This window comes from Budorcas taxicolor, chromosome 10, assembly GCF_023091745.1.
Source record: "Budorcas taxicolor isolate Tak-1 chromosome 10, Takin1.1, whole genome shotgun sequence".
NCBI classification, from domain to species: Eukaryota; Metazoa; Chordata; class Mammalia; order Artiodactyla; family Bovidae; genus Budorcas; species Budorcas taxicolor.
The window spans coordinates 100,955,977-101,099,160 of NC_068919.1; the positions used below are offsets into that span (position 1 = coordinate 100,955,977).

General features: G+C 44.5%; 3 protein-coding genes and 1 non-coding gene across 10 annotated transcripts; 1 reads left to right on the forward strand and 3 right to left on the reverse strand.

Annotated features, from left to right (window-relative positions):
• Window positions 1-14,982: 14,982 nt before the first annotated feature.
• Window positions 14,983-33,935, forward strand: EIF3J (eukaryotic translation initiation factor 3 subunit J). 2 transcript variants are annotated; one of them, XM_052647092.1, is made up of 8 exons: window positions 14,983-15,114; window positions 15,189-15,292; window positions 25,270-25,324; window positions 25,776-25,867; window positions 29,096-29,210; window positions 31,082-31,243; window positions 32,483-32,556; window positions 32,861-33,935. In XM_052647092.1, exons 1-8 carry the CDS (start codon window positions 15,078-15,080, stop codon window positions 32,990-32,992), a joined length of 771 nt encoding a protein of 256 aa, XP_052503052.1. In that variant the 5' UTR covers window positions 14,983-15,077; the 3' UTR covers window positions 32,993-33,935. The 2 variants fall into 2 exon arrangements, with proteins under 2 accessions (XP_052503052.1, XP_052503053.1); XM_052647093.1 differs by lacking the exons at window positions 14,983-15,114; window positions 15,189-15,292 and adding an exon at window positions 21,230-21,313.
• SPG11 (SPG11 vesicle trafficking associated, spatacsin) lies at window positions 30,020-109,630 on the reverse strand. Its single transcript, XM_052647091.1, has 41 exons — window positions 109,428-109,630; window positions 106,653-106,837; window positions 105,582-105,806; window positions 103,721-103,922; window positions 99,349-99,486; window positions 98,708-99,156; window positions 97,207-97,352; window positions 90,604-90,736; window positions 88,697-88,852; window positions 88,146-88,321; window positions 86,130-86,306; window positions 85,194-85,265; window positions 84,780-84,907; window positions 84,303-84,472; window positions 83,369-83,582; window positions 81,247-81,450; window positions 79,875-79,981; window positions 78,914-79,059; window positions 77,573-77,734; window positions 75,137-75,203; window positions 71,553-71,718; window positions 70,358-70,563; window positions 69,864-69,972; window positions 68,788-68,947; window positions 68,127-68,399; window positions 67,302-67,502; window positions 66,452-66,559; window positions 53,669-53,831; window positions 51,047-51,261; window positions 49,891-50,611; window positions 44,644-44,783; window positions 43,746-43,944; window positions 42,873-43,010; window positions 39,969-40,102; window positions 39,130-39,237; window positions 37,277-37,445; window positions 36,729-36,817; window positions 36,442-36,597; window positions 35,654-35,805; window positions 35,000-35,175; window positions 30,020-30,365 (listed from the first exon to the last, which is right to left on the reverse strand). The coding sequence occupies exons 1-41, from the start codon at window positions 109,628-109,630 to the stop codon at window positions 30,343-30,345; spliced, it is 7,266 nt and encodes a 2,421-aa protein (XP_052503051.1). The 3' UTR covers window positions 30,020-30,342.
• On the reverse strand, window positions 38,050-38,151 carry LOC128054881 (U6 spliceosomal RNA). The gene has a single exon (XR_008200030.1). It is a non-coding gene; the product is annotated as a U6 spliceosomal RNA (small nuclear RNA).
• A 5,795-nt stretch (window positions 109,631-115,425) lies between the features above and the next one.
• On the reverse strand, window positions 115,426-125,057 carry PATL2 (PAT1 homolog 2). 6 transcript variants are annotated; one of them, XM_052646737.1, is made up of 14 exons: window positions 125,019-125,057; window positions 124,615-124,705; window positions 123,818-124,017; window positions 122,308-122,450; window positions 121,738-121,818; window positions 121,383-121,521; window positions 119,528-119,648; window positions 119,333-119,430; window positions 119,081-119,134; window positions 118,849-118,976; window positions 118,567-118,726; window positions 117,937-118,077; window positions 117,166-117,263; window positions 115,426-116,294 (listed from the first exon to the last, which is right to left on the reverse strand). In XM_052646737.1, the coding sequence occupies exons 1-14, from the start codon at window positions 125,055-125,057 to the stop codon at window positions 116,117-116,119; spliced, it is 1,671 nt and encodes a 556-aa protein (XP_052502697.1). In that variant the 3' UTR covers window positions 115,426-116,116. The 6 variants fall into 6 exon arrangements, with proteins under 6 accessions (XP_052502697.1, XP_052502694.1, XP_052502693.1 ...); XM_052646734.1 differs by lacking the exon at window positions 125,019-125,057 and adding an exon at window positions 123,136-123,216 and having other exon boundaries at window positions 124,615-124,889; XM_052646733.1 differs by lacking the exon at window positions 125,019-125,057 and adding an exon at window positions 123,136-123,216 and having other exon boundaries at window positions 121,738-121,836; window positions 124,615-124,889.
• Window positions 125,058-143,184: the final 18,127 nt, after the last annotated feature.

The window sequence follows — 143,184 nt, forward strand, 5'->3', positions numbered from 1 at the left end:
TTTAGAGAGAACATGCATTTATATTTTGTTTCTGTAATATTCTACTGTAGGTGAAATCTTTTCAAAAATCAAGAGACTGGGTAGATAAGAATATATGAATGACTTAATATTCAAAAGATGTAGACCATTGTGATGGCGTGTGTTCCAAGTGGTACTATCTCGCAGTGGCACACAGACCTGATGGATAAAGGTATACCTCAGACCTCACTGTGCTCACCAGTCTTTGAGGAGGATGGATTGGGTCACCTGTTGGGCTTGGTTTGGTTGCTGATGCCTTTGGTTTTCTCCAGCAATGAAGTATTCAGCACAGTGATTCAGTATTTTTAGTTCCTTTGCATGGGCTGGTAGTACCTCTGTTATGCTCTCGGTTACAATCAATTCAGACTCTGTGTAACAGTCTTGGTACCGTGCAGTAGCTATGCATAACCCCGTGGCACAGTAGACCCCCAAGCCGCCAGTCAGTCAGGATGCTCTCCTAGCGGCTTTCTGTGCGGCATGAAAATAGTCTTCAAGCCTTGGTTCTCTGATGCAGCTACCACAAGAGGTCGATATTTTTATAGTGGCGTGTAATCTCTCTCGGGAGGCTTTTTATGGAGGTAGAATTTGTAAAAGTTAGGATGCTTTGCCTCTCAACTGCAGTGACATATGCCACAGGCTCAGACTGTTTTTGTGTAAGGATGTCAAAGAGCGGCACTTTTTCTAAAGAGAAGTTTGATATTTTGTATGCTTGTTAAGAAAGTACAGTATTGGAAATTAAAGGTGGACAACTGATAATTGAGGAGTATGTCACTTAATTTTTTATGTATATTACCTGTTTACTTGTACAACTTATTGTACAAATGACATGCAGCTTCATTTTCAAATGAATCCTTAAAATAAGGAAATCTTTTTAGGAAAACATTTAATTTTTGTACTTTTGATTTTAAAGGCATGAGTTATGTCGATTTTCAGTGTATTAATGAAGATTTTAACTTTCCATCAGGTTGAGTGTTTCCTTACTATATTATCTGTTGTGTATGTAGCTAGCATATTGTGTCACTGAACTGTTTAAAAATCTAGCATGTAGAGCAAGCCTGTTTTGTGGAAAATCCTTATTCATTAAAAAAAAATAATCATGGCAGATTTTCTGCAAAAAAAAAAACAACATTTGCAATTCAGAATATTGGGGGTTTTTTTGTTTGTTTTTAATTTAAAGAAAGGTATTTTGCTTGCAGGAAAAAACAATACAGACTCCTTTTGATGAGAATCTTTGGGATGTATCTATCTTAGGGCATCTGGGCATCTCTCTGCTGCTTGTCTCCTGTCTTTCTTGAAATAAAATGTACATATGTTACCTTTACATATGCTCTTGCTCAAAATTGTGAACCTGGTTACATTTCTCCTTGCTCCCTTTTTATGTTCAAACAGCAAAACCTATTTATGGTCTAAACTTTCAGCTTACATTATAATTGCTGAAAGCTTTACCAGTTAAGTACATATATAGACTCTGTGGGCTTTCCCAGAACTAGAAGGGAAAGGTAAGCACCTGTATAAACCATTGTGCCGATAGGCACTTTAAAAACTACTTTAACCACCTTTTATTTGTAAAGCTGCTTTTGATCCCCTGCTGGAGAGTTCCTTTAAGTCAACTGACAAATGAATCAAGCCTAACAAGATTCAGTAAAGAAATAAGCTAAGGGAGAGTCTTCTATGGCCTGAGAAAATTTCTTGATATCAATTTAATATATTTTTTTCATTACTTGATTTGAGTCATTTTGAATTTGTTATTAATACAAAATCTAGAATAAGTCAGAGACCGTTATCCAGCTTCCTTCCTCCTTAATATGTTTTATTAGCCCTTCTTTCCTTTATCTGTTGGTAGATGTCGTCTTGCACATTTCCATTTAGTTAAATGGGGGTGTTTATGAATTGATGTGCCCAGCCCCTTCAGTTCACACAGGGAACGTGAACTCTTAGAAACTGACCACAGTAAATGCAGGAGAGATGGATACCTGATATAACACAGAAAAGGTGACCTGTATACACATCACAGCTCTGAAGTGCATATTATAATTGTGATATTTCCAGTGGTAAATGTCTGACTTTCAAAGACATTCTTTTAAATATTTGTATTATTGTTAGGATGTTTTAATCAGTTGTGTTTTTTAACGCCATGTAATATATGTAGCCCTGATCAGATTTATAGCAGCGTATTTCTCCTTGGGTCTTAAAGTTGACAACAATTTAAAAGCATAAATTGTTTTATATTAGCTAGTATGTATATTTATTTACCCAATGGCTTTATCTTATTTCCCAGAATTTGGAGGGGGATTTGTTGAAAGCATTGTAACTTCTATAAATGGCTATTTTCTTGTAACTGTCAGTGAAAATGGATGTGTATGTTGTTTTTTTTATATTTCTCTGGTTTTCCTGGTTTGTTTGTTTGGGGGGTTTTGGGGGGGATGGTTAAACATAGAATCTTTTTTTTTAAAAAAAAAGGTTATCTTTTTGGCCAATGACTTTTTCAATTAGATATTTCTTTCATTTAACCATCTAAAGAAGTCTGTTTTTCATTGTTTTGTTCAGTCAACTTCCCTGAAAAACAGAGACTTCATCTCATCAATGAAGAACGCATTTCATTATTCCTACAAATCTTTACAGCGAGCACAGACTTCTTCATAAGGACCAGATCTTTTCCACGCCTTCTGTCGATCACATAAAGCTGAGATGTAAAGGACACTGACGCCTTCATTTAATTGTGCTAACATGATGGTGGTATATACTACATCATTAGCTAGTTAGGGTTTTCTGACCTGAATTCTCTTTGTCTTCCTGGGTATTTATTTGTTATCTCTTTTAATCTTGTGTATCTAAATTAACTTAGTGTTAATAGTCACCCACCGAATAACTATGCCAAGCAACTAGGAAAGAATGTTTATTTTATTTCCCCTTATAGGGGAAGAGTGGACTGGGAACAAAAGTGTATGGGCCAAAAGGTCTTAGGTTGTCATTCATCCACTTTCTTATTCCTCTCATGAAGCTGTTTTTGAGGATAATATTTTTTTCAGTGCTTATGTGCTTGATTATATCATTACTTTTCATGTCTTCCCCTGAGTTAAAAGCCTACTAGGAACCTGTATAAAATAGAATTTGAAATTTCAGAATAAGAACCACAAAACTCAGTATCTTATATCTAAATGCTACGTAAATTTTAATTGGAATCCACGTCTCAACTCACTAGGATACATTTTTATAAAATGTTTCTCTGTATCTTGAATTAAAATTACTTGCCCAGAGGCAGAATTCCAGGGTTATAATGCATTTTGAGAAATTTTTTAAAAGGGGAGTTGAGAGCAAGAGGTTTATACTCACTTTATGGTTTTGATACTAGTATTTTAAAATACATCAGTGGTTCCCAAACCTGATTGTTCATTTGTGTTACTCTCTGGAACTTTCGAAATACAGATTCCTGAGGCCTTAACCTCTGCAAAATTGTCTTTGAGTCTGGAGTGGGGCCTGAGAGTTCCGTGTTTTTTGAAAGCTCTCCAGATGATTCTGATAGATTTGGGCAATCACTGCTTAATGTGACAGTGGTTTGAGTAGGCAACAGAAGAAAGCTTACCAGATGTTTCTTTGTGGTGGAGTTTACCAGATTTCACAGAACTTATTCAGGATACATGGAGGAGTAAAGAAGATTGAGGCTACTGCTCGTTATCATTGTCTTTCATATTTAAGAGTTTGTGTTTCTAGCGCTTGAAATAGTTGATCATATACACAGCTGAAGGACATATCCCTGAATGAGACCATTATATATATTAACTGTAAAATATTTCACTATTTTTTTATTTTATAAATCTTTGTAGAAATAAGCAATGAAATACTACTTTCATCTTTTGCAATGGGATTTTTCAAGGCAGTGTCCTTTTGGCATTAAGGTAGGGGGGAGTTAATATTCTCTCTGCCTTTTTCCACATGAATCAATATAAATCATGGACATTTAAAATACTCGATTTAATTTCTACATATTTACTATGCAGTATAGCCGTGAACAAGTAATGTAGAATTAGTTTTCTCATCTTCAAATGCCCTGATCACCCTACCTCACAGGGTTGTTGTGGGGATAAATAAAACTTTTATGGAAGCACTTTTCTTTGGTGATATTTTATCAGCCACTGGAAACTATACTATCTCACAAGTGACATTTGTATAGTGCTTTGTTTACAAGTACACAGGCTTCGTGTTGCTTTCCCTTTGGGTGGGTGGCCTCCAAGGAACAGAGCAGGTTGGACACGTGTATGTATGTGGCTCAGTCCCTTTGCTGCTCACCTGAACCTCAACAGCACTGTTAGCTACACCCCAATAAAAATAAAAAGTCTGTGGGGGTGGGGCGACTGAGCAGGAAGCAGTCTGGAAAGAGATGGAGCAGTGCTGCCGGGGAGGCCGCCGTGAGAGTCACGGGTGCGCTTGGTGAGGGAACGCTGAGTGGGAAGAAGAGATGGACGCTGCGGAAATTAAAGTGCGGTGATTAAATGGGTTGGGAAACCTGGTAAGTGATTGGGGTAGCAGGCTCATATAAATGACGCAAAGTTGGCATTCTCTTATGAACCAAATGAACTAGGGCTTTTAGTAGCTCATATAATGAGCTTTAGTATATTTGATGTATGACAACCCTTGAAGGTACCTTTGACGAGACTTCCCAGTGACGGTTAAAGTGATGTAGAAACACTGCTTCACTATGCCAGGCTCTGGATGGCAGAAGAAAGCAAGCCTGGCGCTGCTCTCGAGCTGTGACCGCCCGGCAGTGGAGACTGACGTTGAGAAAAGGGACGGAAAGGACACTTAGGGCGCTAACAGCACAGTCTGCAGTCGGGCTCCGGTTGCCTGAAGCATCTGTGCAGCGTCTGGACTGTTGAGCCCAGCTTGGTTGGGGGTAAATTAAGCAAGGGAGCACATCAGGCTTGTTCTAGAAAGATCGCTGCCGATCGAGTAGGGACTAGATTGAATGGGGGGCCAGTTAGAAATACAGGTGTGGACCTGATTCTCCCTGCAACCAGTTATCCTTTCCCCGTGATAACAGATGGTCAAGATGTGTTGGGTGCTAGCACCATGAATGGGTAGCCTGAGCCTGGAGGTTGGTACAGCTCTAGGGGGAGTGTGGCTTGTCCAGGTTAATGACAGAAAGGCACTCTGATTTTATATCACTATAAAAAGTACAGAAGAGATGTGTAGGAGTTGAAAGGAGACCTGCTGTCATTGATTTCGTGTTATGGGAAGGCTCTTCAGGGAAAGAGGGTAAAAATGGAGAAAGTCATTAGTTTCTACCTCAAATCAGTGATTTTGGTATTTTATAGGTTTTCTTAAGGTGGGGCACACAGCATGTGTTGTCTTAGTTCCCTGACCAGGGATTGAGCCCAAGCCTCCTGCATTAGAAGCGAGTCTTAACCACTGGGACTACCAGGAAGCCCCTATGAATGGTTTTAACTTGGAGCACAAATTTCTAGGCTCACTTTCATTCATTTCCCTTCTTATGAAACTAAACCACAATCAGATGGCTGCTTGGTAAGGGGAGAACTAACGAGAATCCTAACGGCTAACGCCAAGGCGACCGGACGCGCTCACCTTCATCTCTACTGGGCATCTGCCAGAAGTCTGCAGGACACTTTAGCCTTCTTTCTGGGGACTGTGAAAATCTTGTTTTTTTGGTCTCCTATCCCCTATATCTCACCTTATTTCTATTAACATTGAAGAGGCATTGTCTTAGAATATCTTCAAACAAATTAATACAGATGACTACATTACCACTTCAGAAATGGTGTTGCTTTCCGGAGTCTTCACCTTGGTGTATTTGATTGAATCTGCCACCTTTTTAGCCAATTATTTACCATTTCCTAGTTCAGGTCATGCTACAGTGTGTGGGCTGACTAGTAAGATAATAACAAAAGCAGCTTTCTTTGGGACCCAGCTCTATTAGCTGTCTTTTGAGGCTCCCTTTCCTGAAGAAGTACAATGGCCTGATGGGTGGATTTCTGAGAAAAATGCCTAGAAATTTATTCACGCTGTCATTCCAGTTTAGTGCCCACTATGTGCCAGACAGACGTGAGTACGGCAGACCCTAGCTTCTCAGGAGTTTTCACCTGCAGGTGAGACGACTAGGACGCATTTGTTGAAGATGTTAGCTGAGGGCAATAATGGAATTGACTGGAAAGATACTGGAATACCTCATGGCATTTAGGGAAGAGCTGGACAGCGACCTCAAGGGAAGGCGAGGAAGTAAGGTGGCTTGGGAAACCATCGCTTCAGCAGGAGGGCTTTCCTTCAGGCTCTTGTCATCTGCCACCAGCTCCCAGGCCTGAGAGTCTTGAGTTCCAAATTCTAAAGTTCTAGGAAAGTATATTGCTGGGGTCCAGCCCCCACAGGATCCAGGGGAGTCTGAATGAAAAACGGCATTGGCAGATGATTTAGAGAGGGATAAGGAAAGAATATTGTAGACAAAATGAGAGAAAGAGGCTGATATTCCTTGGTTTACCTAGAAAGCCAATAAAACTCCAAGACAAGGAGTTTGCCCTGTTCACGGAGGCAACAGGTGCCCTCCCGGTCTCCAGAGGGAGTGAAGACGCAGAATGTCTTCCCGTTCAGGTCTTAGAAACGCGGGCAGATAACACAGGGAGCCTCTATGCTCCAAGGGATCAGCCTGAAAAAGAGAGTAAGAGAGAAAGAAAAAAGAAAAACACAGGGTGGCCAAGCTGCTTCGGTGAGCGAGGCCCATTATTTTTATTTTCAAAAGGGTCTTTTATACCTTTACTTGTACATAGAGGGAAATGAAAGATGCAAAGTCATACAGAGTCAGCCCAAATATTACATCTGTTTTGTCTTTATCGAAACCAGGATTTTTTCTGCAAACCTTTCCCATAGACAATGTTGTGTACATATCTTCTGGCCTTGGAGGCCTGTGGACATTTTATGACCCTCTTTTGATAAAGGCTGCTCAACCAGAAAACTTATTTTCCCTTGAAATGTTTTTTTCTTTTTACATTTCCAATCTAGGTCAGCCTCAGGAAGTATTAAGTTACATTTCTCACGGAGCAAAGGTGCAGTGAGTTACAAGAAAACCAATTAGCTCAAAAGTCTGATGTGGTTACTTTCAAGGCTACACTTGTTTTTCTTACATTCCAACTATGTTAACTAATGCACTCCCAGGTGCACAGTGGATAAGAGAGGGGAACTTAGCAACAAGCACTGGCTCAACAGTGAAACCCTAGGCCAGCTACTCTAATAACTTTAAACTCTTTGAAAGGCTCTATGTTTTAGGCTTTCCATGCCTCTCACAGTTGGGGGGCTGTAAACAATCACATGCGTAGTTGTAAAAGTCTGGGGAAACCTGCCAAGCAAGCTAGACTGCTAACAGAGGGGGTTTGAGCTGAGACACTCTTTTATATGCAAGAGACTGTAAACTGGAGCTCTATGTTAACTTTTTCCAGAGAAAGGCGGTTGGGGATAGCCCCCTGTTAATCTCAGAGGAGTTGGTGAAAGTCATGAAATAGTAAAACAGACATATTCTGGTTTGGGGGCAGATGCTCGAGAAAGCCTAGGGAGCCCCTTGAGTCCTGAAGCCTTGCCTAACAGTTCTCTTCCACATGACCTTGTCATGGGTGGGATCTCCCGCGGTGGCTCCCGCAGTATATTTACTTCAAGACTTAAGAAGCTTAAGATCGCTCTCAGGTCTGTGGGCTGACGGCTCACCTGGCAGCTCCTGCCTGGGGCCTTCTGCAGCAGCCGTGCTCAGTCGTGTCTCTTCTGTGACCCCATGGGCTAGCCCGCCAGGCTTCTCTGTCCACGGGATTCTCCAGGCAAGAATACTGGAGTAGGCTGCCATTTCCTCCTCCAGGGGATCTGCTTGCCCCAGGGATCGAACCCTTGTCTCCTGCATCTCAGGCAGATTCTTAACTGTTGAGCCGCCAAGGAGGCCCAGGGGTCTTCTGTGATTACATTCAAATGATAGTGGTAGACTGGGAATTCCCTGGTGGTCCCCTGGTTAGGACTCTGAGCTTCCACTGGAGGGGTCTCAAGTTCAATTTCTCATCAGGGAACTAATACCCTACAACCTGTGCGGCCAGAAAGATGGTGCTTGTGGATGGAATCGTTTGACAGCTCAACTAGGCTGGACATCCAGTATGCCTTCTCTGCTCCCGTGTTTGACATCTCCGCTGAGATAATCTGAAACAGCCGGGTGATGGCTGAGTATTTCTCTCTCCTTAAAACAGGTTCAGACTGTTCCAGTTCCAAATGTATGCTACACATTTCTACTCGGATGCCTCAAAGGATTGTCAAGATCTGTGTGGCCCAAACTTATCCTCATTCCTTAATGTTGAGAACCACCATTCAGGCATTTTCAGAAACATTTATGGAGCACTGACTACATGGCAGGCACTGTGAACACAGTAGCAAAGAACACAGACCAGATCCCTGTGCTCCAAACAGATATTAAACAGGAAAACAAAATCACTAGGAACTGTGAGAACTGCTATGGCAAAAGCAGAGTGACGAGATAAGGAACTGGGGAGGCCCCTGCTGGAGAGAGGCCAGGGAAGAACCTTCTGCAAAGGTAACGCAGCTTCGAAGCAGGAGGGAAAGCCAACTGTATAAAGGTGTGGGAAAAGCACTGTAGGCAGAATACAGCAAGTACAAAGTCCAAAAACAGGAAAAGGCTTAGTAGCCTCAGAGGGCCGGTAGCAATGATGTTAGTGAGAGAGAATGGCCTAGGGGGCTTGGTGGGAGGCAGGAGTCAGACTATGCAGAGCCTTGTGGGCCTTCATAAGGAGGTGAATTTACACCCCAAGCAAACACCAAGCCACTAAAGGGATTTCAACGAGGAGGAAGGGGTATGATGTTTGATTTTTAAAATAAACTGCCTGGTATATAGTGAATGGGCTGTGGAGAGGGAAGAGCAGAAGGCAGAAAACCCGCTGGAGGCAGACTATAGGAGAAGCGCCTAGAGAAAGCTTGGACTACAGTGGTAGCAAGAGACGCAGGGATGGTCAAATGGGCTCAAGATTAATAGCAGAAGCAAATCGCAGACCTTGGTGACGGGCTGGATTTAAGAGGTGCGTGGCAGGAGGAATGCAAGGATAGCTCCCAGGCTTTTGACTTGAGCACCTCTAGGTGGGTGTCACTTCCACTCCTCCAGTTTCCAAAGGCATCATCCTCTACTGATTCCGTCCCTTCCTCCTCCATAGCCAGTCTGTTACTGTGTTAATCGGGCTCATTCAGAGAAACAGAACCAACAGGATGTGTCTCTATGGAGAGAAGTTTTAAGAAACTGGCTCACAGGGAATTCCTGGCGGTGCAGTGGTTAGGACACCCAGCTTTCACTGCTGAGGGCTCAGATCAATCCCTGGTCGGGGGAATTAAGATTGTGCAAATTGTGGGGTGTGGCAAAAAAAAAAAAATCGGAGAGAAATTAGCTCATGTAACTGTGGGAGCTGGCAAGTCTCAGTTCTGCACAGGAGGTCCACAGGCTGGAAACCCTAGAAGAGCTGATGCTGCAGGAGTCCAAATGCCGTCTGCAGGCAGAATCCCTTTTTCCTCAGTGTTTCCTCAGTGCCTTCAGTTGATTGGATAAAACCCATCCACCTTATGGAGGGTAACCCGTTTTACTCAAAGTTTGTTGATTTAAAGGTTCAGTCAGCCCAGTCTGCCAGTCGTGTCCAATTCTTTGCGACCCCATGGACGGCAGCACGCCAGGCTTCCCTGTCCAGCACCAACTCCTGGAGCCTGCTCAAACTCATGTCCAGCGAGTCAGTGATGCCATCCAACCATCTCATTCTCTGATTAAAGGTAATTACAAACAAAAAATACATTCACAGCAATAATTAGACTAGTGTTTGACCAAAAACTGAGTACCTAGTCAAAGTGACACATAAAATTAATCATCACAGCCACTGAATCCTGTTGATTCTGACAGTTAACTACCTTTCAGATTGGTTCCTGCCTCTCAGTTGCCATTGTCTTACTTTAGGGTTGTATTCTCAATTCATAAAATACTTACTTATTATGTTAGATACTGTGCAAAATGCTGGAGATAAAACTGTGAATGAAAGATTGTGTCTTAGGGACCTTACATGCTAGTCTTTGCCTTCTGTCTTGCTTCCTTCCAATCCCTCTTTATAAATGGAAGGCTGCATAGCATTGCCTCTCACACTTTAACATAGTCATCTGGGACCAGGTCAGAGAGCTCTCAGGTGTTGCTGATCAAGAACAAACTTTGAGTAAGTGGACTGTAGAATATTTTTTGGAAGACTGTTAAATGAAAAGATGCACAGGAAACGGGGAACAATGGTTGCCACCAGAAGAAAACAGAATGGCTGATGATTGTATATACCTTTAGACAACTTGAATGTTGTACCAAGGAGGTGTGACATATTCAAAACAAATGAGGAAACAGCAAAAACAGAACAAAAAATATCTGAAACTGCACGCCTCTGAAAATCCTGCAGTGGAGCCCAAAGGCCCAAAGGGCAGAGTGCAGCTTAGCCCATCTTCAGTTCAGTCACTCAGTGGTGTCTGACTCTTTGCAAACCCATGGACAGCAGCACGCCAGGCCTCCCTGTCCATCACTAACTCTCAGAGTTTACTCAAACTCACGTCCATTGAGTCGGTGATGCCATCCAACCATCTCATCTGTCGTCCCCTTCTCCTCCCGCTTTCAATCTTTCCCAGCATCAAGGTATTTTTCAATGAGTCAGTTCTCTCCATTAGGTGGTCAAAGTATTGGAGGAGCTTGAGCTTCAGTCCTTCAGTGAATATTCAGGACTGACTTCCTTTAGGATGCACTGGTTGGATCTCCTTGCTGTCCAAAGGACTCTCAGGAGTCTCCTCCAACACCACAGTTCAAAAGCATCAATTCTTCGGCCTTCAGTTTTCTTTATAGTCCCAACTCTCACATCCATGCATGACTACTGGAAAAACCATAGCCTTGACTCGATGGGCCTTTGTTGGCAAAGTAACGCACGTGCTTTTTAATATGCTGTCTAGGTTGGTCATAACTTTTCTTCCAAGGAGTAAGCGTCTTTTAATTCAATGGCTGCAGTCACCACCCGCAATGATTTTGGAGCCAAAAAAATCACTGCTGCTGTTTCCACTGTTTCCCCATGTATTTGCCATGAAGTGATGGGACTGGATGCCATGATCTTACTTTTCTGAATGCTGAGCTTTAAGTCAACTTTTTCACTCCTCTTTCACTTTCATCAAGAGGCTCTTTAGTTCTTCTTCGCTTTCTGCCATAAGGGAGGTATCATCTGTATATCTGATGTTACTGCTATTTCTCTCGGCAATCTTGATTCCAGCTTGTGCTTCATCCGGCCCAGCGTTTCTCATGATGTACTCTGCATATAAGTTAACTGATTTAATTAATAAGTTATTTATTTAATATATTTATATTTAAATATATTAAGTTAAATATAGTCTTGACGTACTCCTTTTCCTATTTGGAACCAATCTGTTGTTCCATGTCCAGTTCTAACTGTTGCTTCCTGACCTGCATACAGATTTCTCAAGAGGCAGGTCAGGTGGTCTGGTATTCCCATCTCTTTCAGAATTTTCCAGTTCGTGTTGATCCATACGAAGGCTTTGGCATAAGTCAATAAAGCAGAAATAGATGTTTTATGGGACTCTCGCTTTTTCGATGATATGGCAGATGTTGGCAATTTGATCTCTGGTTCCTCTGCCTTTTCTAAAAGTAGCTTGAACATCTGGAAGTTCATGGTTCACATACTGTTGAGGCCTGGCTTGGAGAATTTTGAGCATTACTTTACTAGCGTGTGAGGAGTGCAATTGTGTAGTACTTTGAGCATTCTTTGGCATTGCCTTTCTTTGGGATTGGAATGAAAACTGACCTTTTCCAGTCCTGTGGCCACTGCCGAGTTTTCCAAATTTGCTGGCATATTGAGTGCAGCACTTTCACAGCATCATCTTTCAGGATTTGAAACAGCTCAACTGGAATTCCATCACCTCCACTAGCTTTGTTCGTAGTGATGCTTCCTAAGGCCCACTTGACTTCACGTTCCAGGATGTCTGGCTCTAGGTGAGTGATCACACCATCGTGATTATCTTGGTGGTGAACATCTTTTTTGCACAGTTCTTCTGTGTATTCCTGCCACCTCTTCTTAATATCTTCTGCTTCTGTTAGGTCCATACCATTTCTGTCCTTTATTGAGCCCATCTTTGCATGAAATGTTCCCTTGGTATTTCTAATTTTCTTGAAGAGATCTCTAGTCTTTCCCATTCTGTTGTTTTCCTCTATTTCTTTGCATTGATCACTGAGGAAGGCTTTCTTATCTCTCCTTGCTAGTCTTTGGAACTCTGAATTCAAATGGGCTTATCTTTCTTTTCTCCTTTGCTTTTTGCTTCTCTTCTTTTCATAGCTATTTGTAAGGCCTCCTCAGAGGGCCATTTTGCTTTTTTGCATTTCTTTTTGTTGGAGATGGTCTTGATCCCTGTCTCCTCTACAATGTCATGAACCTCTGCCCATAGTTCATCAGGCACTCTGTGTATCAGATTTAGTCCCTTAAATCTATTACACACTTCCACTGTATAATCCTGAACGGTCTAGTGGTTTTCCCTGTTTTCTTCAATTTAAGTCTGAATTTGGCAATAAGGAGTTCATGATCTGAGCCACAGTCAGCTCCTGGTCTTGTTTTTGCTGACTGTATAGAGCTTCCCCATCTTTGGCTCCAAAGAACATAATCAATCTGATTTCGGTGTTGACCATCTGGTGATGTCCGTGTAGAGTCTTCTCTTGTGTCGTTGGAAGAGGGTGTTTGCTACGACCAGTGCATTCTCTTGGAAAAACTCTGTTAGCCTTTGCCCTGCTTCCTCCTGTACTCCAAGGTCAAATTTGCCTGTTATTTCAGGTGTTTCTTGACTTCCTACTTTTGCATTCCAGTTCCCTATAATGAAAAGCACATCTTTTTGGGGTGTTAAGTTCTAGGTCTTGTAGGTCTTCATCAGTTCAGTTCAGTTCAGTCGCTCAGTCGTGTCTGACTCTTTGGGACCCCATGAATTGCAGCATGCCAGGCCTCCCTGTCCATCACCAACTCCCAGAGTTCACCCAAACTCATGTCCATCGAGTTGGTGATGCCATCCAGCCATCTCATCCTCTGTCGTCCCCTTCTCCTCCTGCCCCCAATCCCTCCCAGCATCAGAGTCTTCTTCAATGAGTCAATTCTTCAGGTGAGGTGGCCAAAGGACTGGAGTTTCAGCTTTAGCATCAGTCCTTCCACAGAACACCCAGGACTGATCTCCTTTAGAATGGACTGGTTGGATCTCCTCGAAGTCCAAGGGACTCTCAAGAGTCTTCTCCAACACCACAGTTCAAAAGCATCAATTCTCTGGCGCTCAGCTTTCTTCAGTCCAACTCTCACATCCATACGTGACTACTGGAAAAACCATAGCCTTGACTAGATGGACCTTTGTTGGCAAAGTAATGTCTCTGCTTTTTAATGTGCTGTCTAGGTTGGTCATAACTTTCCTTCCAAGAAGTAAGCGTCTTTTAATTTCATGGCTGCAATCACCATCTGCAGTGATTTTAGAGCCCCCCAAAATAAAGTCTGACACTGTTTCCCCATCTATTTGCCATGAAGTGATGGGACCAGATGCTATGATCTTCGTTTTCTGAATGTTGAGCTTTAAGCCAACTTTTTCACTCTCCTCTTTCACTTCCATGAAGAGGCTTTTTAGTTCCTCTTCCCTTTCTGCCATAAGGGTGGTGTCATCTGCATAGAACCATTCAACTTCAGCTTCCTCAGCATTACTGTGCTTCCCTGATAGCCCATTTTAAGCTCTTTATAATAATCAGTTTACCTGTTCAGCTTATCTCCAGTTGCCAGGCATATCAGGGACCACCTGTGTACTTTCTACCTAAAATGCACTGGAGCAAATTTCACTTGGTCTTGAAAACTCCTTAGTGCAGCGCTCACCTTCTGGAAACCTTTCAAATACCCTGCCGCTCCCCTCCGCGGTTCCCCTCCGCGGTTCACGCTAACCTTTTGCATTTATCCTCACAGCGCTTCTTTTTGTTGCAGTCATTGCGCTGTGTCGAAACCTGTTTACATGTCTGTTTTTGCTGCTTGATTGAGCGCTTCTTGAGGGTAAGGCTAGAGCCAATAAGTTTAGCTGACTGAGTTCCGAAATCATTCCGCGAAAGAATGAATCGTGTACTGGGTTCAGGGGGCTCACAGCAGGGAAGGTCCTCGGGCCCCGGGGTTCCCTTCGATCCCTTCGTGACGCACTGCCGGCAAACGTGCCGGGAGCTAAATCTTAGCTAAATCTTAGCTGTTCGGCTGGGAGGCTGCCAGGAACTCGGTGCTCTCCGCTCGCTTCTCCCGGCGCCCTGCGCCCTTCAGGTTCCAGAGGCCCATCTCGCCCAGCGCGCCATCGCGCGCCCCGGGGACGTGGAGGCCACTCCGCCGCCCACAGCCGGGCGCGGCGTGCTGACTCTCTGCCGCTGTTACCCGCGCCCGGGGGCGGGGTCCACGCGAGCAGAGGCGCGCCGCGCCGCTTGCGTCGGGCGCAGGGTGGCCCGGGAGGAAGAGAGAGGGCAGGCGACAGCCAAGCGCCAGACAGGGTGCCGCCACGGTCCCCGCACTGCCTGTTCCTTCCCGGGGCGCGCGAGGCGGGCCGACCCTCCCTTCCCGCCGGCCGCCTTGCCGCACTGGCCCGCCGGACCCCTCAGGCACCGAGTGGAGCGCGGAAGAGCCCCGGGCGCCCGTCGCGCCCCACGCCCCTTCCGGCCGCTCCCACGCCCCTTCCGGCCGCTCCCACGCCCCTTCCGGCCGCTCCCACGCCCCTTCCGGCCGCTCCCACGCCCCTTCCGGCCGCTCCCACGCCCCTTCCGGCCGCTCCCACGCCCCTTCCGGCCGCTCCCACGCCCCTTCCGGCCGCTCCCACGCCCCTTCCGGCCGCTGAGTGGGCGGGGCCTCTGCGTTGAGTCTGCCGCGGTCCCAGCGTTCCCCGCGCGGGCGACGAGCGCGGATCCGGTGACTCACCTCCGCCGCGCTAACTCTCCCCCGTCTTCCCTCACACACGCTCACGCCCGGCTCGATATGGCGGCGGCGGCGGCTGGGGACTCCGACTCCTGGGGTGAGGGGAAGCTCGGGGGTCGGGCCGGCCGGCGCTGGCCCCAGACTGTCATTAACGCGACTCTCTTCCCGCAGACGCGGACACGTTCGCAGTGGAAGACCCGGTGCGGAAGGTGGGGGGCGGCGGCACTGCCGGCGGGGACCGCTGGGAGGGCGAGGACGAGGACGAGGACGTCAAGGTGGGTCCGCGCGGGGTGGGCCGGGGTGCCCGCCTTGGGGCGGGAGGTCGGACGCGGGGCCCGGGGCGCCGCCCGGGCCTGCGCGCCGTGTGGGGACGCGAGCGCAGGGCCCGGCGGTGCCCTGCTCCCCCGGTCCGCCGGCCACAGGGCCGGAGGCGGGCTGCGCGGTCTGCCGAGCCTGCCGGGCGAGTGGCGGGCCCCAGCCCCTCTTAGAGGGTCCGCGCCTGCCCGGACCCGCCGCCAGCCGGCGACAGGAGGTGACAGCCGCGGCTGGGCCGGCCCACGTGCGCCCTGCGCGGGCCTGAGACCGGGAGGCGAGAGCGCGGCCCCTGGCTCTTCCCAGATGGGGCGTCTCGTAACGCGTCCCTCGTGCTGGGAGCTCGTCTGCAGCCCTAAAGGGAGGGTGCGGTGGGGCCCCTGGCTCTTCCCAGATGGGGCGTTTCCTAACCCCCTTGCCTTTTGGAGCTCAGGCGTCCCTCGGGCTGGTAGCTCGTCTGCAGCCCCAAAGGCCCGCTGGTGGAGTTTGTTAGAGCTTTTAAATGTGTGAAATATTGTGGTGTAGTTTCAGCCGCCTTTCTTCCCCACACACAAGTGAAATAATTTTTAGACCCCCCTCTCCCTACGTGTGGTAGAAGGATGAACTGAGGCCTGAGAGAGCTACCTTAGTGGTCAGAAACCTGGCTAGTCTACACAGCGACTTGGAAAATGGAGCGCTGATAGAGTGGGTTATTCATCTACACGGGAACCCGTAAGGAAATACTGATTTCATGGTTGGAGAAGGCGGGGGAGCCCGGTGTTTGTTTTGTTTTTCCTATGCTTTGTATATTTCGTTTGCTTTTGACGCCTCCTGGGGACTCATCGTGTGGCTTCAGATGACATTATGACTGCTGCGTTTTTGTTTTTCTAGTAGCTACAAATCTCTCAAGTGCAGAATGTTAGGATCCTTATTAATGAAGTTCTCAAAATCTTTATTTCCATGAAGATAAAATTTAATATGAGTTGGAAAATGGTTTTCTGTGGTTTTGATTCATTTAGTGAATTGTTTATTCTTCTGACTTCTACCCCCAGCTCATGATAACAAACCCTACAAATCTTTCTGCTTGAGTTAAAAAAAAAAAAATTAAGCTAGATGATCGTTAGGAACTCTGTGTCCATACTGCTTTTATTTAGATTTTACTTTGGTCTGATGAGGTGGATGTCCAGTTCCTTGAACAGCCTGAGGTTCAGGGATGATGTGAGCCTTTCAAACCTTGGGGTTAATTAATAAGCAACACTGTTGTGGAGATATTTACATTTTTGTTTCATTTACGTGTTGTGTAGGCGTGGGAATGGATTGTGTTATCACCCTCATTGCACAATATTAGTTCCCTCCCTACACTGTGGCAGATTCTGTGTTTTGAGCCTTTAGTTCAGATTTGTCCTTTCACTTCTATGCATAGTAGATCCAAGAGTTAAGACATCTGTTAGGAAAATTGGGAATAAGTGAGAAGAAGCGACTAGAGAATCAGGAATTACCAGAAAATGAAGTTTGAATGAAGTAGTCTAGACTGATATGGAGAAGCCTGACTGAAATTATTGTATCTAAATGGTGTCTATCCTGATAAATAGAATTCTGACCACTTGAACTAATTTTGGAGGTTTAGGAGTTATAAATCCTACTTAAAGGCAAATGTTACATAAAGGCTATCTTGTCTCTCCAGTGCAGAATTTGTTTTATACAAATAGCCTATTTCTTTTACTTAAACTTTGAAGTTGATCTTTGAGTAGCAGAAAGCTGAACTTGCCCATTTTATTTCCATGTTGAGATGTAGCTCTGTTTCTGCTGAGTTCCTCAGAGATTTCCAAGATCAGGTGTCCGTGGAGCAGTTTGGTTCCTAGCAGTTTAGGGTCAGACAGACCTGGATCCATATTGTTGGCTTGACAATTTCTGTTTGTGAACATAAACCAGTTTTTCAATCACCCCCCTCCCCCATTTCCCAACCTTAGCATTACAGAAGCTGTCTCAGGCATTATTTTGCACTTTAAAGGAGATAATATATGAGGCATTAGGCAGTTGTCTGACACTTGGTAGGCACTGGGTAAATAATTCTCTCTTGCTTCTAGATGTAGTCTTAATTTTTCTGGCTAATGGAAAATATGCTTAGGCTGTTTAGATCGTGTATCTGGGGTCATTTTTGTGCCACATTTTGTGCTCTCTTTAGCTCAGTAGGAGTAAGTTCTCTCCGCAATGGGTGTTTACTGTGTGTTTTTTGTTTTGAATGGAATGACCACGGTTGTCAGGCAAGTTTTTGCTTGCTCAGAATCTAGAGTTGAAATTTGTCACCTTGAATGGTAATGAGCAGGTTTTCCCTGCTTTCTGAAACTAGAGCATTCCTATCAAACTTTTCCTAAGCTGAAAGAAGCAGTTACTTTAGGACACATCTTGCTAACAAATGTACAGATGCTCACAGACACAGTTCAAAGCTGTGGCAGCTTGGTGCTTAGATTCTGAGGAGCTTGGTGGAGAATGAACTTGGCCTTGATGGTGCCACTCTTGCTGCTTAGGGTGCTCACTGCCACTGTAATAGCTCAGTGCAAAAACAGATGCTGTTTTCACTTGTCATAAAATTGTAAATTGTCTTTGGATTTCACTTAGCGAATACAGGTACTAAGGTACGTTGTTAAAAAAAAGTGAAGTGTCATAAAGTGAACTTTCAAAAAGTAAGGAATACATTAATACCAAATTTCTGCATTCTCATATTCTAATGCTAATCCTTTTGTAGCAGTTGTTAACAAGGTTTAGTTTTCATGAGATTAAATAGTCACGGTCCTTAAAGAATACAGTATGTGAATTTTTGAAAAGTCCTTCGAAAGTAAGGTAGGAAGAAACAGTAAGTTCTTCAGTCTGTGTCAGCACCTAGTGTTTAGCCTTTAAGAGTATAGGCTTAATGTCCTTTGTAACATCCTGAGAAATGAAAGGAAAACTAAGGTCTTTTGTTACAGTAACTTGCTCCAATAGGTTAATGTCTTTCAGTAGACATAGCATTTTGCTGCCCTTGACTTTTCAAATAGCTGTCTGATAGTGGCAGGGGTGGATTTAGGTGAAATTAGGATTGTTCATATTCACTGGTGGCGGGGGGAGGTGGGGAGGCTGTGCTTCTCACCAGTTTAAAAGGTGAGAACCAGGGAGCGTACTTGTCTCTTACCATAGCTTTATTTCCCCTCTCTACCCTATCCTGATACCAGTGCGGAGACAGTGGGAGAAATTGTTTGCTTGGCATGTATCTCTGGACCCCTTCCCCATTTCTGGAATGATGTGGAGGCTGTGTTGATCATTTTTTCTGCTTGCTGTGAGTACCTACCCACTGCAAGCAGGAACAACACAACTTTCACTCCATTTTACTAGACTCCCATCATTTCACTAAAACAGACAGAAGCTAGATTTATTCAAAGGGTGTAGTTTGTTTTGAGAAAACTTCTGGCTGTAATTAAGCGTCTCACACATTTGCTTCCATAATGTTATTACAAAATGTCTTTAAAAGACCCTAGAGAACTGGATGAGTTGAAAACTGCGTGCCTTATTGTGCCCATTCAGCTGTCTGTTAGGACCGTATCCCAGTTAATAGTTTAAATATACCAGAGTAAGGACATTTTTGAAGCATTGGAAACAGCACTCTGAAGTAGAGGATTACATTTCAAAGACATGGGAGATTGTTGGGAAGTTTCAGAAGGCAGGCATTTTGCTAGGAATGGATATCTGGAAGGTGTGTATGTATGTGTGTGCATGTGCGTGTCTCGTGAAGAATTCCAAACATACACAGAAGTGGAAAGAAAAGCTTAATAAAGCCATGGCCAACCTTCTATTTTCTATGTTCTGTCTTACTGCTCTCCTCACCCAGCCAGATTATTTTGAAGAAGATATCAGTTGTATCATTTTAATACCCTGACAATTTTTTATAAACTAGTAAGTTTTTAGTTGGGAAGTGCGTTTGTTGCTGAAAAATATTTACCTAATATATTTGCTGTCCTGGACCATCGAAAATAAATAGGCTGTTTGTTTAGCGTTGAGTGTCTTGTTCTTAACCTAGCTTAGCCAGGAATTTGAAGTAGAATTGATGGATAACACTTCCAAATATGAGACAGGTCGGTGTTGAGATGGAATTCAGCAGAGTGCTGAGCCATAGTAGTGTGTTAAAAACTTAATGCATTAAGTGAAGTAGAATTTATTGAGACAGATGCCCTGGCTTCCAGAGACCAGCGGAGTACTGAGGTGACGGAAGAACATTTGCGCTCATTTTAAAAGCGACCCTTTGCTGCCAGGCCCAGCCGCGGCAGGAGCTCACTGCAGAGTTGTGAGGGTTCTCAGCACAGAACTGGCACAGCTCACAGAACACCCAGCAAAGACTCTCTTGCTTCAAGAGATTATGCTTTCTCTAAAGCAAACGATTGTGCTTAAGAAGAAAAGGAGGGGTGCGTATATTAGTTCACGGGCTTCTGCTGTGGGGCAGGAGAGTCTTCTGCTCATGTGAAGCCACTTCTGTTGGATGGTCTATAAATATATCTTGCTTAAGTTGGAAAGCATTTTCAGCCCTTAGCGTGTTCTCTCATTGCACGTGACATTCTGTAGTTATACATTATAAAATGACAGGCTGTCCGCCTACAGGCTGCGTTATTAGAAATAAAAAGGAGCCAGGGTTTAAATGTTTTCTGTTATGTTTTCAGTTCTTAGTTGTATTTAGTTGGGAAGCAGGTTTTAAACTTGAAAAACACCCATCTTTTTCAGAGAAACGGCTCCGGTGATGCTGGATGTTTATCTGTAGAACGTAAGTTTAGATAAGGTAGGTTATAAGCAGCTGCTCTTCTGAGAAAGCTGGCCGTTTCAGAAGAGCCTGGTTAATACTGGAGATATTAATACTTTAAATGCTTGAAAATACTTCTGGAGAGAAATACTTTTGGATATTGTAGTTGGAAGATGTATTGACTACCAGTGATAATTGGTTAAAAATTTAATTGGATATTGATAGGTAACTCTTGAACCAAAAACAACCATTAATCTTAGCTGTTTCTCTTGGAACCCTTCTTGTATTTTATCTGAATTTATTGTCAGCATTTACAAAGTCTTGATGTTTATGGAAAATTGGGCAGTTTTAAACACTCTGCTTTTATGCATTTACTTTTATGACTAAGGATGCAAAAACTGTCGTAAGTTCTTGGGGAAAGCTACGTGGCCTTCTGCTTTGGGGATTACATTTGTTCGGGAAATGTGACCAGTCTGTTTTTTCTGACGTCACGGTGCTCGCTTCCTGAGGAGCTTGTCCTCAGTATAGGGGTGACTTCTATAAAAAAGGAGCAGACTGTTTTCCAGCACTGTGGGGTGAAGGGTGCCTTCCATGGTCTGTTCGTGAACTGAGGAGCACGTGTCGTAGTTGTTTCCAGGACTTAGAGATAGGAACCGCTGTTTCTGCTGCTGCAGTCCCTTCTGTGCTGAAAGTCTAGGTGGCCTCCTCACACTTGGACTGAGGGGACGGTGTGTCGCCGTCTGGAATGAGGTCATTCTTCGAAAGGGAAGCCAGGGGCAGGGAGAGGCGGGATGCAGAGTCAGGGTGGATGCAACCCTGGACCAGCGGTGACCCGGGGGTGAGGTTTTACTGGTGCAGGGAACTGAGGAACACCAGCACTGAGCAAAAACCCTACCGTGTTGTGCTGTTTCCCTGTGCGGGAGTTACTGGGATGGGGCTGCTCATTTTCAGCTATGCCTCGCTCCTCTTGAGCTCCTGCTCCCAGAGGCTGCTAGACTCATTTGTTAAAATTAGTAGAAATCCATCTCAGGCAATTTGAGATGAGTATCTGGCATAGTTGTAGCTGGGCGTGTCTTAGTATCTGGCATAGTTGTAGCTGGGCATGTCTTAGTATGTGCCCTAACCCTTCTCTTTGATATGGGATTCCCTGCAATTCCAGGGGACTCCATTCCAGGACTAATTGAAAGAACAGATTTTGATGTGGAGGGACCTAGTTGCCAGACATGTATACTTCAGGATTCAGGTAAGAAATGATGTTTAATATGACACTTTAAAGAAATTTTGTCCTGTTCAAAACAGGTTCCTTCATTATTTTCCCATTCAGATTGTGTGATAGTTATCTCTGGGCCTTGGTGTCCTTCTGTGAGTGGGGATAACACTACCTTACTTGCAGGACTTTTGCAAGGGTTAACTGTGTGGCCATATGCAAAGTTCTTTGGGGGCTTTCCTGGCAGGACTCACTGCCACGGGCCCAGGTTCAATCCCTGGTCAGGGAACTAAATTTCCACAAACTGTGCAGCATGGCCAAAGAATTAAAAAAAAAAAAAAACATAAAGTCCTTTGCGTGGCGCTTAGTGCAAAGTAAGCACTTAGTCGATGCGATCTGTTGCTGCCCCCACTGTCACCGTCACTGGTATTAGTGGGGAGCTATAAGCATCCCCAAGAAGCAAGCAGATAGTTCTTTGATCTAAGAACCATCTAAGTGGCATACCACTCACACACCCAGCTTTCTTATGTGCTGTGACGATTAAAATGACCAAAAACTTACAGTAGTAGTCAGCTTTTAGTTTTAGCTCTCTGCTTCCTTTTGGACAGTGCTGTATTGACGCAAGCACTTAAGCAAACCGGCAGGGGGATAGGAACGTTTGCCGTCCAATTTCCAACTCTTAGATGTTCACACAGTGACTGGCTGGTTTGCTTTCATTGTGTTTGTTAACTATGAACTATGGGTTAAATTGCAAAGGTAAAGAGATTATAAAAATGCTTCTATTCCGAGTTCTTCCCACTCCATGGCAGCCGTGAGCAAGATTTTTTATTTCTTTGGATTTAGATTTTTATTAAGAGTCAAGGCTTGGTTAGTTTGCAGACACCGAGCCTGGTTCAGATTTACGGCCTCCTGCGTTACAAAGCCAGACGCTTGCTGCCGCGGCTGTGGCGTGTTAGTCAGCCCTGCCCCTCCGGCCGTGCCAGGGCCTCCTGCCTTGTCCGTCATCCTCTGGCTCAGCTTCAGACGGCGCGTCCTTGAGTGCCGGGTGGTGGTTGAGATAGTGGTCAGGTTCCCTGTAGGTTAAAGCCCTATTTAAACACAGGGCTGTGTCTTTCTCTGTTAGACTTAACCCTTGTAAGTTCTGCGGCCCCTTTAAACGTGGTTTGATGACTGTTTATGTTTCGCTCAGGGCCTGTGCTAGGCCTAGAAAAGAGCCACCTGAAGGCGCCCTGCCCGAGTTAGGGAGCTGGTTCCGCGAGGCTGTGGGTCAGCTCTTGACTCTTCTATTGTACCGAGCTGAACTCTTTTTTTCTTTTTTTCAAGTTTAATTTTTAAAAATTGGGCTTAAATTTTTATACAGATTTGATTCATTAGCCAGGGTTATGTTGTATGGAATATTGCTTGAAATAATTAGAACCATTAGCCAGAATGTTGGATGCTTCTACATTTGGGAAAGTAAGTGTAAACACAGCTCAGTTTTTTGTTTAAAGCTACTGTGAATTATTTAAGAGAGGCCGTTAGTTTTGGCTTGGTGGTCTTGTGTTTTAATTGTTAATGGAGAAGCTTTTTTGTGGAGTTAGACAAGTTGATATAAAAGTTCATATGGAGAAACAGTGTGCAAGAATGGCCAGGAAAACCCTAAAAAACCTGAAAAGGGGGGATTAGCCCCAGCTTACATTAAAAACATACCATAAAGCCTCTGATTAAAACAGTATGCACTGGTACGTGAAGAGGCAACAAGCCAGCGGGGTAGAATAGGAAGCAGAGATACCTGGGAAGCTTAGTATGTGGAAACTCCCAGGGCAAGGATGGGCTTTTTAAAAACCTGAAGTATAGTTGACTTGCAGTGTTACAGGTTTCAGGTGTATGGCGTCACTCACTTCTGTCCTGTCCAACTCTTTACCACCCCATGGACTGCAGCACGCCAGGATTCCTTGTCCATCACCAACTCCTGAAGCTCACTCAAACTCATGTCCATCTAGTCGGTGGTACCATCTAACCATCCCATCCTCTGCTGTCCCCTTCTCCTCCCGCCCTCAGTCTTTCCTAGCATCAGGGTCTTTTCCAAGGAGTCAGTTCTTTGCATCAGGTGGCCAAAGTATTGGAGGAGCTTCAGATTCAATCCTTCCAGTGAATATTTAGGACTGATTTCCTTTAAGATTAACTGGTTGGATCTCCTTGCAGTCCAAGGGACTCTCAGGAGTCTCCTCCGACACCACAGTTCAAAAGCATCAATTCTTCAGTGGTCAGCTTTCTTCATGGTCCAACTCTCACATCCATACATGACCACTGGAAAAACCATAGCTTTGACTAGACAGACCTTTGTTGGGAAAATAATATTTCTGCTTTTTAATATGCTGTCTAGGTTGGTCATAGCTTTTCTTCCAAGGAGCAAGCGTCTTTTAATTTCATGGCTGCAGTCACCGTCTGCAGTGATTTTGGAGCCCAAGAAAATAAAGTATGACACTGTTTCCTCATCTGTTTTCCATGAAGTGATGGGACTGGATGCCATGGTCTTAGTTTTTTGAATGTTGAGTTTAAAGCCAGCTTTTTCACTCTCCTCTTTGACTTTCATCAAGAGGCTCTTTCTCTTCGCTTTCTGCCATAAGGGTGGTGTCATCTGCATATCTGAGGTTATTGATATTTCTCCCGGCAGTCTTGATTCCAGCTTGTGCTTCATCAAGTCTGGCATTTCTCGTGATGTACACTGCATATAAGTTAAATAAACAGGGTGACAATATACAGCCTTGATGTACTCCTTTCCCAATTTGGAACCAACATAGTGGTTCACAGTTTTTAAAGATAATACTCCAGTTACAGTTATTATAGAGTATTAGAAAGGTGGACTTTTCAATAGCTGGTGCTTTGACAACTGGGTAACTATTTGGGAAAAGATAAAATTAGATCCGTACTTAGATCCATCATAGAAAAGAAAAAATTCCAAAGGATCAGAGATGTAAATGAAGAAACAATGGAAGCATACATCTTCCAGAAGGAAATTCCTTGCTTTGAGAAAAGGCTTTCTAATTGACTTGGAATTCAGAGCAGTGGAAGAAAGCTTGAATTTCGCTCCATGAATGTGGGGGCCACATAGCGCCTCGCAGGGAGCACTGCAGGCGTCCCCATTCAGAGAGCAAGGGCTTGGCGCCCGCCGCCTTCCACTGCCCTCCACACTGTGCTAGAGGCTTTGCCAGTGTGGTTAGATAGGAGAGAGAACTGTGGAGCCGCACAGATTGGTGAGGAAGGCATAAAGCTGTCTCATTTGCAGATGATACGGTAGTGTACCTGGAAGCCCATAGAGACTCAGTGGTGGAACTAACTGAAGTGATACACGCAATGGGTAAGGTACCTGGGCTTCAGAGTGGGGCACTGTGTTGCATCTATCTGCCTGCTGATGCAGGAGACACAGGAGACGTGAGTTTGATCCCTGGGTCGGGAAAATCTCCTGGAGTAGGAAATGGCAACCCGCTCCAGTATTCTTGATGGAAAATTCCATGGACAGAGGAGTCTGGTGGGCTGCAGTCCGTGGGGTCACAAAGAGTCGGACGTGGCTGAGCACAACATATATGTATTTACGTTTATATGGTAGCAGGATATCAAGTTAGCATAGAAAACCTTATAGCTGTTGTATAAATGATAAAACCACCAGTCAGAGGACATAAAATGGGAAAAAAAATATTTCAGTGGCAACAGGGAAGACGAAATACTTAGGGAGAGACCTAATGAGAAGCATGCAAAATCTTCTAAGAGAAACTTTAAAAGTTCTTTGAAAGATACAGAGGTAGGCTTGAACAAGTGCAAAGATAGCCCTTTTTCTTGGCTAGGGCAGTTCAGCATTATATCAGCTCTCCCAAAATTATAAACTTAATGTAACACCAAAAAAGATGAAAAAAAAAGTAACCCAGCAAACTTGTTTCCGTGGTGTCAGAATAATAAAGTCACATGGAAAGGTAAGCGTGTAAGAAGCATTAACGGAGTTTTCTCTTGTTTAGGAAAACTGGGATGATGATGAAGATGAAAAAAAAGAAGCAGCAGAAGTAAAACCAGGTGATCCATGGGCTTCCTGTTTTGGGGTTTAGATCTTACTCTGATGCTTATGTTAAGACAACTAACAAAATGCTGCAAAATTGGAAATTTTGGTTATTTTTAGAAACCAAACATCCTTCTGTTTCGTTCTCTTCTCCCTACATCTCTTCTCTCTCTCTCTCTTTAAAATGTAATCAGGTTAGAGGATGAGGCATCAGAGTTGAATGGTCTAAGTCCTGCCCAGAGGACTGTGGGGAAATATGAAAGGAAGTGTTTGGATCTTGGGGGTTAGATTAGAGAGGAGAAAAGAAGTCCCGGAACTTTTCTGTTCTTATTTGCCAGGATATCACCATCTAAATTGGAGCTGGGAGAGGTTTGATCTCATAAAGTATTATAAGTATCATGTCTGTCTCATTCATAAACTAGAAAATATTTAAGATTAACTATGATTAAAACATTTCTTTACTTTCAGAAGTAAAAATTTCAGAGAAGAAAAAAATAGCAGAGAAAATAAAAGAGAAAGAACGGCAGCAGAAGAAAAGGCAAGAGGAAATTAAAAAGAGAGTAAGTCCTATTTGTTCTCCATAACACAGAATCCTCACGTCGGTAGTGGTGCAGTGCCTTAGCAGCCGCAAATGCTCCCTGATCGTGCAAAGGGCTTTGTGAAGGCTGTGAGTGGATATTATCAGATCAGGTGATCCCAGAGAAACTGAATTTGTGGTTTTTGCAAAAACCAAACCCGGAAGCTTTATGTGTTAGAATGCCTTTTAGATTTTCACAGACATTTGGAAGCGTTCAGGATTGTCTTGTGACCATAGTCAGGGATTTTTATCAGTGTCTTGCAGTTCTCTCTAGCTGTGATTAGTCTTTTTTTTTTTCTTCAGTGTACATTTTGAGTAAATATAAAAAGCATCCATTTCTCTGCCATGTACTATATAAATGTTTTTGATCATTTGGAGCAGGATCAGGAATTTTGTGTTCAGTCACTTTTTGAATAAAAAACATGTTGACATGATTCAGAAATCAAAATGGTATTAAAGAGGGGCTCCCAGCTCTTCAAAGATTTGTTCTGTTTCTTTCCCTTTATCCTGTAAGTAAATATGGTGTATTTACTTATACACTGGTGTATTAAATACTGTATTTATTTAAATATTTACTTAAGTATTTACTGAAATATTGGTGTATTATGATGTCTCCAAGGTGACTTTATATATTTGTATACAACTATATGGTCATATTCCACCCATTTTTTATTGTTTTTACCCTGGCTTTATTTAATAATCATGGAAATCTTACCATAGATCATAGCAACCTTTCTTATTTTATTTTTAACCTGGTGAAACAACTCCACAGTGAAAGTGCCTAACCACTGGACCACCAGGGAATTCCCTTGACTTTTTATTAAGAGAAATTTCAAGAAAATAGCATAATGGGTCATATATAAATCATCTAAATTTACCAGTTGTTAATATTTTGCCAACTTGCTTCATTTGTTTTTTTTTTTTTTTTTGCTAAAATATAATCCAATAAATAACAAACTATGCATTTTTCCTTTAAATACTTCAGTATGCATTTCTGAAAAAGCAAAGTGATTTCTCATATAATTTTCCCTTTTTAAACACCCTCTATATTCAGGTTGTGTGCATTTCTTTATTTGTCCCAAAATAGCCTTGCATATGATTTGTTCAGGCAAGCACCTTGCATTTATTTGGTTGTTAATGTACTCTAAATCTCCTAGGATCTTTCTCTCTCAAACGACAGACTTGCTGAAGAGAGCAGGGCAGCGTCGGTAGAGCACCCAGCCTCTAGGTTTGTCTTACTGCTTCCTTGTAGTTGAGTTTCCTGTAACTTGGCAGTCGTGTCTGGAAGTCTAATTGGAATTAGAGTGAACACTTTTGGTTGGAATACTTCACATATAATGCTGTATGCTTCATGTTGTATCAATCACATCAGAAGTCATACGATGTCTGTACTATTACTAGTGATGCTGAAATTGATGACTGAGTTACGCTGATGACAGCTTGGTCCTTCTCTTGTAAAATGACAGATTTCTTTTTCTGGTAATCCAGTTTTAGGGTTAGTTTTAGGGTCAGTGATCATTGCCTGAGTATTTCTTTAGGTGTGGCAGAATGGTGGTATTTCATTTTATGACTTCCAGTTTCTTATTGGCTGGCTTTTCCCCCCTTTTTTTCTATTTGGTTACTTTGGATATGGTTTGTGCTAGAAACCATAAAAGCTTAATTCGTATGATTACTAATTTTCAGAGTAAGGAGGGGGTGTGGTAACTTTAAGTGGTGAAAAATGAAGGATTTTGTAGGTTTCAGTTTTTTCTTTTTGAGTAAATTTATGGACTTAGAGGTCTTTATGAATTCATTTAGATATAGTGATTATTTTTTTTCCTGCTTAAATTGCCCCAGTGTTGGGCAGTGGGGTCCCTCTAAGTTGTCCCTGTCTTCCTCTGTCTCACAGAGCCCCGCTAGTCTGTGAAAGGTTCCTTGTTCTCTGGTACAATAGATTCATCTGGTAAACTCTCTTAGGCCTGGAATCAGCTCCTGCGATTCCTTTTTAGTAGCAGATTATCATGGCCAACAATATGTGAGAATGTCTGTTTCTCCCCCGTCAGGATCATTTTAGATCCTTCTTAGTAATCTTGTATTTGTGTATCTAAAAATACTTACCCGCATGTTTATATGTTCAGAACAAGGAATGGATTCTTATAGCTCAAAGAAGTTGGTCTTTGAAATTCAGCATTATACTTAATCTTTTGTGTCCTGATTAGTCTCCAAAGTAAAGAACCCTTACACTCAGTGTGTTGCTTTTATCTCAGGTGAAGTGTTGAGTTAGAACAGACTCAGTTTTGATGCAGGAAATAAGGGTGTTCAGTTCCATCAATACAGTTGAGATAGTTCCCTTTTTCTAGAAAATCTTCTCCATGAGAAATAAAATGTGACCTGTTTCAGAAGTGGCCTTTTGAATTAAAATCTTCAAACTGCACAGGTATGGATATTTGTGAATGGCACAAATTCCCTTCACCTTTTCTCCACTTTGATAAATATCATCAAAGGTATTTCCTCTTAGTAACATATTTGTTATAGAAACTTATGGCATATAGAAAGGATATAAATTAGACTATTAATTGTCCTCTCAAGTGGAATAAAAAGATCAATAAGGGGGAAATGTTCTTCTAATTCTTTGAAAAAAGTTTTTTTGTATGTCTGCATAATATCTGTTATGGATGTGCCATATACTTTAACCATTCTGTTGTGGAACGTTCAGATCATCTCCACATTCGCTTGATATTATGAATAAAACCCCATCTGACCTTCTTTGGTTAGACATTTGTGTGCATCCGTGGTTTCTTAGGAGGAATCCCTCAAAATGGAGTTGTTTTATTGAAGCAGATAGTAATACTTTAAAGACTTGATGAATATTACCAGAGTTAACTCTAAAACAGATTTTCAGTATACAGTTTTAGCCAGAGTATAAGAAAGCTATTTTCAACTTGTCTGCAGTCTCAATTCCTTAATTTAAAAAAATCACCATGAAATAAACCGAGTCGTCAAATCTCAACTCTGTGACATTACTACCTGTGTTAACCTTCTGTTACCATGGGCAGGCTGCTTAATTTGTGACTCAGGTTTTTTTCCTATAACATTGATATCTAAAAGAATTTACTGTAGAAATACAGTAAACACTATGAATGTTTGCTATTATGTGTCTAGAAAAAAAAATTATACAGTACAGACGTGTACTGCGTTCATTATAACCAGCTGTTTTCAAACTTCATTTTAGTTAGAAGAACCTGAAGAACCTAAAGTGCTAACTCCAGAAGAACAATTAGCAGATAAACTGAGGCTTAAGAAATTACAGGAAGAGTCTGACCTTGAATTAGCAAAAGAAACTTTCGGTAAGTTGGGGGTGTGGTAACAGTGTCGCATTGGAGTTGGAGTGAATACAGTGGAGGCCTTACTAGTGTGAACATTCAGCAAACATCTTTTCTGAAGAAGCATGATGATTTGGGTTTTATTAGAAAGCAGTTCCTAATCTCTCTCGTTTGTATTTGAGGATTCATTACTTGACATAGAGTGAGACACATGCTCAGATTTTTGAAAAATTAGAGTATTGTATAAAAGATGATTAAAGTAAGTTATTGAACCCAAATACAGTATACTGCTGATTTAAGAATATGTATCAGCTGGATGAAATTTGGGTAAGTGTGAAGTCTGTAACTTTGTGAGATTCAAGCGTTTGACTGTAGGCATGTCACTGTCTTAAGTCTGGTAGGGTTTAGGCAAGAGCGTGCTGGCCTTGGTGAGGCTGAGGCTGTGCCCCTTCTTGGCTCTCACTGGGCCCTACCCTCAGAGGACTTCCATTCCTGAGTCCCATGCCTGCAGCTGTCGTTAGTGTAGAAGATAAAAGGTATGTTCAGGACTCTGTCAACAGTAAGTTTAGAGAGTTCCCTGGGGAAGTTACATGGCACGGAGGATAAAGATTCAAAGTCAGAGAAATAGTTAAAAGTTTCATTTTATTTACTTGCTCTGCTTATTGATACTTTTTCAGAGCAGAATATCCTGTTGAAACAGTTAAATAACCTTGAAATGAACCCTAGAAGGATCTAGTTACTTGATCTCTCTCCCCGTCCCTTCTTTAAAATGGACCGAGCAGGCTGACTGTAGTGACCTCTCTCCTCTTCACTGAAAAGTTGAAAAGTGAAGTCGCTCAGTTGTGTCCGACTCTTTGCGACCCCATGGACTAGTAGCCTACCAGGCTTCTCCCTCCATGGGATTCTCCAGGCAAGAGTACTGGAGTGGGTTGCCATTTACTTCTCCAGGGGATCTTCCCGACCCAGGGATCTTCCCCGGGTCCCCCGCATTCCAGGCTTTAACCTCTGCGCCAGCGGGGGGGCCCGTGTGAGCTGACTCCTCAGTGCGTCTTCAGCAGCCTGAGTTGCTGTGGCTGCTCCTGCGTACTGGCAGGTGCTCGACATGTCTCCACCACTCTCATCTCATTACAGAGGGCACATGCCCGTTATCCTGTCTTCATAGGATGGTAAAAGCCACCCCTGTGTGTGTGAAAGAGAAGGGTTTATGTGGTAATAAATTCTAAGATGGGACACCAGTTATAGATTAAAAGCAAAAACGTGTTATCATTTGCTTAATAGGATTTTAATGTTGTGTTTCTAATACTAAAATACTGGATTGGTGTTAACAAGTGATTACCTGGTCATTGAGGAATAGGTGACGCTAGGGCTAAAAGAACTGGCCTGCCAGTGCCGTGGACGCAAGGGACGCAGGTTTGATCCCTGGGTGGGGAAGACCCCTGGGGTAGGGAACGTCAGCCCACTCCAGTCTTCTTAGAACATCCTGTGTCCACCTTTGTCTGCTTTTTTCCCTTTCTCTCCCATCTTTGCTGTAGGCTGTTGCTGGACAATTGCTTTTAGAGCTTCCCTTTTGTGCCAGGGGCTCCTTTGGGCCAGGTGAAGCCTGTGGTCCCCTTCTTAACATACTGTTTTTAAATGCATAAAATACAGAGGATTTCACTTACAAAGGAAACCTATTATTTTGGAATAGGTATCAAAATAGTGAAGTAGCCTGTGATACAGTAATTATGTACAGACCACTTGAATTCTGTCCGAAGAGTTCAGTCGACTCAGGTTGAGAACCTGTTTTAGCGTGAAATAATAGGGTTATTTAGATATGATACTGAAATACTGGATTTAAACACTTCTAAATTAAAAAAAATCTTTCTGACAGTGTGTGTGTCCCCTTTCTCCTACAGGCGTTAATAATACAGTTTGTGGAATAGATGCTATGAACCCATCCTCAAGAGATGACTTCACAGAGTTTGGAAAGTTACTAAAAGATAAAATTACACAATATGAAAAGTCACTATATTACGCCAATTTTTTGGAAGCCTTAGTTCGAGACGTTTGTATTTCGTGTAAGTAATTCTCATCTCTGACCCCTGTGGATGGATTTAAGTAGGGGATGTTATAATACACTGAAGATTTGCTTTTTAGCAGGTAGCTTAGGAATGATGTTCTGCAAATACACAGCGAGTGGTCTTTTGAGGATGCTTTCCGAGTGTTTTTACAATGGCTTCCCACAGAGCCATCTGTGCTTGTTGGCACAACAGCTAATAAAAGACTAGCTTCTTATTTTATATTGAAGGGAGCTAAGGAAGTAACTTTTGGGGAAAATCATACAGAATTTACAACTGAGACCACAGACGAGTGTCTTTTCACTTTATAAATGAGGAAGCCAGCTGCAAGAGCTGCCGTGCATTCTCTGGGTCCATGGATTTCGTTTCACGCTTCCAGAAGAGTCGTGCACTTCAGGGGCAGGGGGTGTGGGAGTTGACATCCAGCGGTGGTACAGCACCAAGGTGGAAGGGACTAGGTTTGCTAGTATTTGCTGTTTTTAAGACTGAGAACGAAATTCTTCACAGTAAATTTAAAGTGGATTTTCTTTGGGAAATGATTACTGAGTGGAAGGTTCTAAACGTGGTCGGTGACATGCCCATAGTTGTCATTTTATTTTGTAGACACTATTTTTTCTGTTTCAGAGATGCTAACCAAAATTGAACACTTTTTTTGGTAGCTAACAACGCATGTCTGTTTCCAGCTTTATATTTTAACGGGGTGGAAGGATGCGTTGGCCAAGTTTACTTCCTGGTTAAGCCAGGCACATAGACTTCTGAGATACCTCCTATTTTCATTTTCATTCTTGAGCTAGAAAATGGAGACCTCAGGGGTCGGGGAGTTGTTGTCTGTGGGTTTAAGCATTGGCCTTCCATATTGATTCAGATACTCCCCTCTGAAAGCCAAGGGGGTGTAATTTCCATAAGGCATGGTTATTCTGTGTGTTTAGACTGGATACGGGAGAACGGCAGGGAGCACTGTGAGCTGTAGATGTTTCTAGAGTCTGGTTAAACGGTGGTGTCTTGGCGATTATAGATCATGATAAAGTTTTGTTGCTGGGTTTGCCATTTTAAACAGTTCTGGTTTGTGAGCCTAGCCATAGACTTAAGATTCTCTATCATGTTAGGAGAAAGTAACAGCCTTTTCAAAGTTGCTGAAGTTAATGATGGACAAATTAGATTTCTCATGTCACTGTGAAGAATGTGTATTTTGCTTTTTTACTTATTCTCTAAAATTCTTAAAAATTATTATTTTTTTAGTGGAAATTGATGACTTGAAAAAGATTACCAATTCATTGACTGTGCTCTGCAGTGAAAAACAGAAGCAAGAAAAGGTAAGAGAGCGAGTTGGGTGGGAAATGTGTGCTACACAGACACTGGGGTGTAGACATGGTATTTCCACGAAGGCTCGTTAGAAGTCAAGAGTTCACCGATGCCATTTATATTGGAAGAGAACAGGAACGTGAGTGCCGTGGTCATCCTTTGTTTATAGATAGAAATTACCCTGGCTTAGTTCTGGAATCTCAGAGAACTTGGTTTTTCTCGAACCAGAGCTTTTTTTTTGACTATGAGGGCTGCTGTACCAAATAAAGATCCCACAGTAGAGAAAGTCTTATGACTTAACTCTTTTATCTTCAGCAAAGCAAAGCCAAAAAGAAGAAGAAAGGTGTGGTTCCTGGAGGGGGATTAAAGGCCACCATGAAAGATGACCTGGCAGATTATGGCGGTTACGACGGCGGATACGCGCAAGACTACGAAGACTTCATGTGACGTTTCACCTTCTCCTGGTGTCTTCTTTCTGTTGCCCACAATCCCTTCAACATGTAGCACAACTTCCTTTCCTTTCAGTTCTGCCAAATGCTACAATCAGAAGTGCAGTATCTTTTGTGCTGGTTATTTAATCCCTTGACACTTAGGTGCTAATGTGCAAATGAGGGAACTTGGATCTTGTTGCCAAGGGGTTAAAATTGGGAACCTCTGTTGCTACTAAATCATAGTTTTAAAAAACAAACCTAATAATGTTGTCATTGTTGCTATCTGATTCCATAGCAGCAGTCACTAAATTGGAAACAAAGGTTGCAACATGACAAAAAAAATTGTGTCGTATTTACCAGCACCATTCAGTAATACAGCCTTAACCATACCTCCTTGAACTACTTCATAACTTGTCAAGAAAAGCGGTCTGCTGCAAGGGCATGTGGTGTCCACCTAGTATTAAAATTGCTTTGTCTTAAAATTGAGCGTGAGGATATTAAAAATACATTGTGACGAAGACTGCTAATCTCAGAGTGAAGACATGGCAGCTGCAAAGCACTAGTTTGATAAGTAAATGACCAAAACCCTCCAACTTTGAAGCTGAAGAAGGTAAACCTCTCCATCGCTGCATTACAAGTTGTGGAATCTTTTGACTGCACAGACTGTCGAGTTGCCATTTATCAGACTGTTCTACTGACGGAGAGCTTCAGATGGGGGGGCAGGGAACTCCTCACCTGTTTTATCTGCCTGATGTAAGTGTCTGAGAAACAAATCTTCCTTTGTTCTCCAAGGCTGCAGTGGAACAACTTTTAACAGGGTTTTGGCATTTCCTTTCCTTTATAAAACATGCTCAGCAAACTGCACCGGTTAACTACAGTTTGGTAAATTGTTATGTTAACAATTATGACATCTGCAATGTTTTATAAAGCAACTAATTTAATAAAGTCACTATTGTGAGGACTTCAATTTTGTGTTACCTCCCAAGAGATATTTTTGGAGAGTATAGAACAAAGCTCTTGGGACTTGAGTTCTCTATATGCTTACAAAGCTTTATAAGTGCTTGATGAGCAGACGTAGTTTTAGGAGAAAAATGATTTGCAAAGTCCTTAGTAGTGTCACTCTAGAGCCACAAAGCTTTTGTATTTATTTGGAGAAATTATTTGGTTGCTTAGATACTAAGGCCTAATTAAATACCTAGAAGTATTTATTTGGAGTAACTGAGCTTATAACTCAGGTGATGGCTGTATGCAGAGACTGGGTGATCTTCTCTATTATTCTGGTTATCAATTTAACCAAATCTGTGGTTAGAGTCTTTGTTGGAAACTGCCATGGAATCAAAAATAGGGACAGAGCAAGTATTTTAAATTTCTCTTACATAGGAGTAGAAGCTTCAATCCGAGCTCTGTAGACCACCAAGTGGAGACAGGACCATCCAATGACTTGAGGAATTTACAGAATGCAGTGACTCTTCAGCAATAATTACAGCCAATAAAGGTTGCTTCCTTTAAGGCAGCCAAGGGCTAAGATTTCCTTAGCAGTAACAATGACATACACTGAATTTCAAATCTATTTTATTACAGAGATCAGTTTCTAACAAATGGAAATGTATCATCTGTTCCTCAACTGTGTAAACAATATTAAATTCCTTTGAAACTGGAATCTGCAGGCACAGCTATTCTTTCCTAAATACTGTATCAGCCCCTAAAGTGAAATGATCCTGAGGAAGATGCAACTTTTTTTTTAATACCAACATACAGATATTGATATATATAGAAAATGATATAGATGCATAATCATTTTCAAAAAGGAACTCCCTTGTGAAAATTTCTCATTCTCTTGCCCACTATTCACAAAGGACTGGTATGGCCAGTCCTGGTGTTTTACAGTCAGACATCAAAGATCCCCAGTGTGTTTCTCTCCAGGCTGACCACAAACTTTAAGTACCTCATTTCAGTACAAGAAACAGGCACTTAAGAATCCCTGGCAGTAACCACCCTCGTGTGTCACCTGAGTCCCTCTAACCTGCTAGCATGTCCTTCAGACAGCAGCCGGTCTGAGGGTCCTTCAGAAGCACATTGACAACATCATAAAGCTTGTGTTCGTACGCCAGCTTATAATACAGGTAGACGTCTTCACAGCATGTGAGGAACTTCCTCAGGTTTTTCAGAACAAATTCTGTAGGCTGATGATGTTTACATCTAAACAGAGAAGCAAGAATGTACAGGTTTAAAATACTGTATCTTAAGCGAGGGCTATAAGCTCTGACACTAAGCATTACCTAGAGAAAAGAATGTGCTTGAGTCTAGGAAATCAGACTAGTATTAGGGTACCAGTATAGCCCTCGCTATCAGTGCTTGATAACAATGAAATTTCATTAAAAATGAGTATCTTAATGCCGGCCTTAATTTCCTGCTCCAAAGGGATTTTTTGATGTTTAGTGTTTTTGGCACCTCAGGCCAGCTGAGTAGCTCTCCTCCCATTTTGGGTACAGAGCATCATAAGCCAGCAGTTCTCATTCCTCTGCATCGATCTGTTAAAAAGATCTTATCCCTCTGGATATTCTTGACATCTCTTTGCCATCTAAAGCCGAGGGGTTAGACATGTTATGCTTATACTTAGCTATAAAATTCTTAAAACCCATGCCTGACACCAAAGCAGAGGCATTTTAGTACTTACTTTATTGAAATCTCTTCAAATATACTGGGTCTTAATAACCTTTGCTGCTTGAATTCTTCCAAGTAATTAAAGTCTCCTTTAAGAATCACTTGTTGATACAGAATTTCAGCCCAGTCAGGAATAAAGTCATAGGCCTCTGCCACAATGGAAGCCTGAAAAGGATGGAGGGGAGGAAGGGAAGGAGGACACGGTTAGAGGCAAACGATTCTAGAAAGCAGCTCGACACTGCGCGCTCAGCGAGTGTGGCCGCTGCCGATGACGTTCGAGCCTGGCTGTCAGGGCTGGTGAGAAGTTTGACATTACCCTTCCCCTGACACCCCGTTCTAATCTTCACAAATGAGTTAAGAGAACTGCTGATGAATATTTCTCTCACTCAGCTCTGTTCAGTGAAAGGGCTGATTCCCTGATAACTATCCCTCCTTGTTAAAGGGCTGGAACCGGCCTCCCCGAAGCCCTGGCTTTTTATGCTATCCCGAAAGCACACACAGTCTGGAAACGGCTCAGAGGTGCTCACGGGACCACGAGCAGGGATGTTCCCCTGAACCTCAACTGTTGAAGTGCAAAGGCTTAACAGTGCGGAGAAAGGGGATGGCATGCGGCCTCCAGCCTCTGCCCAGACGACATGCTGGCGAGAAGCACCACTGTGCAGAGGCGGCTGGGTGGGTCAGGCTGCAAAGGCAGGGCTGGCCGGCCTGAGACCCCCCAGGGAAGCCGCACAGCCTCTGGGCCCTGTGACAGGGACGCCAGGAGAGGCGAGGCCGGCGGTACTGCTGGGTCTTTGCGCTCACCTGGTAGAACCGAGGCAGGGCCGTGACACAGTCCATCAGCCTGTGGCGACTCAGGTTGATGAGCATTGTGTTCTGGCCGGTGTTCAGAAAGTGAATCTGCAGCGTAATCAACTTGGTGAGCCGCTGACAGCGCAGGGCCTGGCGCACGCAGGAGTCCTGAGGGGCAAGGGCGGAGGTCGGCATGGACAGACTTCGCGACGTCTCCCCTATGACCCCTCCAGCAGTGGAACAAAATCACTCCTGCAAAACCAAGCCCCAAGGCCAGTCTGACTAAGGCTCCCGGTTACCTTGGCGTAACTCTCTGCCGCGTCCAGCATCAGAGTCAGGGCCTTCAGCAGCAGCTGCTTCAGTCGCCGCCCATCCTTGACGTGGTCCTCTGCAGGGAGTGGAGCGGACGTGCCTGTGTCTGGCTCCCAGAGCGGGCTACTCTCCCCCCAGAGCAGCAGCGTGGGCTAGAGACTCAGCCCAGCTCGCGCCCACAGGGAGGCAGCCGTGTCTCGCTCAGGTGAACTGAGACTCGCACACTCCCTCCCTCTGCACACGCCAGAGTGGGAGTCACTGCCCTGTCTGGTTCGCTCCTCTCTCAAGCGTCCTGGCAGGCGCCCACAGCCGCAGCATACAGTGGTTCCTGACAGATGACACCTCTGGACGCACGGGCTACAAGAGGGGTAAATGCCTTCCGACCCCCCTTCCGCCTCCTTTCTGCCCCGCTGGGACCCACTGGATGAATGTCAAGCTGAGGTATCAGTCTCCTGGTTTCTTGCCGTTCTTAGCCCTGAGACCCTTCCCTGGCCAGCAGCACTGCCCTGGGGGTGCCGCTGTGACCTCTGCTTACCCCAGGGCTGAGACTCGATCAGCTTCAGCTGGATGCAGGCGGCTGCCTCGTGGTTCTCGCCGATCTCCCGGCACATGCTGAAGCACAGCGCGATCATGTTGTGCTTCTCGCTGTCGCCGGGGCGGCGGCGCTTGATGTAGTCCAGCAGGGCCGTCTTCAGGGTGCCACTCTGCCCAGAAAAACAGGGTTACCCAGGCCTCAACCAGGCACTGCAGGGCAGGCAGGGCTGACCTAGTCCTTCGCTTCTGCCAGTTCCTCAAAAACTCCCACAGAAAAGGGAAAGAGGCCCAAGGGAAGGCGTGTGTCTGCTACCCTGAATACAGGCGAACGGCACATCCTCCCCGCTGGCCGGAGCGTGAACCCCAAGACCTGTCAGAGGAAAAGCCTTAACAACGTGTACACATGCATGAGCCTTCACAACTCCACTCTAAATTCTGTCCCTCAAGAAGCAAGCAGAGGAAAGGGCTAAGATGGATATAACAAGGATATTTGATAGCAAACAATTAGAAATAATCCAGACGGCCAACAAAAGGCTAATGTAGCCATTAGAACCAATGTTGACTTGAACACTGAGAAACGCAGGCTATTCCCTATCTGCTCAGCATGACACAAGTTTAGTAAAAAATGTAAACATGTACACACACACGTAAACATGCATGTGTACATGCTTGTGGGTGCCTGTGGAAACCAAGGGCCGGTACCACACTGTTAGCAGTGACTACAGCAGCTAGACACAACAAGGCTTTTTCCGTGTTCTGTTTCCCAAGTGGTTGTTTTAATACGGAATGCTCACAAATTTCTGTGTCACCCTTGTGCAGGGGTCATGCTAATCTCTGTATGATTCTAGTTCTTAGTATATGTGCTGAAGTAAGCAAATGTCTTAAAATGCATTACTTTCATAATTGGAAACAAAGTTATTAAAAGAATGCTTCAATGCAGAAACAAAAATGCCTCCAAAACAATTTTAAAAGTCCTGAAAGGCATCCCTTGCTCCTTTCCTTGTAACTGGACTAGTTTGCCCTGACACCACTGAGGAGACTTTTTCTGCTTCTCTGAATGCTTCTTGTTAACCCAGAAAAGCAGGCTACTTCCTACCCGCACAACATAGAGAAAAATATGTCTCTTAATCCTGCTTGGCTGGCCCAAGTTCTCAGATAACAAAGTGCACCTAGGTTTTAATTAATTTCTGTGGCCCTGCTACACAGCATGCGGGATCTTCGTTCCCTAATCAGGGATCACACCTGCGCCCCCTGTATCGGAAGCAGTGTCCTAAGCCACTGCACTCCCCGGGAAGCCTCCACAGGGAGGTGAAATGGGTGGAAACAATACTCAGCCCATGAAAGACTTGGAAACAGACTCTCAGATGCAGCCTGGTGTCAGACACAGCTTGTCTAAGAGCAGACAAGAACCAGAGGCCCAAGGCCTGGCGAGTCAGGCCTTTGCTTCCCAGCCTCCTTCCTGGTCATTGTAAGCAGCTCCACAGCTTTCTAGGCCCAGAGCTTGGCACCCACGTCTGAACAGCTCTTAGGAACACTTTTTCATGGTCCCGTGAAAACTCTCCACTCTAAGGGCCCAGGCGGGTCAATCCAGGGAGGGGTTTTGCCCCTGCCAAAGCAGGCCTTGGGACAGGAAGTGAGGAGACTTGCTCTTCATCACTCTGCGTCTATCAGCACATCTGTGACCTGGCTGGAGCTCTGGAACCTCAGGCTACTGGTTTTGGAGTATGTCTGAGGGAGGTCCTTGGTTCTCATCTTCCATATCCCGGAAGTCCACCCTGGTTGGGATTACTCCTGAGAAAGCCTGAGACTCCCAAGGGTCAGGAGAGCAGCGGCCCCGAAACACTGTGCACCTACAGGGTCCAGCTTCTTCCTCATGAGCATCTCAAAGCAGTGCCTCTCGTGCAGCAGGTCGAGCGCGTACGTCATCTCACTGTACCTGCCGATGCCAGTGAGGAGACGCACCTGCAGGGAGAGAAGGCAGCTTGCGTCAGCACTGCTTGGCGTTCTCCGAGCCAGACCCCCCTCCTCTACAGCTCGGCTAGGCGCGTTCACATACCCGGCTCCAGCGGGGAGCAGGGTTAATGGCCAGGCTGCCAGGCTCCCCTCCTTTCCTCCCGCCTGCCTCCCCTCGTCCCGGCCCCACGTACCCAACAGGGGCCTTCTCTGGAGAATTCATACATGCTAGCCGCTGGCTGTCCCCTCCTCTGCTGTCTAAACATGACCATCGCGTGCTGAAGGGTCATCCTCCTGGGCAGGCACCCTTCTGTCCCCACACTCCTAATTACAGCACCCAACTGCTTGCTCAGCTACTTGGGTCAACTTCAAGCCTACAGAATTTGCGGAAGTACGGGAAGCCTGAGTTGCCAGCTCCTTTCAATTCACATACAAGAGGCGGGTCTGAGCCTTGTTTTGCGGGGAAAACGACTGCTGTCTTAGCCCTCTGGAAAAGTGGGGTGAATGGGTGCGACAGCCTGGAGCACGGCAGGGATCCTCTCTGATTTGTTCCTTTGGCGCTCTCTTGGATGCTGATAGAAATCTGGAGCAGAAGGTTGAGCTGCCCAGCCAGCTACCAAGTAGGTAGCGGTATCGAAACGGGCAGATTCCCTAAGAGACATCAGCTCTGAGACGGCCTCCAGCCCACCTGTCTGTCAAAGGTGATCTCAGGATGGGCACAAAGGTCAGGGGTGACTTACCACCAGCCCGTACTCCTCACTGGGGGCCAAGTGGTTGTCAGTGAGCAGCCGGGCGGCCTGCAGGACGCGCATGATGCCCTCCATGTGGCAGGTCAGCGTGAAGCACTGATGAGCCAGAATCAGCAGCTCTGTGGCTGGGTGGGGTGGGCACGCGTTAAGACAGGACTGTCCACTCCGGCTGCCCGGTGTCTCGCTCTGCGTCTGGCCGGAGGGTGCCGGGGCCTTCTGGAGAAGGCTCTCTCACCAGGCCCTGAGATCCCTGGCCGCACCAGCTCTAGGACAGCCCCCTGACGGAGTCAGTTTTCTCTCAGTGATAGCACAGGGTTAACTCTCCTCCGACAGTCCACATACAGTGACAGCACTTCTGAAAGGCTACAACAGTGAGAACAGAGGCTCCTAGCTTTCCACAGATGGAGACTCCCTGCACGCAGACTGGTGCAGTGCCTGCCACCCCGAGCCCGAGGGCACTCTCTGCAGCTCGGCGGGGCGTCAGGGCCTAATCAGGTGCATTCTGATGCTTGGTCCTTCTATGAACTTTTCCGATTAAGATTTGATGACACAAATTTAAAACTACTACACACAATCACTATGGACACAATTAAAAGGGAAAGAGAAAAGTTATCTGTGGTGCTGGAAGCCAGAAGAGGGGTTCCCAGCCTTGACCCACACTGTGCTGAGTGTGCACGGGGCCCTCCCCAGACCCACTCACTCCGAGTCCTTCAGGCCCTGGTTCGCACATTTCCTCTCCAAACCCTTCCTGATGCCACTGGTCCTCTTACTGTGTGAGACACCCCTCGTCTGTGAGCTCCAGGGCTGCTGTTTGACTTGTCCACCACAGTCCTGGCTTCTAGAGTAACTGGCACACAGTCAGTGCTCGGGAGACATTCCTGAACTGGACTGACAGGAGCTTCAGAATCTGTACCTGTCTTCTGGCTGTCCGTACGGCTTGCAGGATCTTAGTTCCCTGACTGAACCTGGGCCTACGGCAGTGAAAGCAAATTCACTGGTCCGCCAGGGAATTCCCAGAAGGTTATTTTAAAAATAAAACTGTTCTACCTCTTAAAATCTCACTTGTTCACTAAACATCAGTAAGACGCCTTTTTTTTTGCATCTATCAGATTTGCAGAGTATAACGTTCCCTGGTGGCTCAAACATAAAGAATCTGCCTAAGATACAGGAGACCCAGGTTCCATCCTTGGGTTGGGAAGATCCCCTGGAGGAGGAGTGGCAACCCACTCCCGTGTTCTTGCCTGGAGAATCCTGTGGACAGAGGAGCCCAGAGGGCTACAGTCCATGTGCTCGTCAACTGTCGAACATGACTGACTAACACTTTCCCTTTCAATGCATCCCAGGAAATGACACTCACACACTGCTTAAGAAGGAGAAGTGAATTTTTCTTCTCTGAAGTAAATTTGGCAATACATATATTTTATATTTTATGTATAGACATTACTTAGCCAACAAAGGTCTGTCTAGTCAAAGCGATGGTTTTTCCAGTAGTTGTGTATGGGTGTGAGTGTTGGATTATAAAGAAAGCTGCTGCTGCTAAGTCACTTCAGTCGTGTCCGACTGTGCGACCCCAGAGACGGCAGCCCACCAGGCTCCTCTGTCCCTGGGATTCTCCAGGCAAGAGCACTGGAGTGGGTTGCCATTTCCTTCTCCAGTGCATGAAAGTGAAAAGTGAAAGTGAAGTCGCTTAGTCGTGCCCGACTCTTAGCGACCCCATGGACTGCAGCCCACGAGACTCCTCCGTCCGTGGGATTTTCCAGGCAAGCGTACTGGAGTGGGGTGCCATTTGAAGAATTGATGCTTTTGAACTGTGTTGTTGGAAAAGACTCTTTGAGAGTCCCTCGGACTGTAAGGAGATCCAACCAGTCCATCCTAAAGGAGATCAGTCCTGGGTGTTCACTGGAAGGACTAATGCTGAAGTTGAAACTCCAATACTTTGGCCACCTGATACACAGAGTTGGCTCACTGGAAAAGACTCTGATGCTGGGAGGGATTGGGGGAGAAGGGGACGACAGAGGATGAGATGGTTGGATGGCATCACTGACTTGATGGACATGAGTTTCAGTAAACTCCAGGAGTTGGTGACGGGTAGGGAGGCCTGGCGTGCTGCAGTCCATGGGGTCGCAAAGAGCTGGACGTGACTGAGCGACTGAACTGAAAGCTTTAAAAACGGGCATACTCCTGAGTCAGGAATTTTTCTTATAGAAGTAATCATGGATGTGCACACAGACTGCCTGTGAGCACGTCTGTCAGTGTTTAAAGCAGCAGAAGCTACTATAAGCAATCTGCAGGTCCTGTAACAGGGTATACCTTTTAAAATTACATGTAAGAGAAATACTGTGTAACTGTTAAAAAAATTATGTAGAACAGTCAGTGTCATGGAAAGATATTAATGATAGCATATTCATAATTATAAGTAGTAGCCACAGTATAATGCCATTAAAAAAAATGAGCATCTATGGACTTGCACAGAAAAAGATGAGAGGGGCACACACTACTGAAGGAGCCCAACAGCACGGAAATGGGCTTTGAAACCACAGTGTTCAGATGCCAGCTATGTCACATAATAAGCTATAAATTAATCAACTTCTCTGAAGTTTCAGTTTCCTTCTTCTAAAATGGGGACAATAATAGCCATTTTGTAGGGTAATGCAAGAATGAAATAAGCTAAATATACAAAATGGGAAAAGGTTACTTTCTGGTGTGATTTTAAATTTTGGGCTGCATTTCCACACATATTTTCTAGCTTTTCTTCAGTGGACTCATGGCTTTGTACTGAGAACTTATTAACAATTGTGGAGGAGGAGGGATCCAGACAGGCAACAAGGGTCCAACAGAAGGCTTCCCAGTGACCTGCTCGGGCCCAAACATGTGAGAAGATGGCCAACAACTTACTGCAAGATAGCTCCCCGTGGGGAACAGAAGAAATCTTCTCCAACAACTTCATGCCCACCAAGGTGGGGTCTTGACACAAAGCGGTCAGCTGAAGAAATATCTGGCTTTCCTCTGCTGGGCTAAACACCTGCCTGTGTCCTGTACAGAAAGACGTGGAGAAAGGCGCTAGTTTTACCGTGAGAGAGGTCAGAGGAAGACAGGAGCCCCAGGGCAGGAGGCCACTGCGCAGGCCTGGGCCCAGGAGGCCACGCCGAGGGAGCTGCCCGGGCGGCCATCCTCCAGCGCTGCAGGCGAGGTGCCCTCGCACAGGACAGCAGGGGCTCATCAGCTCAGAGAAAAGCACCGTCACTCCAAATACGACCCTAAAGTGGTGAACAAGAAGCAACAGTGGGCAAAGTAATGCAGGGGCCCCTGGTGTCCAGTGGTTAAGAAGCCACCTCACACGGCAGCAGACGCTGGTCTGAGCCCTGGTCCTGGGAGACCCCACGCGCCACGGGGCAGCTAAGCCTGTGTACGCGCCACGGCTGCCGAGTCACGAGCTCCAACTACGGAGCCCACGTGCAGCGGTACCGAAGCCCAAGCTCCGCAACAGGAGAAAAGCCACCACGAAGAGAAGCCTGCGCTTCTAGAGCAGACCGCGCGCTCTGCAGCTACGAGCAGCCCGCATGCAGCAATGCAGACCCAACACGGCCAAAGATAAACAAGTAAATCAATATTTTTAAAGGAGGAAATAAATGCAGTGTGTTCTCTTTCAAGTGCAATCTGGCACCTTGCCAGGACAGCACAGAGGATGTACATGAACCTAAGTCAAATCCTTGCTGTGGGCAGCTGGACAGTGGTCTGAAAGGCCGGGGAGGCCTGGGAGCAGGGCACCTGTTCCCTCCGACGGTGTCAGCAGCTCCCGGGTCACCTCTTCAGCCACAAGTGCAGCCACTGTGTCTGGCCTGAGGCCCTGGGTGCTGATGAAGGCTTGAGCTCGCTTGCATCGATTAGGCTGCTGAGAGGCCAAGATGGCCCGGAGCACGGCCTCACCATCCTGGGCAGCGACGTCTGCGTAGGAACAGCCCAGCTCCTGAGAGGGAGGCAACCCACACCATCACGAGGGGCCAGTGGAAGCCAGCAGAACACCACCCTTCCCGGAATCTGACATGGACAGAGGCCGTGGTTTTCTGAGCTTCAAGATCCCTCACCCTAAGCAGGAAGCTTACAAGAAGGAAACCTGTTTTCTGAGTCCCTTCTATCACTTTGCCAATGAGCTGAATCCAAGCAAGAGAAGGTTTGTCTTCAGAAATCATCAGGTGACTTACCCTCTCTGACTGAACACTGAGCTTTTCAAATGTCATGAAACCTAAATAAAAGGCGGAGCCCTTCTTTACTGTTCCCATGGCAGCAGGAAATCTTAATTTCCAAAGCCGCCTCTGCGCTCTGTCCAAGGCAGGGCTTCACCCTCGGCTAGCTTTCTCTCGCGCTCTTCCACCGCATTTAGGGTAGAATCTTTTTCTCCCTCAATCAGCACAAAGCCGACACAGCTGCTGGCTGCTTTGGCTCCCGTCTTTACACTCAAGTTCATTTTAAAAACTTGAAATTTTGGGCCCTGTCCCACATGGCGAGCTCCCCTCTATGGTTCAGGGGGTGGATATACAGGGGCCAACACACCGACAAGAGCGCTCCCTCCAGGTCGGGGTCATCACTGACGAGCCGACCGGGCAACGTCCCAACTGCCCCCCAGCCCCCCGAGGCAGCTCCCCGTGGAGGCCCCGCTGGCGCGCACCTTGGCGAGCTCGTAGAGACAGAGCACCTGCCGGCAGCAGTGCTTCCCGTGGAGGCACTTGCTTGTCAGAGTTTCCAGGTTCGTCACCACTTCATCCACGGGGGGCAGCATCACAAACGACCGACTGTCCAGACTGGAAGCTGGAAGCAAACAGAGGTCTGTGGGGGGGCTTTCAAGGCCTCTCCTTGGCCCCCACGACCCTGCCTCTCTGCTCACAGCTTCCTTCACTGCACCCTTTGGACTCCCTCGGGTCTGGGACCGCTTCTAACAGGGCTCACACCCCACTTACCCGTCTGTCACTGCCCTCTTCCAGGAAATCCCAGCCCAGGATACTCTGAAGGTCTCAGAGGCTAAAAAAGACTCAAAGCCACCTAACACACATACTGCTGTTGCTGCTGCTGAGTCACTTCAGTCGAGTCCGACTCTGTGCGACCCCACAGGTGGCAGCCCACCAGGCTCCCCCGTCCCTGGGATTCCCCAGGCAAGAACACTGGAGTGGGTTGCCATTTCCTTCTCCAATGCAGCAAAGTGAAAAGTGAAAGTGAAGTCGCTCAGTCGTGTCCACCTTAGCGACCCCATGGACTGCAGCCTACCAGGCTCCTCCGTCCATGGGGTTTTCCAGGCAAGAGTACTGGAGTGGGTTGCCAGTGCCTTCTCACACACATACTAGAGACCATCAAAGACGCCCGCCAGACTCTCCCCTACACACACTCCCTTCCAGTTTCCCCTTCTATCAAGTCATCACAGGTCTGCCTGACTGCATCTCGGAACATCTCTGTGGTCACTGCCTGGCGTCCAGCCTGCACCCCATGCATCTAAGAGGCTGTCCCTGTCCCCTGCTGCCAGTCTCCCTGCTCCCCCAGTTCAGCTTCGCAAACCTGGTGCCCTCTGCATTATAAAATACAGATCAAAAAAATCAAGGCTCCGCTGGATAGATATCTTAAAGGCATAGTAAAAGTAAAAGCCATTTCTGGTTTCTCTTTAAAATAATTTAAAAAAAGCTCTTAGCCTACAATAAAACTTCAATTTAATAAAGGGTTTCCTATTAGGGGAAAAAAATAGGAAAGGATATTTACATGACACTGTTCCTAATAGCAAAAACAAAACTGAAAAATTTTAAGTGTGTATCAGTGAATCATCGTTAAAAAATCATATACATTCATACAGTACTCTGCAGCCGCTAGAACCACGAGGCTCATCTCTCTGCACTGACAGCACGCATGTCCACGCACGCATGCAAGCCCACACACACAGGACGACGTACGCCGCGCAAGTACAAGAGGTTATCCTGGGGAAGTCGGTGGGGGTGGTGCTGAACGGGTGGATAACTTTTACTTTTCTACTTTACGCACTTCTGTATTGTGTGATTTGTTACATTAAGAATATAATCCTTCTGTATTTAAGATACTACTTTTTAAAAAATATACTTTAAACACAAAAAAATAAAAAGCAACTCAGACCATGTTATTCTTCTGCTTAAAACCCTTCATCTGGGTTTCCATTTCTAGGTCTCTCCCACTGAACTCCACATAAAGCCTAGATCCAGGGCACGGAGCCCTCTATGAAGACTCTGGAAAGTAAACAGGAGCAGGTGGGTTGGAGATAACCTGTACTTCCACTGTCTCCCTGCTAGTAACCTCCAGACTGAATGCAGTGCTGCCTGAAACCCAGAACCCATCACTGCAGCTCACAGAGAAAAGGAGCAGTTCAGGAGACGTCCTTGGGAACAGGCTCACGGAGTGGAACAGGAACTCCCAGGAGCGCCCATTATCTCTTGTCTCTGCTCTTAAGCAACCCCTTAACTGTGGTCGGCAGGCTGCAGCAGCAGCTGGCAAGAGCCAAAATTCAGAGAGGGACCTTCTTTTCAGAACAGAGGTGCTCCAGTCCTGAGCAGGCAGAGGGAATCCCTGCTCTCTTCTGCATCATCCCGTTGGCTGGCCCAAGACGCACTCCATCAGGAGAGCGTATGACAGAACGGGGCAACTGGCAGCTCCAGCTTTGGCCGGAAGACTGAAGCGGGAAGCCTCAGGCAACCAGAAAGTGCCCGGGAGAGGGATTTAGGAAAGCAACACAATAAAGCTGTTCGTAAGCATTAGGGCTCATCCATTCCTGGGCTCTGCGTTATGGATCTGGTCCTGACCAACAATCGGAGACTCAGAGGAGTGAGTCGACAGACAGATCGCTGCTCAGGCTGCAGATGGGCACAGCGTGGCACACACAGGATGGTCTGCACAGCAGCACAAAGAAACGGAGAATGGCTGTCAGAACCACAGCCCACACAAAGTGGTGGGCACTTGCAGTCTGAACGCAGCCAGCTCAACTGGCTGCTCTAAACATATCAACATTCTTCACAGGATTTAAACAAGATCCAACATCTCATGACACACCACTCAAAATGGCCAAGATACAACGCGAAGTTATTCAGCATACAAAGATACAGGACAAGCTCAACTCACGCAAGAAAAGAAATGCTGAAACTCAGCCCTAAACGGCATGGCTGCGGGAATCATCTGAAAGACTTTAAGAAGCCACTACAGACGCTCCGACAGGCGGTTACGAGCGCCCACGACCTAGACAGAAAGACACAGTCTTAGCAGAGAAAGGAACGGTACAAGGAGTGAACAGGAAATTTTAGAACTGAAATTTAAAAGTCACAGAGATAAAAGCTAACAGAACAGAAATTCCAGAATGAGTGAAAATGAAGGCAGACGAATAGAGAAGAATTGAAAAAGCTGAACAAAGCCTCAGGGACTTGAGACAATAACATTCTAAGATTCATGTCACTGGAGTCCCAGGAGGAGAGCAATATGAGTATGGTGCTGAAAAAAATTAAAAAAAAAAAAACCACACACCGATGTCTGAAAACTACCTAAATTTGATAAACCTACATGCTTAAGAAGCTCAAACAGCATAACCCACACCACCCCCTGGCCAAAAATCAAACTGCTGAAAAGACAGAAAAAAAAATCTTGAGAGCAACAAGAGAAAAATGTGTCGATAGGGGAACAACAATTCAAAAGACTGCAGATTATGCATCAAATACCATGCGGGTCAAAAAGCAAGTGGCGGAACATTTTTAAGTGTGGAAAGAAAAGAATAAACGTTCTATACCCAGCAAAAAATCAGCCTTCAGGAATGGACGGAGTAAGACAGCCATTCCCAGACGAACAACACGCTGAGGAAGTGAAAAACAGGAGCACTCTGCTTCTAACAATCACACAGATGGAGAAAGGGACGGAAGGAAACTCAGAGCATCAGAAATGAAGGAGGAGCAACAAGAACTGTAAATGTCTGCTTCTAACAGACGACTCTAAAGAATCACTACGGAGCCCTTCACACAGATGGAGAAAGGGACGGGAAGGAAGCTCAGAGCATCAGAAATGGAGGAGGAGCAACAGAAACTGAATATCGGAACCTCCCCGGCAGCCGAGCAGTTAAGGCTCTGCGCTTCCAATGCAGAAGGGCACGAGTTCAATCCCTGGTCAGGAAACTAAGCTCCCATAAGACATGCAGTATGGCCAAAAAATTAAGAAGAAGGAAAAAAAAAAAAGACTAAATATCTGAGTAAATATACTGATAATAAACTCTCAAGTTTGTGAAAACATATTTTTCAGTTGAAAACAAAAAATTTAGCACTGTTTGATGAAATTTTCAATGTATGTAGGAGTTACATAATGAGGCAACTTGGACATAAAGGGAGAGAAGGGACATGACCCACAAGGTTTCTAACCTTCAGTTGAGGTGAGAAAACATGATTTTAAGTAGACTGTGAAAAGTTACATGTGTTTAACGCAACCCTTAAAGCAACCAATTTAAAAAAAAAACGATGCAAAGCTATATAGTCAAAATCCCAAATTAAAATGGAAGACTAAAAACTGTTAAAATAACCCAAAGGCAAGAAAAGGTTTCCTCAAAACACACAAACTACCAAAACCCACCCAAGATTAAAAAAAATAATAATAATAACCTGATTAGTCACATAACTATGAAATAAATTACAGTTTAAAATCTTCCAAAGCAAAAATCTCCAGGTTTAGATGGTTTTACTGCTAAATTCTATTGAACATTTGAAGAAGAAATAACACCAATTCCATACAAAATTTTCCAGAAAACAGAAGAGGAGGGAAACTTTCCAATTCATGAAACTGGCATTACTCTGATACAAAAACCAAAGAGTATAAGAGTACAGATCAGTGTTCTTCATGCACAAAAATGCAAATGTTCTCAACAAGGTAAGTTGATTCCAGTAGTATATCAAAAAGAATAATGTACTATAACCAAGTGAGGTTTTTCCTAGGAATACAAAAAGCTGGTTCAGTATTTTAAAAAATCAATTAATGTAATCTACTGCATTACTGGGGCTTCCCAGGTGGTGCCAGTGATAAAGAATCTGCCTGCCAATGCAGGAGGTGTGAGACATGGTTTCAATCCCTGGGTCAGGAAGATCCCCTGGAGGAGGACATGGCAACTCACTCCAGTACTCTTGCCTGAAGAATCCCCACGGACAGAGGAACTTGGTGAGCTGTAGCCCCTAGGGTTGCAAAGAGTCGGATACGACTCAAGCGACTTATCACACACACACGCACTGTAGTACTAGTCTAGAGAAGAGGAAAGCACAATCTTATCAATGGATGAAGAAAAAAGAGACAAAATTCAACAATGATTCATGATAAAAACTATCAGCAAATTAGGAATAGAACTTCCTCAACATGACAAAGGTATCTTCAAAAATCCTAACCTAATACTTAATGATGAAGGCTAAATGCCTCCTCCCTAAGACCAGTAACAAGGCAAGGATGGAAGCTGTTGTCAGTACAATAAATGAAGAATAATTAATGAAGGAAAGAGACTGGAGAGAAGGAAACAGAACCACCTCTACTTGCAGATATGACTATCTTCATAGAAAATCCCAAGGAATCTACAAGAAAACTCTTAGGGTAAGTGAGTTTAGCAAGATCACAGAATTTAAGCTTAATGTAAAAAATCAACCATAATTCTAAATGTGATCATGTACAACTGGAAACATGATTATTTACACAGAGTAAATTCCAGTGAATTAACTGTAAATCAGACAGATTCCCTCTAATCTTGCTACACAGCTAGTTAAAAATACAGGTGTTTCTACCTCATTGAGTAGTTAATTATCTAGTTTATGGATTACCCTTAACTTAGTATAACTGGTGTGTCAAGTCTCTTTCTACCTGGAGAGAGTGCCTCCCAGGAGGCGGCAGCAGGACCTTCACTTACCCTCTTCTTCCTCAGGAAGCTCAGCACTCCCCAAGAGCGCGAGGATCTCCGGGTGCAGGTCATCCTCACTAGCCTCCCCTGAAGCGAGCGCCCTGCAGTGCAGCACCAAGGCAACGTCTTGGTGATAGAAACGGAAATACCGGCACGCTCGGCTTGCTTCGTGCACACAGCCGTCATCCAGCAGGCGCCCGATCAAACAGTTTAGGGACGCCTGCTCCTTCCAGTTCAGTTCACTGTCACAAATGTCTCTGGATGGAAGGCCAGTGAGTTCTAAGTATTTTGATGTGTTCAGAACAGCCAAGTTAGAGAACGAAAACTCACTGGCTAAGCCATCAAGGGAAAGGTCACCTCCAGCTGAGGCCTGCTGAGGCGCCCTGGGCCCTCCTTCCTCCTGGCTGCCCGTGAGGGTGTGCTGGGCGATACGGCAGAGCCAGACCTGCTTCTCCAGGCCCTCCAGGTCCTGCAGAGGCACTGGGTCCTCCCGGGCGAGCCAGTGCCCCGCCAGCGTGAGCAGCAGGTGGCGCTCCTCGGCGCTGCTGGGGCCCCCTGCAGCGGGGCACTCACCTGCCCACAGGGCCTGGGCTGAGAAAAAAGAAGCTGCTGCTCTGCTAGAAATGGAATTTTTCTTAAAATTCTCATGACATTTTTTCCAGAAGTCAATTCGTGCTTGTTTCAGGGACCACTGGTCAATGCGCTTTAAGGTCTGCATTTCCTGTGTCATCTGTGAAATTGAGCAAAGCGAGTCTTAGCTTTTCCTAGATAGAGAAGTATCATAAATGCTACTGCTCCCTACTTGTAAGAATCCACATCAAACTAGAGAACATGGGACTTGGCTACAGAGGATCCTGGAAGTTTTATCTGTAAAGGTAAAATATGAAAAACAATTCTAAATTTATCTAATTGAATGAAGTTCAAGAGGAAGCCACGCTATATTTAATTCTATTCAATATAGTTGAAGCATGTCCTGTAAGCTAACTTTATATTAAAGCAAATATTCCTCAAAAATGGGCATTGCAGGCTCATCCATTTCTGAAAGTAATCTGTGTGTCAAAAGTGAAAAAGTATCATCTCTGATAAGTCACATATCTCAATGAATTCTCCAAATAATGCTGGTTCAAAAAGCTCAGTTTTTAATTAACTTGAAGACCTATGGTACCTCTTCAATCACCAAGTCGTCCACAGGCAGCCCAGCTAGTTCGGCTACCTTCCTGGCCAAAGCAAAGTGTCCGTCTGTCTCCAGTTTTTCCAAAACTGACCTACATTCACGCTGGAAACTCTCAAGGCTGTAGCTGGTAATGAGTGCACGGTTAATGGCTGTGGGTGTATCCTTCAGAATCTGATTGAGGACACACAGCTTCTTCACATCTGGGCCTGTGCCGAACAGAAGGAGAGTTAAGCATTAAAACAAAATGAAACATTAAAAAACAGAAGCAAAATACTGATACGGCCATTTCAAGAGCAACTAAATATGAGGGAAGAATGTGTATATTTAACCTAATAATGTGCTTAAAGGGAAAACAACCACCTATTTCTCTACTCTGCTTGGCTGGCAGAGGAAGCCCAAGGCAGCTCCTATATATCTGGCTTTACACACCAGGCGGAAGCTGCTGGCCTCCCATGCAGCAGCTTTGGGAAGCTTTGGCCTTTCAGGTCAGGTCCATCTTTTTCCAGACTTTTCTACCCTAAGTTTCTTTTTATGATTGTTCACTCATTCATTTATGCCAAGCATCATGTGGATCAACATACATAACCTGCAGGACAGCTAAACAACAGCCAGGACTCTAACGTGGCTCCCCGGCATCCGGAACGGAGCCCCGCGTGCTCTCCCAGACATCTGTCTAACACAGCCCAAGGAGACCCAGCTGAGCACTCCCTGATGGCCCCAGGAAATCTTAATCCAGCGATAACTGACGTGCAATATTACATCAGTTTCAGTGTACGACACAATGGTTCGGCATTTTTTAACCTTGATTGTTTACATTCTTCTGCTTAGTTATCTCTGGCTGTGCCGTGTCTCTGTGGCCACGTGGGCTCTTCTCTAGTTGTGGCAAGCAGGGCCTTCTCTTGGTTGCGGGGCACAGGCTTCCCGAGGTGGCTTCTCTCTTACATGAGCAGATGCTTTGGGGTGTGCGGGCTTCAGAAGCTGTGGCACGCGGGCTCTGGAGCACAGGCTCAGCAGTTGTGGCGCACGGGCTTAGCTGCTCTGCAGCACGTGGGACCTTCCGGGATCAGGGATCGAACCCATGTCTCCTGCGCTGGCAGGCGGATTCTTTACCAGTGAATCACCAGGGAAGCCCCTGACATTTCTGAACATTACAAAACAATTACCACGATACATCCAGTAACTATCTGCCACCACACACAGTTTTTACACGTTTACTGACCACATGCCCCAGGCTGTCCAGGGCCTCCTGTGGCTCATTTCCTTTGTAACTGGGTGCGTGCCCCTCACCCTCCTCCCTCCGGCAACTGCCTCTCTGCTCCCGGTGCCTGTGTGTCTGCTTCTGTCCCGTTCTGCTTGTCCATTCACTCTTTAGATGCCACATATAAGTGAAATGATGCGCTATTTATCTGCCCTAGAAATTCTTGTCCTGAATAACCCTAGGAATTCTCTGCCAATCATTTACGTGGTTTGGTCTGTGCCTACTCTCAGACAGAGTAACACAGAGGCCCCGTCTGCCCTGTGATAAAGGAGGGGCACGAAAACCACTGCACAGGGCCTGCTCCCCTGCCACCAGCCGGGCTGCGCTGGGAGGCAGCTAATTCCAGGGACGGAGACACCTTGTGTAATATCCACCAGTACCGGTGTGCTGGCTTTCTATGCTGGCACAATGTATAACATAAGTTTAAAAAAAAAACATGTTTCTCTCCTCTAAGCACACACATGGTATACACATAAAAATATTATACAAAAACAATGTAATTCGGTGAGTAAGTCATTATGGTAATGGTTAACAACATAGACAATCTTTGTAATCTTTTAAGATATGGTACTTTGGCAAGAAAACAGGAAATTCATTTCTGAAAAACTTAAAAGTTACTATACACCGATGACAATATACTAAAAGGATCTACGGTTTGGTCTACACAGTGATTGACAAGTAGCTCCTGTGTAATACATGTTGGAAACACCCCCTCTTTCCTTCAAGCCTGCACAGCCTACAAGACTGGCATAAGCCCAGGTATTCTAGCACTGTTCTGTGCAAATGTGAGCTTCCAGTTGAACATCTGTGAGTTTAAATGTGATAACATAACCCTGGGAGTGAAAAATACTAGAATCTAGTGTAAAAGAGTAACAGTACCACTCAACAAAACCTTGAAATTCTCAAAAAGTAGGAAAGAAAATAAGGGAATACTAGTTTCATCCAATCAGCAATAAGCTTAGAGACTGCCAGTGTCTAGAGGAATCTGCAAAAAATCACAATTTGTCTCTTAAAACCTTCAAAATGAAGCAGGCATTCCTGAAGCAAGTTTGTGACCTTGAGAAACGGTGACACGGTAAGGTCCCTTGTCAGAGAAAGAGCAGCAGTGACGCCAGGGGAGAGCCGGCTGCTTGCTCAGCATGGGTGGATGGCCGCGCTGGGTGCGCCCCACCCCCCGCTGCGCTAAACGCTCCGCCCTCGGTCGCGGTCTCCTGTCACCTCTTCCTCACACCGTGCTCTGGCCTATAATCTTTCAGGTCATGTGCGTTTTAATTTCCTGAATGCTCTCCTAAACTCTGTTCAAGATTAAGTATGCTAACTCCCTAGCAGCAACTTAGATGTAAGGACTGTCTTACCATCAGAGAAGAGATGCTCTATTCCAACAAACAGCTGTAAAAGCCTCCCCAGCTCATACTGGGTGCCACACTGCTGCAGCATAAGCTTCAAAAGGAAACACACGTGCTCCTTCAGCCACGGCGCAGGGATGGCAGCGGGGACCCTTGTGGCTGCTGTCTCAAGCTATTAAAAAAAAGAGAGGGATAGGGAAAGTGGTTTCACAGGAACAGCACATCAAAAAAATCTCCAAAACTTGAGAATGTCTAAAAAAGCCAAGGTCCCATCCAAGGCATCTCCCATCACAAAGGAGGACGGATGCTTCCTTCAGGTCCTTTTCAGACAGCAGTAACTGATATAGCAAATATAAGCCCTCTTCGCCAGCTTTGTAGTTTGTCTCTTTGTGGGGAATTCTGGTGGAGAGAGCTGTGCGTGTAAAAAGTAAAAAAGGGAGAGAGACCTAGAGATTGAACGGAGTGAAGCAATGCAAACACCCCCCAGACAGTGACCGCCAAACTTATAGCCCTGCAAGTGACTGTGAAATTAACCAGACATGCTTCACTTGGCAGCTTCTTCAGAGAGGGTCTAAGCTTGCCTTGGAGTCCAGAAGATTTGAAATTCACATGTGAAGACCTCTTAAAGAGACTTGCTTAACATTTCTGAGCTGGCTGTACTGGTGTGCTTATAGTTTACACTATCATTACAGAAGAATCTCAATTAGTAAGCCTGAATTTTTGTCATTTCAATCAGATGCTACAAACGTTAACAGGAAGATGACCCCAAGCAGCAGCTACACTAGGCCTGAATCAGAGTATTACTTCTTAGTTGTTATTTCCTTGACTCCTTACCTCTACTGCTCTAAGAAAGGGTCTACAGCAGACAGACGATGGAACTGGTTAAAGGGAGAAACGTATGGAAGTAAAGCGCTGAGGCAGAGACGGAGCAGGTGCACTCCGCCTTGCAGGGGCCGAGGCAGGAGCAGACAGGCAAGAGGGAGAGCATACCCTGGAGGGCCGAAGGGTGAAACGCAAAACTAGGAAACCCCTAGGGGTTCACACGGGAGGAGACTTAGATGGCCCTGCGTGTGGTGATGCCTTTTTAGGATAAAATATCGAAGAAATGATCCATGAAAGGAATAACTGATAAGCTGGACTTCAATAAAATTACAAACCTCTGCCCTACAAAAGACAGTGTCAAGAGAATCAGATGAAAAGCCACAGCCTGGAAAAAACATCTGCAACACACCCGTTTGATTTTAAGGTGCTGTTACCCAAAATACACAAAGAACTCTTAAAACTAAACAGAAAATAAGCAACGCTATTTAAAACAAATAGGCTAAAGACCTTAATAGACACCTGACCCAAAACACACACAAATGGCTAATAAGCATATGAGGAAAAGACCCATACCCTGTGTCATCAGGGAAACGCCAACATGAGACGACGGCGCGAGACCGCAACACAGCTGTGAGCAAGGCTAAGGTCTGCAGCTCTGCCAACACCAGAGGTTAGCGAGGACGTGGAGCCTCAGGAGCTTCCACTGCTGGTGGGAACGCAACACAGCACAGCCGCTGTGGAAGGCAGTTTGGCGGCCTCTCCCAAAGCTAGACACGCACTCACCACGTGACCGAGCATCCCTTAGTGACCCCAAACGAGCTGAACAACCACGTCCACATGAAAACCTGCCCGTGCGTGTTTAGAGCAGCTGTTCTGGCTGTAACTGCTAACCCTTGGAAGCAACCAAGAAGTCCTGCAGTGGGCGAATGGACTGGTATATCCACACCACGTGGTATTATTCTACACGAAAAAGAAATGATCCATCAAGCCATGAAAAGACATAAAAGAAACTTAAATGTATGTTACTAAGCGAAAGAAGGCAATCTACAAAGTCTACATTCTGTATGGTTACAATTTACCATATTGTGCAAAAGGCAAAACCAGTGGCTATCAGCGACTGGGGTAGGGAGGGATGAGCAGGGAGCACAGAGGACTTCTAGGGCAGTGGGAACACGCTGCACAGCACTGCGATCATGGATTTAAGTCACGATACGTTCGTCCAAACACATACCCAAAGAAGGTGCACCGAGAGTGACCCAGGCAAACTATGGACTGGGCTGGCCACGGTGTGTCAGCGTAGGTTTATCCCTGCTAACAAGTCATTCTGGCGAGTGGTACAGGTAACAGGGGAGGCCACGCATGTGTGGGAGCAGGAGGTACATGGGAAATCTCTGCACATTCCTTTCAATTCTGTTGTGAACCAAAACTGCTCTAAAAAATAAATTCCTTTTTAAAAAATCGTACGTTTGTGTGTAGAATAGCAGATTTAAAACACCAGAATTCTGTCTCGTCACCCAGACAACAATTACCTGGCAGAATCTGTGCAACACGGAACTCTTGGAACTCCGGGGTCTGCCAAAGCCTTACAACTTCCAGAGGAAAACTTGCAACATAAACTGTGGATAATTTTGGTCCATTTCAGTCCTTAGCACAGTGGCAGCTACCTATTTCTCACTCCTAGCCACCTGGAAGGCAGCTTGCACATATTCCTGGAGCAGTTTACACGCACCTTGTGTCGAGGAGACAGCAGGGGTGGCATAAAGAACCTTGGGTCTTTCAAAGATCGGAGCTCTGTTTGCTGCTTCTGACCACAGCGCAAATAGAGAGGCAGGCAGACGCCGACAGATATTTCACCTCCCCTATTGTTGCAGGCAGACTGGTTCCAAACAGGAAAAGGAGCGCGTCAGGGCTGTATATTGTCGCCCTGCTTATTTAACTTCTATGCAGAGGACATCATGAGAAACGCTGGGCTGGAAGAGGCACAAGCTGGAATCAAGATTGCCGGGAGAGATATCAATAACCTCAGATATGCAGATGACACCACCCTTATGGCAGAAAGTGAAGAGGAACTAAAGAGCTTCTTGATGAAAGTGAAAGAGGAGAGTGAAAAAGTTGGCTTAAAGCTCAACATTCAGAAAATGAAGATCATGGCATCTGGTCCCATCACTTCATGGGAAATAGGGAAACAGTAGAAACAGTGTCACTGCAGATGGTGATTGCAGCCATGAAATAAGGTGCTCACTCCTTGGAAGAAAAGCTATGACCAACCTAGACAGCATACTGAAAAGCAGAGACATTAATTTGCCAACAAAGGTCCGTCTAGTCAAGGCTATGGTTTTTCCAGTGGTCATGTATGGATGTGAGAGTTGGACTGTGAAGAAGGCTGAGCGCTGGAGAATTGATGCATTTGAACTGTGGTGTTGGAGAAGACTCTTGAGAGTCCCTTGGACTGCAAGGAGATCCAACCAGTCCATTCTGAAGGAGATCAACCCTGGGTCTTCATTGGAAGGACTGATGCTGAAGCTGAAACTCCAATACTTTGGCCACTGATGTGAAGAGCTGACTCATTTGAAAAGACCCTGATGCTGGGAAAGATTGAGGGCAGGAGGAGAAGGGGACGACAGAGGATGAGATGGTTGGATGGCATCACCGACTCAATGGACATGGGTTTGGGTGGACTCCGGCAGTTGGTGATGGACAGGGAGGCCTGGTGTGCTGCGGTACATGCAGTCGCAGAGAGTCAGACATGACTGAGCGACTGAACTGAACTGATTGTTGCAAGCTCTACTCCCTTCAACTGAAGTGACTTCCAGGGGATTTAAAAGGCTGGTGCTCTTTTCAACCCCATCTTCTTTTTTGCTTTTTCCCTTGGGAGCCAGACATTAAAGATTAGGACATTAAAGGGACAGTGCAGTGGTTAAGATTTTATATTTCCACTGCAGGGGACATGGGTTCAATCCCTGGTTGGGGAACTGAACCTATGGCTGATTGATGTAGATGTATGGCAGAAACCAACACAACAATAAATTAATAAATCAATTTAGAAAATACATTACATGTCTTATTTAGATAAAAAAAGAGAAAAGAGTATGGTATCTGGCAAAACTCCCCTTCAGAAGTGACGGAGAAATTAGGATATTCTCAGATAAAGAAAAGCTGGGAAATCTGGGACTACTAGGCCTGCATTGCAGAAAGTGTTCAAGGGAGTCCTGCAAGGTAAAATAAAAGGACACTAGATACTACCTCAAAGCCATGTGGAGAAATAAAAGAGCTCAGTAAAAGTAAATAAACGGCCAATTATAAAGCCAGTATTATTGCAGCAATAGCTTTTTGTTTTCTATATAGTTTAAGAGACCAATGCATTTAAAGAAAAAAGAACAGTTATTAGTTTAAGCTGGTATTACTGTAGCTTTGACCTGTAATTCGAAATCTTGTTTTCTTTATACTTTAAGAGACTAATGCTTTGAAAAGAAATACTAGTTTATGTTTCCAGGCACATAGTTTTGTGACACCAACAACCAACAGGAGTGGGGCCAGTGCTGTGACGTAGCAGTTTGTCTGCTGCTGAAGTTAAACCTCTATAAAGTTCAAGTTACAGTGCTGTAACTTTGGGACGTTAAGTGTAACCCCCATGGTTAACAACTAAGAAAACAGCTATAGAATAGAAACAAACTGAAATGAGAAAGAAATTTAAACATTTTACTACACAAAGAAATCAACTAAACACAAAAAAGGACACTGATGCCAGAGACCAGGGACACAGAAGCTGTGAGGCACACGGCAAACAAGCAGCACAACAGGAGCGCCTCGCCATCAGCAATCACTGTGAACGTTAGCAGAGCAGACTCGCCCAGCAAAGACAGAGGGGCAGGACGGATAAGAACATGCGATCCAACTGATGTTCTCTCAGTTCAGTTCACTTCAGTTGCTCAGTCGTGTCCGACTCTTTGCGACCCCAAAGAGTCGTGAATTGCAGCACGCCAGGCCTCCCTGTCCATCACCAACTCTCGGAGTTCAACCAAACTCATGTGCAATGAGTTGGTGATGCCATCCAGCCATCTCATCCTCGGTCGTCCCCTTCTCCTCCTGCCCCCAATCCCTCCCAGCTTCAGGGTCTTTTCCAACGAGTCAGCTCTTTGCAGCAGGTGGCCAAAGTACTGGAGTTTCAGCTTCAGCATCAGTCCTTCCATTGAACATCCAGGACTGATCTCCTTTAGGATGGACTGGTTGGATTCTCCTTGCAGTCCAAGGGACTCTCAAGAGTCTTCTCCAACACCACAGTTCAAAAGCATCAATTCTTTGGCGCTCAGCTTTCTTCACAGTCCAACTCTCACATCCATACATGACCACAGGAAAAACCATAGCCTTGACTAGACGGACCTTAGTCGGCAAAGTAATGTCTCTGCTTTTGAATATATTATCTAGGTTGGTCATAACTTTTCTTCCAAGGAGTAAGCGTCTTTGAATTTCATGGCTGCAGTCACCATCTGCAGTGATTTTGGAGCCCCAAAACATAACATCTGACACTGTTTCCACTGTTTCTCCATCTATTTCCCATGAAGTGATGGGACCAGATGCCATGATCTTCCTTTTCTGAATGTTGAGCTTGAGGCCAACTTTTTCACTCTCCTCTTTCACTTTCATCAAGAGGCTTTTTAGCTCCTCTTCACTTTCTGCCATAAGGGTGGTGTCATCTGCATCTCTGAGGTGATTGATATTTCTCCCAAGAATCTTGATTTCAGCCTGTGCTTCTTCCAGCCCAGCATTTCTCACGATGGACTCTGCATGTAAGTTAAATAAGCAGGGCGACAATATACAGCCCTGACGCGCTCCTTTCCCTATCTGGAGCCAGTCTGTTGTTCCACATCCAGTTTCAATGCTGTAAAGAGCAATACTGCATAGAAACCTGGAATGTCAGGTCCATGAATCAAGGCAAATTGGAAGTGGTCAAACAGGAGATGGCAAGAGTGAATGTTGACATTCTAGGAATCAGTGAACTAAAATGGGCTGGAATGGGTGAATTTAACTCCGATGACCGTTATTCTACTACTGCGGGCAGGAATCCCTCAGGAGAAATGGAGGAGCCATCACGGTCAACAGAAGAGTCCAGTATGCAGTCCTTGGGTGCAGTCTCTAAAACGACAGAACGATCTCTGTTCATTTCCAAGGCAAACCATTCAGTATCACGGGAATCCAAGCCTATGCCCCAACCAGTAATGCTGAAGAAGCTAAAAAGTTGAATGGTTCTATGAAGACCTACAAGACCTTTTGGAATGAACACCCCAAAAAGATGTCCTTTTCATTATAGGGGACTGGAATGCAAAAGTAGGAAGTCAAGAAACACCTGGAGTACCAGGCAAACTTGGCCTTGGAATACGGAATGAAGCAGGGCAAAGACTAATAGACTTTTGCCAAGAGAACACACTGGTCATAGTAAACACCCTTTTCGAACAACACTAGAGAAGACTCTACACATGGACATCACCAGATGGTCAGCACCGAAATCAGACTGATTATATTTTTTGCAGCCAAAGATGCAGAAGCTCTATACAGTCAGCAAAAACAAGACCGGGAGCTGACTGTGGCTCAGATCATGAACGCCTTATTGCCAAATTCACTTTAATTGAAGAAAAGTAGGAAAAACCACTAGACCATTCAGGTATGACCTGGATCAGATCCTTTATGATTATACAGTGGAAGTGAGAAATGGATTTAAGGGACTAGATCTGATAGACAGAGTGTCTGATGAACTATGGACGGAGGTTTGTGACATTGTACAGGAGACAGGGATCAAGGGCAAAGAAATGCAAAACCCAAATGGGCCTCTGAGGAGGCCTTACAAATAGCTGTGAAAAGAAGAGAGGCAAAAAGCAAAGGAGAAAAGGAAAAGATATAAGCACCTGAACGCAGAGTTCCAAAGAATAGCAAGAAGAGATAAGAAAGCCTTCCTCAGGGATCAATGCAAAGAGAAAGAGGAAAACAACCAAATGGGAAAGACTAGAGATCTCTTCAAGATGAGCTCGATAATGGACAGAAACCGTATATCGTCTACAAGAGCCTAATTTGAGATCCAAAGACACAGGCTGAAAGTGAAAAGATGGAAAAAGGTATTCTGTGCAAACAGTAAACCACCAAGAGGAAGCAGAGGCGGCTGTACTGAGATCAGGCAAAACAGACCATGGTTAGAAAGGCCAAAGAACCAAAAGAGGGCCATGCACACTGCTAGACACCTGCACAGCAGGAAAACGCCACAGCTGTAAACACTCACACACCAAGCGACAGACCATCGCAACGCGCGGAGCAGAGGCTAACGGACCCACAGGGAGGAGCAGAGCGCTCCGCAGTTACGGAGAGGCTCCAGCACTGGCGCACTCCTGTCCCTGCGCTGTGCCTCACAGGGCTCTGCAGATACTGCACGTCTTACAAACTGAAGGGTTAGGGCAACTCTAAGCTGAGCAAGTCTACCAGGGTCATTTTTCCAAAAGCACTAGCTTACTTTTTAATCCAGTAACATTTGGGTAATTATCACAATATTTCAAACTTTTTAATTATTATAATATTTGTTATAGTGATCTGTGATCTTTGATATTACTATTACAAAAGGATTATTACTCACTGAAAGCTCAGATAATGGTTAGAATATTTTGGCAATAAACTTTTAAAATTAAGGTCTGTGAAGATATATGAAACTGTAGTGAAAGTGTTAGTCAACTCTGTCATGTCCAACTCTTTGTGACCCCGTGGACTATAGCCCGCCAGGCTCCTCTGTCCATGGAATTCTCCAGGCAAGAACAGTGGAGTGGGTTAACTCCCATTCCCTTCTCCAGGGGACCTTCCCAGCAGAGAGACATAACACCACTGCACACTAACAAACTACACCACAGTGTAGGCGTGACCTTCACACGCACAAGAAGGTAGAAGTGCTGCGTGACGCGCTGTGCTACACTCGCTTGACCGCGGCTGTCTGGAACTCAGCCTGCAGTATCTCCAAGGCGTGCCTGTCCTCTGCTTACAATAATGAACAGAACAAGCTGGCAGCAGACAAGCAAGGACACAGAGGACTTCACGTAAGACCAACTAGATCTAACAGACGCACACAGAGTGCTCCACCGAACAACAGCAACAGCACATTCTTCTCAAGTCCACATGGCACACTCTTCAGGAGACAACATATGTTAACCTGTAATTAAGTCTCAATAGGTTTCAAAAGACAGATATCATATGAAGTATCTTCTCTGACAACAGTGGGATGATGTATAAGTCAGTAACAGAAGGAAAACTGGAACACTCACAAAATCATGGAAACTAAGCAACTTTTAAAGATAGAAGACTCGAATTACCAAAGAAAGTGGGGACATTAGTGCCTGTTCTACAGAAAGAATGATAAGCGTGCCATGAACAAGTGCACAGCAAAACCTGGAGAACCGAGATGAAATGGACAAGTTCCTAGAAACACAAAACCTTCCAAGACTAAATCACAAAGAATTAGACAATCTGACCAAATCTCCTGGTAAGATTTAATAAGTAGTCAAAACTCCCAACCAAAACCAAGTTCTAACAAAGCAAAGTCATGGACCTGATGGGTTTACTGGTGAATTCTACCAAACATTTAAAGAAGAATTGATACCAATCCTCCTCAAACTTTCCCAAAAAACTAGAGAAAACACTTCTCAACTTATTCTATGAAACCAGCATAAACTTGATACCAAAGACATAAAGACACTAAAAGAAAACTACAGACCCATCTCCCTTATAAACAACGATGCAAAAATCTTTAATACAAGCCTGGCAAAATGAATCCAGCAGCATATTAAAAGGATTGCATACCACAGCCAAATGGAATTTATTTCTGGAGTGCAAGAATGGTTCAACGTACAAAATTCAATGTACACATCACAGTTTTCAAACAGAATGAAGGAAAAAAAAGCACATGATCATCTCAACTGATGCAGAAAAGGCATCTGACAAAAATAAAACAGCACTGCATGGTAAGAAAGCTCTCAGCCAACGAGGCACAGAAGGGAACTCCCTCCACATAATAAGGGCCTCCCGCGAGGCTTCCCCGGTGGCCCAGTGGCTGAGAATCTGCTCGCCAAAGCAAGAGACACAAGTCCCATCCCTGGTCCAGGAAGATCCCACACGCCACAGAGCAACTAAGCCCGTGTGCCCTAGAGCCTGTCCCCTGCAAGGAGAAGCCACACACCACAGCTAGACAGCAGCCCCTGCTGTCCGCAACTAGAGAAAGCTCACATGCAGCACCGAAGACCTAGCACAACCAGAAACACATAAATACAACTTAAAAAAAAAAAAACCTCATGTGAAAAACCCAAAACAAACATCATCCTCAGCGGTGCAAGACTGAGAGCATTCCTCTAAGATCAGGAACAGGACAAGGGTGCCTGCTTTCACCCCTTCTGTTCCACACAGCCATGAAATTAGGACGCTCACTCCTTGGAAGGAAAGTTATGACCAACCTAGACAGCATATTCAAAAGCAGAGACATTACTTTGCCAACTAAGGTCCATCTAGTCAAGGCTATGGTTTTTCCAGTGGTCATGTATGGATGTAAGAGTCGGACTGTGAAGAAGGCTGAGTGCCAAAGAATTGATGCTTTTAAACTGTGGTGTTGGAGAAGACTCTTGAGAGTCTCTTGGACTGCAAGGATATCCAACCAGTCCATTCTGAAGGAGATCAGCCCTGGGATTTCCTTGGAAGGACTGATGCTAAAGCTGAAGCTCCAGTCCTTTGGCCACCTCATGCGAAGAGCTGACTCACTGGAGAAGACTCTGATGCTGGGAGGGACTGGGGGCAGGAGGAGAAGGGGACGATAGAGGATGAGATGGCTGGATGGCATCACGGACTCAATGGACGTGAGTCTGAGTGAACTCCGGGAGATGGTGATGGACAGGGAGGCCTGGCGTGCTGCGATTCATGGGGTTGCAAAGAGTCAGACACGGCTGAGCGACTGAACTGAACTGATTCAACACATTTCGATAAGCCTAGCCAGAGTGTTTAGGCAAGAAAAGGAAATAAAAGGCACACAAGAAGAAACAAAACTATCTCTGTTTGCAGGTATGATCTTACATTGAAAATCCTAAAGATACTACCATAAAACTTAATAGTAAATGAGCAAAGTCACAGGATACAAAGTCAACACCAAAAAATCAACTGCACTTCCATATACAAATAATGAGCAGTCTGAAAAGGATATTATAAAATGCTTCCATTTCCAATAGCATCAAAAGTAGGGCTTCCCTCTGGTCCAGTGGTTAGGATTTCCACCGTTAGAGGGTGTGGGTCCAATCCCTTGTCAGAGAACTAAGATCCCAGGTGCCACATGGCACAGCCAAAAACAAAGAATAAAAGTACTCAGGAATTAAACAATGAGGTAAGAGATCTGTACAATGAAAACTACAAAACACCACTGAAAGTAATTAAAGACATAAATAAATGGAAATACATTCTATGGTTATAAATTGAAGGTCTACTATAGTTAAAATATCATTACTATCCCCAAATCTACAAATTCAATGTAATTCCTATCAAGATCCCCATGACATTTTTTTTTAACAGAAAATTCTAAAATTATATGTAATCTCAGGGGACCCTGAATAGCCCAAACAATCATGAAAAAAAACTTTAAAAAAACGAGAGCACTCTTCTCGATTTCAAAACGTACTACAAGACTACTACACTAACCGAAATAGCCAAAGACAAGACATACAGGCCAATGATTCAAAATGCAAAGTCCAGAAAGAAGCCCTCACACACACGGTCCAGTTATATTTGCCAAGGGTGCCAAGACCACTTAATGAGGAAAGAACAGTCTTTTCAACAAAAGGTGTTGGGAAAGCTGGATATCCACAAGCGAAACAATGAAGTTGGACCCTTACCTAACAACATGCACAGAAATTAACTCAAAACAGACCAAGGACCTAAATATGTAACATCTAAAAAATTATAACTCTTAGAAGAAAACATAAGAGCTTCACAACACTGGATTTGGCAATAATTTCTTGGCTAAGATACCACATGCACAGGTAGCAAAAAACCCCACAAAACGTGCAAATTGAACTTCACGAAAATTCAAGCAACTTTGTGCATCAACAGACACTGTCAACAGAGTAGAAAGGCTGCCCACAGAAAGGGAGAGCATATCTGCACGTCATTACGTGTGATACGGGATTAGTATCAGAATATGTAGAGAATTCCTAAAACTCAACAACCAAAACACACCTGAATAAAAAATGGGCACAGGACTTGAGTAGATGTTTCTTCCAAGAAAACATATAAGTGCCCAATAAGCACATGAAAAGATGTTCAGCATCACTAATCGTTAGGGAAATGCAAGTCAAACATACAATGAGATACCATTCTCCCACCACTTAGGAGGACAACTATCAAAAAAACAGAAACCAACAAGTGTTTAAGAGGATGTGGAAAGCTGGAAGCCTGTGTGCTGAGGTGGCAGCGGTACGGATGCCGTTGGAAATAGCAGGGCAGTTTCTCAAAACATCAAAAACAGAATCACCATTATCATCCAGCAAGCACACGTCTAGGTAGAAACCCAAACAAACTGAAAGCAAAGTCTCGCGACATCTGTACAGCACAGTCATGGCAGCATCGTTTGCAATAGCTAAAACACAGACGCTCCCAAACGTCTGCTGATAGATGAACAGATTGGTATGTAAACACAACGGAGTATTATTTAGCACTGAAAAGGACGGACATTCTGACACACGCTATAGCACAGACGAATCTTGAGGATATCAGAGGATGTTACGTTTAGTGAAATAAGCAAGTCACCAGAAGGAAAGGACTGCGTGACTCCACTGCCACGAGGGACTCAGTCAAAATCGTGACAACAGCAAGCAGAACGGTGACTGGCAGGGGCCAGTGGTAGGGGAGACTGAGGAATTATTGCTTAATGGCTATAAAATTTGTTTTACAAGGTGAAAAAAGCTACGGGGATGGATGGCTGTGATGGCTGTACAATGATGTGAATGTGGTCAGTGCCACTGAACTGCACACTTGAAATCAGTTAGAACGGAAGATGCTAGATGCGTTTTCTCACAGTTAATTAGGAAAAAAAAAAGAATGACCTGGTGTGGCTCCAGTCATGGACAGTGACAGGCCAAGGAAATGAATGCCTCTATTTTCCATAATTTAGGAGCCTCAGGGGTATTTGAATAACTGATTCAATATTTTCAAATAATAAAACTTTAAAAAAGTTTCACTATAGTTAAGATGAATGTGATTGGGAGGAAAAATCTTATACTAAGATTCCATTGTGATATATTTGTTGGATAAAATCAGTATATGGTTTTGTCTCATTTATCATAGAGCTATTTTAGGATAGAGGGCAAAAGTGCTGAAACTCCAAGCAGGAGTAAGGCGAATTTCTTTTCCTTTTTCTAAGTTCCTCTGTTTTCCATAGGGTTATTCAGTTCCACATGCTGAACAGGCCCGAAACAAGCACCGGAATAGGTAAAGCCTGAAATTAACGTAAGGTTCAGCACCATTTGGACAGAAACCACGAGTATTGATGGAAAAAGCCATTATTTTCTGTCATAGTGAACAAAAGCAGCATTAAATCCCCTTCACACTCAAAGTTGGTTTTGGATTGGCAACACACATCCCATGTAACCACCACACTCCTCTGTAGCATCCCCAGCAGACACCATTAATTCCTTTTCCACTGAGGTTGGCTACAGCGTCAGGATCCTGATCAGAGGCCATTAGCACACTGGATGAACCCCCCCCGTCATCCACGGCAACGGATGCGCTAGAAGCAAGGTCACTGCGACTCCTGTCCTGCCTCTTCATCTCTGGAGCGGCACGAAGGGTCCAGTATGAATCAGGCCACGTTAACAGCGGTTCCACTGTTGTCATATCCTGACTCTGAGCAGACAAGAGGCCACTGTAGTCAATTTCAGGTCAGTGAGAAAGATTACTGTAATTCCAACTTACAGTTTCAAGGCTCTGCTGGAACTCCACAAGTTTAGCTTCAGCCTCCTTATAATTCTTGAAGAACATACAGAGTTCATATATCTCCATCATCAAGAGGAGTGGGGAATCCTTTGAGGAAGAGTTTGAATGAAGTTACAAAATCCTGAAATTTAATACTGTTTTCTCAATGAATAATGCCAATACAAGAGAGGTTATAGTAAAACAAAACTGTTAATAAAGCTTCATAGTAAAGTGACATCATCTATGTTAAAAAGAACAGAAATTAAATTTATATTTCCTTCTGGAAAAAATACCTCAGGCCAGGCACACCTACTCAGCAGCCCGTTTTCTGCCTGTCCTGTGCCTGGTCCACCACACACGAGCAGCGGATGCTCCGCTGGTGCCGCCAAGACCCCGTGGCCCTCCACTGACCTGCTAACTACCGCCTGTCTGTGGCATCGGCCAACACACTTCCATCACTTCGATGGGAGCGTTCTGTTCGGAGGATAGGAGTTTTTGAATTAGAGAGTATGGATCTGAACCATAAGTAAACAATTTACTAAAGCATTCTGAGACCCCGGGCATGTTTCTTAAGCTCTGTGAGCCTTGGTATAGCACTCTTTAAAATGAGGATAATATCACTTCATAACATCCTTATAAAAACTACTTTACACAGGATTATTGTAAGAATCAACTAAAATCATACATAGAAAGCACTCTGCTAAATAAGTGATAGTTCTAGTATCATTATCTATTTTTGGCTTGAAAAAAAAAAACAAAAAACCCCAGGGACAGGACTAATTGAAAAAGCCAATGGTGGATATTCTGGAGTAAGGCCTTTAAACTGAGGAAAGGAATGAACTAACATCACCTTAAAGAAAAGCTGGAAGCCTCTGATCAGAGTCCTGATCTTCTGCCTTGTCAGCAATGTCCTCCAGATGACGGAGAGGTCCTCCAGGCCCCAGACGTGGCCCTCCACTGAGTCCTGAAGGGGTCCCCCTGCTTCAGTGGCAATGCGGGGCTCGACAGAGGCGATGATCCAGACACAGAGGCAAGAGACAGCACTGGCATCCTGCCAGCGGAGAAAACTCTTCAGAGCAAGGAACGACTAGGCACAGACTGCCTGACTGAGGAAGCTTCCAGCAACGCTACCACCACAGATGGGTATTCCCGAGAACAAGTCACCTCACTACATTGGTTAAGATGACTTGAAAAGCCTTCCGACACGAAACAAACTCTAATGAACAACCAAGGGACTATTATAAGCTGCCCTGCAGAGCAAAAGTAGACCAGAAGGCCAAAAGCCTGAGGGGCTCTATGTGGGGGTCAGGGAAGCACTACGTGTAAGAAAACAGGCCTGTCCTCCACAGACCTGCTGACCAAGGGACCGTTCCGAGCATCCCCCGTCCTGCTCAAGACACAGAGGAGGTCGGCCCACCAAGGCACCCTTCTCTGTGACTGCCAGCCCGGAGCCAAGGCTCTGACCGCTTAAGTTACTGAACATTAAGCCACAGGGAGGCGCACGAGATGGCCCGGGGCCTAAGCGGGAGAAGCACAGGTGTCAGTGACCTGCAAGCCCACGCTGGCGCCTCACTGCTCTTGCCTCGCAGCCTCCCTGACGCCAGCCTTCTCTGTCTCCTTTCAGCGTTTTCTCCAGCCCTCTGAGTCCTTAATTTAGGCTTTTGGAGAGTCTCACCTGGAGACACGAGGCCAGGACACTAAGGACTGGGGCCTTCTGTCTCACCGCTTCTCTCAGCAGCCAGCACCAGGAGCCTGGCACCTCTGAACACTGAAGCAGAAGCTGAAAGAAATTCGTCGTCTCTTCTTTGTGTCTCTGGAGTTCCTGGGAGGACGTGCTGCAGACTTGGTCACTGTCCATTCTGGAGTTGGACACTGAGGGCAAGTTCTCAAAAGCCAGTCTTAAGTGGTCCTGAAGAACAGGGCTGAAATGCTGGAGAAGATATTGCACCTAAAAAGCATATTAGATGATGATCAAACAAGACAACCAAATTCCAATCTCAGCTGCAGCTAAAAACGTCGGACAAAGAGGCAGACTTGCTTGTTCTCACCCCGAACTGTCAGAAGTGACCGTTGTATATCAGAAGTGACCACACAATTTTAAAGTCATTTGTTATGTCTGAGTGAGTTTCCAGATTCAATCTAGAGTCACACAAACTCTTCTTCAGCTCTTTAGTAGTGATGACTAGTCCTTTGTCTGAAGCCAACCCACAGAAATCTCAGTAAAAATAGCCACCATAGCAAACAAAAGCTTATGATATACAACAGAAAGAACACTGTCTTCTGAGAAGTGCTCCAATTTCCTCTTCTTTAATAACCAGGAACAACTGGTGGCTTACCTCCTCTGGGTGGTGACTATGGAGCTGGCTGTGAATAATAAACTGTAACCAATCATTTGCTCTGGCACATTCTCTAAGGTAAGATGTGCTTGGTTTCATATTGTGGAGCCTGCAGAACTGTGCCACTAATGCCCACTGGCTGCTGGATCCACTGGATAACCTTGTAATTGGGAGTGGATATGGGGGTAAGAGGGAAAGAACTTGTTAAAATACAGCTTTAAACTGGAAACTTAGCAAAAAATAAATTTAACTACAGTATATTCTCTAAAATGCCTTTCAACAAACACCAAATATTTACTAGAAGGCTTTGAAAAAAGAACTTTCATCCATAATGCACAACAGCTTTCTCAGCATACTGGCAAAATTCCTCCCCTCCCTCCCCCGGCCCCCACGCCAGTACCAACCAAGTGTCTGTCAAACCAGCTATGTAATGTAGCGTCTTCAGGAGAACTGAGAAAACAGCCCCTCGAGAACCTGGGTGCCTAATTCTCTTGCATGACTCCCTTCAGAGTGTCAGAGGGAGGCCTGACAGGCACCTGGACTTCCTCGCTAAGGGGAGGGTACCTGCTGAGCACGCGGTCAGTGACAGGAGGGACAGGAGGAGGGTGCCCCTCAGGGCTGGGGTGGCAGGGCCAGCTCCAGGGGACAGCAGAGAGGAGACATGACATCAATGTGTGAAGAGAGGGGTTTTTGTGGAAAGATGGTCACCTCACCTTCCATTATCAGTTGATATATATTAGCAAGAAAAAAAAAATCAAGGACATCACTTGGAGTCAAATTTTGTGAGACCCATCCTGCACCCAATTCTGACATGTTAACAGTGGAGACGTCTCAGACCAGCAGGGCCCTGGGAAAGGCAAAGCTCCCCTCCGGCTCTCGGGAACCCTCTCTAAAGAAGGAATCGTCACCTTCCTTCTCCTTTCACTGATGGCAAGAGGCATTAAAATATGCCACACGAGGAAGAAGACAAGGTCTAGGGGGACTGGCAAAAGCATCTGAGAGAAGAAACACTAGGCAAAGGCAGACTGGAACGGCCAAGCCTCCTGCGAGAGAGGCGGGGGCTGCAGCTCACACACCTCTGTGCTTCCTGCCGCTGAATGCTGGTCCACATGCCTTCTTCTAAGAGAACAAGCAGCTCTTCGGTGGCTGCCCTCTCACCCACAGCAAGTCTAGACAGCTTTCCAGCTGTAAGAAATTTAAACAGCACGACACGGTCAAGAGAAAAGCACGGCCAGGAACTGGGCACTGCCTCTTTCTTGGCCACAAGGCATGGTGTGCAGGGTCTTAGCTCCTCACACAGGGATCAGCCCTGGGCCACTGCAGGGAAATCCAGCCCCAACCACTGGGCTGCCAGGGGATTCCAGGGACTGGGCACTTCTACCAGGAAAGTGCGGCCCAGAGACATTTCAGAAACCCATTAAAGGCCCAAAGAAATGAGATAAAGTACAAACATTCTGCAGAAAAAGGATGAAACAGAAGATAACTGTTCCCCAACCACTCGCAATTCAATGCTTTAGACCTATTTGTCCCTTGTCCTTTAAACGAAACCAACGACATAAAGGTGCTATACCCAGAGACTCTCTGATAGAGTTGTACTGAGCATCTTCACTTCCACACTTGTAGTTCAAAATTATATTGGCCACTTTCATATCAACTCTGAGCTTGAGGCTGTCGAGACCAAGCAATTCTAAGAAGCATACACAGGCGGCTCCTATTGAAGATATGTGGAAGCAGGAGAGCCCTAAACCATAGGCTTCACTGCCTACTTGCTGGATCCTGAGAAAGAAAGGAATCAAAAATCACATCAGCACGTGAAACTTTTTTCTCACCAGGAAAAGCAGATGCAATTGCATCAGTGATACCCGATGTACCGGTGACTGCGTGACTCCCTCCCCTGCCCTGCCCCCGCTTTTTTCCACTCCTTGTTCCATCCATTCAGGTTCTTGGGAGCTTTCAGCTGTCTTCTGGCTCCATAGCTCCCTAACCCCTTTATATTTCACCTTTTCCTAAAACACCTATTCATAGTCCAAGTAATTTTTGCTTCCAACTTCATTCAGGGGAACATGGAATAGAATTTATGAAAGACTGTCAACCTGTGATCTTATTAATTATAAGTATGTACACAAACTACCAAGAAAATTAATGGCACCTAAAGTGTGACATCATAAAGCTCATGCATTTTCAAGGACTCATATATGTTCTTTTATATGAATAGAAAAATTCAGAGGAAAGATACACAAGAAATTAACCATGCTTATTTTTACTATGTACAACAGAATTGAGGCTGAGAGACAAAACTTTTTCATTTTTCACCCTTCTGATTTACTTGAATATTTTACCATAAAGATGCATTAGTTACCTATAAAATAAACCAACATACTAAATCTGTATTTCGCTGCTGATTATATAAAATACTCCTCCCAATTCTGTTCTTTACAAAAGTGAATTATAAAAGACCAAGATCTTAAATGCAGAATTGACATCTTATAGAATTCCCTCTTTGAAACTGCTAACATTAGGCAAGCTCCTGGTTCAATTTTTAGAGACATGATTCTAGGATATATTTATGATATTTAAAAATATATTTTAATCTTTTTCCTATTCACAAAGTAAGATTAAGTGCGAGAATCCTAGGGTATACGAAAAAGCACAAATGAAAAATAAAACGACCAACTGTGGTATATTTCCAGTAGGTTTTTATAAACGCATGTACAAAAATACACAAATATGCTTTTAAGAGTATCAATTATGTTTTAAATACTCACAGCTGCTTGGGGGTCTTGCTCTTGGTTAATTCCTGAACCAGGAAAGTACCAAACGCAAATGACGGCCGCCCATGACGTAAATAGTAAGCGTAATTCAGGCACTCTACTACAGCGTATCTACCAACCAGGTCAGGGCTAGAGAAATGTGGGAGCTGACTCGCTGCATCTGGGGGAGAGTGAAGCAACGTTAATCTTCTGCACCTCACCATGATTAACTTCAGATCGGCATGTGGAAAACTTAAGTTGGCAACGGTGAAAGAAAACTGGTCGCTATCATCATTTTGTACCACTGTGTATCACTTTGAACCACCAAAATGTAATAATTTTATTTTAATGTGGAGCAGTAGCCCTCATTTTACACAAAAATGTGTACCTCAGAAGCCACATAAAAACCTATAAATTATGTTGTGAACCTATTGAACTTCTTATTTTAGATGCTACAAATTCTGTGTTTGATGATTCTTTAAGTTCACACTGGCAATAACCCTTTAACTACAAAATCTGTTAATGATCAGCAAACAGAGCTTTTTAATTCACTCACACAGCTCATTACACAGTGAACGCCTTCGTATCCTATCCATACGAATCCTCTGTTCACCAAGACCAATGCATTGTACCTTTTCCAATACTGGGAAGAAGGTGCTTTTCTCCACATTAATACCCGAATAATCTTTTATTACAGCTACTTTTGTTTCTGTTGTTGTATTCATGAGCACCTTATTACCTACATTATACCATCTTTCTAAGACCAGCAGAGAGTGTTTCAAAGTTCCCCTGCGCCCATGGAGGAAGCAGAAAAACATTTTTTCTCTTTTTAGAGAAATATGAAGTCAAAAGATATGTGGATGTGGAAAGTTCATATGAAATAACTGTTCCTATCAAGCCCTAATCTTTAATTGCTTCCTAACCACTAAAGACCTATTTTAAACAGGAGATAAAATATTTTGAACTGTAAGGAACCATTTCTGGAAAACAGTGCATCTGCTCTTATTTTCATAGTTCAAAGCTGAAGTAAAACTGTATCCTCCCATGCAATTCCAAAGAAATTTTTACATTCTGACTAGGCTCTTAATTAAAAAAAGATTTGAAGACTTTAGAGGAGCCCATCATCTTACAAAGCTATTCCGTAAAATTACACCTCCCTCGAGATGAAAAAACTGTCACATCTTATCTGTATTCTTTGTAAGAGCAGATTGATTTTGATAACAAAATTGCATGTAGAACCATTCATTCATTCATTCTTTACAGAGTGCACATAAAGCCAAATGAACAAATCTGAGTCTTTTTTTTTTTTGGTCACACAGCACAGCATGTGGGATCTTAGTTCCCTGACTAGGGATTGAACCCGTGCCTCTTGCAGCGCAAGTGTGGAGTCTTAACCACTGAACCACAAGGGAAGTCCCCAAACTTGAGTTTTTATTCAAATAAGACCCTGATTTTTTTTAGTGGTTTGGGGGGCCAGTATGGAGGTTTTGTATAAGGGAAAGTTTTCTCTGACCTGCTGCAAGAGCCAAATTACCATGCAGTCTTCGGTGAAACCGTATGAAAAGAGAAGCACGCATTCTAGTTAGATACAGCCCTCCAATTTAAACCATCTGTATTACACCTTCATTAGAATTATTTCACTTAATTTGTGCTTTATTTCTTCAAAAATGTTTTAAACTTCTAGAGACAAGGCAGGGAACAGGCCTTCAGCTCCCTCCCAGCTCCCCTAGCGCACCTGGTCGAGTGCTCCACACGCGCCAGGACGTCAGGACTCCGGCTAATGGGCGGAGCTGGAGCCACCGGCACCCGCACAGGGGATTCTGCCTACTCTCCAGGAGCCTCACTGAGATCAGAATGAACATTTTCACTTGAAAATGCAGTAACACTACCTCATCCTGCACTGAGCGAACACCAGCTGAATGTCTCCCTCAGGCCCAGCGCTGTGCTGGGCACCAGGTAAATCCAGTACACTGAAATTAGAACTTATAAACCTGACATGCTGGAAAATGCATTTCAGGTACATCAGTAACTATTTATAGGGTAGGTATTATGTGAAAAGTACGGATGTGAACCCTACTTTACAGTAATACAGGCAGAGGCACCACAGGTAATGTGATATTAAAAGCTAACTCACAATGAGTAAGTGAAAAAGAAACAGAAAAAGCAGAGTTTAGGGATGGCACACAAAAAATGAGGGAAACGTTTACGGTCTAGAGAGGATGGTAGTGTGTGCACACCTGGTGCTTACCGCCTAAGAGCTTTTTAAACACGTCTCGTGACGTGTGAGGAAGGCACTGTCACTTACCTTATTTCATGGAAAACTGACGAGAGGTTAAATCAGTTGCCCAAGGTCATACAGCTATTACATGGTAGAGCCAAGACCTGTCTGATGTTAAAAACACCTACGCTTTTAACCTTTATAATATTAATACTATATTGCAAGTGAACAAGGATTTCTGGAAAGGGAGAAATTTAAGCAGAAAGTCTATATTACATTTTCCAGCAAGTACAGCACTAGTGACCTCATGACTTTTAACTCAAAGTATGTTTTCAATTCAGTTTTCTATAAAATGTTTCCCATTAAAACCACAATGAGGTATCAAGTCACTCTGGTCAGAAAGGCCATCATCAAATAGTAAATGCTAGAGAGAGTGTAGAGAAAAAGGAACCCTCCTACACAGTTGGTGAGAATGTAAACCGGAACAGCCACTATGCAGAACGGTATGGAGGTTACTTAAGAAAACTAGAAACAGAGCCACAAGATCCAGTAACCCTACTCCTGGGCATGTATCTGGAGAGAACTAACTCAGGACGATCATGCACCCTGACGCCCACTGCAGCAGCACTATTTACAACAGGGAGGCACCCTTCATGTCCATCAACAAGTGGCCGGATGACGACGACGTGATACACACACACACACATACACACACACTCTCACACAGCAGAAAATATGCACACACATAATGGAAGATGTGAAATATATATATGCATATATGTACACACACATATATATGTACAACGGAATCCTCCTCAGCCATGAAAATAATGAAATGATGCCATCTGCAGCGGCAACACGGGTGGACCTAGAGGCTATCACACTAAGTGATATAGCCAGACAAAGACAAATAGCATATCGCTTAGATGTGGAATCTAAAAAAATGATACAAACGAACTTATTTACAAAACAGAAAGAGACTGATAGACATAGACAGCACACTTACAGTCACCAACAGGGAGGCGGGCAGGGAGGGGTGAATCGGGCTGGATTAACATATACATACTACTACAAGTAAAACTGAGAACCAACAATGACCTACTGCATAGCACAGGGCACCACACTGAATATTCTGTAATGACCTATAAGGGAGAAGAATCTGAAAAAGAGTATATAGCTGAATCATAGTGCTGTACACCTGAAACTAACATGATGTTGCAAATCAGCTAAACTTCAATTACAAAAAGGCACGCCAGTTTTTTTGAGTTTCTATTTTTAAGATAGAAAGTATGAGAAAGCTAGATTGGCTTTACATCAATGATCCTCTACTGTCAACAGTGCTGAAACGCTTCTAGAGCAAGAAGAATACATAATGACTTACCTCCTATAGCCAATGTGTTGGCAGACTGCCAGCCAAACAATCTGCTGGGATCAAAGGGCAACAATAACTGAAAAAGGGGAGAGGTCAAATCAGAGTTAAAAGTTAACTGATTCTAAAGTAAACTAAATCACATGAAAGAGCTTCTCTCTCTCTTTCAGTCTGCTTCCCTTTCCACGGCAATTAAAAACTTCCCATCTTTCTAGATATAAATTCTTTGAAAACAGCTACAAACAAAAAAGAGGGTATGAGACATTTTTCTACTTTAATAAAAACAGAACTGGCTATGTTTCTTTTAAAGACTCTCTTCATTTCAAACTTTGTCTCCAAAGTTTACTGTCTTTTGCTAGAACCAGCAACAATTACCACATAAAAATGGGCTTTATAAATGCTCTGGAATCAGAGGAAAGAGGACCAAGCGGCTAGAAAATGCTACCATAAATACAACAAGGTGCGCTGCAGCAGGTCAGGAAAGAGACAGCTAGGCCACGGGCTCAAGCGATGCGATGGCCAAAGCAGCAGTACCACCACCAAAGACAGACAGACTAAGGCCAGGCCAGCCAGAGGGGACCCGTGAGCAGGGAGCACCGGCTGCCTGAAAGGCGGGGCCGAAGGCCGAGTAGACGGCGAGCAGCCTGCGGGACGGGCACAGAGGACGATGCAGGAGACAGCAGGGCTATCAGGCCCAGGTTTGGATGGCGGGGAAAAGAGCAGCTCTAATTCTATTTGCGTGCGTGCGTGTGTGTGTGTGAGATTACTTATGGGAGTACGCTTCAATTCATTCATTCATTTATTCTAAGGCTCGCAACGGGGGATTAAATCTGGGCCACAGCAGTGAAAGTGCCAAGTCCTACCCACTGGAGCACCGGGGAATTCCAAAGCCACTCTAACTTTAGAGGAAGGGAGAATCTTGGGGTCTAGTGAAGAGGGGACACTTTCCCTACAACAACAGGACTAACAAACTGCTTCAACCTGAAAACAGAACAAACAACAACCGGAAACCACTTCTGTTTTAGGCTGATGGGACCCACTTTACGTAGTAAAGCATGTATTTTTTATGCTTTTATGTAATCCACTTATATCTATGTAACCCATTTATCTCATTTCTTCAATGAGATAAGATGCCTGTGATAAATTTAAATCTAGCCGACTGCTTCCTTCAAGAAAGTTTTGCTACATTAAAAACAAACCAAAACATCCTGCTGACACATATCAGCAACAAGTAGTCCACAGACTCACGCATGCCTGGGGACCACCACATTTTTGGTAGCACAGGTCTGTAAAATTTTCACATTAGAGTAAGAGGTTTTATATTTTTATAGGATTATAGGGTTTACGTTTAACTGAAGACACTATGAGAATATCTGTACCCAGGAAAAAAAGCAAAAGCCTTCTAAAGTGAGAAATGATCAAAAGAAAGTGTTCTTTTTTTAAAAGATTCAATTTTAAATTGAAGGATAACTGCTTTTCAGAATTTTGTCCTTTTCTGTCAAGACAGTGTTCTTAATTGAGGATCCCTCAATAGGTTTCAGGGAACCTGTGAATTCCTTTGAAATATAAGCAAAATTATATGCAGTTTTTCTGGGTACAGTTTGTAGCTCTCTCACAGTCTTGAAGAAGTCTTTGTCCTGAAAAAGGTGACTTAAACGAACAGCCCTATTCATTGAGGAGAGAGAGACGTTTACCAGTGGTGGCATGAGCAGCTCTCAGTGAGCAGACCAGGACGCTGGCCGACCCTGTCTGCCCTCCCACCCACGTCCACCCTTCCCATGCTCTGCCCTGAACCGGACAGCGGCGTTTCCCAAGCTCACCCGTGCTTTGGCTGCCAGACACATTTGGCCACGAGAGAGTGAAGGTGGGAAGAGGGGAGGGACTGAGATGCTTTCCCCTTCTGTGTTTTCTGGAGCATCTCCCACAAGGTTCCAGCCCTACATTCTCTTCCAAGCCCCCAGCAGGCAGCCTGGCTCTGAGTGTGTCTCTCAGAGAGGCTCCCATGGTGGGCTCAGTAACACCACTTTCCGGCAGCCTTAGGGGTGTTGATGACATCCATCTTTGTCAATTTTGAGGTTGTCTCATCATGACACACTTGGCTTCTCTCTTTTGCTATCGTTCTGTGTAAGTAACTTCCTACATTAAATGGCCTACACATGGAAGACTCCGGCTTCCCAGGTGTTACAGTAGTCAAGAACCTGCCTGCCAATGCAGGAGACACAGGCTTGATCCCTGGGTTGGGAAGACCCTCTGGAGAAGGGAATGGCAATCCACTCCAGTGTTCTTGCCTGGAGAATCCCATGGACAAAGGAGCCTGGTGGGTTATAGTTCATGGGGGTCACAGTCGAAAATGACTGAGCACGCACACGTCACCTTACCTGGAAGACCCAGAATGGTCTCTCTCTTCCACTCTGGCTGAACCCTAGCTGCTATGTCTCAGTGCTATACCTGAATGAGGTGGTAGAGTGTGATGTCGGGAGGCAGGACACTAGCGGTGGTGTACTGTGGGAACAGAGCAGCTTTAAGCTTTGGGTAAGGAGTCAATGCCATCTTCAGTAGCTGGGGATCTACTTTCTTCAGAGAGTTCTCAGTTTCTCCATTCTGAACAACCTAAATAAAAAGACAGATAATGTGATAACAGAATCATGTTTTTTCTCTTTTCCAAATTTAAGTCCTCTTTTCATAAGATGCAAGGAGTAACAGGCTAACAGCTCTAGCTCTGACTTAAGACAAACTAGCTGTGTGGCCCTGGGCTGGACACTTAGGATCAGGCAGGCTTCAGTTTCTTCAACTACAAAATTAGAAGGTTCAGCTAAGCCAGTGGCTTTCAAACTGCATAAGGAAAATCTATTTGCAAACAGGCTCTGTTACAACAATATTCAAAATTTTAAAACATTAAATATTTAATTGGATATTAAATAGTAAATATTTTAAAAGAAAAACACCTACTAGACTAGATGACTCTTAGGTTCTTTCTCTCAGGTCTCAAGTTATTCTATGAGTAATTTCTAACAGGTTGATTACAAACAGAGGCGTAAGTAACCATGAAGTTAAGATATACATCATATATATGCATCATCTCAAACAGGTGGAATTAAATTAAGCTAGCGTCAGTAAGGAACTCACAGATTAGATGTTCAGCAGCATTCTTAAGTTCCCTCTAACCAGCCACGCTACACTTTCAAAAAAGCAGAGATGGGCAAATTTTCACTGGTTTCCTCATAAAAGTTTTTAAGGGTAGCTAAAAATTATGATTTCCTTTTTAGCTCTCAAAGAGGTCAAATAATAGAGAATAATTCCCAAGCCACAGATTCAAAGTATACTTACTCCAAGGAGCAATTAGATCTTGATTCCATCCTAAAAACAAACCTGGGCTATCAGAGAGCAAATAAAGGGGGAAAAAAAATCTCTACGCAACATTCAGTTGCCCCTTGTATCCACAGGGGATAGGTTTCAAGACCCTTACAGATAGCCAAAATCTGAGGACCTCAAGTCCTTCAAATAAAATGCTGTAGTACAGCCGCCCCCTCCATACCTGTGGATGCAGAACCCCTGGATATGGAGGGCTGACTGGATCGGTCTCCTTTCTTTTTTTTTTTTTCGGTCTCCTTTCAACTTAAGAGGATAGGACATAAAGCTTAAAAATTCACTACTGTTTCATACTCTTCAATGAAATGCTGGTACGTGGTTACATTTTAAATCAACTGAGACCTAGAAGATCCACAGGTATTTCTGCTAAATTTATCATCAGTCCTAGGTTGCCATAACATGTGAAAGCGCTGTCCATACCTGGCTGACGCCCCCAGGGGCATACACTGTGGTAGCAAGGGCCAGGAGGGTATGTCCTTCCAACAGCATACTGCTGACACTGGCCTGGTTGCTGGGAATCAGTATCTGAGCATTTGCAAGGCTAGCCTGGAAGATCAGTCTGGGATCTGAAAAATAAGAAAGCGCATTTTTCTCCTTGAGAGAGAAACACTAAGCTAAGAATCACATGGGCTTCCCATGGGCGGCTCATATGCTAGAGAATCCGCCTGCAACGTGTGAGACCCGGGTTCAATCCCGGAATTAGGACGATCCTTTGGAAAAGGAAATGGTAACCCACGCCAGTATTCTTGCCTGGAGAATTCCATAAAGAGAGGAGCCTGGAGGGCCACAGTCCATGGGGATGCAAAGAGTAGGACATGACTCAGTGACTCAGACACACACAAGAATTATTTAATTCTAAGAAAGAAAATGAATTTTTAGCTCTACCCACAGTAAGGACTTTCTAAATGTAAAAGCAATAGGAAATCAGATTACAAAGGGAAAGAAAAATAGATGTCTACATAACAATAAGAACTTCCATTCAGGGAACAGAAACAAGGAAAACTGAAAGGTAGTAATGAACAAGGGGAGAAATAAGCAAAAGGCAACAGCCTAACAGTTAATGTCTTCAACAAAGAGCTCATACAGAAGCCCAAGATACTGACTCTAACAGATAAATGGACAGAATAACTGTTTTACAAAGCAGAAAATATAAATGCCTGACACACAAATATATATAATTCATTAGCAATAAAAATGCAAACTAAAACAGGAATTAGATACCATAGATCACCTGCTTCTTAGATACAGCTTGAGTCTAGATTACGGTCAAATATTTGTCTACAGTTATATGACTTATTTAAAGAGTTTACAATTTAAATTCCATTCAAAAGACTGGTTATTTATCTAAAGCAATTTCTGTTTTAACACTGGACACCCATACCTGTTAAATTACTGGAAACTTGTCGACACTGAACTAAAAATTCAAACCAAGGGTGAGCCTCATGTAATTCTTTTTTTCCCAAAAAAGGACAATTTGGAGGACTAAGTCTGTATATAAAACAAACACACAAAATATCTGATTAACATAAACAGTAAGACAGATAATTACAACCATGTTTGCTCAGGTGATATCTAGCATTAAAAAAAAAACAATAAACGAACTCTGCACTTAAAAAGTAAATAGAACACCATATACTCCCAGTCTTACAGTATGTTTTTCATATGCCTTACATATGATCTGGGAATAAAGAAAATTTGAGAGACAGAGATAATATCACTTAGAGAGTTTCCTACCATGATGAAATTTTACCAACGCTGTATAAGATTACCAGAACACCTGTATGCTTTAAGCTCTTTCTCAAGCTGAAGAGATGATTGAAAACTTTCATATAACTAAGAGGAGAGGGGACTAAGCAGTTAACGGTCGTAACAGGGCCTCTGACAATGTGGCTTTTAAACCCTCACTTGCCAGTAGTTTTTGGGGAAATATTTCTGTGTTCAAGTAGGCCTCAATGATATGAACAAGAAATACATCCTTTGCTTGAATTCCTAGCCTATTCTACACAAAATAAATAAAAATATTCTCATTCGCAGATGAATGTGGGTTCTGGAATCAAATATAACTAAATCTAACTTTAGCATTTACTAGCTGTGCACCTTAAACAAGGCACTAGGTCCCTCTCAAAGCCTCAGGTCCCTCATCTATGAAATGGAGGTGTGAATAACCACCTCACAAGAGTTTCTGAAGGTCAAGTGAGTTAGTGCACATAAAGCACTAACAACAGTGCCAGACACACTGGAAGTGCTCACTATCGCTGTCATCATCATTACTGACCCAACAGCAAGCAACACTGGCCACAGACACGACTGCGCCAGCTGATCTTAAGTAAATATATATACCGATGTCTGACCACCTAAATATAAACTTTAGAGCATGTCTAAGATACCTTGCAGTGGCTATGAAGTCAAAGTCTGTAGCATTTGTTTGGTATGAGAGTCCAAGTTAACCTTTAGAATCTTCCCTCCTTTAAACTTTTAAAGCATTAAATATTAATAATAAATATTAATAAATTAATATATCTAATTATTTAAAAGGTTAATATTGATGTTACATAATTAACATTTAAAAAACACATGATAAGCATTTAGTTGAATGGAGTATTAAACTAAAAGACGTCACCAAATGTTACAGTGGGGGGAACTACTTCAAAAAGATCAGTATTGCTCACATGAACGCGTAATATTTCCCTAAAAGTCATATTCAGATGTGATACGGAAAGAGGGAACACGAAGGCTTCGTTCTCAGTACTCACTTGTAATGGTCAAGATAGACATAAAGAAGATGCTGAAGACTGTGTTCCAAACAATAGAGAATGAAGCGAGAGTGGAAATCCCATCCTTCTTTGGACCTATAGTTTTGAACAGCGAGGGCGTCCTGCATCACACCCCCAACATGGTTCAGTCTGACAAGGAAGAGTTCAAAGTCTTCTAACTCAGATGTAAGAAAAATTCCATTCCTGTTGGGAAGGTTTAAATAAAACATGGCAAGTTTAGAAGTTGCTAGATTCAGAGCAGACCTAACCAGCTCCATTGTTAAGTAACCTCAACTAGTTAAAAACGAGTATTTACAAACCAAGACTGCCATTCTTGCCCATAGACATGCTTTGAAACGTGTCTTTTGCTGGTCTCCAATGAAGGCTTCTGCAACACTGTAGTATTTTAAGGCAGTGATGACAGTCTCCAATACCTTAAACACTTCAGAACCCTAAACTAAATTACTTCTTAAATTACTACTTAATCTAAATTACAAACAAAAATTATTTGTTTGTTTTTGATTGGAACTGTACAACCCACTGTGGCTTTTGAAGCTAGATGCTTTACACACTGAGGAATTCACCAAAATATCCAAACAAAACCATTAAGAGATTAAAGCACAATAAAGAGTAACTTAAACAGACCAACTATTAAAGAACAGAAATTTGCATTTAAATATCTTTATAAGTTTACTGTTAATACATCATGAAAGACAAAGTTTTAGTTGCTCAGTCGTGTCTGACTCTTTGCGACCCCATGGACTGTAGCCTGCCAGGCTCCTCTGTCCATGGAATTCTACAGGCAAGAATACTGGAATGGGTAGTCATTCCCTTCTCCAGGGGATCTTCCTGACCCAGGGATCGAACCTGGATCTCTCGCATTCAGGCAGATTCTTTACCATCTGAGACACCAAAGAAGTCCACACATACCATTAAAGGAGTACAAACAGAAGGCATTATGTGGAGTTTAGAGAAACACCACACAGCCACCACCTTGATTATTGGACATTGTACCTGCAAGTCCTTGGAGTACTCCTCCCCTTTTACATGAGCTTTTCTGCCCACAGAGGTAACCACTATCCTGATTACCATGGTAACTGCTTCCCTACTTTCATTCACCAACATAGTCTGACTACCCATGTGTGTAGCCTGAAGTATTAATAATATTTGGCTCTGGCTATTCAAACTTGACGTCTACGAATGGAACATCCTGGACACACTGTCGCTTTTTCCTCCCACGTAACACTGTGCGGCTTAGCCCGGCTGACACCTACAGCTGTAGCTTGCTTCCGCTGTCACAGGTGCACTTGGGTAGTTTCCATTGCTCTGCTGTATGATGATCCCACATCTGATTTTTCTATTCTACCTTTGACAGCCATTGTTCCTAGATTTTTTGTAAAATAAATTTCCCTTTCTGTGACTATAAATAAGGAGGAGCATCTTCTCAAATGTTTATTGGTCACGTATGGTTCCTCTTTTGTGAACTATCTGTGTGCTGGTATCTTTCCCCGCCAGATCCAAGCTCTACTCTCCTGCTGTGTGTCCCTAGAGGCTCACTCACCTAAGTGGGATGGTCTACAAGAGTCTTGTGCCCTCAGGCTTCTGCTTTGCTTTGTCTTGACCTATGAAGATCCCCCCTAGGAGACAAGAATCAAGGATAACGGAGGATGGGGATGCCTCGGCGTGCTCTGTGCTGTGTGGCAGCAGGCCGGCCAGCACTGTCCACTGAAGGACACACGTCCTACCAGCCAGCTCCCATGGTCTCAGGGAGTGTCATCTCCCTTTGTCCCACGCCAAGCCTCTTACAAAGCACCCCCTAATCCCACGGTCATGAAGACAGTCTTCCCTATCCTCTAAAAGCATTATGATTTTACACTTAAGTTTTAAAAACTACCTGGAGAGCTCCCTAGTGGTCTAGTGGTTACGAATCTGCACGCCAGTGCAGGGGATGTGAGTTCGATCCCTGGGTCAGGAAGATCCCCTGGAGAAGGAAATGGCAACCCACTCCAGTATTCTTGCCTGGGAAGTCCCACGGACAGAGGAGCCTGATGGGCTACAGTCCATGCGGTCACAAAGAGCGGGCTACGATTTAGCAACTAAACATCAACAACAGTTACAATACCTGGCCAGCTTATCTAAAATTTCATTTCTCATGTAGTTGTTGCAACAAGTATTCTGATCAACAATATCCACAGTCAGAAGCGGCCATTTATTCTGCTCAAGTGAAGCATAACTGCTCTGGGTCTGAAATTCTCCAATCCACAGGATAATGCTGGGCCAATCATGGCGTGCTGTGAGGTATCTCCAGAGGGCTTCAGGAGAATATGAGTTATATCCTAAACAAGAACAAAATTCATTTTAAAATAGCAATGGATGATGATTACTGGCATAAAATCCAACACTAATTGAGTAACCATGACGATCTGGGGAAACATTTAACATAAAAGAAGAGCTGCTCAGGCCCTCTGCTTCCTTTCCTAGTTCCCTCTTTTGTGCTGTCTGTTTTCTGATTGATGGTCAGCAGGAGCAAGAGCTAAATGTTGCCTACCGTGACTACAGTGGTTAAATGAAACTTGGGAATTACCTGTGTGTTTCATTTATCTTGTCAGCCTTCTTTTTCCCTTTTCTTCTCCTTAGTATAAACAAAAACTTCAGCTGTAATAATAAACGTGAATTTGACACCCTATGAACTACCACTGTTTACCATTGTTAAGTTATTCCCCAGAGCCCTGGTATGATACAGATTCTCAGTTTACACAAAGAGAAACCAAAGACTATTTTGAAAGACAAAGAACATCATGGAAGCTAGGAAGAGAATTCTTAGCCTTGAAATTTCATATTCACTGAACCAGATGGTTTTTCTCTTTCACAATCACATTATAAATCCCTTACAGAAACCTCAAGACAAGAAAAAGCTCTCCATATAAAGACTTGCATTTTAAAGCAACTGAGTATTTTTCCCCAAAACGAATTCGAAAATGAAGACACACCAAAATATTCAAATACCAATGCCTAACTTAATCTTCATTCCTTCTTTTAGGCTCTTTCATACTTGCCTTCTGGATTTATCCGGGGGAGAAGGATGGATTCTTGTGTTGGCTGATTCCACCACTGAGCCCAATTTAACACAATTCTATGATCCTGCTTGTTATCTTTATGATCATATTTCAGGAACGAGTCCAAAACAGACTTGTGCTTGGAAAAATCTTGTTCCTTTATCCAATACCTAAAAGCGTGATAGGAAATTTTTAAATTTTGGAGGGAAAGGCATCATTCCTTTCTCTCTGCTCAAGAAGTTCTACTCTTTCGGGGAACACATAATTCAATACTCTTAATTTTGTATTTATTATCTTAAAATATATCTGATATGTACACACTGATATGACAGGGGATTCCTCAGGCCCTTCTGGATGATACAAGTTTAATTTTCATATGAGGTCAATTCCACATAAGAAGTCTAAGATAACAATTAAAAACTAAGCCTCATCTATAGTATTCTTCCTATGTTATAAAAACGGGGCTAATGAGGCTACCTGGGTAAAGACCGGATCTGTATATCTTCTTGTAAATGTCCTGAATAAAACTTCTCAACTTGAAGCACAAACTCTACAGTCCTTTTCTCTTTTTCAGAAAAATAATTTTTTTCTTTAAAAATTTCAACCTTGAACAAAAAGCAATTGAAGAAAAAAATCACAAAGAATCCAGAACATTTGCAAAACTAATTCCATGAGATTAAATGCCGCTTAAGAATTATATTTTGAATTTCTGAGGCAATGTATGTATTCACACAAATCTTCCTTTAACATAAAGGCAAAATGTTCATTTAAATAAAGACAAGGAGTTGTCATACTTTTATTTTACTAGGTATTAGCTGAATGTTAAAATAATTTGAAGTTTCACCAACATTTACTAGAAAACGTAAACTACTTAGTCTCACCTTTACCTACCAGAAAGTCCCGTATACTTTTATCAGTTGTATGGAAGCATATCTTGAGCAACTGGTCTTTTACATTAAAGCCCTGAAGTAAACACAGAAAATCAAGAAAACTTACATTTTGTAACGGAGCTATCTGAACCTAAACATACGGTCAATACAGAGGTACTCTACTGCAGAAATGTGCCTTGTTAGAATTCCACAGCTCTCCTGCTCTTGTAAACGTGCATTTTCTACATTTATCATAATATTTACAGACCACCTCCAAATCCTTAAGGTGATTTGATTTGCCAGAATGGCAAAGGCAGCACACAGAACAATTTAAGGCAAGGCCAGGCTACCACAGGACCCAAACTGCAGGTCTCTGCTACTATGGTTCAGTTGAAGACAGCCGTCAATGCGCACAGCAAATCTGACAGCCTCACCCTCTGAACGTCCAGAAAATTACCACGGGCAAGACCTCGGTCACGCAGATGAGGACCACATCGCAGTCCAGGAGCCCCATCTCCAGGACATCCCTTTCTCAAATGAAGTAAAACCACGGAGCACAAAGCAGAGGTGTACACTGCCTGAAAGCTCCGATGGCGACGTAAGAGAGAACATGAAGAGTGTCCCCCAGCAAATAGCGAGGTCCTCTGCACGCTCCGAAACGTGTGAAACCTTTTATGAGAAACACTGTTTCCCCTTCTCACCAAAGTACCAAATCTAATAGAGAACAAATGATGGAAATTCTAACCGAGAATCTCTTCAAGACAGTTCTTAGCACTAAAGAAGGTTTCCCAGTACCACTGTCATGATTTCCCAGTAAAAGCTACACACACTTCTTAGTTTTGTGACATGACTGCAAATACAAACCAGTTTTCCTAACAGCCAGAAACTGTATTAAACACATAAGAGAACTTCTTTCATTAGCAACTTTATGATCAGACAAACAAATTGTGCCACTTACCATATTCTTCAAAAGCTCAGAGGCTTCCTCTATGTTGTTCTTTTTCAAATTGTCAAAGACCAAATCGAGGCCTATTCTAATCAACTCCTCAAGTCTTTGAGCAGAATGACTGTTAATCCTGAAGAAAGTTTGTGCCTCTGGTATTTTGTTGCTTAAAATGGCATTGGCAATAACTTCCTAGGAAAAGGAAGAAAAACATCTGCCTTTTGAGTTCCTTTTCCTTACCTTAATATGTTTATCAACAAGGGACTTATATATTTTCTGAGTACCTCAATAAGAGACTTTTGCTGAAAATCTACTACTAGATTTGGGGCTTGGAAGGGGATATGAATTGACCAAAATACAGACTCTGCCCTCCAGGAACTTTCAGACTCCTGGAAGAAATGCAAATAGAGCACCGACTACAGCGCTGCACGGTTAGGGCGATGATACAGGTGCTCCCAGGGTCCAGAGAGGAGGGTTCAGAAGAGGAGCATCTAAATAAGAGAAATGAGTGAAAAAGAAAAGGGTTCCTAGTAGAGCTGACCGATGAAGTAAAAGTTTTAAAGACAGGTAAGTGTGACGTATGTTTAATGAGAAAAGAACATAACTTCCGAAAACAGAGAATATTTAATATGCAGAGGCATAAGGGCCAGGAACAGTATCAAGCCTTCAGAGAACTCCAAAGCACTTAATGTAACTAGAGAAAAAGCTGATGAGAGTAGCAAAAGCGACCTGAAAGAAAAGCAGAATCTCCATCACAACGGCATGGTGTGTGTGACACAGGTTTTATCCTGGAAGTTATGCAGAGCCACTGAAGGGTCTTAAAAGCTAGGATGATAAAATCATACAGATATATTTGGAAGATACACATATTTTAGAAAGGACACGCACATATTGGCATGCATGTTTCTGCAGACAGATTCCACAACTTTCATCGAAGTGGACTGTAACCTCCCCCCAAGTTAAAAATCAGTGAGTAAAAAGAGCAGAGGGCCATAGACGAAACCTTGGAACACATTAAAAATGGGAAAAACAGGAAATGAAACCAGTGAAGGAGACTGGAAGAGAGAACCCTAAGAGAGTGGAAGGAAAATCAAGTAATCTTTGGTTAGAGAATGACTGAGAGACAGCAAGCGCAGTCACACCAGGCGCCTCCCCGCCCTTCTTCCCTGAGAGGGGCAGCCCTGCGAGCCTGGCAGCATCTCAACCGCAGCGCTTTCAAGCCCCATCAGTGAGGACATCGGGGTTAGGCTACTCTGGCCTTGGTCTTTTCAATGCCAACATCCTCCAAGAGATTAGAAGAATCCTTCCAGTCCCTAGTCAAAAAGAGGGCATCACAGTTGGTTGTCTAAACTTCTACTATAAAAAGAAAGCCAAGTTGATGAGTATAGAAAACCTAACTGGCAAAATATCTTAACTAGAATCTGAGATAGGAATTGAACTGAATATACTTCCAACTATATAATGTCATAGCTTTCTTAAGATCGAATCACCAGCAGCAATGTGATTCACTCCAAAGTCAGGCAGAATGGACGAGTCCGAAGCACCGTGTCCCGACACTGGAGGAGCGCCAGTTCACGGTGGGTTTGGGGTTGGGTGTTTCTCACTGGATCCAAATGGGCAGATCTGACATGGAGAAGCTGCCTATCTGTATTCTGAACTGAATGAATGAAACTTGTAGACATATATTTGAAGTTGTACTCAGAGATCCCCAAATCTATAAAAGGTAAAAGCCTTTCCAAAGACTCTGAATTGCAAATGTACAGATTCTAGGGATTTCCCTGGCGGTTCAGAGGTGAAGACTCTGAGCTTTTACTGTGGGGAGTGGTGAGGGGGCGGGACTGATCCTGGGCTGGGGAACTAAGATCCTGCATGCTACAAGTGTGGCCAAAAAAAAAAAAAAGGAAAATCAATACTATCACATGTTACAATATGGACAAACCACAAGTATACAGACTTTAAATTCTATTTCTATCGTTTTCTCAGATTCTCTGAATCTGAAAAATAAAAGAAGTGATCGTTACTCATATTTACCTCAACGCTGAGTCTCTCCCATATGCTGCTCTCCTTTACTTTGGGGACGTTTTCATCTACGTCATGCTCATCTATAGCATCTGTTAGCTTCCAGGGAAACTTTATCATGAAGGTTCGAAGTTCATCAATGTAGCTGGTCAAAATGTCCACTCCTTTCTGTAGATGTTCATCTAGCTCTATGGAAAACACCAATGTACCAATTTCAAACATAAAGAGAGAAATAATTCACCATGAGCTATATAACCATAATGAAGTTTACACAATGGCAAAATTCAAACTCAGTGCTCTCAGATCAAACAAAAAAATCTGATCTTTTTTCCTATTTACAAGTATCCCCATGTTTTAATATAACCCCCTTCACCGTTTTCACAATGATTAGTTCTTCCTGCCCAAATTTCCAGGATTAGAACCCAGCTCACTCACTCAATCACACACTGAACTTAGCAAACAGCACTCCGCTGGCTTACGCCCGCTCGTGCAACAGGATCACTTATGTATCTGTCCTGACATGAGGGCAGGGTAATTGTCCCTTTATTTCCTGCTTTTCTTACCTTCAATGTGAATAAAAAGCTCCTTTATTTGTTTGTTAAGAAAAGACAGTGTAAGGTTAAGTAACTGTTCTGAAAAGTGTTTGCTTTGGGTTTCAGAATCATTTTCTCTAATTGCTGAGCAAAGTAAATCCAATGCTGGTGTCAGCTCTTCCACATCTGAGGAAAAACCAAAGAAAGTACTATGAAGACCATCAGGACACTCCCAATAAAAGTAACCTATCCAACAATTCTATGCTCCAATACCTTAAAGCATAAGACAAAGACCAATGTCTTACTCTCAAAAAGCTCACAAAACTTTCATGAAGTCTTATTACCTGCAAACTTCAGGGACTCTACTTATCACTAGTCGTTATTTACTGGTATTACTAGTAACTTGGATTTTGCTGACTACCTACTCTATTTTAAATACTGTACTTGGTGTTTTATAAATGCTATCTCACTTATTCCATTTAATGATCAGAGAGGTAGGTGTTATATCCCTCTTTCCACAGATGAAGAAACTGAGGTTTCTTTTTTTTTTTTTTGAAACTGAGGTTTCAAGAGGATAAGGAACTTGTCCAAGCTAATCTGAGCATGAGTGGCACAGAACAAATTTGAATGTAAATCTGCTGATTCCAAAACCATTCTCTTAAACATACAGCTGAAGGCAAGGATGGAGGCCCCTGAATCTTCTGTTTGCCAGCTGGAAATAAAATGCTGCCTGCTCATTCCAGCATCGGCCCCACCTCTAGAACTGCGTCTGTGTGAGAATGATGGGAAACATGGCTTATACCAAAAGAGCAGGCAAAGCTAACCCTATGCTTCTTATTTCCAGATTCATCCCCACCTTTTAGGGCAGAGCAGTGCAGGCGTGAGTGGAGGGAGGAGTAATCACTGACCACCGAGCAGCAGAAGGGAGTAATGGCCACACAGCTGCTCCTGCAGTTCCCTCAACACCACAAACCAGGCTTTTCTCCGTAAATTTAAGCAGACTTAAAAAAAAAAAAGTGGCGCATAAAAAAGTTAGCAGTTCAAGAGGGAGGAGGGCAAGCTCTGCACTCAAAACAAGAGAATGTCAGTTCACACTGCAAGTGAGAACCAACATTACACTGACTGAAAGGGCAGGCTGCTCTTTTCTCCACTAAGAAGAGTATAAACTGGTAGCAATCAATCCCAGTAATTGTACATATGTGAAATTATACAAACACAGCATTTATAGCACATTGCCAACAACAGCAAAAATTAGAATCAACCTAAATGTGTAACAGTTTGGTTGGGGAAACTATGGCACAGCCCAAATAATGAAATTCTGTGCCACCATAAATAGGTATACCTATTGTTATTAAGAAAGATGTCTGTAATACATTATCAAGTGAAAAAACAAAAAGCAAATTATAAAACTTTATGTACATGGGAAAACACATTTTTTTACCCTATCCCTCCAAAGAGAGGATTTGCGATGACTATCTGGCTGAACAATAAAAGCAGAGCTCCTGTTTATTAAAAATGAAAGCCCAAGTCTTAAAAAGAAGGATTGGTGATGCAGCAAAAAGGAAAGTCAGGATGAAAACTAAGCCAGCTGCACTGTCACTGTATACCTCAGACAGCTGCAAGAGTGGGGAATTTCACAGATGAATTTTATTTTCTCTTGAATAAAATGCTCTTAAATTTCAAGGAAGTTTCAAGGATCATCTCTTCCTTGCATACTAAAAATACAAAGCACAGTACAGCATATGAATAATTAATATTCAAAGTACAATGAGAGCATTTACAGATTCTTACAATTCTCTCAAGGGTCCAGAAAGTAGACAAAACATTATGACTGAGTCTTGGCTAGTAAAGAAGTCATCAGAAAACATAAAATAATTTGAAAGTGATTAAAAAGGAAAAATGATAAATACAAATGTAGAAGCCTTCATTCCACTTACGTTTTAAATATAAATGGGATGCAAAGTGATCAAACTGATCAGGTACAGAAGATTTTGAGGATGGAGTCAAAAGATTTTCCTTGCTCTTTAAAAAGAAATCTACTGTGTCCAGCTGACGATTTTCTATACCTGCCTGAAATGGGAGGAGATCAGGAAAAAATTACAATAGGAAAAAAAAATTGGGAAACAAATTGTTTTTTAAAACTTTGTAATTTAATATGCTAACACAGAGATGCCAGGCTATCTTTATCTTGCAGGAGTACCTGAGTTCTAGTGCAGATTCTGAGAACGACTGTGTAATCTAGGGCAAGTCTCTTCAACTTTTTGAAGCAACAGTCTCTGCTTCAGCAGAAACAGGAGGTTAGGAAAGAAAGCACTTCTAGCTCTGTGCATGCTGAATGCTAAGCCGCTTCAGTTGTGTCCAACTCTTGGCAACCCAATGGGCTATAGCCTACCAGAAGAACCCATGGGATTCTCCAGAAAAGAATACTGGAGTAAATCGCCCGCCCCGCCTCCAGGGTATCTTCCCAACCATTTTGTAATTCTAAAACCATTCAAAGCTAGGTACCTGGGGATCACCCTCACAGTTAAGTTACAATCTATCTGAATTAAAATATTATAGCAGATTAATACAAAGTTAAACTGAAAAAGCAGACTTCTGTTTCTAACTAGGAATAGGAGGAAACTGTTCTATAAAGAACACTTAAAAATCATAGATTTAAAATTATATATACAGTTGACCCTTGAACAACTCAGGGGTTAGGGATGCTGACCCTCCTACACAGTGGAAAACCCACGTCTAAGCCTACAGCCATCTCCCTCACGCCCATGCATCCAACCTGCCTTGGACCGCGCAGTGCTGTAGTGCTCACTCCTGAAAAAGTTCTGGTACAGGTGGGCCTGTGCAGCTCAAATCCATGCTGCTTAGGGGCCAATGACGGTGTGTGCGCATGCGTGTGTGTGTTTGTAGCTTTAAATGCTCAGCTGAACTGAAAATAGAGTGAGAAAAATCCTCAGAAGTAAAAACAAATTTCTGATGGCCTGAAGAAGGGGTTGAAAAACAGGACAAACCAACCAAATTCAATTCCTGCCTGTCTTCGTTTTATAGGAACACAGCCACATCCATCCACTTACATAGCGTCAATGGCGACAATGGCACATCCGCGTAGTTATAACAGAAACCTGCCTGGGGGGTCTCTGGGCCTGGAGAGAAGCTTGCCACGCCAAGGCTAAAGCACCTCACCGAAGCAGCACCCGGAGAGCCTGTCCAAACGCGGGCCGCCGAGTGCAGTCCCCAGAGATTCTGACTCCCTAAGTCTGGGGCGGAGTCGGAAGACCTGCGTCTCTAATACATCTCCAGAAGGTGCGATGCTGCTGCTCTGGGGACCACACTGAGAGTCCAAGCGCTGAGGTCTGGGTGCGAGGCCAGGCAGGCTGGGTGGCAAGTACTGGGGAAAGTTATGTGTAGAGGAAGAGAAAAGAAGAAAGGGACTTCCCTGAGGGAGACAGGAAACAGCCCCTGACTTCGCACTACACAGTGAAAGGAAAAACTAAGACTGTGTACGCTTAAGTGAGAATACGGCTGCAAACAGTTATGAAGCTTGCAACTTTCAAATAGCTCAGCAACAGTAAGTAACATATAGTCAGAACAACCGCAGCAAACTTTTGTGCCAGTCGCTCACTGTCCCGACTCTGGGTGACCCCATGGACTGCATAGCCTGGCAGGCCCCTCGGCCACAGGATTCTCCAGGCAAGGATACTAGAGTGGACTGCCCATGGAAAAGAGGTAAATGGATTTTCATTTTGTAACTTTTGCAATTTTTCTATAAATTTGAAGTCTCAAAATAACACATTTAAAAATAATGACCAAATAGTAATTCTAGAAATAATAAATAAAAATTGAAACTAGATACTCAGCGGACATACTGAATACCAGATTAGACCTACCTGAGAAGAGAAATAGTGAGCTGAATTACCCAAAGACTCAAAAGAGATTAAGACGAACTGAGCAAAGTATGAAAATTCTAACTACTTCTGATCAAAGTGAAGAACCCTGTGACAAGTGGAAAATGCGCCTCCAGCTTTCACAGGAACAGTTATGAAAACTGCGTGTTCACTAGGCTATACCTGAGTCTCAGCAAACTCACTCATTTGTGTGCTGTGGGAGACTAAGGCCAAAACAGTGCTGTAGCACCACCTAATCAAACTGACCACATGGACACAGTGTGTGAGGGGAGACGCTCTGCAGTCACACTGCTTGGGTCCAAACCCTGCCACTACCAGTTACTGTCCAAGTACGTCTGAATTAGGATTCCTAACCTCTATGTTCCCTCAACTGTAAAATGGAAAAAATAATAGTTTTTATCTATAGGTAAGAAAATGAGCTAGCACCTGATTATTAACATTAACATTTAGAAAAAATAACGACAGGAAATATCCCAACAGTAAACATGACTACTTTGGGATAACAGATTCATAAGAGACTAATTTTCTTTTTTTCCCATTCTTAAATTCTCTATAATAATTATTTTGTAGTACATAAAAGGTAAGTCTTTCAATAAATGGTACTGGTAACTGAAAATCTATATGCAAAATAATGAGGTTGGGTCCTTTCCACTTACCACATATAAAAATTAATCAAAATGCATCGAAGAATCAGATGCAAAAACTAACACAATAAAACTCATAACTTTATAAGAGTAAATTTCCATGACCTCACAGAACAGGCACTGGTTACTTAAGGTATGACACCGAAAGCTCAAGTAACTGAAAAGCAAAACTCCCTAAAACAGGTAAACTGACGTCATCAAAATTAAAAACTCGTGTTTCAAAGGACACCATCAAAAACGCTGGAAGTAAAACCCACAGAATAGGATAAAATATCTGTAGATCATACATCTCATAAGGGTCTAGTATCTAGACTATGTAAAGAACCCTTAGAAAAAACAATAAAGACAAATCACTCAATTACAGAATGAACAAAGGATTGAAGTAGACATTTCTCCAAAGAGATATATAGTACAATCGGCCAAGTAGCACATGAAAACATGTTCAACACATTAGTCGTCAGGGAGATGCAAGTGTAAACCACAGTGAGACACCGCTTCATGCTGACTTCACAGTCACTAGGATGGTTTTGATACAGCAAAACTGGACAGAGCACGTGCACTGGGAGCTCCTGGAGCTCCTTTATCTCGCTCTGTGCAGCCACTGTGGAAACCAGCTTGGTGGTTCTTCAAAAAGTTAAATAGCTTGCTAACTCTACTGCCAGGTGTATACCCAGGAGACACGAAAAACTACGGTGATAACAAACCCTGGTACACCGCGTCCACAGGAGAATTCTTCACAGCAAGCAAGGGAGAGCCAGCGGAGTGTCCACTGCTGCTGATGGACTGAAAATAGGCGCTAAACCCACAGAGCGCAAAGCTGCTCAGAGAGTGAAGTCCCGACACATGCCACGTGGACGGACTCTGCACACACGCCAAGTGAGAGAAGCTGCCACAGAAGGCCACAGACAGAGCAGATCAGCGTGTGGATACAAGGGTGCGTGAAGAGTCGGGAGTGACTGCTACTGGGGTGAAAAAATTGAGACAGTGAAAACACTAGCAGAGAGGATGTTGTGTAAGTCTGAACACACTAGAAACCACTCGTAAGTGAATGACACTCCCACCCACAGATGGGTGAGTGTTACGGTATGTGAATTCTATCTCAATAAAGCTGCCACTAAAAGACGAGTCTGGTATGCGACTTTATTAAGTTCTAGTTTTCAACCTTGCCATGTGGTATAGTAGAAAGTGCCCCGAGTTTGATTCTGGCTCCTGCCTTATTAGTGCCGCTATGGACCACTCAATCGTATTGAGTTTTTCATCTGTAAAATGAAATGAATACAAACTACCCAACTGGTCACCTGTGGTTATTTTAGCACAACCCAGAGGATGCACAGAAAGAGTGTTTGTGAACTACATTGTTGCTGCTTACTCCCTAAAGTCGTGTCGGACCCTTGCAACTTCATGGACTGTAGCCCACCAGGCTCCTCTGTCCATAGGCTTTCTCAGACAAGAATACTGGAGTGGGGGACTAAAGACTGCCGCGTAAGTTCAGGGCTGTCACTGCGGCGGCACGGTAAGAGCGGAGGGGAAGGCAGAGCAGGGTGAGTGCTCACCCCTGCTCGAGCTCCCATGGCTTGTTTCCACTTCATTCACCCTCATTAGCTTATTGCGGCCTCCACCTTTTGAAACTTTTTCTTTCTTTAGTTCAGTTCAATTCAGTTGATCAGTCATGTCCCACTCTTGGCGACCCCATGGACTGTAGCACACCAGGCCTTCCTGTCCATCACCAACTCCCAGAGTTCACTCAAACTCATGTCCATTGAGTCGGTGATGCCATCCAGCCATCTCATCCTCAGTCGTCCCCTTCTCCTCCCGCCTTCAATTTTTCCCAGCATCAGAGTCTTTTCAAATGAGTCAGTTCTTCGCATCAGGTGGCCAAAGTATTGGAGTTTCCGCTTCAGCTTCAGTCCTTCCAATGAATATTCAGGACTGATCTCCTTTAGGATGGACTGGTTGGATATTCTTGCAGTCCAAGGGACTCTCAAGAGTCTTCTCCAACACCACAGTTCAAAAGCATCAATTCTTTGGCTCCCAGCTTTCCTCACAGTCCAACTCTCACATCCATACATAACTACTGGAAAAACCACAGCCTTGACTAGACGGACCTTTGTTGGCAAAGTAATGTCTCTGCTTTTAAATATGCTATCTAGGTTGGTCATACCTTTCCCTCCAAGGAGCAAGCGTCTTTTAATTTCATGGTTGCAGTCACTGTCTGCAGTGATTTTGGAGCCCCCCAAAATAAAGTCTGACGCTGTTTCCCATGAAGTGATGGGACCAGATGCCATGATCTTTGTTTTCTTAATGTTGAGTTTTAAGCCAACATTTTCACTCTCTTTCACTTTCATCAAGAGGCTCTTTAGTTCTTCTTCACTTTCTGCCGTAAGGGTGGTGTCATCCGCATATCTGAGGTTATTGATATTTCTCCCAGCAATCTTGATTCCAGCTTGTGCTTCTTCCAGCCCAGCGTTTCTCATGATGTACTCTGCATATAAATTAAATAAGCAGGATGACAATATACAGCCTTGACATACTCCATTCTCTATCTGGAACCAGTCTATTGTTCCATGTCCAATTCTAACTGTTGCTTCCTGACCTGCATACAGGTTTCTCAGGAGGCAGGTGGTCTGGTATTCCCATCTCTTTCAGAATTTTCCATAGTTTATTGTGATCCACACAGTCAAAGGCTTTGGCATAGTCAATAAAGCAGAAACGGATGTTTTTCTGGAACTCTCTTGCTTTTTCGATGATCCAGTGGATGTTGGCAATTTGATCTCTGGTTCCCCTGCCTTTTCTAAAACTAGCTTGAACACCTCAAAGTTGACAGTTCACATATTGCTGAAGCCTGGCTTGGAAAATTTTGAGCATTACTTTACTAGCATGTGAGATGAGTGCAGTTGTGCAGTAGTTTGAGCATTCTTTGGCACTGCCTTTCTTTGGGACTGGAATGAAAACTGACCTTTTCCAGTCCTGTGGCCATTACTGAGTTTTCCAAATTTGCTGGCATATTGACTGAAGCACTTTCACAGCATCATCATTCAGAATTTGAAACCGCTCAACTGAAATTCCATTACCTCCACTAGCTTTGTTTGTGGAGATGCTTACTAAGGCCCACTTGACTTCACATTCCAGGATGTCTGGCTCTAGGTGAGTGATCACACCATCTTGATTATCTAGGTAGTGAAGATTTTTTTGTACAGTTCTTCTGTGTATTCTTGCCACCTCTTCTTAATATCTTCTGCTTCTGTTAGGTCCATACCATTTCTTTCCTTTTTCGAGCCCATCTTTGCATGAAATGTTCCTTTGGTATTTCTAATTTTCTTGAAGAGATCTCTAGTCTTTCCCATTCTGTTGTTTTCCTCTTTTTCTTTGCACTGACCACTAAGGAAGGCTTTCTTATCTCTTCTTGCTCTTCTTTGGAACTCTGCATTCAGATGGGTATATCTTTCCTTTTCTCCTTTGCTTTTCACTTCTCTTCTTTTCACAGCTATTTGTAAGGCCTCCCCAGACAGCCATTTTGCTTTTTTGCATTTCTTTTTTTTGAGGATGGTCTTGATCCCTGACTCCTATACAACATCATGAACCTCTGTCCACAGTTCATCAGGCACTCCGTCTTCAAATCTATTCCCCTGAATCTATTTGTCACTTCCACTATATAATTGTAAGGGGTTTGATTTAGGTCTTACCTGAATGGTCTAATGGTTTTCCCTACTTTCTTCTATTTAAGTCTGAATTTGGCAATAAGGCATTCATGATCTGAGACACAGTCAGATTTATTTCTTAAATAGTGTTCATTATGTTATCTTCAAAGCCAAAAAGAGTAAATTGCTAAGCAGAATTAGGGTAATGAAACAGCCAAAACTGAGCAAATGGATGGGTAAAGGCTACATATCTTTTGTTGCTAGGTTGCATGTATCTCCCAACTCTTTGGCCACATAAGAGTAAACAACAGAAAATAATCGAACACCATCATACTACAGACACTCAATTCTGTTACCTCGAGCGCGTGTATGGGGATGGAACACCGCCCCCAACCATTGAGATGGCAAAGAGAGTCCACAGTGCTGGCACTTCCGTGGATCATCAGCCTATTTAAAAATTCCTCTTGAGTCAAACCAAACAAAATCAGAGAGAGTCCATTTTCTACAAGACAAAAAGTCAGCTTTAATAAATTGTTAGGACTCAGGTTTCCGTGTTATGACAGGAATTAATTTCTAACTACTCAATACTTCAGCACTGTAATTACTAATGTTTACTGGGTACTGGCAACTAATGACCTCAATTAATAAATTCATCATAATTTTTCAAAGAATAATTTCAACTTTCAAAACAGTAAACACGAGACAAATTCTCGTAAGAACAATGCATCCTACGAAACAGCACTAAACCGCTCTACTTTGTACAATCTTGCACAATCAATACTGTCTTAATTGTATCCTGTATAACTGTATTTTGTATAATGTAAAAAATTGTATCTTGCACGATCAATACCTGGAACCTTTACCAAAATAAAGCAATTAATAGCATGCTCTGATACACAGAAATACATGATTACCAAAATTGAGATACTAAAGAAGAAACACACAGTTCAATCAGAACACTCAGTAGCTTTACAGGAAATTATGGGATAAATGCTGAATCAACGTATATCTGACACGCCATACCCAAATACCTATGGAAGCCAAGCAGGTAGGGAGAGAAGTACAAGAAAACGTAACCTAAAAAAACAATTAAAAAACAAAAACAAAGCAAAATAAACAACCTGAAAGGAACTGGCCCATCTAAGGCCACTGAAATTTGGCTTCCATCCATAAACTGGAGGAGGGATGAAGGCCAGTGGGCCAAATCTTTTTTCAGTAACAACTAAAATGCCAGATTGTGTGAAATCCTCTAATTTTACATGCTTATAAATAAAATCTTTTTTTAAAGTCTGGACTTTCCTGGTGGCTCAGATGGTAAAACGTCTGCCTACACTGTGGAATATTCATGTTCGATTCTTGGGTTGGGAAGATCCTCTGGAAAAGGAAATGGCAACCCACTCCAGTACTCTTGCTTGGAAAATCACGTGGACAGAGGAGCCTGGTAGGCTACAGTCCATGGGGTCACAAAGAGTCGGACACAACTGCACAACTGAAGTTTCAATTAAATTTTAGGTAGTACAGGCCAAACAAAATAAATCTGAGTTCAAACATGGTCCATGAGCACCCAGCTTGCAACCTCTGCCTACACAGACTGAAGTCCTGTGAAAGACTTGCTAGGTTAAAAACCAACCTTTCTTAGACTCTCTGACTTAGTATGCTAAGCATTTAGCTGAGCAGAATTAATCTTAACTAAAAATCAAACACAGGGACAACAGGACTAAGAGTAACACCGAATTTTCTCCATCAAAGCCTAGGCTTAAGAGGTGCGAGCAGGCACCACCACCACTCAGGAAGAAGTGAAACTGGCATTGGGGCAGCCCTCAGCATGGGCTCCAACCTGGGGTAAGACGTCCTCACCTGTCAAGACGAGGCACAGCTGCTGGGCTCCACCACTGTCTACAGGAATACACTTTTTGCCCAGCAAAAAACACTGCGTGCTCTGGGTCTCCAAGTCCCACAGGACAATGGTCCAGCCTGAGCCTTCCCCTGCCCAAGTGAACAGTGCAGTGAAGCCTGTCACAGACACGCAGGTGAGCTCGAGGGGCTCCTCCCGTTCCCTGAGGCGCATCCTTTTCCACACTCGTCCTGCGTCAATGGTCCTCGCAGGGCCTTTCTGTGGAGAATTACACGGGCTACACGTCACATCCTGTGGAGCAAAGGCCCAGTCTGACACACTGGTACTGCGGTCACCAGATTCAGGGGACTCCAGATGCGAAATATCCTGGAACCACGGAGCACAGCAGGACCCTCCCAGCTTGGAACTCTGTATTGTTTCATTCAATGACGACAGCTGGGCTTTCCAAGACCTGGGAGATAGGACAGAACTCACATCTGTGACAGTGAAAGGCAGTGAGTGAGGCACTGAAGCAAGCAAAGACGCACTTAGGGAAACACGAGTGTCTGCTCTGTGAAGACTGAAGTGAGAAGGTACGGTGTCAGCCTCACACACACACACAAATGAGAATAATAAAGTAAATCTAAAAAGGAGGTTTCTGTACCTATCAATTCGGAAGGAAAACTTGGTCAGTTTCATGTTGTAGTCAGAATTAACAGGATCATCTTCATCTATCCCCTCGGGACCTTCAATAGGGATGTCCTGTAGAGTTTTTTCACATAACAGATGTCCTGGGTATTGCCTATGTTTCGAAAACAATAATCATGGTAAAAAATGATGGTCAAACCCAGATCCATGTTATTGCCTCTCCTGTTAAACATGAAAAGAGGGTGGAGGCGTCGCAGAGCAGAGGCAGTACAGACAGCTCCCCTGGCCTGGGCGCCTCACCCCAGTGCTGGGGGTACACTGAGGGAGCCAGGCCATGCATACGGAGCTGACAATGTAACATTATATGTCAATTACAGGAATTCAAAAATTTACCCTTAAGGGAAGTTTTATGAAGAGACAAGAGCATGTATTATCTACTACACTGTAGATGTGAAGCTAGTAACTTTTACCTGAACTAATGTATTTGAATTTTTCAACAACCCTATGAGGTAAATATATGCCAGTTCTGTAGCTATAGAAACTAAGGCTCAGAGAAACAGTGCAGCTGGGTTTGAACCAGGTAAAGATGACGTAACTACAGGTGTTTAATCACCCACCACCACAAAGTGAGATATGGGCTGAGACCAGGGAAATACATAAAAGCTAGGAAAGCAAAGTGAATGCAGGTGTAGATGCAGAATGTATGTAAGATGAGGCTGAAGAGCTTTGCAAGAGACAAATGAGGTCAGGCTTTATGGGCTACTAAGGATTCTTTGGAAGGAACGATGCTAAAGCTGAAACTTAGTACTTTGGCCACCTCATGCAAAGAGTTGACTCACTGGGAAAGACTCTGATGCTGGGAGGGATTGGGGGCAGGAGAAGGGGACGACCGAGGATGAGATGGCTGGATGGCATCACGGATGGACGTGAGTCTGAGTGAACTCCGGGAGCTGGTGATGGACAGGGAGGCCTGGTGTGCTGCGATTCATGGGGTCACAAAGAGTAGGACACGACTGAGGAACTGAACCGAACTGAACTGAAGGACTGTTAGCTTTCATCTTGGGGAAGGAGGAAAGAAGCTGGACAAGGGCTTTAAGCGGAGAAGCCACATGAGCAGACTCAGAGGAGTGGCTCTGGGAGACTGGGGTGTGCACAACCCCCTGAGCACTCAGTTAGATTACTGACCATTCCAACAAGTTGAAGGTAACAGCGTGACTTGCATTTGCCAAGGAGATGATGTTAGAGAAGGCAGGCTGACAGTGAAGAAATATGATCTGTGGAGAAAGCAGTTCCCCCGCAACAAAAGATATATATATACTCTGTCCCCACATGTTCATACCTGCCTGCACTCTGAAAAGATACGCATTTGAACAGCATCATTCTGGCTACTCCATAGAGGGTGAGTTTGAGGGGGGAAGAACAGATACAGTGAGACCAATTACAAGGCTGGTAAGCTAGTTCAGGTAAGTGAGGACAAAGAAGTTAAGAAAAGTGGAAAAGATTCAAGAAGCCCTGAAGAGCTAGAATGACTAGGACCTGGTGATTAGATGGACATGGATCTAATACTTAAGAGGCTGGAGATCTAGAAAAGACAGGAAACAGAAAATGGTCCCTGAGGAGGAGGGAAGGAATGGGATTCAGAGCACACTCAAGAGAGATGGGCCTGCATGGGAGCAGGAAACCCCTTCCCTGTAACAGGACAGAACATGGAGAAGACAAGTGCAAGAAAGTGAGACATTTCACGTGAGAAACTGAAGGAGACCCCGTGAGATGGGGTCTACTTCCTTTACGAAGTAGGAGGCAAAGTCATCCAAGAACAGTTGGGGGTAAAGAGATGAATAAAGGTTTGAGAAAAACGGACGTTTAAGACACTGCTGCAAAAAAAAAACCGGGCTCATGGAGGAAGTCACCGTAAAGTTGCCAGGCAACATGAGAGACCACGTAAGGCCCGAGTCGCGAGCTTCAGTGGCATCGATTTTATCTGTGGTGTCCTCACAAGTGCTCAGCTGTGTGGATGCAGGGAATAAGACAGGATTAAAGAACATGTTAGACCAAGTGCTATCACACAGCAGCATCAAGAGTTTAGGGCGCATTCAAAACAGTGACTCCAATGCCAGGTCACAGACTCTACACTATAAAAAGGCGGACGTGAAGACAGAGGAGATGCAGCTGTCACTCGTGAGGTCAGCGTATGCAGATTCCAGTGAAGTCAGATGAGAGAAGTGGGGGTACCTGAGTAAGCAAGATGTAGTTCGGCAAGTTGTGGTCAGAGCGGGATGCGTGGAAAAGTGATTTAGGGGAGGAACAGTTTCACATACTGACAAAGCCCAGGGTATGACTGTGAGAATGGACAGCTAAAGTAAGCTGGAGGAAAAAGTTACTGACGGCAAATTGAACAAACAAATCACGTGGAGCTTACACGAGCTTACAAACTCTATAGGAAACACAAAAAATTAGAGAAGTAGTGAAAGACTATACGACTGAGTGTTAAACTGTAGTTCAAAGCAAAAAGTGCCAAAGTTCAAAGAGAAAAAACTTATAAAATGAGCAGAAATTTACAAGTGGAAGGGATTTTAGTAAGGAATGACTTCATAAGAGAGGTGGATCTCAGAGCAGGAACAGGACCTGACAAAATGAAAAGGGGTGGCTGATACTCCATTTGGTTGGAAAGAACTAGAGTTGGAGGCCCGAATGGAAAAAATACTTTTAGATTCCATAGTACACTTACAAAATACAGAGTCAAGTTCCTCGAGAAGTTATACTAATTAAAGAGCACTCACGTAGATAATTAACAAGTAGAGATAGATTGTTGATTTAGATAGACAAGACAGATCCCCAAACTGGCTATAGGGAAGGGAGCAGAAGTTCTTCACCGGCTGATGTTACAGTGGCTGAGTTCAAAGGAATCTGCCCCAAGGAATGCGCCTGGTGCCCCTCAGGGTTCTCCTGGGGTACTGCCAAAACATCCAGAGGAACAGAACCCTGCACTCAAGGACCAGGGGAGGTAAGTGGGTTTCCTTCCTCTTCACCTGTTAAACTGTCTTCCAAAGAAACCGATCAGGAGGTAACTCTACATACGCAAGCTGTGTCTCAGTCGGTGAAAACGGCCGACTGACACACAAGCATACAGCCTGAAAACGAGATAATCGTCCTGGCTTAGGAATTCTGACACACAAGCATACAGCCTGAAAATGCGATAATCGTCCTGGCTTAGAAATTCTGACACACAAGCATACAGCCTGAAAACGTGATAATCGTCCTGGCTTAGAAATTCTGACACACAAGCATACAGCCTGAAAACGAGATAATCGTCCTGGCTTAGAAATTCTGACACACAAGCATACAGCCTGAAAACGAGATAATCGTCCTGGCTTAGGAATTCTGACACACAAGCATACAGCCTGAAAACGTGATAATCGTCCTGGCTTAGGAATTCTGACACACAAGCATACAGCCTGAAAACGTGATAATCGTCCTGGCTTAGAAATTCTGACACACAAGCATACAGCCTGAAAACGTGATAATCGTCCTGGCTTAGAAATTCTGACAAATATGTTAAAAAGCCATTAAAAACAAGTGAAAAAAAATCACAGTAGTAAGAAGTTCTGGCTGATATGTGAGGATGAAATTAACTCATCGAAGTACATTCCCAATGACTCAAGGGTATGTTTGTTTCATTCATATTAAGCTATGACCCAAAATCCTAATGGCTTGAAATGTCCCTTAATTCTGAAAGTCATAAACGCTGATTAGCCTACTTGCAAGTTGCAATAAATAGGTGCTGTGTACATGGGTATGCACAGTCAGATACAAACAGGTTCCTTTCCAACCTAAGACCAGAAGCAACTAGAATTTCTAAATCAAAAAGCTACACACAGAAGTACTCAAGTTTCACTAATATATTCAGGAAGCTGCTGGTGTGGGCCCTCCACAGGGAACACCCTAGAAAACCCTAAGGTGGAAAAAGATGGACCCCACAGGCGGCCAGGACCACAAGCCACGTAAGATGCAGCCCTAACAGGGTCAATCCCACTTTTCTTCTACTCTGGCATTGGAAAGAAGTGAGGAGATTACGTACAGTAGCTAAGAGTTTTTAAAATTGTGATTGGTTACTTTTTACATATGACGACATAAGCTGTCTATAATATGAATATAAATCAAAATGAAAACTTGGATACGCATCCAGAAGTAAAAAATAGCCAGTGGTCATCTGTACATATTTTTATATAGTAACAAGCTCACTATGTAGTACCTAGAATGTTATCAACTAGATAGAGGAAAAAAAACTGGTTAAAAGAAAGGGAAAAAAGGGCTAACAAGTACATTTCTTAACCTCTTTATGGCTCTAATTATTTACCTCAAATTAGAGAAGGAAGTAATCTACATACCTGAAGTACAAAGTCAAGTTAACAGCAACTGCAGTGTTGGGGAAGCCCACCACCACGACAACATCCAGGTCCTGAGACACTTTCAGTGAAGTAAACGAAGAGCTCTTGGCTGGCTCCTGTTGCTGCTCATTACACACATCTTCCTGAGAGAGTGCTAAATCCACCTGAGCTACTTGTCTGCCACCCACAATGTCAAAAATGTCTTTGAGCTAAGAGTTAAAGACAATGTCAGTCTTAAGTATGCCCAAACACTTCAAACACAGGACAGGACAGAGTTATAGACCTCATCGTTCCAACCTTGTAGCTATAATGACAGAAGGAGAATGGACATTAAAGAGCCCATCGTGCTGACCAGGCGACTACGTGGCAGTCTCTTCAACAACGCCCACTCAGCCTCCACTCTGTGCCAGCCGCCGAGGCATCACGAACACTTTCCACTTGTGCTCTCCCACGGCGCTGTTCAAGAGAAACAGCGCGAGGCGCGTTTGCCACGGTACATTTTCTAGCGGCCTTACTGAAAAAGTACAAAGAAACCAGTGACCCTAATTTTAATACATTATTTAACCCAGGATATCCAAAATATTATCTCTACATGTAATTAATATAAACACTGATACATTTTACGTATTTCTTCGAAATTGTTCAAATTGAGTTATTTTATACTTATAGCACATCTCAATTGGGACAATTTTCATTGCAATTATTTGGTCTGTATTTAGACTGCAAAAATTTATATTTAAGAACTTGGAACAGCCAAGTCGTTCCAAACATACTTTAAAGTTCTCCAATAAATGAATCAAGTATCAGACGTTCAAGTAATTAAATACAACTAAGAATTCAGTTTCTCAGTCACACTAGCCAGTTTCAAGTGTTCAACAGCCACATATGCCTACTGCCTACCATGTCGGACAGCGCAGTTCTGTAACCTGGCAACAAAAACGAAGTTAATCCAATATTCTGTAACATTTTTTATAATACAATAACCTGTATTTTTACAAAAGAAATGTTAATACAGACTGTGATATATATAAAATACTACTATTTGGTCACTGCCACGGTGGGTCAGTGGTAAAGAATCAGCCTGCAACGCAGGAGACATGTGTTTGATTCCTGGGTTAGGAAGATCCCCTGGAGGAGGAAATGGCAACCCACTCCAGTATTCTTGCCTGGAGAATCCCATGGACAGAGGAACCTAGCAGGCTACAGTCCACGGGGTCACAAAGAGTTGGAAATGACTGAGCAAGCATGCACACAAATGATATATGTAAAATAGAAAAGAAAATGAAATAAAAGTCCCCAAAACACTACTATAAGGGTTGTTCTTCAAATAATCTTCAATATAATTCTGCTGGTGACCTATGAATCTAAGGACAAAACAAATCTGTGACAGTTTCCAAAAACAAACGTAAAAAAACAGTTATGCAAACAATATGATTTCCTAATATGACAGAAGCATTAGAGGCAGTAAAAGAGATAAGATTATACTCATACACAAAAATGTGTGTATTACATTATAAGCAGTCATCTGAATCCCTCCTGGAACAAGCACAAAACAGATATTTAATAAATAATATTTTAAATAAATGGGTAATACAGAATATACCCAATTTAAAAATATAGATAAGCTGGATGATTATGACTATGAAAAAATGTATATTTATAAACTGAAAAATATCTGAATGGAATATAGAGCAATGCAGTTGAGTATCTGAAGTTCATGAACAGCTTTTTCTCTGAAAGTTTTACTGAAAAATTAACCATTCCACCTATAGCCCAGTCCCTAAACCTATGAGCCTAAAAAGGCTCATTTTCCTAGGTATTCTCCTCCCCCCGACATCAACATCTTTACCAAAAAGGATACAGATCCAGCCTAAACTACTCAAAACAAAGAGAATTCCTCTGCAGAGCTGCGTGTCAATAATCCTGTCCACTGCCTGCGCAGGTAAGGGCAACGTGTAACAGCTGAGTACCCTAATTTCAGCATCTCTTTCAGCAAACATAACATGTAGGACAACACATTTGTTGATGAACAATAATGATGTGTTGTTGTGAAACGACAGAATCCTCAAAGATAACAAGGAAAAACCTATAAAACAAAAGGATATCACATCAAACTCACTGGTCACAATTTTACAACTGGTAAATTTGGCGCTGTTACCATAACACAAACAGATGAAACAAGAAAGAATCGGCATTTATCTTAGTCCAACTCTAGACAATTACTGATCAAACTCAGCTGAGCAAGTGGTCACTGGAAGGTAGGTGAGGGAATGAGCGAAGATGACCTACACTCTCTCTGTGCCTTCTGTTTCCGGCCAGAGTGTGATTTAAAAACCCACAGGATGATTAAAAAAGGTTCCTACCCACGAGACCCCACAAGAACCATCACAGACTCTTTTTTTAAAAGGAAGAAACGTAAGCAGGGTGGCAAGAACGCTACTGCCTTAAAAATAAATGCCTGAGTGCTTTGATTTCTGCTCCCTGAAGCCCTCCGGATAGGATGTAGCAAACAGCTCTGTGACCAGCCTAGATCAGCAGATTAACCAAGAGAAATATAACGTCAGCCACAAAAATAATTTAAAATTTTCCAGTAACTGCACTGAAAAAAGAAACAGGTAAAACTAATTTTATTATATTATTTACCTCATCTTCAATACATCAACATGTAACTAATACAAAAACTATTAATGAGCTATTTTACTTTTTTAGTACCAAGTTTTCAAATCTGGAATGTACTTGACATTTAAAGGACATATTAATTCATATTAACCACATTAACAGCTTAACAGCCTCATGTAGCTAGTGCCTACTATACTAGACAGGGCAAATACCCCTCCCTGATTTTACCTCTATTACAACTGTTCCTGAAATACATACAATTACATAGTTATGCAGATTCAAACATGCTGAAAGACTACCTGCAAATACTTACTGATATTTTGATCTTCAACAAGCTTCTGCAATGTCTTCTCACTATAGCTATACAAAACGGTTGCATCACATCTTCCACCTTCCAAATTAAATTCATAGATGAGCAGTTCATAATTTCCAGTAAGAGCAACCAGTCTGGGCTTGTTGTTTGGTGTCCCACTGTGATGAGAACCCTCCCATACAAACCTAAGGAAAAAGTTTAGACTATTATTATGTTCTACACCCACAATAATACCCACAACGGTGAGGGTAAAATGGCAGAAAGAGTAGGGAACTTCTTGGTTCACCTAATCACATTCATTCTATATACAACCTAAGGGGATGTAAACTGCTCTAGATTTCAGCCTCTTTTCCCTTTCTCCTTCCCCTTCCTCACTTCTTTCCCCTCAACATTCTTCAGGGCAACACAAGAATACAGGAATGGGTGGTGAAGAGGGGGCAAAGAGCAAGAAATGGTGACTGCTCTTATTCCATTTCATCCTAAATGAGGACTGATGATATGCTTAAAGTAACTGTCATGATCAAGGATAAGTTTCAATAACCAAATGTCTATTATTTATAGAAGATGGTCTTCACAATAAACAAAAACTATGTTCTGCTAACATAGACGCTTTCAATCACATTTTAAAAAAGTAATTATTGCATTTATAGACTTCGAAGACTTTAAAGAGGCATATCACAGAAGAGCTCTGTCCAACAGAACTCTCCATGAGACCGAAGTGTTCAAAGAATCTGCAAGGTCCAATACAGTAGCCAACTGCCACATGGCTACTCAGCACTTGAAACATGCTCAGTGAGTGCAACCGAGGAACTAAATTTTCAATTTTAAGTCACATGTGGCTAATGGCTACCATATGGGACGGTGCAGTTACAAAATATATAACGCAGTACAAAGTCAACATACCAACATGGCTAACAAGGATGGAAAGAGACTATTAATGCAAGCTTCAAATTAAATAGTTACATTTAAAAATAAGAGCCCAGATTTCGAAAACAATGCAGATGAAGCTACCATGCTGATAGTTTCTTTTTTTAAAAAAAGCTTTTTTCCCAAGTAGTAAGTTTGACATCTAAAAACAGTGAACTTGGTGCTATGTCAGAGAAAAAATACTGACATTTTGTACTTTTGTCTTTATACCTAGAATGTTTCATAAACAGCCAATACATGACTGTTTACACTGAAATCTGAAAATGTCAAATTAAAATATATTTAAAAGCAAAATACTGTGAAACAAGTAACATCGTTAGCACACAGGACCATACTGCCACGTGCAAAGACAGACTTTTCAGTGAACAGATTACAGAATGCACAATGATTCAACAATATATGCAAAAACCGTGTATATCGGTAGTCTACCAACATGCGATACTGGCAGAATAAAGACAGTCGCTCAGTCGTGTCTGACTCTCCGGCATTGCAGGCGGCTTCTTTACAAACTGAGCTATCAGGGAAGCGCCATGGGTAGAAAAGCAGGAAGCAAATTCTGAACCCTATAAATTTGTCCTTATTTTTACCCGATGAATTATTCGAATTAAAATTAAATTCAGTTAGAAAAAAGCTAAAACGTTGTCCTCCATGCTCTGCCTCCCACTAGTTTCACGCAACAGCTTCCATAAGCCCCCCAGTTACTTAAGGTCAGTTCTCCTTATCTTCTGTTGGGAACTCTGACTCATTCCTCTCTTTACAGGACTGTGTTCACCGATACGTAACAATGTTCAATCAACTAACTTGAGGAGGAGAGAGAATCCTTTTCCTAGAAGCTGCTGCTGCTGCTGCTAAGCCGCGTCAGTCGTGTCAGACTCTGTGCGACCCCATAGACGGCAGCCCACCAGGCTCCCCCGTCCCTGGGATTCTCCAGGCAAGAACACTGGAGTGGGTTGCCATTTCCTTCTCCAATGCGTGAAAGTGAAGTCGCTCAGTCGTGTCTGACCCTCAGCGACCCCATGGACTGCAGCCTTCCAGGCTCCTCCATCCATGGGATTTTCCAGGCGAGAGTACTGGAGTGGGGTGCCATTGCCTTCTCCTCCTAGAAGCTAGAGACCAGGAATAAAGATACCAAACGAACCTCTACTGTGAGGCACTGTTGTAAGACCTGGAGATTCCAAGACTCTGTGGCTACTAAAGTCGTAAAGAAACATTTCTAAAACGTTTTATTAAAGAGTCCAAAGCCTCGGATGGCACTCTCAAACTTAACGATATAAAATGTAAGAGTTACAGATGATTGAAATTGTTTCTCTTCCGTCTTACCGACCAAAAAGCCTCACGTGTATTAAGAACTGTCTTACTACACCTTTTAGGCACTACTCCTAGGTAACGTGCAGCGCGCATAATAAGCATTTCTTAGGAAAATACATTAATGAGTAGAAAATGCAGGCTCTATCCTTCAAAAGGGAGCGGGGGGAGGAAGCCCCAAAGTGAAGGAAACAGCTATCTGCATCGCGCATTAGAATAACAGGACAATGGAAATGAGATGATGCCCCCGGCTGGCGTCTTCAACAGATTTAACTGAAGAAATGGGCGTGGGGGTACAGCACGGTGACGAGAAATCAAACTACGTCGAACGAATAAAAAGCGCAGCGCCCAAACAGGGACTCCCACAGCTCCCCGCGTGCGGCCTCCACCCAGCGGGAACGGAAGAGGGGAACTCGACCACCATGCGGCTCTGAGGGGGGCCGGGCCCGCCTTGGGCGGGCGCCCCGCCGTCACTCCGCTCCCGCCGCCCCCCGGCCAGCAGAGGCGCGCTCCCTCACCGCCCGGCCCGGCCGCAGCTCTTACTGCCGAAAACAGCCTTCCAGGAGGCAGTCGCCCCCGCCTCGGCCGCCCGGCGCCAAGGGGAGCACGCGGAGGCTGCCTGAGGCCGTCAGACTGCCCAGGGCCGCCTGCTCTCTGTGCAGCTGCGCCCGGGGCCCCAGCCGCCCTGTGGCCTCGGCGGAGACCGGCACCAACAAAACGGGCAGCACCCGCTCCTCCGCAGCCATCCTAGCCCGCCGCCCCTTCCGGCCCGCGTGCCGCGTCCTGCGCCTGCGCACTGCGCCCAGCCCGCCCTCCGCCTCTTGATCCCCGCCGCGTCGTGCGCCTGCGCCGTGCGCCGACCCGCTCCACCTCGTGACCCCCCTCCCGCCGCGTCGTGCGCCTGCGCCGTGCGCCGACCCGCTCCACCTCGTGACCCCCCTCCCGCCGCGTCCTGCGCCTGCGCCGTGCGCCGACCCGCTCCCCGCCTCGTGACCCCCCCTCCCGCCGCGTCCTGCGCCTGCGCCGTGCGCCGACCCGCTCCCCGCCTCGTGACCCCCCCTCCCGCCGCGTCCTGCGCCTGCGCCGTGCGCCGACCCGCTCCCCGCCTCGTGACCCCCCCTCCCGCCGCGTCCTGCGCCTGCGCCGTGCGCCGACCCGCTCCCCGCCTCGTGACCCCCGGCGCCGCCCACGCCGGCGATACCAACTCTTCGTTTCAGGGCGAGGAAGTTAGGGGTTTTAGTTAGCGGCCGAAGAGGGACCTGGCAACTGTTTCCAATGTCCGTCACCCTCTGCTCTCTCACCCTTGCCGCCAGCCCCTGCCTCTCTATCCACCTCTTCAGCTCAGTTCAGTCGCTCAGTCGTGTCCGACTCTGCGACCGCATGAGCTGCAGCACAAAAGGCCTCGCTGTCCATCTCCAACTCCTGGAATTTACCCAAAATCGTGTCCATCGAGTCAGTGATGCCATCCAACCATCTCATCCTCTGTCGTCCCCTTCTCCTGCCCTCAATCTTTCCCAGCATCAGGGTCTTTTCAAATGAGTCAGCTCTTTGCATCAGGTGGCCAAAGTATTGGAGTTTCCGCTTCGGCTTCAGGCCTTCCAATGAATATTCAGGACTGATCTCCTTTAGGCTGGACTGGTTGGATCTCCTTGCAGTCCAAGGGACTCTCAAGATTGTCTTCTCCATCTCCACAGTTCAAAAGCATCAGTTCTTCATTGCTCAGCTTTCTTTATAGTCCAACTCTCACATCCATACATGACTGCTGGGAAAAACATAGCTTTGACTAGTTGGACATTTCTCAGCAAGGTAATGTCTATGCTTTATAATATGCTGTCTAGGTTAGTCATAACTTTCCTTCCAAGAAGCAAGAGTGTTTTAATTTTATGGCTGCACTCACCATCTGCAGTAATTTTGGAGCCTCCCAAAATAAAGTCTGTCACTGTTTCCACCATTTCCCCATCTGTTTGCCATGAAGTGTTGGGGCCAAGTGACATCTTAGTTTTCTGAAAGTTGAGTTTCAAGCCAACTTTTTGACTCTCCTCTTTCACTTTCATCAAGAGGCTCTTTAGTTCTTCACTTTCTGCCATAAGGGTGGTGTCATCTGCATGTCTGAGGTTATTGAGATTTCTCCCAGCAATCTTGATTCCAGCTTGTGCTTCATCCAGCCTAGCTTTTCTCGTGATGTTCTCTACATATAAGTTAAATAAGCAGGGTAACAATATACATCCTTGATGTACCCCTTTCCTGATTTGGAACCAGTCTGTTGTTCCATGTCCAGTTCTAACTTGCTTCCTGACCTCCATACAAGTTTCTCAAGAGGCAGGTCAGGTGGTCTGGTATTTCCCTTTCTTTCAGAATTTTCCACAGTTTATTTTGATGCACACAGTCAAAGGCTTTGGCATAGTCGATAAAGCACAAATAGATGTTTTTCTGGAACTCTCTTGCTTTTTCTGTGATCCAACGGATGTTGGCGATTTGATCTCTGGTTCCTCTGCCTTTTCTAAAACCAGCTTGAACATCTGGATGTTTACGGGTCACGTACTGTTGAAGCCTGGCTTGGAGAATTTTGAGCATTCCTTTACTAGCGTGTGAGATGAGTGCAATTGTGTGGTAGTTTGAGCATTCTTTGGCATTGCCTTTCTTTGGGATTGAAATGAAAACTGACCTTTTCCAGTCCTGTGGCCACTGCTGAGTTTTCCAAATTTGCTGCCATATTGAGTGCAGTGCTTTCACAACATTATCTTTTAGGATTTGAAATAGCTCAACTGGAATTCCATCGCCTCCACTAGCTTTGTTTGTAGAGATGCTTCCTAAGGCTCACTTGCCTTTGAATTCTAGGATGTCTGGCTCTAGGTTGGTGATCACGCCATGGGTGATGGGTCATTAAGATCTGTTTTTGTATAGTTCTTCTGTGTATTCTTGCCACCTCTTCTTAATATCTTCTGCTTCTGTTAGGTCCATGCCATTTTTGTCCTTTATTGTGCCCGTCTTTGCATGAAATGTTCCTTTGGGATTTCTGATTTTCTTAAAGAGATCTCTAGACTTTCCCATTTTATTGTTTTCCTCTTTTTCTTTGCATTGCTCTCTGAGGAAGGCTTTCTTAGCTCTCCTTGCTCTTCTTTGGAATGCTGCATTCAAATGGGTATATCTTTCCTTTTCTCCTTTGCCTTTCACCTCTCTTCTTTTCACAGCTATTTGTAAGACCTCCTCAGACAACCATTTTGCCTTTTTGCATTTCTTTTCTTTGGGGATGGTCTTGATCGCTGCCTCCCGTACAATGTCATGAACCTCCCTCTGTAGTTCATCAGACACTCTATCAGATCTAATCCCTTGAATCTATTTGTCACTTCCACTGTATAATCATAAGGGATTTGATTTCGGTTATACCTGAATGGTCTAGTGGTTTTCCCTACTTTTTTCAATTTCAGTCTGAATTTGGCAATAAGGAGCCCATGATCTGAGCCACAGTCAGCTCTTGGTCTTGTTTTTGCTAACTGTATAGAGCTTCTCCATTTTTGGCTGCGAAGAATATAATCAGTCTGATTTTGGTGTTGACCATCTGGTGATGTCCATGTGTAGAGTCTTCTCTTGTGTTGTTGGAAGAGGGTGTTTACTATGACCAGTGAATTATCTTGGCAGAACTATTAGCCTTTGCCCTACTTCCTTCTGTACTCCAAGGCCAAATTTGCCTGTTACTCCAGGTATTTCTTGACTCCCTACTTTTGCATTCCAGTCCCCTATAATGAAAATGACATCTTTTTTGGGTGTTGGTTCTAGAAGGTTTTGTATGTCTTCATAGAGCCATTCAACTTCAGCTTCTTCAGCGTTACTGGTCAGGGCATAGACTTGGATAACCGTGATATTGAATGGTTTGCCTCTGAAACAAACATTCTGTCATTTTTGAGATTGCATCCAAATACTGCATTTCAGACTCGTTTGTTGACTATGATGGCTACTCCATTTCTTCTAAGTGATTCCTGCCCATAGTAGTAGATATAATGGTCATTTGAGTTAAATTCACCCATTCCAGTCCATTTTAGTTTGCTGATTCCTAGAATGTCGAGGTTCACTCTTGCCATCTCCTGTTTGACCACTTCCAATTTGTCTTGATTCATGGACCTAACATTCCAGGTTCCAACGCAGTATTTCTCTTTACAGCATTGGACTTTACTTCCATCTCTAGTTACATCCGCAACTGGGTGTTGTTTTTCTTTGGCTCCGTCTCATTTTTTTCTGGAGTTATTTCTCCACTGATCTCCAGTAGCATATTGGGCACCTACCAACCTGGGGAATTCATCTTTAAGTGTCCTATCTTTTTGCCTTTTCATACTGTTTGTGGGGTTCTCAAGTCAGGAATACTGAAGTGGTTTGCCATTTCCTTCTCCACTGCTTATTGGGCTGCTGCTTCTGCTTACAGGCCCTGGGTCGGGCTAGTGTGACTGGACCAATCCATCGTAGTAGAGCTGAGTTGATGCTGATGTCAAATAATACCATCATATTAATAACAGGCTGGGGAGAGGGTGGAAGTGGCAGAGCTCCTGTTTCCTACTTCTCTTTCCTTTAAGAACTATGTGACGCAAGATCACAGCAGCGGGGGCAAGAAGAGGTGGGGAGTAGGCATTTTGGAAAAGTCTCCTTAAGGGTACCAGTGCCTTTCTTAACACCGTCTCCTCCACAGTCTGTGGGGTCACACAACTATCGAAGGCCGACTCCTGTTTGTGCTTTGATTCCCATCCTCATCCTGTTGTAGGAATTTGTAAACGCTTTCTCTCCACCGTGCCTACCCTTCCCCCACACCTTTATAGGAGTGCTTTCATGATAACGTGTGCTTTCATTATTTTATATATATATATATATCACTTTAAAAATAGTCTTTTAACCTACACTGAGTTCTACCTCCTGTCAAAATTTCTCTGCTTTCCTTTCAGAAGATTCCAAAATGACTCTTTCTGTAGTCAACCCCCCTCTCCTTCCCTCAACCTTTCTATTCAGGCCAACATCTCCACCTCAACTGTCCCTTAAGGTCAACGAGCAGAAATGCCAAAACCAACCATTACTTCTCTCTCTCTCCATTCTACACTCCCCCCTTGAAATACTTTCTTATTCAGCTTTGGTATCCCCCTGGTTTTCTCCCTGTCCTTTCCCACAGATAACACCTCCTCAGTCCCCTAGGCTGGCTTTTCTTCCTATACCATCTTTCCCCTTCTCCTGACTTGTAATACCTCTGTGTGATGATAGCTCCCACTTCGGTGTCTGTATCCCTGACCTTTTCCTTCAACTCCGGACTGCCCTTTACCTACTTGATACATCTACTTGGGCTCCTAACAGGACTCATTGGATGTCTGAAATATGGATGATTGCTCCCCACATGCGCTTCCCTGCTTTCCCCGCATCATTCTAGGGCACCCCCATCCTCCGCCAGAGAGGTACCCTGGGTTCTTCACTGCTGCCCTTATGCGGCCCATCAGCAATGTCTGTCAACTCTTATTTCCAAAACCTTTCAAACCTCTTCTCTTTCTGTCCCCACAGCAATTCTTGCTCCAACTTTTGCGGGGGGGGGGGGGGGAACAAAACTTCTGAACCTTTTTTCCCTCTGCTTTCTATCCTGCTCCCCTAGCAATCAGCAGTCAAGAACGATTGTCTCAAAACAAAAGTGACAAAATCAAAGTCACTTCCCTGTTCAAAATTCTGACTTCCTAGCACAGTGGAAAATCCAGATTTTTTTAAAAAGGGTTACAGATGTATACCCTGCCTACTGCTGTCATACCTCATCGCCCCCACCCCTCATCTGTACACTCCAGCCACATTTTCCTTCTTTCTTTCCTGCAAGGTGAAGGTGAAGTCGCTCAGTCGTGTCCAACTCTTTGCGACCCTGTGGACTGTAACCTACTAGGCTTCTCCATCCATGGGATTCTCCAGGCAAGAATGCTGAAGTAGATTGCCATTTCCTTTTCCAGGGGATCTTCCCCACCCAGGGATTGAACCCGGGTCTCCTGCATTGAAGGCAGACGCTTTAACCTCTGAGCCACCAGGGAAGCCAACCAAATTCCTCACTTTAGGGGCTTTGTGCTCACTATTGCCTCTGCCTGGAATACTCGTCTTTGATTCCAGCCTAACCCCCGCCTCTGATTGACAGTTTCCATTTCACTCCAGTCACTCAGCCTCCAGTTGCGTCTCCCCCATAGCGTTTATTACTGCTTGGCACCTTCTGTCAGCCCCTGTCCAGCCAGAATGTGAGCTTCAGAAGAGCAAGGACTTTTCTTTGGTCATTGCTGTTTCTCAACCACCTAAAATGGTGCCTGGTTCAAAAAAGGGGCTCTAGTGTTTGTTGATGAGCAAATGACCCTGTTTGTCAAAGTAGACCAAACATTTTACATCTCAAGGGAGATATTTATATCTAACCCTCTTACCTCAGCTAGGGCTACTTATAAAAAATGGCAACACTAGAACAGTTTTCAAAGTCAATCTATTGTTCAACACAACAAGGACTTGTCCCTTACATTAAGGACACTTGTGAAGCTTCACACAAAAGAAAGTGGCTTTGATTATACCTCTTGACTTACAAACAAGCTGCAGCACTACATTCTGTTATCTTTTTAATTATACCTCATTTTGCTCTGCCTTTTTAGGCACATAGTTCAGTTTTTTGAAGCATGAGAAAAGGTTTCCAAGGTTTGCCAATATATCAAGGTGTCCAACTGTCTTCAGACTCTCTGGATCCCTGTGGGCAAAAACCTATACACAGCTAGTGTCTGATCACTAAACTTTCCCCATATATAGGCATTCGGGAACAACCTGATCAGTAGATCAAAGCAAACCTACAAAAAGAGGGACCAACTCCAAATAACTTCCCTTTAAAGCATTGTATGATGTGGTTAGTATCTCTGTCCAGCAGATGCAAAGTTCTGAGCAAAGATGAGCTACATGTTCTTTGTGCGTTTACCTCTTGTTTACATTTGAGTTGTCCCTCAAATGCTTTTTGAATGAATAGTTCATCTTCTAAAACTAATTCTTACTCTCAAATATCTTGGTGTGATAAATAATCAAAGTTCCTAGGAAAAAAATGGAAATGTTTGGCTGAAGAAACAGGCCATACAACCCTAACTTGGAGCAGACTGGTTACTCAGTAAGTACCCACGTCTAGAAATACTTCAAAAAGCAAATTATCCTCCATACTCTTGGTTTAAACATAGTAAAGAAGTGATAGAGCCTAGTTGGGCTTCAACCCAGGGCTATGATCTTATTTCCACGGTCACATACTCCATCCCAGCCTCCAGCTTCTGTACCAATCGTCTGTCCACGTGGTGACAGAACAGGGGAAGAAGGTTGCTGGGGACGGCCAGGGGTTCTGCCAGAGAGGCTGCAGGCATCTGAGCAATCTCCCAGGCAGTGAGAACCACCATGTCTGTCCTGGAGGGCAGAGAAGAAACACATCGGCATCTTAGTGTTTATGCGGGAAAGAGACTCAGGGCCCAGGTTTCTTGTTATCTTCTACCACCACTTACCACCCTCTGCACCTACAGCAATTAAATAGGACGTTTGCCTGTCTGGTGTGTGCCAGGCAATGCTTAGTGCTTCATGCGTCTTCCGCCTTGCCTAACCTTCAGGTCTCTAACTGGTTAGTACTGTCACCCTTCGATCCCCAGTTTATAGAGGAGGAGCGGGCTAAAGAAAGTGAAATGATGTGCCCCAGTGCTATGCTGATGGGAAGTGACAGAAGCAGAATTCACACCTAGGTCTGTTATACTCTAAGGCTTGTTTCTATTCTTGCCTGGAAAATCCCATGGACGGAGGAGCCTGGTGGGCTACGGTCCACGGGGTCGCAAAGAGTCGGACACGACTGAGCGACTTCACTATATATTGCCTCCCATGAGGGACAGCACTCTAGGCACTACAGAAAAAAAAAAAAAAAAGGCAAAACAGCTACAACTCTGCTAGTTGCCTCTTCTCTGTCCAACCTCCTCCCCGGTGCTTGATTAAACCACTCAGGAAGCAGCTACTCTGGTTTAGCCTACATATCCCAGGGGATTCCCAGGTGGCGCTAGTAGTAAAGAACCTGCCTTCCAATGCAGGAGATGCAGGTTTGATCCCTGGGTTGGGACGATCCCCTGGAGGAGGGCACAACAACCCACTCCAGCAGTCTTGCCTAGAGAATCTCATGGATAGAGGAGTCTGGCAGGATACAGTCCACAGGGTCACAAAGAGTTGGACACGACTGAAGCAACTTAGCACACATCCCAGTGGTACTGAAATAGTATTTACAAGGTTTTTATGATCTTACCAAGCTGAATGGTCACTGCTGGGCTCCTTGAGGGAAGAATTCAGAGACACCAGCTGCTCCCCATGACTTAGCAGTGCATAGAGCAAAGATATGCCAAACTGCAAGTGATAAATTGTCAAAGTGTCCAGGGTGAAAATGAGTTTACCAGAGGCATCCAGTGCTTGCCTGGCTCTGTCGTTTCCCAACTAAAAGGGCAAGTTCACAGGTACAGATGGAGTCCGACACCTACAGACCCATCAAGTTTACCCTGGCTGGCCAAGAAACTCTGAGCTCTTCCCAAGGAAATCACTGCTCTGAACTGTCCGAAAGACCCCTCTGGGGAGCTGATGATGAAATACACAGTTGCGGTCTCTACCCTGAGGAGCCAGAGACTGTAGGTTGGGAATGGGCCCAGGAATCTGATGCGGGTAGGGTGTGGAGCCCATTTTAAGAGGCACTGCATGAGGTAAAGATCTTCAGAAGGGGTTCACAGGATAAGCCACTAGAATATTAGAAGATACGAGATCTTTCACACATAGATCTCACCTTGTATTTATTATGCACCTGATATAAGTATAGTGTTCCATGTATATGATTTATAAACACACAGGTGGTGTGGTTCAGAATATTTTTTGTAGTAAAAGGATTCACTATCAAAAATGTTTGGTGACTTCTGATCTAGAGGCACCATCATCATCTGGAGCTTGTTAAAAAAGCAACCCCACCCTGGGTCCATGCCAGTTGGCACCTGGAGCCTCCCATGGAGAGGCCAGAGCCTCCCACATGTGTTACCTGATTCTGAAGCGCCACAGTGACTGGCCGCTCAGAGGAGCCAGGTGGTGGCCGCATGAGTCCCTGAAGTCCTTGGAGGAGTTCCCAGAAGGTCAAGTGCCTGATACATTTGCTTAGAGGTTGAAATAACATTTGCAGGGCCTGCAGGAAGATCAGTAAGGGCCTCTCTGACTCCTTGACAACTTCACCTCCAGTCTTTTTCTTGCCAACCTGCTTCTAGCCCCTTCTGGTCAGCTCAGACCTACCAGGCCTATCTCCACTCGAGTGTCTTCATCCCTAGCAGCGGCCCTTCGACATCCACTTGTCCTGCGTGCCTTACCTAAGCGAAGGAGCTTGGGGCTTGGCACTATCGGGGTGCCCATCTTCTCTAACTGCCAGAGCATACACACACCTGTGTAACCACATGCCCGCGGGTTTTCCTTCCTTCACTGTGCCTGAAGATCAAAGACCATCAGCTGCTCCTGTGGTGGTCTCTAAGACCCCTTCCCCTGAGGGGGGCAGAGTCAGTCCCCCTCACCACCTGAAACCTTCTCTGGCTCCTCTGAGGGTGAGGAGTGGAAGGAGGAGAAGGGATAAGCATTGCTAACCCATCCACAAAACCATCCTCTCCTCCGCTCCATGCCACACTACCTGATCGGCCACATCCCTCTTGACCAGGAAGGGCAGGTGGCGGGTGATGGCCAGCAGCAAGCTGACAGCTCGATCTCGGGGCAGGAAGGGGAGGAGCCGGGCCACCAGGGCTTTCCCCTTCCCCACGGACAGCGCCTGCAGGAAGCCGTCATCCGCCGCCCTGCAGGGACACAGGCAAACATCGCAGGGCTCGGCTAGAGCAGAGGGCCAGGGTCAGAAGGGAGGGGCCGAAGCTAAGCCACTGTCTCCTCCTGGGATGGGGTGTGACCGTCCCACACTCACTCCAAATTATTCTGCCCCTGGGCCTTTAAGGCCTGGAAAAGCTTCTCAACCCGGCTGCTCCGCTGCTCTGAGTCGTGGGGCTGGGCCTCCTGCTGGCCATCCTCTATCTCCAGCAACTGAAGGAACATCTAGGAGTGTGGGGGGAGGGGGGCGGAGAGGGAGAAGGGGCCAGTGTGAGCATATCCTGCTCTTTGGGGAGGCAAGGAACTCACTGCGAAGGCTGAGGTCTCACCTTCTCAATCCGGTACAGCACCCACAGCCTCTGACTGCTTGCAGCTGCTGTCTCCTAGAGAAAGAGCCCCTGGCTGTCAACAGCAGCAGCCCTTGCCTAGGCAGGCCAGGACGTGAGCTGGAAAGACTAAATCGCAAAGCCTGATCACTTCTCTTTCTCTTAGCTCACAATCTGAACTCAAGCATGACAGTGCTCCCGATCTTTCTCCAAAACACAGGGAGAGAAAAAGGCTGCAGGACGATAAACTCCTACCTGCTCTTGAGTTCCGTGGGGCACAGCATCAATAGCTCGGCGAGGGGTAAAACACGTCGATACAGCTACCTGGCCCAGGGAACCCTCAATTCGGACCACTGTGCGGAGGGAGTCAGACAGGCGCATGCCCCTCTGCTTTCCACCTGGGTCCAGCCAGATGTCCACCCCAACCCAGCAGGTCAGCCCCGGGCCTACCTGATTCATAAGCCTCCGCCTTCTGAATGTAAGGTGTGACCAGCTTGAGAGACTCAAACCTGCTTCTTCGCCCAAGCAGCTCTTCATCTGCCTGCTTCTTCTCTAGTTTCTGATAATATTCCTGAGAGTTCACGGATTAGTCAAATGTATACTCGTTGTTTCGGAGAAGGCAGTGGCACCCCACTCCAGTGCTCTTGCCTGGAGAATCCCATGGACGGAGGAGCCTGGTGGGCTGCAGTCCATGGGGTCGCTAAGAGTCAGACACGACTGAGCGACTTCACTTACACTTTTCACTTTCATGCACTGGAGAAGGAAATGGCAACCCACTCCAGTGCTCTTGCCTGGAGGATCCCAGGGACGGGGGAGCCTGGTGGGCTGCCATCTATGGGGTCACACAGAGTCGGACACGACTGAAGCGACTTAGCAGCAGCAGCAGCAGACTCGTCGGTTAAACGTAAGAGTTAGGGTTCTCCGGTGCGACCTCTTAGTACACCCTTGTCTACGGCATTCATTCCAGAAGTGCTCCTGGGATGTAAGGCCCTTCTAGAGCCACGATAAAACATCTTCAGCACCCTAAGCCCCATGTCACGTGATCTGGGGCCCCCATCCTAAGGACTTGAAGAGCTAGGATGGAAAGGTAGAGAAGCAAAGCAGAGAGCCCAGAAGTAAATGTGCCCCAGGGTCTGCAGGCTTCCTTCACTCCTTATTCTAAGTTATACGCGGTCACCCCATCCTCCCCCTCCCCATTTTAATTTGATGGTCCTACCTGTTCTGTCCCAAATCAGCGTTCTCTGATGGCATGACAGACCACCTCTCTCCACTGAAGGACAGAGAGGACACTGCTGTCAACTGGCCTCTCAGCCAGTTCTACTCTTGTGTGGGCTGGCACAGCAGCTCTACTATCTTAAGACTGCGAAATCCAGAACTAAAATAAAGCCACTGACTGAGTTAAACAAAGGTTTGAAAAAGCTCCTTCACTGAGAAGCAATGTCTAAAAGTCAAGAGTGTAAGATGCTCACATTCAACTGATTCTGGCGGAAGGTAGAGCGGTTTTGAAGTGTGGTGGGAAGAAAGAAAGAATCTAATGTCAATAGGAAGGAGATAAAGGTGGGAACCTTGCTAGTGGGCTCAGGTGGTTGACGAGAAAGTGAAATAAAATTTAGACAATCCAGAAAGTGAAAGTGCTACTTGCTCAGTCATGTCCGACTTTTTGTGACCCCACGGACTGTAGCCCACCAGGCTCCTCTGTCCATAAAATTCTCCAGGCAAGAATACTGGAGTGGGTAGCCATTTACTTCTCCACAGGATCTTCCCAACCCAGGTATCAAACCCGGGTCTCCTGCACTGCAGGCAGATTCTTTACCGTCTGAGCCAAAGGGAAGCCCAGACAACCCAGAATTCATGGACAAAGGGTAGACAGGAAGAAGACAGAAAGGAGTCAAAAAACCCGCCACATTTGTTCAAGAAATTGAATTCCATTACCTATAAAATTCCTTGTGTTTTAGATCTTAAAAAAAGGTAAAAGGTAAGTAGACGAATGTTTATAACAAGTCATTTCTAAGAGAAACCAATGTGTACAAAAGATGAGAATGTCATTTTCAAACTGAGTAGGAGAAATTCTTGTCAAAGGATGGAGACAAAAATCTCAGAGTGCTTAGGGAATCACAAATAATCCCCTGCAGCTGAAATTTAGGAGAAAGGGAAGGAGTTTGGATGTCAAGTATAGAAACATGGCCCCATCTTTCACAGTCGTCCCTCCCACGAGAAGGGATGTGGCGGCTGTGAGCTGAAGGAAGGCTCTCAGGGCGATGGAGTCAGGCTGTTTGACTCCAAGGTCAGAGGCCCTGGGACTCACCTGGTAGTAATAGTCATCGAGGCGCGGCTTCTCACTCTGCAGCTGAACCATCTGCACTTTTACCACCCAGTCCTTCTCTTTCGGCGTCATGAGGTTAGCATAGGAGTCTGGCTGCTGAGGCCACTTCTTGGCTGGGGGACTTCAAGCCAGGAGGAGGGCTCTTTAGACCTACACCTCCCCTCCTACCTAAACCCCACCCGCCTACCCCCATCCCCAGAGAACTCCCCAAGGAATAGTGAGCCTGGAGCTGGGCATCAGGGGGAGGGTGGGGGGGCTTTGGGGCAGGTGCCTTGCAGCAAGGGAAAACCCAGCCTGCAGGGGCTCCACTCAGTCCTGCTTCTCCTCTAGGCTCTACCTTCGTGGTCGACCCTGCTGTTGCTGCTGCTTCAAGATCCGCTGGTGCTGAGGGTGGAGCTGGGTCAGATGACTGCGGAGACTTAGACAGAAACGTGGGCTGGGTGGGAGCAAGCTCTTAGCACCCTCCCCCTTTCTTTTCACCTCTGGTAACCTCAATCGGACAGCTATGGGAGCTGACCTGCTCAGGACCCTCCCCAATGTCAGCCACATGAAGCGTCACTATCCTAGCTCAGCAGAGTTCACACCCCCTCCAAGATGTATGTCCCTGAGATGGGGCTGCAGGAAACCCTGACACAATGGAAACCACTTGGCCTGGCTATCAGGACTTCTGAGCCCTAGGCTCAGCTCTCCTGGGCCAGCTGACTCCAGACAGCGCTGGGCTTGCCTCTCCTCATCTGTGAGGGATGGGACTGCATGTCCTCTCACACGTCCCTTAGTGAGTTTCTCTAAGTGCTTTTCTGTGGCAGCTGGTAGAAGGGCAGCCATGCCTCCTCAGCTACTACCTCCCATCTTCTGGAGGTAACCCAGCCTGTCTGGACCCCAGGGGAGGGGTGCCCTGATCTAGCACCTGAGCCTCAGGGGCCACGAGGTGGGCGGGCTGCAGAGAAGCGACGGGTCTGGTGCGGGCAGTTGAGGTCCAAAGTGGCGGGCTGCAGAGCCGGCGCTGGGAAGGGAGGGCCGAAACGGAAGGGGAGCCAGGTGGTCCGGGGTCTGCGAGAGGAATTTCAGGGTCTGAGAGAAGCACGTCTCCACCAACAGATCCTGCCTTTGCTGCTGCCTGCCTTTCTGCCCTAGGGTCTCACCTGTCTTTGCCTTGAAGAACCTCACCCAACATCTGCCACACTGGGGCCTCGCAAGCCAGTCGTGAGGACACTGGACTGTGGCCCCCCTCCTTGTCTCCAGCAGGTCTGTCACCCCCTCGGGAGTAACTCTTGGCCCCTGACAATGTGGAAGCCTGCACTTTTTCCTCCATGTGTGGGTCAACTCCTCTTCTTTTCCCCCCGAGTGTCATCAGACCTTGTCTTCAGCCCTTCTCGGACTGCTCCGAAGCCCTCCTCAGCCTACAGTTCCCTTCTCTTCTCCCTTCTGGATTTCTGGCAGCCCCTCCACTCCAGGTCATGTGCTCTTTCTAGCATGAGGCTCAGTGCTATTTATGTTCTGTAAGCTGGAATTGTTTGTCTTTTTTCTAGGAAGGCCAGCTGTCCCAGGACCCACTCTGTCCTCTATCAAGCTTCTCTGAACAACAGGCGTCCCCCCGTCCATACCCTTACCTCACTTTGCTGCATCCCCAGAGCAAGGTCAAGAGCAGAGTGTAATGTTAAGAAAGGGGACCCTCCAAACACTGCTTCTCAGCACCCTGTCTTTTTCTCACATCATGGAGACTGGAGACACTCACCTGCCACAGGAAGTGCAAGGAGGCAGGGGGCACCCCCAGAACACCAGGGTCTGTGATTCCAGGGGAGCTGAGAAGACCTTTCTGGAATGGGAGGGAGGAAAACTCAGGCAGGAATGAGCCCCTGTGATAACATCTACCAGTGTTAATGGGGGAGGTGAGCAGCAGGACCAACAATTTCCAATACCCAGGATACAGGCAGCCTGGCCCTCCCTCAATTTCAAAGTCAGTAGGGTCAGGACCCCCTCTCCTTCTGCCAAAAGGAAGCCAGCTGGCATCTGAGGAGTTAAGCTGAAGCAGGGTCTGAGTAACTTCATTTCTGCATGGGAACCCCTTGTGCCTCCCCACATGCTGACGGAATCCAAGGGACTGCAAAGACACAGGGGTCCAAGGTCAAAGACGACTCATTTCATCAGCTGGAATGAAAGTGACTCATTTCAGGAGCAGAGCCAGCATCCCCGGGTGGGTGATGCAGCCCTGCTGGGCCCGCGTTCAAGGTGAGGGCAGCATGAGAAACTAAGCGGAGACAGACGGAAGGGGGGAAGGGAGGTGAGAGTCTACTGGGGCTCAAGCCTGAAATAGAGAGTGCTCACCCACCTAGAGAGGGGTGGAGAGAGGAGATGCTGCGCAACAGCCTGTGAGACGCAGACCGCTCGGGACAACCCCACACCCTCCTGCCGCGCACCTGGCTGTTGTGGACAGCACTCTGGACAGCTGGGTCCCCCAGATCGGCCTCCCCCTCCTCCTCCTCTGCTCCCTCCTCCTCCACGTCTGGCGCTGAATCTGGACCCAGGTCCTCTTCCTCCAGTTGAGAGGCAGACACCAGCTCTTCCTCCAGAGCCAAGGGGCCACGGGGCTTGCCTGAGCCTTGGTTTAAGCGGCAGCCTGTGGAGGAGGTGAAACAGGCTCAGCTGCGAAGCGCCTGGCCGAGGGAGGTCGCTTCTCGTAGCACTTCTGGTCACAAGCCGTCTCCAGCACCATCTTCAAACATTGCCTCTTGCTGTATGAGTTCAACTCAGCCTCACTAGCCACCCCTGACTGGAGCAAATAGAACCCGGCAGGTGCCAGTCGCCGTCACCTTCCTCAGCCCCTCTTGCATGGCCTCATTAGTACCACCACAGGCTTCTCCACCTGCTCATCCCCCTGACAGCCCTTTCTATGCCGCTTTAATCAACCAAGTTCCAGCTGCCCTGACTCATGGCAATTTAACCCTCATGTGCCGGAGACTTTACATGCATATGTTCGCGTATTGCTCACAACAACAGTACAAGGCTGGTGTTGGTCACTTTTCTCTGAAGGTGAGGAAAATAGACCCCATAAGCGTGATCTCAGTCACCCTCATGATGAGCAGCAGGTAAAAGGGCTTGGGGATTACTCACAGCAGCTTCGACTCAAACCCATGTCTATCCACTGAACCACATCCCCAAGCCGCTGCGCTCCTGGGATTGTTACCAGATACCACAGACCATTTGGTGATATTACCTTGGAGGCGTTTTATCTTTTCGGGCTGGCAGACTTGCTCTGTGGCTGTTTCCTCTGGCGAGAGAGCACTGTTAGCCTCTGGAAGGTAAACCTGGGACAGGGAAGAGACCCAGAGACCCCTGTCCTTAGTAAAGGATGGTCTAGCATCGAGACAACCAAGGTCTCCCCCCAGCAAAGCTGTCAGAAAAGTTTCCATCCGGATCTCCAAGGAGCAGAATCCCAGGCTCTCAGACGGCCCTAACCCCCTCCACCCCCCTCCGACCTCAGCTCCAGGGAGCCGTCCTGCAGAGGGGCAGAAAGGAGAGGCAGGGCTAGGAGCTGGAGGAGAAGCGCTCCCACAGTCACCGCCAGCCTCAGTCTGCGCACAGGGAGGGGTTCCCAGCCTCCTGGGTGCCAGCACCCACCCCAGCACCGCGGCTGTCCTTTCTGCTCAGCGTGGCCATGGCAGCCTGGGCCAGGCAGGCTTGCGGCCCCAGCTTTAAGATTCCCAGCCGCTGCCCTGCTCCCCCGTTAAAGGGCCAGCATCTCCAACCACTGCATCTTGGTAGAAATGTCAGAGCACAAACTCATGAGAAAGAAAAGCCTTGAAAGGGCAAGAGAATTAGAGTGCATTTTGAACCATCTGTGATCGTGAGTACAGTTTATTGGGATGGGTTATCTGGGAGCAGGTACTTAAGAAGAGGATCCCTGTTTTAATAGGAACTTTGTCAGGTTATGGTCTCTTCAATCCCTAAATTTGCTCCATTAAATTGGATAGGAAATCCCTGGTAGATCATGAGGCTACTACGGAGTAGCCAAGTTCTCAGTGCTTCAGGGCAGGATGCTTGCGGATCCTGAAAGGCCACCTGGAGATACTTGCCCTTCCTGGGGAATTTGTGTCTGCTTGAGCTTGAGTCTGTTACCCACTCTTAGTGAATGCAGAAGTCAGATCTTCCAGATGAAAACACTTCTGCATGAGTTACACAGATAATCCCCTATCTTCTTGGCTGCTGTAAATGGAAACCTGGTTCTGATGCTCAGGAGTAAAAAGAAAAGGAAATAACAATACAAATCAACACCTTAGGATTGCCGGTAGCAAATGCTGAGACTCGCCTGGGCCTCACCCAGCTCCTCACTGATTCTGGGGTCTGTGCCCACGTCTTGTGTTCAGCTGAAAACCTCTGAAAAAACTGAAGAAATGAAGGGAACTCTCTCCATTAAAAATGCAAGTGAGAGGCCTATTGTCATGGTTACAGAGCCATGATTCTGGTGCCTCCAAAGAAAAATATTCTTATCAAAAGTTTCTCTGTAGGTTAGAACTACATGAGTGAGGGGACAAATTTAAGTAGCTTGAAAGTTACTGAGGCAATCTCAAAAATGACAGAATGATCTCTGTTCGTTTCCAAGGCAAACCATTTAATATCACAGTAATCCAAGCCTATGCCCCAACCGGTAACGCTGAAGAAGTTAAAGTTGAATGGTTCTATGAAGACCTACAAGACCTTGTAGAACTAACACCCCCAAAAGATGTCCTTTTCATTATAGGGGACTGGAATGCAGAAGTAGGAAGTCAAGAAACACCTGGGGTAACAGGCAAATTTGGCCTAGGAGTATGGAATGAAGCAGGGCAAAGGCAAATAGAGTTTTGCCAAGAGAACACACTGGTCATAGCAAATACCCTCTTCAACAACACAAGAGAAGACTCTACACATGGACATCACCAGATGGTCAACACCAAAATCAGAGTGATTATATTCTTTGCAGCCAAAGATGGAGAAGCTCTATACAGTCAGCAAAAACAAGACTGGGAGCTGACTGTGGCTCAGATCATGAACTCCTTATCGCCAAATTCAGACTTAAATTGAAGAAAGTGGGGAAAGCCACTAGACCATTCAGGTATGACCTAAATCCCTTATGATTATACAGTGGAAGGGAGAAATAGATTTAGGGGACTAGATCTGATAGACAGAGTGCCTGATGAACTATGGATGGAGGTTCGTGACATTGTACAGGAGGCAGGGATCAAGACCATCCCCATGGAAAAGAAATGCAAAAAAGCAAAATGGCTGTCTGGGGAGGCCTTACAAATAGCTGTGAAAGGAAGAGAAGTGAAAAGCAAAGGAGAAAAGGAATGATATAAGCATCTGAATGCAGAGTTCCAAAGAAAAGCAAGGAGAGATAAGAAAGCCTTCCTCAGTGATCAATGCAAAGAAAAAGAGGCAAACAACAGAATGGAAAAGACTAGAGATCTCTTCAAGAAAATTAGAGATACTAAGGGAACATTTCATGCAAAGATGGGCTCGATAAAGGAGAGAAATGGTATGGACCTAACAGAAGCAGAAGATATTAAGAAGAGGTGGCAGGAATACACAGAAGAACTGTGCAAAAAAGATCTTCACGACCCAGATAATCATGATGGTGTGATCACTCACCTAGAGCCAGACGTCCTGGAATGTGAAATGAAGTGGACCTTAGAAAGCATCACTATGAACAAAGTTAGTGGAGGTGATGGAATTCCAGTTGAGCTATTTCAAATCCCGGTAGATGATGCTGTGAAAGTGCTGCACTCAATATGCTGGCAAATTTGGAAAACTCAGCAGTGGCCACAGGACTGGAACAGGTCAGTTTTCATTCCAATTCCAAAGAAAGGCAATGCCAAAGAATGCTCAAACTACCGCACAATTGCACTCATCTCACATGCTAGTAAAGGAATGCTCAAAATTCTCCAAGCCAGGCTTCAGCAATACGTGAACCATGAACTTCCAGATGTTCAAGCTGGTTTTAGAAAAGGCAGAGGAACCAGAGATGAAATTGCCAACATCCTCTGGATCATGGAAAAAGCAAGAGCGCTCCAGAAAAACATCTATTTCTGTTTTATTGACTACACCAAAGCCTTTGACTGTGTGGATCACAATAAACTGTGGAAAATTCTGGAAGAGATGGGAATACCAGACCACCTGACCTGCCTCTTGAGAAATCTGTATGCAGGTCAGGAAGCAACAGTTAGAACTGGACATGGAACAACAGACTGGTTCCAAATAGGAAGAGGAGTACGTCAAGGCTGTATATTGTCACCCTGCTTGTTTAACTTCTATGCAGAGTTCATTATGAGAAACGCTGGGCTGGAAGAAGCATAAGCTGGAATCAAGATTGCAGGGAGAAATATCAATAACCTCAGATATGCAGATGACACCACCCTTATGGCAGAAAGTGAAGAGGAAGTAAATAGCCTCTTGATGAAAGTGAAAGAGGGGAGTGAAAAAGTTGGCTTAAAGCTCAGCATTCCGAAAATGAAGACCATGGCATCTGGTCCCATCACTTCATGGCAAATAGATGGGGAAACAGTGGAAACAGTGTCAGACTTTATTTTTTGGGCTCCAAAATCACTGCAGATGGTGATTGCAGCCTTGAAATCAAAAGACGCTTGCTCCTTGGAAGGAAAGTTATGACCAACCTAGATAGCATATTTAAAAGCAGAGACATTACTTTGCCAACAAAGGTCCGTCTAGTCAAGGCTATGGTTTTTCCAGCGGTTGTGTATGGATGTGAGAGTTGGACTGTGAAGAAAGCTGAGTGCCGAAAAATTGATGCTTTTGAACTGTGGTGTTGGAGAAGACTCTTAAGAGTCCCTTGGACTGCAAGGAGATCCAACCAGTCCATCCTAAAGGAGACCAGCCCTGGGTGTTCTTTGGAAGGAATGATGCTAAAGCTGAAACTCCCTTACTTTGGCTACCTCATGCGAAGAGTTGACTCATTGGAAAAGATCCTGATGCTGGGAAGGATTAGGGGCAGGAGGAGAAGGGGACGACAGAGGATGAGGTGGCTGGATGGCATCACCGACTTGATAGACGTGAGTTTGGCTAAACTGTGATATTTGGTGATGGACAGGGAGGCCTGGCGTGCTGCGATTCATGGGGTTGCAAAGAGTCCGACACGACTGAGCAACTGAACTGAACTGAACTGAACTGTAGTTGCTGAAACTCTTTTCCGATATCTAGTTGGGTTCAGGCCTTTTTGGTAATGTTATTCAGCTGTTTCTCGCAATAACTCCCTAATAATTAACCCTGGTATTGTCATCGAAAGGTCCAGATGGTGGCTTCCACTGTCCCAGAAGTGACTGATGAGGCTGCTGTAGTGACCCGGTGTTGGGCCGAGTCACTGGCTGCATGCAGTTCTCCATTCTGAAGGGACTTCTTGTGTCACTGGCAGTGGAACTGGGGGATTCCGGCTCAGTCTGCGAGATCACAGCCCTGTCTTGGCTGTTTGACGTTTCACTTGGGACCTAGAGGCTCTGTGAAAGTCTCCTCCCTTTGCCTGAAGTCTTATATGTCTACGGATCCTTTCGATTTTTCTAGCTTCTGCTAGAAATGGCCCTCTCCTAACCAACATCCCTTCTCTCTGGGATCTGGCACCTGCTCTTGTTGCCAAAATCTAGCTTCTGCTAGAGATGGCCCTCTCCTAACCAACATCCCTTCTCTCTGGGATCTGGCACCTGCTCTTGTTGCCAAAATCTTGGCTTCCGGTCCTCTGATGCCAAATAGAAATAAAGTCACAGAGTCTGGAAGAAACAGAGGAGAATAGCTATATTCTTTTTACCAGGCAAAAGGAAAGCACAGCAGACCAGGGCCTCAAGAACTGTGTCCCATGCTCTTGGGAACAGGGAGAGGCTTTATATCCTCATGAAGGTCTTGCTTATATATTTTTTCCTTTGGAAAATTTTCAAAAAAGCCACAGCTGGCATCAGGCAACTCAGCAACTGAGTCTACAGTCCCTGAAGTCACAGGATGGATAGCTTTTTTGAAATGCAGAATGCTGCAAGAGAGCACAGGGGAGAAGGGTGCCAGGTGCGCGTTTACATGGGGTCAGAGAGTGACTAGCTTTGTTTAGCTTTGTGAAGGGCTTCCCTGGCGGCTCAGCGGTAAAGAATCTGCCTGCCAGTGGAGGATCCTTGGGTTTGATCCCTGGGCTGGGAAGATCGCCTGGAGAAGGAAATGGCAACTCACTCCAGTGAAATCTCATGGACAGAGGAGCCTGGCAAGCTAAGGTCCATGGACTTGCAAAGAGTCAGACACAACTTAGCGGCTAAAAAACAACAACGACAACCTTGTGAAGGACAAGCCTAGCTACCACTGTTAGTAGTGACAGGCAAAGAATAAGCAGGACTGCTTAGCTCTTGGCGGCCTGCTTGTCTGATCTGTGCTAAAGACCATTCATTCACTTCTGCTTTTGCTGCAACGCTCTCTCCCCTCACCGCACAAGGCTCCCTCTCTTGCGAGGCCCTGTGGACTTCACTGCTCTTCATACCTCCCCCCAGCCCTGTGCACAGCTCGGTAAATCCTCCCTTCCCCAGACCCTCCTCAGTGACCCCACTGGAGTGTGCTGTCTGCTTTCTGTCAGGACCCGTCGCTCACCAGCCTGCTGAGTCATTCTTTTCTTGGTCTTATTCGGCTTCCTCTCCCATCTGTTAATCATCAAGGATTCTGAAACAACCGTTGGTCAGGGCCCCTGGACAACCTCATCTCTTGACTCTCAGCAGCCAACCTCACCCCTTACGTTAATGAGAAAATAGAGGCCGTTTTGAGCTTGCCAGGTGGAGAAGGCGATGGCACCCCACTCCAGTGCTCTTGCCTGGAGAATCCCAGGGACGGACGAGCCTGGTGGGCTGCAGTCCATGGGGTCACACAGGCGGACACGACTGAAGCGACTTAGCAGCAGCAGCAGGTGGCGCCAGTGGTCAAGAACCTGCCAATGCAGGAGAGGCAAGAGACGCAGGTTTGGTCCCTGGGTGGGGAAGATCCCCTGGAGAAGGGCCTGGCAGCCCGCTCCAGTGTTCTTACCTGGGGAATCCCATGGACAGCGGAGCATGGCAGGCTGCGGTCCACAGGTTGCAGAGACTCAGCACGCCGGAAGCGACCTAGCGCCCACACAGAGGCCGTTTGGGCTGATCCGCTCACATATTCGGGCTTCCCCTCCGGCTCAGCGGGTAAAGAATCCGCCTGCGATGCGGGAGACCTGGGTTCGATCCGTGGGTTGGGAAGATCCCCTGGAGAAGGGAAAGGGTACTGACTCCAGTATTCTGGCCTGGAGAATTCCTTGGAGTGTATACTCCATGGGGTCGCAAAGAGTCGGACACAACTGAGCGACTTTCACTTTATACTTGGAGAAAATGTATTCACGTCACAGACCGCCTCACCTTGTTGTGCCTAGCGTGCAGGGGGGGTGGGTGTCCCTCCTTCGTTCCAAGTCCAGCCTCTCTTCTGGGATCCTGTGCCCTCTGGCACTTCAGGCCTGCTTCTCTCCTCTATATCTTTATTCTCTCCACTTTCCCTTCCTTCTTCTTATAGGAAAGCAGAGAAATATCAGGGGATGTCCATTCTTAGAAACAAAGTTACTTTCTTGTTTTCCTTTCTAATGTTCAGTTCAGTCACTCAGTCCTGTGCGACTCTTTGCGACCCCATGAACTGCAGCACGCCAGGCCTCCCTGTCCATCACCGTCTCCCAGAGTTCACTCAGACTCGCGTCCATTGAGTCAGTGATGCCATCCAGCCGTCTCATCCTCTGTCATCCCCGTCTCCTCCTGCCCCCAATCCCTCCCAGCATCAGAGTCTTTTCCAATGAGTCAACTCTTGGCATGAGGTGGCCAAAGTAAGGGAGTTTCAGCTTTAGCATCATTCCTTCCAAAGAACACCCAGGGCTGATCTCCTTTAGAATGGACTGGTTGGATCTCCTTGCAGTCCGAGGGACTCTCAAGAGTCTTCTCCAACACCACAGTTCAAAAGCATCAATTCTTCGGCGCTCAGCTTTCTTCACAGTCCAACTCTCACATCCATACATGACCACTGGAAAAACCATAGCCTTGACTAGACGGAACTTTGTTGGCAAAGCAATGCCTCTGCTTCTCAATATGCTATCTAGGTTGGTCATAACTGTTGTTCCAAGGAGTAAGCGTCTTTTAATTTTATGGCTGCAATCACCATCTGCAGTGATTTTGGAGCCCAAAAAATAAAGTCTGACACTGTTTCCACTATTTCCCCATCTATTTGCCATAAAGTAATGGGACCAGATGCTATGATCTTCATTTTCTGAATGCTGAGCTTTAAGCCAACTTTTTCACTCTTCTCTTTCACTTTCATCAAGAGGCTCTTTAGCTCCTCTCCACTTTCTGCCCCTTATCTCCCTCCTACCTGACACACCAAGCTTCTTAATCTCCTCAACATGTGTCATTCCTTTGACCATTGATCTTTCGGCTTCTGATCCCATCATATAGAGTGCCTAGGGGATGAATGGGCTTAGTCCCAAAAGCCCCTCAGCCCTTTCTGTGGACAATGACAATTTTTCAACCGTATGTTGGTACTCTGCAAACACATCATCAAGACAAATCCCCTACCTTCTTTTCTACCCATATGCCACCCCTAAACACTTCTTGGATTAACAACAACAACAACAACAAGAACCCGGAACTATCATTACCCATCACTCCTCAGAAACTATTCTCAATACTACTCTGAATCACCACTGATTTTTTTTCAAATTAATTTATTTACTTATTTGGCTGTGCCAAGTCTTAGCTGTGGCATGCTGGATCTTTAGCTGTGGAACGTGGGATCTAGTTCCCTGACCAGGGATGGAACCTGGGCCTGCTGCCCTGGGGCACACAGTCTTAGCCGCTGGACCACCAGGGAAATCTCCCACCAGAGACTCCTTAGCTAAGTGCAAAAGACATGTTTCAGGACTTACCTCAGCAGAAGCCCCAACGGCATGTGACTCGGCCCTATTTGTGTCTCTGCTCTCCCACAGCTTCCTGCAGCCTCAGTCTCCCGGCTCTTCCTGGCTTCTCTGCCTGTCTTTCTCTGGCCTCTTTCCTACTCTGCTCGCCTTCTTTCCATTTGTTTCAAATATCCTCTTCCTCAAGCCTCTTCCCTTTCTCCTCTGTCAAATACTCTTAATCAGAGGGCCCTGAAACTGTATAGAAGTTTGTGTGATTTTTAACATGTGCATTTTTCTGGAGAGGCAGCCCAGAGCTTTCATCACATTCTCGAAGAGATCAAGAATTCCTCTAAACATCAAGTCCTCTGCAACTTGGTAACCCTGGGCAACCAGAACCACTCACATTTCCCCATGTTTCCACCTACACACTGATGATTTCCAAGTCCTTTCGGCAGATCTGACAGCTCTCGACTAAGAGCACTTCGGTGACTTTCATCCCCTGTCCTCGACTAAGAGCACAAGTCTCTCTAAAGTCACACCCTGAGTGCCCCTCCAGCCTCCTGTTTTCAAGTTCCCTGATTTGCAGCTCGGGTTTCAGAAATAGTGAACTGCTTTTAGCTATGTGGGGAAAGTAGGACTCTGATGGAACTCCCTCATTATCACTCTGCATCAGGGATGTTTCTCTCTACTCTGGGGACCCCTCTCCCTTGGTGTGGGAGTTGTATTCAATTACTATTAAAGCAGCTACCTATATATCTTAGTAGGTAATACGTTGTTTACCATGTCACATAAGCAAAATGAGTTTGTGGGGCTTCTCTTGTGGCTCAGTGGAGAAAGAATCTGCCTGCCAATGCAGGAGACTTGGGTTTGATCCCTGGTCCAGGAAGATACCACAAGCCACAGAGAAACTAAGCCTGTGCACCGTAACGATTGAGCCACAGTTACTGAGCCCACGTGCTGTGACTCCTGGACGCTACAGCCTAAGCTCCTCAGCAACAGAAGCCACTGCACCCCAGCCAGGGAGGAGCTCCTGCTCACCGCAACTAGAGAAAAGCCCTGCGTCAGTGAAGACCCGAGCAGCAAAAAATGAGTGATTAAAGAAAAAGGACTGGTGAAGGAGGAGGTATTTTAACTGGAAAGTGATGTCACAGTCTGATTTCCAGGCTGGATAAGCTGCTCTTTCTAGGTGTGCTTTGGGGCCCTACCACACTCTAGAGTGTGAACCTTTACACTGAATTGTAATTCGGCTTCTGTATCTGTCACCTCCAATTGAGAACAGAGATGTGTCTTCTTCATCTTTGTACCTCCAGCACTTAACACAGAGCAGATTCTCAGTAAATGTGAAATGAGCTGAACTTAAATAAAAAATAATGTTCCTTCCCTGCCAAGCCTTCTTCAATGGGGTTTCTTGCCTGTCCCCTGGGTGTGTCCTTTTCCGGCCCACCATCCACATTGTTCCCTAGAAATGCCATTCTACAACAACAAACCTCATGGCACCTAAGCCAGAAATCATTAAAGAAAGGCCATACAGATCTGGGGACTCCCTGGTGGACCAGTGGTTAAGACTCCCTGCTTCCACTATAGGGGGTGCAATTTTGATCCCTGGTTGGGAACTAAGATCTCACATGCTGCATGGCCAAAAAACCAAACAAAATACAGCCTTGACTGTAAACCTTCCATACTGAAGATATATTTATGCCAAAGTAAATTCTTATGGGGCCAAGTTCTAAATATTACCAAAAAAGCCCTAAAAATATTCAAAGAAAGTAAGTGTAAAACATTTTAAAAATGTTGAGCGAGTAGAGAAGGCCCTTCTAAACAAGATCCCAAATCACAAGCCATGAAGGCTGACAAAATTTGTCTACATAAAAATGTCCGGCTTCTGAGTGGCAAAAAATAAAGCCGTAAACAAAGTCAAAAGACTTTCATTTTGATGTGATCACCTTAAATTTCAGTTCAGTCACTCAGTCATGTCCAACTCTTTGCGACCCCATGAATTGCAGCACACCAGGCCTCCTGTCCATCACCATCTCCCGGAGTTCACTCAGACTCACGTCCATCGAGTCCGTGATGCCATCCAGCCATCTCATCCTGGGTCGTCCCCTTCTCCTCCTGCCCCCAATCTCTCCCAGTATCAGAGTCTTTTCCAATGAGTCAATTCTTCGCATGAGGTGTCCAAAGTACTGGAGCTTCAGCTGTAGCATCATTCCTTCCAAAGAAATCCCAGGGTTTATTTACATTTAAAAATTATTTAAAAGAACTTTTAGGTGAAGATTCTCTGTAAAGTTTTTCAATTTTGGGGACTCAGAAAAAGATATATTTATGTTAAACCCAGGTTCTTTCATTCATATTTCCTTCACAACTGCTAGTAATCAATATTATCCTATCAGCACCCATATCAAAATTAACATAACACTGTTGATGGATAATATAAAAATAAGGTTGCTATTTTCTTTCACGTTTACTTTTAAAATCCTATCCTTTATTAAGTGCTGAATACAATCTTGAAACAGAACATTTGCATTCTTGAATCCATTCATGCTAAGTCACTTCAGTCATGTCTGACTCTTTGTGACCCTATGTACTGTAGCCTGCCAGGCTCCTCTGTCCATGGGGAGTCTCCAGGCAAGAGCACTGGAGTGGGTTGCCATGCCTTCCTCTAGCGGATCTTCCTGACCCAGGGATTGAATCTGAGTCTCTTATGTCTTCTGCATTGGAGACGGGTTCTTTATCCCTAGTGCCACCTGGGAAGCCCTTGCATTCTTATGGAGAGTGAAAACTCTTTATCATGTTCTTTATTTCTTCAAAAGGAAAATTCATCCTAATTTAAATAAGAAAAGTATGACTTTATAGTCTTAATTAATTAATGTGTGTGTCCATTTGAGCTGCTGTAAGCAAATACCAGTGGCTGAGTAGCTTATAAACAACAGAAACTTATTTCTCAAAGTCTGGGAGGCTAGAAGTCAGGATCAAAGTGCCAGCAGATTTGGTGTCTGGAGCCCATTTTCTGGTTCATAGGTGAAAAGGGACGGACAAGGGAACTCTTGGGGGTTTCCTTCATAAGGGTGCTAATCCAATTCAGGAGGGCTGTACCCTCAGGACATAGCTATCTCCCAGAGGCCCCCTCCTCCTTTTTTAAAAACAATTTTAAAATTATTTTATTTTATTTTAAATTTATTTATTTTAATTGGAGGCAAATTACTTTACAATATTGTAGTGGTTTTTGCCATACATTGACATGAATCAGCCATGGGTGTACATGTATTCCCCATCCTGAACCCCCCTCCCACCTCCCTCCCCATCCCATCCCTCAGGGTCATCCCAGTGCACCAGCCCTGAGGACCCTGTCTCATGCATCGAACCTGGACTGGTGATCTATTTCACATATGATAATATACATATTTCAATGCCATTCTCTCAAATCATCCCACCCTTGCCTTCTCCCACAGAGTCCAAAAGTCTGTTCTTTACATCTGCGTCTCTTTTGCTATCTCGCATATAGGGTCATCATTACCATCTTTCTAAATTCCATATATGTGAGTTAATATACTGTATTGGTGTTTTTCTTTCTGACTTACTTCACTCTGTATAATAGTCTCCAGTTTCATTAGTCTCCAGGTGACCTCATTAGAACTGATTCAAACGCACTCTTTTTAATAGCTGAGTAATATTCCATTGTGTATATGTACTGCAGCTTTCTTATGCATTCATCTACTGATGAACACCTAGGTTGCTTCCATGTCCTGGCTATAGTAAACAGTGCTGTGATGAACACTGGGGTACACATGTCTCTTTCAATTCTGGTCTCTAGGTGTGTATGCCCAGCAGTGGGATTGCTGGGTCATATGACAGTTCTATTTCCAGTTTTTTAAGGAATCTCCACACTGTTCTCCATAGTGGCTGTACTAGTTTGCATTCCCACCAACAGTGTAAGAGTGTTCCTTTTTCTCTGCACCCTCTCCAGCATTTATTGTTTGTAGACTTTTTGATAGCAGCCTTTCTGACCAGCGTGAGATGGTACCTCATTGTGGTTTTGATTTGCATTTCTCTGATAATGAGTGATGTTGAGCATCTTTTCATGTGTTTGTTAGCCATCTGTATGTCTTCTTTGGAGAAATGTCTGTTTATTTCTTTGGCCCATTTTTTTTTATTGGGCTGTTTACTTTTCTGGAATTGAGGTGCAGGAGCTGCTTGTATATTTTTGAGATTAATTCTTTGTCAGTTGCTTCGTTTGCTATTATTTTCTCCCATTCTGAAGGCTGTCTTATCACCTTGCTTAGAGTATCCTTTGTTGTGCAAAAGTTTTTAAGTTTAATTAGGTCCCATTTGTTTACTTTTGCTTTTATTTCCAATATTCTGGGAGGTGGGTCATAGAGGATCCTGCTGTGATTTATGTCAGAGAGTGTTTGGCCTGTTTTCCTCCAGGAGTTTTATAGTTTCTGGTCTTATGTTTAGATCTTTAATCCATTTTGAGTTTATTTTTGTGTATGGTGTTAGAAGGTGTTCTAGTTTCATTTTTTACAAGTGGTTGACCAGTTTCCCCAGCACCACTTGTTAAAGAGATTGTCTTTTCTCTATTGTATATTCTTGCCTTCTTTGTCAAAAATAAGGTGTCCATAGGTGTATGGATTTATCTCTGGGCTTTCTATTTTGTTCCATTGATCTATATTTCTGTCTTTGTGCCAGTACCATACTGTCTTGATGACTGTGGCTCTGTAGTAGAGCCTGAAGTCAGGCAGGTTGATTCCTCCAGTTCCATTCTTCTTTCTCAAGATTGCTTTGGCTATTCGAATTTTTTTCTTTTTGTATTTCCATACAAATAGTGAAATTATTTGTTCTGGTTCTCTGAAAATTACTGTTGGTAGCTTGATAGGGATTGCGTTGAATCTATAGATTGCTTTGGGTAGCATACTCATTTTCACTATATTGATTATTCTGATCCATGAACATGGTGTATTTCTCCTTCTATTTGTGTCCTCTTTGATTTCTTTCATCAGTGTTTTATAGTTTTCTATATATAGATCTTTTGTTTCTTTAGGTAGATTTATTCCTAAGTATTTTATTCTTTTCATTGCAATGGTGAATGGAATTGTTTCCTTAGTTTCTCTTTCTGTTTTGTCATTGTTAGTGTATAGGAATGCAAGGGATTCTCTGTGTTAATTTTGTATCCTGCAACTTTACTGTATTCATTGATTCAGTTCAGTTCAGTCACTCAGTCATGTCCAACTCTTTGTGACCCCATGAATCACAGCACTCCAGGCCTCCCTGTCCATCACCAACTCCTGGAGTTTACTCCATTGAGTCGGTGATGCCATCCAGCCATCTCATCCTCTGTCATGCCCTTCTCCTCCTGCCCCCAATCTCTCCCAGCATCAGGGTCTTTTCCGATGAGTCAATTCTTCGCATGAGGTGGCCAAAGTATTGGAATTTCAGCTTCAGCATCAGTCCCTCCAATGAACACCCAGGACTGATTTCCTTTAGGGTGGACTGGTTGGATCTCCTTGCAGTCCAAGGGACTCTCAAGAGTCTTCTCCAACACCACAGTTCAAAAGCATCAATTCTTCGGCACTCAGCTTTCTTCACAGTCCAACTCTCACATTCATTGATTAGCTATAGTAATTTTCTGGTGGAGTCTTTAGGGTTTTTTATGTAGAGGATCATGTCATCTGCAAACAGTGAGAGTTTTACTTCTTCTTTTCCAATTTGGATTCCCTTTATTTATTTTTCTTCTCTGATTGCTGTAGCTAAAACTTCCAAAACTATGTTGAAGAGTAGTGGTGAGAGTGGGCGCCCTTGTCTTGCTCCTGACTTTAGGGGAAATGCTTTCAGTTTTTCACCATTGAGGATGTTTGCTGTGGGTTTATCATATATGGCTTTTATTATGTTGAGGTATGTTCCTTCTATGCCTGGTTTCTGGAGGGTTTTTTTTTTTTTTGTTTTTAATCATAAATGGATGTTGAATCTTGTCAAAGGCTTTCTCTGCATCTATTGAGATAATCATACGGTTTTTATCTTTCAATTTGTTAATGTGGTGTATCATATTGATTGATTTGTGGATATTGAAGAATCCTTGCATCTCTGGGATAAAGCCCACCTGGTCATGATGTATGATCTTTTTAATATGTTGTTGGATTCTGTATGCCACAATTTTGTTAAGGATTTTTGCATCTATGTTCATTAGTGATATTGGCCTGTAGTTTTCTTTTTTTGTGGCATCTTTGTCTGGTTTTGGTATTAGGGTGATGGTGGTCTCATAGAATGAGTTTGGCAGTTTACCTTCCTCTGCAATTTTCCGGAAGAGTTTGAGTGGGATAGGTGTTAGCTTTTCTCTAAATTTTTGGTAGAATTCAGCTGTGAAGCTGTCTGGACCTAGGCTTTTGTTTGTTGGAAGATTTCTGATTACAGTTTCGACTTCTGTGCTTGTGATGAGTCTGTTAAGATTTTCTATTTCTTCCTGGTTCAGTTTTGGAAAGTTATACTTTTCTAAGAATTTTTCCATTTCTTCCAAGTTGTCCATTTTGTTGGCTTATAGTTTCTGATAGTAGTCTGTTATGATCCTTTGTATTTCTGTGTTGTCTGTTGTGATTTCTGCATTTTCTTTTCTAATTTTGTTGATTTGATTCTTCTCCCTTTTTTTCTTGATGAGTTTGGCTAATGGCTTGTCTATTTTATTTATCTTCTCAAAGAACCAGCTTTTAGTTTTGTTGATTTTTGCTATGGTCTCCTTTGTTCCTCTTTCATTTATTTCTGCCCTAATTTTTATGATTTCTTTCCTTCTACTAACCCTGGGGTTCTTCATTTCTTCTTTTTCAAGTTGCTTTAGGTGTAGAGTTATGTTACTTATTTGAATTTTCTCTTGTTTCTTGAGGTAAGCTTGCATTGCTATGAACCTTCCCCTTAGCACTGCTTTTACTGAATCCCATAGGTTTTGGGTTGTTGTGTTTTCATTTTCATTCATTTCTAGGCAAATTTTGATTTCTTTTTTGATTTCTTCTGTGATTTGTTGGTTATTCAGAAATGTGTTGTTTAGCCTCCATATCTTTATATTTTTAATATTTTTTTTCCCCTGTAGTTGACATCTAATCTTACCGCATTGTGATCAGAAAAGATGCTTGGAGTGATTTCAATTTTTTTGAATTTACCAAGGCTAGATTTATGGCCCAGGATGTGGTCTATCCTGGAGAAGGTTCCGTGCGCATTTGAGAAAAAGGTGAATTTCATTGTGGTGGGGTGAAATGTCCTATAGAAATCAATTAGGTCTAACTGGTGCTTGTATCACTTAAAGTTTGTGTTTCCTTGCTAAATTTCGGTTTGGTTGGTCTATCCATAGGTGTGAGTGGGGTATTAAAGTCGCCCACTATTATTGTGTTATTGTTAATTTCCCCTTTCATACTTGTTAGCATTTGTCTTACATATTGTGGTGCTCCTATGTTGGGTGCATATATATTTTAATTGTTATATCTTCTTCTTGGATTGACCCTTTGATCATTATGCAGTGTCCTTCTTTGTCTCTTTTCATGGCCTTTATTCCAAAGTCCATTTTATCTGATATGAGTATTGCTACTCCTGCTTTCTTCTGGTCTCCATTTGCGTGAAATATCTTTTTCCAGCCCTTCACTTTCAGTCTCTATGTGTCCCTTGTTTTGAGGTGGGTCTCTTTTAGAAAGCATATACAGGGGTCCTGTTTTTGTATCCATTCAGCCAGTCTTCGTCTTTTGGTTGGGGAATTCAACCCGTTTACATTTAAGGTAATTATTGATAAATATGATTCTATTGCCATTTACTTTGTTGTTTTAGGTTCAAGTTTATAAACATTTTCTATGTTTCCTGCCTAGAGAAGATCCTTTAGCATTTGTTGAAGAGCTGGTTTGGTGGTGCTGAATTCTTTCATCTTTTGCTTGTCTGTAAAGCTTTTGATTTCTCCTTCATATTTGAATGAGCTGTTATCCTTATGGGAATCCCCTTGTGTATTATTTGTTGTTTTTCTCTTGGTGCTTTTAATATTTGTTCTTTGTGTTTGATCTTCATTAATTTGATTAATATGTATCTTGGAGTGTTTCACCTTGGGTTTATCCTGTTTGGGACTCTCTGGGTTTCTTGGACTTGGGTGGCTATTTCCTTCCCCATTTTAGGGACATTTTCAACTATTATCTCCTCAAGTATTTTCACATGGCCTTTCTTTCTGTCTCCTTCTGGAACTCCTATGATTCGAATGTTGGGGCATTTGACATTGTTCCAGAGGTCTCTGAGGTTGTCCTCATTTCCTTTACTTCCCCCCCCCCCCCCAACTGCTTCATTTATTTTCACCATTCTATCTTCCACCTCACTTATCCTATCTTCTCCCTCAGTTATAACTGCCTCAGTTATTCAACTGTTGGTTCCCTCCAGAGTGTCTTTGATCTCAGTTATTGCATTATTCATTATTGATTGGCTCTTTTTTATTTCTTCTAGGTCTTGTTAAACTTTTCTTGCATCTTCTCAATCCTTGTCTCTAGACTATTTATCTGGAACTCCATTTTGTTTTAAAGATTTTGGATCATTTTTACTGTCATTATTCTGAATTCTTTTTCAGGTAGACTCCCTATCGCCTCCTCTTTTGTTTGGCTTGGTGGGCATTTATCATGTTCCTTTGCCTGCTGAATATTTCTCTGCCTTTTCATCTTGTTTAGATTGCTGTGTTTGGGGTAGCCTTTCTGTATGCTGGTAGTTTGTGGTTCCTCTTTATTGTGGAGGTTCCTTGCTGTGGGTGGGGCTGGATGGGTGGCTTGTCAAGGTTTCCTGGTTAGGGAAGCTTGTGTCAGTATTCTGGCGGGTGGAGCTGGATCTCCTCTCTCTGGAGTGCAATTAGGTGTCCAGTAGTGAGTTTTGAGGTGTCTGTGGGTTTGGTGTGACTTTTGGGCACCCATATTTTAATGCTCAGGGTTATGTTCCTGCATTGTTGAAGAATTATCTTGGTATGTCTTGCTCTGGAACTTGTTGGCTCTTGGGTGGAGCTCGGCTCAGTGTAGGTGTGGGGGCTTTTGGATGAGCTCTTGTCCATTGATGTTCCCTGGAGTCAGGAGTTCTCTGGAGTTCTCAAGTTTTGGATTTAAGCCTCCTGCCTCTGGCTTTCAGTCTTATTCTTACAGTAGTCTCAAGACTTCTCTATCCATACAGCACATCTGATAAAACATCTAGGTTAATGGTGAAAAGATTCTCCACACCCAGAGAGGTTCACAGAGTTACATGGAGAAGAGAAGAGGGAGGAGGGAGATAGAGGTGACCAGGAGGAAAAGAGGGGGGATCAAAAGGGGAGAGAGCAATCTAGGCAGTAATCACTTCCCTATGTACTCTCCACAGCCTGGAACACTCAGAGAGGTTCACGGAGTAACACAGAGAAGAGAAGAGGGAGGAAGGAGATGGAGGCGACCAGGAGGAGAAGAGGCGGAGTCAAAGGAGAGAGACAGATCTAGCCAGTAATCAGTTCCCTAAGTGTTCTCCACAGCCCGGAGCACCCAGAAAGATTCACAGAGTTGGGTAGAGAAGAGAAGGGGGAGGGAGGAGATAGAGGTGGCCTGGGGAGAAAAAGGAGAGTCAGAAAGGGGGACAGAGCAATCAAGCCAATAATCACACTCCTAAGTAAAAATGGGTACTGAAGATTGGATTCGTAAAGGTACAAAATTGATAACAAAAACCCAAAAGCAAAGATTAAAAATCTAGAGTAGATGTTAGACTCTCAAAAATACAATATTAAAAAAACAAAACAAAGTCACAAGAATTATAAAATATATATATATGAAATTTGCTTTAAAAGTAGGGTCTTTTTTCAAGGTAATAATAGTAGGTTATAAAAATGAAAATTAAAGCAGTAATAAAGAACTTAAAATTTTTTTTTTAATTAAAAAATGATAATAGTAAAATGGCGGGAGCCAGCACGAGGAGTCCCGCCTGTGGCAAAGGTCATGAGGTCAAGGGGCCTGACAGGCGAAGGCGAGTCGGGCCTTAAGGGAGCCTCGCTGGATCTGCTCGTGCATCTGCCCCAAAACCAGAGTCTGTCTGCCTCACTGTGTTATGCCTTCACCAGAGTCTGCCTGCCTCACCGTGTTATGCCTTCACCAGAGTCTGTCTGCCTCACCGTGTTATGCCTTTCACCAGCTCCTCTGACATTAACAGGGGGCTGTCCCCTACCACCTTTTTCTCTAGGCACCCCCCACTGCAGCCAGTGCTGATTCCAGGGCTTCGCTCCGTTGCACCTGCCCCTTCCAGAGCAGTTCTCTCTTCTTTGCTTATTTTGGCTTTCTCGTTTGCAAGTCTCTTCAGTGTCTAATTTCCACCCTGACATAAGGGGGCAAAGGTGGTCACTTATCTAGGCTCACTTGTTCAGTTGTGCTGTAGGGAGGGAGGAACACTGCAAACAAATATCACTGGCATGTGTGGGGAGAGCTCGCAGTGTCTGGGCCACACTGGGTTTGGCCCCGCTCACGGCGTGTGTGCTTTCGTGGTCTACACTGATCAGGCTCCAGGTTGTGCAGGGGAAGTCTAAAGCAGGCCCTGGGTTGTGTGCACTTCCCAGGTCTAAGCTGCTCAGGTTCAGGTTCTCGGGTACTCCACAAAGGCACAGACCCTGTTGGCCTGCATTTTGTGCCCTTCCCAGGTCTGAGCAGCTCAGGCAACCGTGCTTGGTGAGTGCACGCTCCCAGCTGGATGGTGAGCCTTATCACCTCCCTGGTCCTAGCCCCTCAGTTTCCTGGGTGTGCAGCGAGCGGAAGAGCCGTCTCAGGGGTGCCATGTGTCTCCTCTGGGGAGCTGATCTCTGACTTCTGGCAGATGTCAACCATCCAGGATCCCAGGAAGACTTCATTAGTAACTGGGAGCCTGCTCACAGTTTGGTGGAGGATGCTGTCT

Bases quoted from the DNA above. Each gene is read 5' to 3' on its own strand.
- EIF3J (XM_052647092.1), top strand. From the start codon at position 15,078: ATGGCGGCGGCGGCGGCTGGGGACTCCGACTCCTGGG. The intron at 15,115-15,188 runs GTGAGGGGAAGC...CTCTTCCCGCAG, and splicing joins TGGGGACTCCGACTCCTGGG to ACGCGGACACGTTCGCAGTG. The intron at 25,868-29,095 runs GTAAGTCCTATT...ACTTCATTTTAG, and splicing joins AAGAGGAAATTAAAAAGAGA to TTAGAAGAACCTGAAGAACC.
- PATL2 (XM_052646733.1), bottom strand. From the start codon at position 124,810: ATGGAAACTTTTCTGACAGCTTTGCTGGGGGGAGACCTTGGTTGTCTC. The intron at 119,135-119,332 runs GTAGGAGTTTAT...CTCTTTCTCTAG, and splicing joins CCCACGGAACTCAAGAGCAG to GAGACAGCAGCTGCAAGCAG. The intron at 118,078-118,566 runs GTAGTGTGGCAT...ATCTTCCTGCAG, and splicing joins AGAGGGATGTGGCCGATCAG to GCCCTGCAAATGTTATTTCA.
- SPG11 (XM_052647091.1), bottom strand. From the start codon at position 109,630: ATGGCTGCGGAGGAGCGGGTGCTGCCCGTTTTGTTGGTGCCGGTCTCC. The intron at 43,945-44,643 runs GTGCGCGCCAGC...CCTCCCTCTCAG, and splicing joins GTCTCTACGAGCTCGCCAAG to GAGCTGGGCTGTTCCTACGC. The intron at 35,806-36,441 runs GTGAGCGCAAAG...CATCCTTTTCAG, and splicing joins CCCTGCCTCGGTTCTACCAG to GCTTCCATTGTGGCAGAGGC.